The sequence below is a fragment of the Aplidium turbinatum genome, chromosome 8 (genome assembly GCF_918807975.1).
Source record: "Aplidium turbinatum chromosome 8, kaAplTurb1.1, whole genome shotgun sequence".
Lineage (NCBI taxonomy): Eukaryota > Metazoa > Chordata > Ascidiacea > Aplousobranchia > Polyclinidae > Aplidium > Aplidium turbinatum.
The window spans coordinates 19,186,499-19,296,384 of record NC_137479.1 but is presented as its reverse complement, the minus strand read 5'-3'; the positions used below and the strand labels follow the sequence as shown (position 1 = coordinate 19,296,384).

Sequence of the window (109,886 nt, the reverse complement as noted above, 5' to 3'; positions counted from 1 at the left end):
TCATTGGCACTATTTCCCCACTACCCCGAGAGAATTAAAAAAAAAAAGTTCAAAAACGAGCCACCCTAATCGGCAATAATGAAAGCAGTTAGTTGATGGCGATACGTTCCATCACTGCTTCTAGCTGTGTGTGCGATCGCCAGAGGTGGGGAATAGCACGCTACCGGTACATTCTTGTTAGAGTAGCGACGCTGCTTCTTTTTTCACTGTATCTGTTAGCTTGCAAGTGGAGAGTGACAATTCTTGTGCATGTGATAAGGTGACTGCAGTTTATTGCATGTTGTCGCAATGGACGCTAAATAGCATACAGTAGTCTGCTATTATCTACATGTAGGAGCCCCCCCGCATAACCACACTTGTCTGAACCTTAACATATCTAATACTTGGCCCACTCAGTGTGCTGAATCACTCATCTTTCGATTTCCCATTGCTGCTTGGCTACGTCTTGTGCAAATAACTGAGAGCAAACGTTGCTGTTATGAGTGAAAGAGTTTATAAGCACAGATATTTACTAAACGCTGCTAATCATTAAGGATCAAACATGATGGAAAAAATAAACGTTACCAGTACGTACTAAAAATTGAATGAGGCAGTTCAGGCATTTAGTTAAATAACATGATATACGCTCTTCTGTTGCAAACTGAAACCTTATACATCTTGTGATAGTTCAGCTTAGTTTCTACCAGAAGAACGTACATCATGTATTTACCAGTACGTACTATTACGGACGCATAGCGTAATTAATGAAATAAGTCAATACCGATGCAATTGGAGGCAGGATACCATATAACATGTTACATAGCTTAGTACAGTTACAATTTCAAGCGCAATATATGACACAAAGTACTGCAAAACAAATTACATTTAAGTATTAACGCTGTTAACAACCACATGGGTCAACGCTTATTGCACCAAATATATGCATTATCATGATCATCTGACGTGATAAGTGGTACTAACTTGCAACGGGTGGGAATGGCCTATTCGGCTCGTAAAAATACACTGATTCTACGTATGCATGGGTTTATTCAATATAGAAATGGACGGTTTTAGTAGCTGGATAACAACTTTGCGGCACAGTCTAGCATCCAGTTGATACTACTAACATTACGACAATTCAGTTATGCATAACTACAAATAATAAAATAACAACCGCGTCCGTTAAACCATTGACTTTTATGTCAGCTCAGTCAATTATGCGCACATTTATTTTCCGAATGAAATCTGGTGGAGTCAGAATAAAAATCACCGGACTACGGTAATACGTGTTACTAACGGAAATTTCATTCTGTTTTGTTGATTTTGTCCAAAATTCGATTAATTTTATTAAAACCAAATATTTTGTTATCGTTCATCTATTTATAGTGCAGCACAATTAGCCTACTTCTCTTCTAAAGTTATAATATCTCGTTTAAACATATTAAAATTTAGCAATGTAACAAAACAAATTATATAAAATGCATTTATCCAAGAAGAACAGGATTGTTGTCAAGATTTTTAATCTTGTTCCAATATTTCTCCACTTCAACACCTTCCCACGTTGCATTGCTGAGCGGTTTAAATATCCTACCAACAATACAAAGCATGTTATTAAGTTCTGTAATTTTACCCTGATGAAATTAATACAATCGAGATCATATCGGACAACGAAAAATCATCGTGCTCCAGATGCAATACGTTCATTGCGAACTGGATTGATTGAATCTTTATCCTCGGACTGGGAATGCTTCTCGCAGAGGTTAATCCTGGCAGTTTCGCATACTTGAAGAGATTTTGAATCACTGACGCAGGCACGGTCACTGAGATTGACAGAGTAAAGTTTCCGATTGTTGAAGTCTTGTTGCCGGGGAATTATTCTATCCATTAGATGCCGCTGAATGGAGAGCAGTCCTTAACGTGCGTTGCTCAAGCGCAAACCCGAGTGTCGAACCAGCGCCGCTTGATCTTGAAGCTTCTTCGTTTACGAAGTCACGCGCGAACCAATTGAGTTATTGGGGCGGACAACTTCCATAACAATGAGCTGTACCAGCTTGCTTGCCAATCAATTTAGTTGTTTGGCGACTTGCGCCAATTTTAGGACGTTTTCAAGTTCACAGCGCTGTTCCACAATCTACTCTAGCATTTAAGGATACTGTTTAGAAGCTATACTTCAAAAACTTACTTTTCCATCACTTCGTCAGAGACTTTTTGTTCGTGTTCACTGATCCCTTTCTTCATGACGTCAATATTTGTATCAAGATTTTTCAAACTGTAATCCAAGCGAAAATTATTAATTAATCAATTACTTTTTTACTTCACGCAAATAACTTATGTTTTAATGTGTTTAAAGACCATGATGGAATGTAATTTAATGTCCGATAAAAATCGTGATATGTGATTTTTAATGCTCACAATCGAATATTGGCATTGAGAAGCTACCATCTTACCCAGCTACAAAGAGTTATCATTTTTACATCTTATCAACGTCGTCAGACCTGAATGGGTGAAAAATAAGCACACAAACCTAACTTATGAATTAAGTAACATAAATTAAATTACAAAGAAGAATAATAGAATAAGAAAATTCAAAAGAAGAATATCACAAAAGAAGAATATCACTTGGATGGCAAGCCTTCGGAAGAGCAAGTTCGATATTTAAGTCAAAACTGCCTCTTTCTCTCAAGAAACAAGTCTACGATCAATGCATCCTTCCAACCGCTACATATGGTGCAGAAACTTGCAACCTTACAAAGAAATTAACACTTAAACTAAGAACTATGCAGAGTGCACATGAACGAATCATGATGGGTTTAACATGGCGAGATAAAAAGACTGCCGAATGGATCAGAAATCAAACGAAGTTACGAGATATATTAAGCACAATCAAGAAACTAAAATGGTCCTGGGCAGGTCATATAGCAAGATATCAGGACAATAGATTAACAATTAACATTAACAACATGGACACCACGAGAAACCAAAAGAAAGAAAGGAAAACCAAAAGTAAGATGGAGGGACGACATTGACAAACAATGCAATACAACCAATTGGTACCAACTAGCACATAATCATGTAAATTGGCATGAAAAGAGGAAGGCTTACGCTCTGCAGTGGGCTCTCACAAGCTGAAAATGATGATGATGATGATGAAATTAAATTACAGCTTAAAATAATTTTAACTGAACGACAATTATTCAATGCAATCGGAATGAAGACCTTGCTGTTCCAATCAGTGTGGTATCCACCCCAGGTTGTTGCAGGGAAAAGTGAGTGGCGATCTTTGCGATATCAACCCCGCGACTCTGTGAGAACAAATACAATTTAGAAGAAATCGCACATGCATCGCATTATTGCATAAAAATCAATGCGATAGTTATTTGACTGTAAAGGGTGACTTTGATTTTCTTGCAGCGTACAGTTGGATTTTTGAGTCGTTGCTGTAAACGTGTCACGGTTAGTATAAAAATAAAAATTTAAATCAAATAATATTGAGCGTAGTGATTTAGTTAAACTAACAGGGTGACGAGGTTCTGACATTCAAACGATCACTTTGTGTCAATGACGCTGGATGAAAATATTCATTTAAGTGAATTAATGACTTGCACGATTGAAAACTAATATGTCAGGACAATACAGAAGCTAAATCACGAAAGAGCTATGTTTTTATTTCAAGTTTTATTCAATAACAGCATATATGGCTTAACCACACAATTTAATCAGGCTTTAACACAGTTCATTATGATTGAATAATGGGTGAAAAAATGAAGTAACAAGGAGGCCCTCATATCCATTCTTAACTCATCTGTTCTGATTGCTTTGCTAAGATGTAGTTGCAAATTTGTCACTATGTAGATTCGGGTGTGATTACCGTGTGAAAATTCTGACCGATCTTAAAAAAATGATTCTGTTGACTAAAAGACTAACTCTTCTTCCAGTAGTGCTTTCAAGGATCTTCGGGTCAAAGGTTTATTCAAAGATGATACTGGTAGTTTCACAATCTTGTGAAAGTCTATGACACTCGTTTAGAATTTCCATTAAACCAAGCTGCGTTTTGACCCAAATGAAGATGGGTTTTAACAGGTTTGCCCAATGTTTGTTGGTTGTGTTTCTGTTGGATAACGAATAAAGCGAAAATGACTAATAACTACAATCATTATTTGGCTCTCAGTACTTACCTGACAGTATTCAGCAGCTGTTTTGCATTCTCTGCGTATATTCTCGTCAGCAGGATGCCAAGCAGCAGGGCCACGATTTGTCAGCAGACCCATAGACAAGATCGAAGCGTTGATCACCCCGATGCCTTTCGACTACGTTAAAAGACTATTAAACTTTTATCTTCGATGCATCAAAACTCACAAACAAACATGTGCTTAGTACAAATATTTTCTAAATGCATGTGACGGAGAGACATTCCGATAATCAAGGATTGAAACTAGGGCTGTAGAGTTCGAAGGAATTTGTGTGCGTCCGGAGTCGGAGTCGTTAAAGAAGACATACTCCGACTTGATACAAATCGCTACACAATAAAAATTTTGAGTTTTGTAGCATTTATCTGCGAGTGATTGAAAATCTATGCTGGTCACTGCATTGCTCACTCATGCGAATCGTTGCATCAGAATCTTGCAGCTTGTCAGCTCTGCACCGAAAGCTTGCAGCAGCGAAGAAAGCAAAAAAGCAAATCACTGATTATGACATTCATCAGCGAAAACACAGAAGACCTTTGAGCGGAGTTTATAGCAGCAACTTCATGAATCGTTCACAACTGCTAAATTGCATATCAAACAAAGTGAGAATATGCAGAGTAAGCATTGTGGGAATGCAAATCTAATCAACACATGACATCCAAAACAAGCTAAGATATCTACTGTTGAAAAATATTGTCATGATAAACGCCGTAAAAATATGTAAAGTGGTCAAAACCCTGGATTTATTGGTCATGGAAACGAGTGTCCTACAAGTCAGCAGTTGTGAACTGAGCAAACGACAACTGAGCTAGCAACATTTCAGCATGTGGCTGAAATTGGTAAATGATGAAACTAAGCAAGTAACAACTGAGCAAGCCATGACTTGGAATGTCACAAGTCAGCAAAAGGAGTTTGACAAGCGATATTTGGAATCTTTGGATACTGGAACTACTGTAGAATCAATCGGCAAAATTTGGCAATAACATTACAACAAGCGCTAAACCAAAATTTAAAAATGTGAAACGAAAATCAAGGTCTTACCTGCAAATACGGTATATAATCAGACAATGAGTTGTCATTCATTGAGCCGTGGCAGTATGTCAATATAGTGTCGACTTTTACTGGCGACCTTTCGATCACTGTTCTGCGAAGTATGATACAGAATACAAATATTACGGCAACGCAGAAGCGATAAAATTATAAAATCGGTCATTATGTGCAAAATCACCTTCACATCAAAACCGCTCGAAGTCAGCAGGTATCAGTTTTCTTTAACTGCTTGTTGGATAAACCCCAGGGGAAGCCGAGAGTAAAGCAAAAAAAAATTAAACGAATTATAATACGTTCAAACAACGGAACAGTATCTTTGATTGCAGTTAACTACTCACATACTGTATATTCTATTTAAAAAGTTTAGCACTTGATGAATGGTGATAGCTTCGGCAAGAAGCTCAAGAAGGGTGGCGAGTAACTAATTGTTTATGTCAGTTTTCACTGTTACAGTCTTGATATTATTATTGTTGACTCAGCTTTGATGATGTATATACTGAATAGTTTTGTATACGATTGCTGCATCCAAACTTTGGAATACATGTATGTTGTACATAGATCGCTATGGTATACATAACAAAACAATACATCTTTCCAACACTGGGAAGACCGCAGAAAGCCGGAGGAGCACCACATCGAAAAGATGCGCATATAATGACTGGAAGAAAGCAATTCACAGGCAAGCGTCAATTGACAAATCGATCAAGAATTGTACGAGATCGTACCTTTACATAATTTCAAACGAAACGGCTATGCTGTGCAAGTCAAGCACTGATGGTCTGCAAAACATTTTAAGCCACCCGCATTCCGTCACCGCCATGACTATGTGCTGTATTATGTCAATATGATGTAGCGATGCATAAAACTGTTCACCGAAAATTTTCCATCGGGTATCCAGTGATGCCGATGTAGCGAGCCTTTCCTGATTCCTTGATCTTCTGGAGTGCTGGTAGTGTTTCGTTAACGATCACATCAAGGTTTGGGGCGAATTCCATGTCGTGAATCTTTGAAGATCAGTTCAAAAAAATGACAAATCTCGCTTGTATTATCATCCTAACGTCAGTCTACATCCGTTACACGCTGAGTTTACGAAGACAGTGAAAGCATTTCGATACAACGAGTCACTTCCCAGATAGCAAAAATTTACATTGATTCTGCAGACGTTGAATTAATGTAAAAGTGACACAATTTGCTGTCTGGGTTACCTGAACGACATCCACGTATTCGGCATTGAGGCGATGCAAACTTTCGTCGATTGACCGAATAACACGTTCAGCTCGAAAGTCGAACATTTTTTCCGGATCTATTTCATAACGACCAACTTTTGTGTTGAGGTAATACGCCTTTCGAGGAATATCTTGCAAAATCTAAAACGCGCAATTTAGTCCCGAAAAACGTAACGTGACAGTAACATCGATTACATATCGCCATCATCAATAAAATATTTAAGATTAAATCGAAATTGACCACGACTCATGAGTTCAGAAGCAGTACACCGTGATAAAAACTCTTAGGCAGCAGTGGATTGGTATTAATTGGCAACCAATTGGTGTAGATTACATAACAGGCATTCAGTTTTGGCCTGATATAATGAAGTGTCGGAATATCAGCGTTAAGTGTCACAAGGGTTGCGTTATAAAGAGTTGTTCTGAAGAAAATAGTAATTAGAAATTGCAGCTGTTCATACCTTTCCAAGGACTTCTTCACTTTTCCCTTGGCCGTACCATGGAGCAGTGTCGATCATGTTCATGCCATATTTCAACGCAGTTTTAACTACATTTTTCGATTCATCTTCATCTGTTTTTCGAAATACCCCGCCAACAGCAGAACCTCCTGAAATTTCAACGGAAAGCATCGATACCTTTGTTATACATTAAGCTGTCCTGTAATGGACTTTGAAAAGCCAATACTCTGACGATCAGCTTACAAGGCTAAACAAATGCTTCAGTAGCGCCATGAAAATATGTAACCAATTGCAATGCTGCAGTAAAAAAAGTAACGAGAAAACTAGGATGAAAAAAGCTTTCCAAGCAGACATTACAGGTCGTCTTTAAAACCTCTAGGGCCGGGGGTCTATCCTTTTAGTTTTACTACCTCAGATTCACGATGTTTCCGGACTACACTAGAAGGCTACTAGAGTGCAACCAGTCTTTTGTTTCATCATCCAAGACGCGCAGACCTTCCTCTCCGTTAGGTTGTAATGCTTGGGTTCATTCACCGCAGCTAGCGCGAGAAACTAAATTAGACTCGCGCTTGCCTCCAGATGAGCTGACATTTTTGTAAGTCGTTTTGTTGGAGTAACGCGTAGGTACAGCTAGAAAGAGTTGTGGTTGTTTTGGTGTTTGGACGTAACTGCAAAATATCGAATTTGTAATGGCCACTGGTTTTTGATATGAAGATTGAAGGCTATACAGAGGAAATAATGTCTAACCTAAACACTAACAGGAGCGCAAGAAAAGAAAACTAGGCAGTGAGCACTGCGGCACAAAAACAGGCGCACAGTACTCTGCTGAAGAGTAGACAAGGGCTGCTGTACGCAAAGTGTCAGCCCTCGCTCCCCAGCTTGAGTCTGCCAGGTGCTTGAGTAGTGCATCACGCAATGTCAGTTTCTTGCGCAGTGACACCAAATATTGGCAGTATGGGGTCTGCTACTATTCGGTGAGTCCGATTCGGTGAGTTCCTAACTTCTAACCCCTAACGCTATCCCCTAACACCTAACCCTAAAACTGCAATGATAATTAGGCTACGGTACCCGATAATTAAAAAAAAAATTGAAAAAATTACCGAATAGGGATCGGACTCACCAAAACGGGCCATTCCGGGCAGTATGACCGGTGTGAGTGATCTTTGACACCAAATAGTGGCGGTATTTGAGTGATCTTTCTGATGTCACAAAAACATATTTTGGTTCCGGGCAGAAGGACAGAGATTTTCCATTGTTACGGACATGTAGCACATGATCACTGATCAGTATATGATTGCGTAAATGGAAAACTGCTGCCACAGTTTTGGTTTCGCTTAGTTTCAGTCGCCATATCTGGAGATAAGCTGAGAGGGCTTTTATGTCCTCGTTCAAGGTGTCTTCTAGATTTTCCCATAACTTTGTGGAGTGGAGAATTGCCAGGTCGTCAAGGTAATACGCATACCGAATGCATACTTAGTGAAAACTGTAGTTGGCAGGTCATGGGTGTAGCTGTAGATGTTGAAAAGAAGTGGAGCCAGGACCGATCTCTGTGGAACACCATTTTTCAGGCGTCTCAGTCTGCTTTGCAGTGAGTTACCGGTGGTGAAGTAAAGCTTCAATTCCTGAAGTACCATACTGATATGGACCATATGTCAGTCTAGACCAGTGGTTTCCAACCTAGGGTCCACAAGGGGTCCGTGATTACCTTGATGAATTTTGGAAAAAAAAACGAAAAGCGATCTTTTTACTTTCACTTCTCTCATTAAATTTGCTTACGTTTCGGCATGGCACTTTGGTTCACCTTAATATTCAAATACGGTACTGCTGACGTTTCTTGAACAATTCATTCATTTTCTTATTTGAGCAACTGTTTAACTTGATATTTGCCGCAGCAATCATAGCGGAAATGCAATATGACACAGTACAGTAGTTGAGTAGCATAATTATTACAATAGTATGTTAATTGAGTTTCAGGCAAAATTTGGGTAGGGGTCCACAGAATTAATAATTTGTCTAAAGAGGTCCGTGACAACAAAAAGGTTGGGAACCACTGGTCTAGACTCTAGAAGCAGGCGGAGCAGCTTGCAAGTAAAGCCGTGGTGCCATACGGTGTCATAGGCACCTGTGAGATCTAGAAAGACAGCGTGGGCCTTCCTTTTGGCCTCACAGCAATTATCAATGTCTTGGGTCAAGAGTGTGACCTGATCTATGATGGATTTTCCTCACCGGAATCCAGCTTGCTCTCTTGGAAGGAACGAGTCGATAATTGGGTTGACACGGGCATAGATTGGCCTTTCCAAAATTTTGAAAGGAACATAGAGGAGGAACATCGAGTGATAACTCTTTGGATCCTCTGGTGGCTTGAAAAGCTTAGGGATTGCAACATCTACTGTCCATTACAAATACACCCAATAATTAAATCATCATCATCATCATCATAATCCATCGTCGGTTTGTTCCCCACTAGTGGGGGTGGCCGATTGTTTCCGCGCAGCAATTGTTCTAATCCCTTCTCTCCATTTCACCCTGTCCCTTGCATCTTCCTCCTTCAGTCCGACTTTTTTAAATTCATCCTTCACTTGTTGTTTCCACGTTCTTCTTGGACGACCGCGTTTCCTCTTCCCATCCACCTTTAGATCTAGTGCCTTTCTAAGAAAACTTCCTTCCTCCCTCCTTATCACATGTCCATACCATCTTACTCCATTTGCCCTTGCCAGTTGGTCTATGGTCTCTCTCATCTCTAGCATATCCAACAATTCTTCAGTCCTTTTTTCCCTTCTCGTTTTCACCCCACACATTGCTCTCACCATTGACCTTTCCGTTCTTCTCAGTATTGCCAGTTCACTCTCTCTCAATACCCATGTCTCGCTACCATATAGCATTGCAGGCCGCACACAGCTCCGATATATTTTTCCTTTCATCTTTAGTGAAAATTTTCTGCCATACAACATTTCCCCACATTCCCTGAACTTTGCCCATCCCAATCTTGCCCTTGTTGTCACCGCTGCTTCACATCCACCACTTCCATTTATCCGATCACCCAGATAACAGAAGTCTGTCACTGTTTCGATGCCATGGCAGAACTCATCATCATGGCCTTCCACTTCATTCTCTCCTTTTCTGCATTTCCCACAAACAAAACACTTCGCCAATCTTGTTGCGGCTCTCTTGACATTAGCACATCTTGCATGTACCCACTTTCCACATTCCTTGCATTGCATTGAATTTCTCATCACTCTCTTGCCACATATTCCACAGGGATCTACTTTGTCCTCAACAACTGTTCCTTCTGCTCCACTCACCATCACTTTTGTTTTTTCAAGATTCACCTTCATACCCTTGGTTTCAAATGCTTCTTTCCATTTCTCAAACTTTCTCTCCAGTCCCTCCATACTATTACTTGTCAAGACCAGGTCGTCTGCATACAAAATTTCACTCAATAAGCCCTCCCTCACTCCTTCAGTTACAACGTCAACCACAATAGCAAATATCAGAGGTGACAAAACTGATCCTTGGTGTACACCAACCTTCACCGAAAACTCGTTTGAATAATTTGATCCAACTCTCACTTTTGTTCTTGCATCCTCATACATAGACATCACAGCTCTCACTAATACCTCCGGTATACCTCTTTTCCTCATTGCCCACTCCATCACTTTCCTTGGTACTCTGTCAAATGCCTTTTCTAAGTCGACGAAACACATATATAGTTTTCTCTGCTTCTCTCGGTATTCCTCCTGCATTCTTCTCAATATAAACAGAGCATCCACTGTACCTTTTCCTGGCATAAATCCAAACTGCATATCATTTAATTTCACCAATGTTCTCAACCTCTTTTCTAGTATTCGCTCCACAATTTTCATTCCATGCTCTAGTAGTTTTACACCTCTATATGCACTGCAACTTCTCACGTCCCCTTTTCTCTTGAACAGTGGAACAACAGTACTATGCTTCCACTCCTCCGGCATTCCCTCTCCATCTAATACCCTTTGGCTAAGTTGTAGCATTACTTCAATTCCCAACTCTCCACTTGCTTTTATCATCTCTACGTTCACTTCTGATGGACCGGCTGCTTTATGCAGTTTCATTTGCCCCATTGCCTCCACCACTTCATCACGAGTAACCTTTCCCACTGGACCCTCCACCAGATCAACCTCTGTCATATGATCCCATACATTCTCCTTATTCATAACATTTTCCATATGTTCCTTCCACACTTCTCCTCTGCTTTCCGGGCTGAAATGCAACTTCCCATCTCCACTCCTTATACATCTTCCCCCTACAATATCTTTCCCATCCTTTTTCATTTGCTTTATGAGTCTGAATACTTTGTTTTGGCCTTCCCCCATTTTATTAAGTTCCTCCTCAGCACCATTCTTCATAGCTCTTGCAACAACCCTCTTTGCCTTCTTTTTCATACTCTTATACTTCTTTTTATTTTCTTCTGACCCATTTTTGCGCCACTGCTTGTATGCATCTCTTTTCTGTGAAATCGCATGCTTCACCTCTTCATCCCACCACCATGTGTCTCCACGATCCCTCCTCACTTTCTTTTTCCCACATACTTCATCACATGCTGCTAGGACACCTTTCTGAAATGAAGCCCACAAGTCCTGCGCACTCATGTTTACCAGCTCTTTTGCTCTTTTCACAAACTTAATTCTCGTTTCTTTTTCCTCCAGTTTCCACACATTTCTCACAAAAACTCGTTCTTTCTTCACAATTTTCTTCACTTTTTTCATATTTAAGTCTCCTACTACTAGTCTATGCTGCAACTCCCACGGAATTACTTTCACATTCTTCAAGTACTTTCTCTGTTCCTGCCCAACCACAATAAAATCAATTTCCGACTCATGTCCTCCTGAGCTGTAAGTCACCTTTCTTTTCTCTTTCTTTTTAAACCATGTGTTGGCAATACAAAGTTTCCTTTCATCACAAAATTCAAGTAGCATTCTTCCTTCCATGTTTCTCTCCCCAAAACCATACCCTCCATGAATGCCCTCGAACCCATTTGCTTGTTTTCCAACATGTCCATTAAAATCTCCTAATCCAAACACCAACTCTTTTGAACTCCGTAAATCCCATTCCTCTGCCAACACATCATAAAAACTTTCCTTTTCTAAGTAATCCCTACCACTTTGAGGTGCATATGCACAGATTAGCCTCACTACTTCCTCTTCAAAAGCAAGTACCATTGTCATCACTCTGTCACTCCTTCTTCTAACTTCTATTACTTTCTCACATAATTCCTCTTTTACCAAGAAACCAACACCACCGATTCCTGTGTCATTTCCTGACCACCATAACTTATATCTCCTCCCATTGGCACCTAAAAACCGCGCTGACTGTCCCCTCCATCTTACTTCCTCTAGGCAACATATATCCACCCTTCTTTTTCTTAGTTCTTCACATATTTCAGTTCCTTTACCACACAAACTTCCCACATTCCAGCATCCGATTCTAACACCATAATCTTTTTTCAATGTTTTTTTGTTTTCTTGAAACCCAGAGATTCTTCGCACCCCTTGCCCATCTAAGGGCTGCTGGGGACTAGGGGCCATTTTTAGCTTTTGCTGCATTTTAATAATATTTTGGAGCATAGATTTTCCAGCCGGATGCCCTTCCTGACGCTAACCACAGTTATTGGCGGTGGGCCTAGCCTTTACTTAAAAAGTATTTCCTGCAAGGCAGCAGGATTTCTAACAAGTTTTAGCCAACCAGTCGAGGTTGTTGCCCATGAGGTGGGACGTGGACCCACTTGTTAGTTTGGTGTGTGATCAAGACCAGTGTTCCCCGAGACCCATGGTGTAACATCCATGGCGACTGCCCAGGGTTCAAAGGTGCTACTTGTACCACACACCTACCTCACTAAATATGCTTTACAATCAAATGTTGGGGATATTGAATATTAGTCAAGAAAACAGCTTCAATTGTTGTGGTGTTTTTGCTTTTAATGTCACAAAAAATCATTGGCAAGTGAATTTATTGATATTGTGAGTGAATAAATTGTTAATAGCATTGTTGAGGACAAGTCTGTTGGATGATAAGAGCCAAGGCAATCTACATACAAAAACCATGCCAAGGCAAATGCAAGCTATAGCGGTCAAAATCACAAGAATAAGTTGACAGTCTGAATCAGCGTGGTCCAACTTCTTTTCATCGCGGACCAAAATTTTTTTTATTTATTTTGCGGGCCAATGCTTTTAAATAGTGATTCACAGGCTTATTGCTGGCAAATTATACATAGCCTATGGCATATAGACATAGTTACTACTCTCTAAAACCTCTACAGTTTGTTTCACCCTAAAAGGGGGAATATCTTTAACTTTATCAACTTTAGATATTAATTTTAGACAATATAATAGCGTTGGTATCCACGAGAATCGTAGTTGTGGCCATGTGAACGCAAACGTAAAGAGCCTCGTTTCCAAGTTGATTTCGATTTTTGGTTTTAATAAATTGTTTATTGCCAAAAACATACATTCGCAAATGTATGTACGGTACTTCCAAACATCGAGTGGCCTACAGGTTTAAAATCAGCATATTTTAAAAGGGGAAATTTCTCCTTTGACACTAACTTCCAAAAGCGTGTAGGATTTTCCTTTTTTTTTGACAGCAAAAACGGATCATTCTGAAGTTCACATAATTGAAATTGAAGCTTTGGGGCCTGTGTGCTAACTTTCACGCCCTTGGGAAAAAATTGTGAACAAAGTGGTATTGTTATGCATCACAAAGGATCATTCACAAAGTTTTTTGTCAATTACAATACCAAAAAAACAAAAATTGAAGTGATATTGCTAGATTAAAGCAAAGCTGACTATCAGTTTGAGGGCCAAAAAACGAAGCTCGCCGGCCTGCAGTTAGACCACGCTGGTCTGAATCATCATCATCAGCCAGTCACGCCATGGCTGGCAGATGGCCTCCACATATAACGATAATTCTGTCTTTCACTGTTTTCATCCAAGAAATGCCAACCTTTCCTTCTATAAAATCCATCTTCTTCATATCTGGGTATATCTGGGTAGTAGCCTAGGTAATAAATACAATTTCTGTGGACCTTCGCTGCTGGTGGATATTAACAAGCTGTGGACCTTCAGTGATATGACATTAACATGACACCACTAAAATGATCACAATTCAATCAATCACATTTCTTTTAAAGTAGCATCATCTAGAAATTTACAAATAATAAAACAAAAATATGTATGCATTAAATGATCTTTATTGCATGAAAGAGACAGTGATAAAATCAGGATATTATCATCACCACCACATTAATGCAATGCACATTTTTATCACATAGTACATCCCATTTTTGTTACATACCAAATGTTAGCTGAGAAGCTATAATATCAGTATTTCCAAGTTGCTTGTAGCTGATCTCTGATGTCAATGCTTCATCATGAAATTCAGGAATAAAAGTAGGACTAAAAATACAGAAAAATATTAGCACTATTGCAACTTCTTTAAATACCGTAGGTCAAACTGACTGGCACAAATTATTGTATGTTTACATATATTCCACTTGATATCACTCATTTCTGAATCGATCCTTACACCGGCATATAATCGAATAAAGTTGCAAAATAAAAATCCTTTATTACAAATTTAATACCATAGGAATTTTTTCCTGCATTCAAATGGTTGTGAGAATTATGCAAAGGAAAAACATACCGTAAAAAACGTAGAATTATGCTGTGATGAAAATAACATGTTTCAAGAAATTAGGATGATTGTATTGTTAAACAATTGGTAGCGGGGAGGATAAAAGAAAACCAAAAAGGAGATGGAGAAGTTGCAACAAAGAGGACATGGAAGCTATGGCATCTTTTCCTAGCTTACTGTATATTCAATAGGCTAACATACTATAGGCTAATTAAAGTCTGGTGTGAGGAGTTAACTGTGGGCATACTACAATCCTACATATTACAATCCTTTTCTAAATCAGCAATTTTTACAAACACAACAAAATTATACTTCAGCCAAGTTAAATCACATAAACTTACATAGTAGAAGACATACTGGAAATATCAGGAAGTTCCTACACTACCATACAGTTGTTACAATTTTGCTCATAGAAAAGCTGCGATTAGAAATATGTTTAGATTAAAATGGCACCATCAGAAAAGCAGGATATGAACAATAGCATACACCAAACTTACACAATACACATACTTTTAAATGGGTGCAACCTAGTTCGTACCCTGAACAGTTCGTACCCTCAGTTCGTACCCTGAAAAGATCGAGAGAAAAAATTAAAAAAAGCGGAAGTCGCTGATTGCAGTTTAATAGCATAAAGCCGAACTCGCTGATCAGAGTTTCCGCAAACAAACTCGAGAGTTAGGGTTAGCGGAAAAATAAAACTGCGAAAAATTTTTGTGGAAACTGCGATCAGCGAGGAGAGAGAGAAACCTTTTATTTTGCCTGCTGCAAAAAATGGGGTTAGGGTTAGAGCATAGATTACTCTATGGTTAGGGTAAAGGTTAGCGGAAAGTGCGGAAAAATGTTTGCGGAAACTGCAATCAGCGAGGGTTAGGGTTAGAGAGCATAGATTACTCGATTATTAGAGTCAGGGTAAGCGGAAACTGCGGAAAAATGTTTGCGGAAACTGCGATCAGCGAGGGTTAGAGCATAGATTACTTTATGGTTAGAGTTAGGGTAAAGGTTAGCGGAAACTATGGAAAAATGTTTGCAGAAACTGCGATCAGCGAAGGTTAGGGTTAGAGCATAGATTAGTCTATGGTTAGGGTTAGTGGAAACTGTGGAAAAATGTTTGCGGAAACTGCGATCAGCGACTTCGGCTTTGTGCTATCTTTATCTCGATCTTTTCAGGGGGAAAATTTTAAAATGTTTGCGGAAGCTGCGATCAGCGACTTCCGCTTTTTTTAATTTTTTCTCTCGATCTTTTCAGGGTACGAACTGAGCGTACGAACTGTTCAGGGTACGAACTAGGTTGCATCCCTTTTAAATTCATTTCAATTGGGCTAATTTGTTAAAAAAATTGTAAATTTGTAATCTACCTATCTACATTCTCCACTTCTGCACTTGTGACAGTGTTGCCAGAAGCAACCAAGAAGCCACTAAGCCAGGGCTACTCAACTGGCAGACCGCGGTCCGAATCCGCACCTTCTGTGTGTTGATAGTGGACCTTGAGCTTTTGGAAAAATAACCTCATTGCTACGTTTCAGGGCGTCTTTAAACATATTTCTGCTGCGAGGAAGCAATTTTACTGTGATTATCCTAGTTGCTGGGGGCTTCGACTCACAGCACTTTCTCAGAAATCCAATTCGAGTTACATTTTACCTAAAAAAGTGGTTTGGTACAGACAGTTTAACTTTCGTGGTTACATGTGAAATAACGGAGCTGGTATACAAGTCCCCCCCCCCCTTGGTAACTCATGACAAAAAGGAATTGACCAAAACATGTGGATTGAAGTGTGTGAACAGTAAAGGGCAACACTAAAAAGCGGAAATAAGCCGAGCGTGAAATGGCGTATTGTCCGCAGAAGTAGCGCTTTAACACCGATGTAGAAAACGCGGAAATACGATCTTGGCGTCCATATTGTTTAACATGGCGATGACTCCATCATGAAAGAATGAAATATTGCAACATTTGCATTTTGCTTCTAAAAAATACGAATGCAGTCCTAAATGACAATTTTGTGTATATACTTTATGACAAAAAGCAAATATATGAGATTTTGTAATTGTATATAGCCTATATTTTAATTTGGTTGAGTTTTTTGCTTACTCAAAAGCCAACCTAATGTGACGCATTTGAAAGTGTTGTTTCTCATAATAAATTAAAGTCGTTGTTTAACTTCTACTTGTACTTTACTATCGTGCAACTTTACAAAATGTCTTCTCTTGAGCTGTTGGAAGTTTTCCGCGCCTTTTTCCACGTTTCCACTTTTTAGTGTTGCCCAACAGTAAAGCAAAGGTAAAGTAGTTTCACCCTATATGTTTGATCAAGTCCTGTCTTTGTCATGAGTTACCAAGGGGGGGGACTTGTATACCAGATCCGAAATAACTCACTCACCGGACCACTAAAAATATTTAACTGTCGGCAGCAGTGGCCGAGTGGCGAGTGGTTAGCGCGTTGGGCTTGCAGTCGAGAGCCTGCATGTTCGACTCCAGCCACCCGTACTTGCTGTTGTTTCTCTGGGCAAGAAACTTTACGATAGTTGCCTCTACCCAGTGATCGATTTCGAGTAATGGGGAGTACCAAATTTAAGTCATAAGTAGAGCAGACAACCGGAAACAGTCATTGCCGTCGGCTGCAGCGTGGGTCAGGTGTTAGTTGGAAGGCGTAGACCGATGCATAGCGCTCAAGTCCGCTTTCCCACAATGCAGGGTAAATATATGAAAAAAACAAAAAAAAACTTGTCAAACTGGACCTTTGTTAAGACTAGTAGAGTAACCTTGCACTAAGCCTACATAAATTTTCAATAAAGCACTTGTAAACGCTTGAAAAATTTCAGAGCTGCAATTTAATTTGACTGGCGCTTTTATTTTGTATGCAATTTTTGAAGGCAGTGGCTATTTGACCGGCTCCGGTCTTTGAATCTGAAACACTATTTGACCGGCTATGACGTCACTACATAAGCACTTTTTTCTTTCAAAGCAAAAGACGATAAGCGCGTTAAGTTTTAAATTCAACACGTTTTCTTCAATTGAGTCCGTGGCGCATGCGTAACGTCTCCGGCTGCCATTCTAGAGGGAATGAGTTCGATACTATCCGGAAGCGTTCTTTTTTCTTTTTTTTTAAATACAAAAGGATACAAACTGATATGAATGAATCAACAGGTGAATAAAAAAGTTTCAAAACGAATTAAAAAGTTTTTTCTAGTCTTTATTTTTAACAAATTCCTTTCATTTCTTAGCACAAATTCTCTGAAAAAATCACTCCGTCTAATAGGCTGTAAGATTACGTTTCGCTGAAGTCCGAAGTTAAAAATTAAATCCAGTCTCATTGTCGCACAACAATCAGTCAAGTTTCAAATCATCATATCAACCAACCCTTCAAGACAACTTTCCACTTTCACTTTACTACGCTACGCTGAAGAGGTCGGGAGATCGAAACACTGGCCTTTGTCCGTAGTTGCTTTTCAAGTTTTCAAGTCTTTTTAGACATTCTTTTTGGGTCAATAATGTCTTTTTAGATATTACTTTTAAAGAAATAAAAAGGAGTCAAAAGGCATGTAAATTTCACTCTGTGTGGAGCTACATGTACTTGAGAGGTTAACTGTTATTCTTTTATTCACAAATTAAAAAAACTTAACTTTATTACTCACATTTTGAAAGATTTAAAAAAATAGGCTGTAGGCTACTTAAATTAAAAATTGACGACAAAAATGCACTTTGGGTCAAAATTTAGTTAAATAAAAAAAAAAAAAGAACGCTTCCGGATAGTCTCGAACTCTTTCCCTCTAGAATGGCAGCCCGAGACGTTACGTATGCGCCACTGACTCAGTTGAAGAAAACGTGTTGAATTTAAAACTTAATGCGCTTATCGTCTTTTGCTTTGAAAGAGAAAAAGAAAAAAGTGCTTATGTAGTGACGTCATGACCGGTCAAATAGTGTTTCAGATTCAAAAACCGGAGCCGGTCAAATAGCCACTGCCATTTTTGAATGATTTTCATCGCATTCAAATTAATCTCAAATGATGTTTTCTATGGGCGTCCGGGGGCATGCCCCCCCCCGGAAATTTTGGCAAAATCAAACTTAAATAATGGATTAGTGCTTTCTGGAAACACTTTTAGGGTACCGGTAATATTTGTATGAAATTTATCAGCAGACAAACAGCTATTAACTTATTAAAGACCACCGTCATTCTGGCAGAATAATTTTTCCGCTTTCCGCCTAAAAAAGTCATCCGTGAATAAGTGCGAGGTATACAATGCGACCTGAGCTACTTTCGACAAAACTCAAATAAAACTATAATCCGCAACATATGCCACTTAAATTTTACATGCATCGGATTCAGTATTGAATTACCTTTCCAGGGATGTGCACCAATAGGTGGGCATTTGGTAGGAACTCCCAGCAGAACGGTCGAAAGATGGAAGAGATATTGACGATAATCAAGAGAATAATGCAGTTTTGCATAATTGACACCTCTCCAATAAACCTCAAATAAAACTATAATCCGCAACATATGCCACTTAAATTTTACATGCATCGGATTCAGTATTGAATTACCTTTCCAGGGGTGTGCACCAATAGGTGGGCATTTGGTAGGAACTCCCAGCAGAACGTTTCAAAGATGGAGGATATATTTACGATAGACATTAAAATAATACGACTTTTGCATAATTAACACCTCTCCAATAAACCTCAAATAAAACTATAATCCGCAACATATGCCACTTAAATTTTACATGCATCCGATTCAGTATTGAATTACTTTTCCAGGGATGTGCACCAATAGGTGGGCATTTGGTAGGAACTCCCAGCAGAATGGTTCAAACATGGAGGATATATTTACGATAGACACAAAAATAATACGATTTTTGCATAATTGACACGTCTCCAAACATCTTCGAATAAAACTATAATCCGCAACATATGCCACTTAAATTTTACATGCATCGGATTCAGTATTGAATTACCTTTCCAGGGATGTGCACCAATAGGTGGGCATTTGGTAGGAACTCCCAGCAGAACGGTCCAAAGATGAAAGAGATTTTTACGATAATCAAGAGAATAATGCAGTTTTGCATAATTGACACCTCTCCAATAAACCTCAAATAAAACTATAATCCGCAACATATGCCACTTAAATTTTACATGCATCAGATTCAGTATTGAATTACCTTTCCAGGGGTGTGCACCAATAGGTGGGCATTTGGTAGGAACTCCCAGCAGAACGGTTCAAACATGGAACATATATTTACGATAGACATTAAAATAATACGATTTTTGCATAATTAACACCTCTCCAATAAACCCCAAATAAAATTATAATCCGCAACATATGCCACTTAAATTTTACATGCATCCGATTCAGTATTGAATTACCTTTCCAGGGATGTGCACCAATAAGTGGGCATTTGGTAGGAACTCCCAGCAGAACGGTTCAAACATGGAGGATATATTTATGATAGACACAAAAATAATACGATTTTTGCATAATTGACACTTCTCCAAACATCTTCGAATAAAACTATAATCCGCAACATATGCCACTTAAATTTTACATGCATCGAATTGAGTATTGAATTACCTTTCCAGGGGTGTGCACCAATAGGTGGGCATTTGGTAGGAACTCCCAGCAGAACGTTTCAAAGATGGAGGATATATTTACGATAGACATTAAAATAATACGATTTTTGCATAATTAACACCTCTCCAATAAACTCCAAATAAAACTATAATCCGCAACATATGCCACTTAAATTTTACATGCATCGGATTCAGTATTGAATTACCTTTCCAGGGATGTGCACCAATAGGTGGGCATTTGGTAGGAACTCCCAGCAGAACGGTCGAAAGATGGAAGAGATATTGACGATAATCAAGAGAATAATGCAGTTTTGCATAATTGACACCTTTCCAATAAACCTCAAATAAAACTATAATCCGCAACATATGCCACTTAAATTTTACATGCATCAGATTCAGTATTGAATTACCTTTCCAGGGGTGTGCACCAATAGGTGGGCATTTGGTAGGAACTCCCAGCAGAACGGTCCAAAGATGGAGGATATATTTACGACAGACATTAAAATAATACGATATTTGCATAATTAACACCTCTCCAATAAACCCGAAATAAAACTATAATCCGCAACATATGCCACTTAAATTTTACATGCATCGGATTCAGTATTGAATTACCTTTCCAGGGATGTGCACCAATAGGTGGGCATTTGAAAGGAACTCCCAGCAGAACGGTTCAAAGATGGAAGATATATTTACGACAGACATTAAAATAATACGATTTTTGCATAATTAACACCTCTCCAATAAACCCGAAATAAAACTATAATCCGCAACATATGCCACTTAAATTTTACATGCATCCGATTCAGTATTGAAGTACCTTTCCAGGGGTGTGCAGCAATAGGTGGGCATTTGGTAGGAACTCCCAGCAGAACGTTTCAAAGATGGAGGATATATTTACGATAGACATTAAAACAATACGATTTTTGCATAATTGACACCTCTCCAATAAACCTCAAATAAAACTATAATCCGCAACATATGCCACTTAAATTTTACATGCATTAGATTCAGTATTGAATTACCTTTCCAGGGGTGTGCACCAATAGGTGGGCATTTGGTAGGAACTCCCAGCAGAACGGTTCAAAAATGGAGAACATATTTACGACAGACATTAAAATAATACGATTTTTGCATAATTAACACCTCTCCAATAAACCCGAAATAAAACTATAATCCGCAACATATGCCACTTAAATTTTACATGCATCCGATTCAGTATTGAATTACCTTTCCAGGGATGTGCACCAATAGGTGGGCATTTGGTAGGAACTCCCAGCAGAACGTTCCAAAGATGGAAGAGATATTGACGATAATCAAGAGAATAATGCAGTTTTGCATAATTGACACCTCTCCAATAAACCTCAAATAAAACTATAATCCGCAACATATGCCACTTAAATTTTACATGCATCGGATTCAGTATTGAATTACCTTTCCAGGGGTGTGCACCAATAGGTGGGCATTTGGTAGGAACTCCCAGCAGAACGTTTCAAAGATGGAGGATATATTTACGATAGACATTAAAATAATACGATTTTTGCATAATTAACACCTCTCCAATAAACCCCAAATAAAACTATAATCCGCAACATATGCCACTTAAATTTTACATGCATCCGATTCAGTATTGAATTACCTTTCCAGGGATGTGCACCAATAAGTGGGCATTTGGTAAGAACTCCCAGCAGAATGGTTCAAACATGGAGGATATATTTACGATAGACACAAAAATAATACGATTTTTGCATAATTGACACTTCTCCAAACATCTTCGAATAAAACTATAATCCGCAACATATGCCACTTAAATTTTACATGCAACGAATTCAGTATTGAATTACCTTTCCAGGGGTGTGCACCAATAGGTGGGCATTTGGTAGGAACTCCCAGCAGAACGTTTCAAAGATGGAGGATATATTTACGATAGACATTAAAATAATACGATTTTTGCATAATTAACACCTCTCCAATAAACTCCAAATAAAACTATAATCCGCAACATATGCCACTTAAATTTTACATGCATTCGATTCAGTATTGAATTAATTTTCCAGGGATGTGCACCAATAGGTGGGCATTTGGTAGGAACTCCCAGCAGAACGGTCCAAAGATAGAAGAGATATTTACGATAGACATTAAAATAATACGATTTTTGCATAATTAACACCTTTCCAATAAACCCCAAATAAAATTATAATCCGCAACATATGCCACTTAAATTTTACATGCATCCGATTCAGTATTGAATTACCTTTCCAGGGATGTGCACCAATAAGTGGGCATTTGGTAGAAACTCCCAGCAGAACGGTTCAAACATGGAGGATATATTTACGATAGACACAAAAATAATACGATTTTTGCATAATTGACACTTCTCCAAACATCTTCGAATAAAACTATAATCCGCAACATATGTCACTTAAATTTTACATGCATCGAATTGAGTATTGAATTACCTTTCCAGGGGTGTGCACCAATAGGTGGGCATTTGGTAGGAACTATCAGCAGAACGTTTCAAAGATGGAGGATATACTTACGATAATCAAGAAAATAATACGATTTTTGCATAATTGACACCTCTCCAATAAACTCCAAATAAAACTATAATCCGCAACATATGCCACTTAAATTTTACATGCATCGGATTCAGTATTGAATTACCTTTCCAGGGATGTGCACCAATAGGTGGGCATTTGGTAGGAACTCTCAGCAGAACGGTCCAAAGATAGAACAGATATTGACGATAATCAAAAGAATAATGCAATTTTGCATAATTGACACCTTTCCAATAAACCTCAAATAAAACTATAATCCGCAACATATGCCACTTAAATTTTACATGCATCAGATTCAGTATTGAATTACCTTTCCAGGGGTGTGCACCAATAGGTGGGCATTTGGTAGGAACTCCCAGCAGAACGGTCCAAAGATGGAGGATATATTTACGACAGACATTAAAATAATACGACTTTTGCATAATTAACACCTCTCCAATAAACCCGAAATAAAACTATAATCCGCAACATATGCCACTTAAATTTTACATGCATCGGATTCAGTATTGAATTACCTTTCCAGGGATGTGCACCAATAGGTGGGCATTTGAAAGGAACTCCCAGCAGAACGGTTCAAAGATGGAAGATATATTTACGACAGACATTAAAATAATACGATTTTTGCATAATTAACACCTCTCCAATAAACCCGAAATAAAACTATAATCCGCAACATATGCCACTTAAATTTTACATGCATCCGATTCAGTATTGAAATACCTTTCCAGGGGTGTGCAGCAATAGGTGGGCATTTGGTAGGAACTCCCAGCAGAACGGTCCAAAGATAGAAGAGATATTGACGATAATCAAAAGAATAATGCAATTTTGCATAATTGACACCTTTCCAATAAAGCTCAAATAAAACTATAATCCGCAACATATGCCACTTAAATTTTACATGCATCGGATTCAGTATTGAATTACCTTTCCAGGGATGTGCACCAATAGGTGGGCATTTGGTAGGAACTCCCAGCAGAATGGTCCAAACATGGAGGATATTTTGACGATAATCAAAAGAATAATACAGCTTTTGCATAATTGACACTTCTCCAATAAACCTTAAATAAAACTATATTGTTGTGGCTTTGTGATGTCACATGGAATGTTTGTGCAAGTTTCGCTAATTGTCGATTGTAGTTTAGCAGGTATTCATAAATGGTGTGCATGGAAATTTTTTTGCTTATTTTGTTTGCTGAGTGAAGGGCAATATAATAAGTTTCACACTGACTTTGAAATAAATAAACTTTAATTATTATAATTTTTTTTTAGATTCAAAGCTCAGAAGCATTTAATTTCCAAGTAAAACTAAAGCGTTACGATAACTATGTTGATTTCTGAAGGTGTTACTGTATTATTAAATTACTATTTTGAAAGGCAAGCGAACTTGTTGACTTTTCTCAACACTGCATAGCTAAAATCAATCAGAGATGTGATAGGCCTACGGTTAAGGTTTGTTTCAACAACGTGCTGCATTCAAGGTGAAACATCGTGGGTCGGCCTAGGGTGCCATAACAATTTTTTCTCGACAGAAGGGTGCGTAACCCTAAAATAGATGGAATCCATTGATCTAGTTGGGCCGCTAACTTAATCGGCGCTTAAAAATTCATCAGTGGTACATCAAATTTGAAAATAAATGAATTTTGAAAAGGTGATAACTATAGCAAGTTTTTTATAATCTAAAAAAAAGATTTGACTTGATTTTATTATTTGACTTAGACTGGTGCGCAGTACTCAGCGGTCGAATAAACAAGGGCTAGGGTGGCTGTACGAAGAGTTTTACCACCTGTACCCCAGCCGAAATCCACCAATCGCCTCAAAAGTGCAACGCGTGTGGATAGTTTTTGCGCAATGACTCCTATAGTGGCGGCGGTACGTAAGTGACCTGTCCAGAGCAGGGCGGATTTAGACCATGAGAGGCCCTAGGCTATTCCATTTGTGAGGCCCCCTCCCTATTTTTGAGCTCAGAATTTCTTTCTCAACAACATCACGTGTCATCGCTTAATGTTAATTAAAAATATGAGTGCATTAAACTCTTCGTTCTTTTCATTTTCCACATTCATAGGTGCAAATTTTTAATTAAAAGAATAAAAATTTAGTTAAGGCAGTTTTGCTTTTAATTTTACTTTCTTTGATCAAACTACCGTTACAATAATTGTAAAATTTATTTACGATACATAAGAAATAGTTACAGCCATCAAATAGAGCAGGGGTCACCAAACTTTTTTATTTGAGGGCCGGTTTGCTGCGAGATTGACAGCTGCGGGTCGGATGCAAATTGCCAAAAGATGTACAACTATTTAGAATCTCCATTGACTTGAGTTGAACACAATAAATAACAAAGTCAGCGGTGGAATAGCAAAGAGCAAAGTTGTGATGAAAATCGAAAGGTTGCTGGAAAAGTTATCCTCTGCTGTGATCAAGGGCGCGGGAAGTAGGGGTGCTCAAGGGGCTGCAGCCCCCCCTAGAGCTATTTCAGCCCCCCCTGGAAATTTCGATAATTGCTTCAGCCCCCCCTAGAAAATTCTGACAATTTCAGTTACATAACATATTTTCAGTAATCGTGTTGCAAAACGTTTTTCTTGGGTTTTATAATGCTCCCGATTCGAAATCGGAAACGTTGTTTTCGTGTATTAGCCTACCGATTTGTTTTCCCTGCTGAATTTGCCGATTGAACGCCTTCAAGGCTACTGTCTTGACGGTGCGCGTATTTGTAAAACCTACTGTTGGACGGCACCATAAGGCGAGATTGACCAATCAGTCAGCAGCAGTCAGCAGCAAGCGATTCACACTTCTCCCAGGAGGAGAAAATATCTCCTTAGGAGAATGATGTTTCTCTAACCAATCGGAAGGCAGCAGTGAAAGGTTGTCGGCGCGAAAAGCAGTGGTTGAAAACTGTTCTCTGTTGAATGCGTCCTGAACAGAAAGTGCAACAGCTTTTGAGTTTTTTTTTGCATGAAACATGTCATTTGGCTATGGAAATTGTGTAGTTTTGAGCGACAATAAGGATTCGAGGGAGGTACGAGTAGAGGCAAAAACGGAAGAGGAGTGGAAATGTTGGTTGCAGGAGTACAGTAAAAGCTCAAACACTGCATGGAATGTTAGGACAACGTATCCTAATGTTAAAAGATTTGCGTTTAGGAAAGACTACATATGTCATCACAACCAGGCGTTCAACAAAGGAATGCAAAAAGTCAACACAAAGTAAGTTGTTGCAGTTAACCTATATAGTTCTGTAGGCTATTATCACTTTGTTGAATGATTGAATTGAATCTTTATCCTCGGACTAGGAAAGCTTCTTGCAGAGCTTAATCTTGGAAGTTTCGCATACTTGTAAAGGCTTTGAATCATTGACGCAGGCCCGGTCCATTATCCTCGGACTAGGAAAGCTTCTTGCAGAGCTTAATCTTGGAAGTTTCGCATACTTGTAAAGGCTTTGAATCATTGACGCAGGCCCGGTCCAATTGTTGAAGTCTTGTTGCCGGGGAATTATTTCATTTTCATCCATCAGATGCCACTGAATGGAGAGCAGTCCTTAACGTGCGTTGCTCAAGCGCCCGCCCTGAGAGTCAAACCAGCGCCGCTTGATCTTGAAGCTTCTTCGTTCCAGAAGTGATGTGCTAAACAATTGAGCTATCACGGCGGAGTTTTGAGTTTTGTTACAATAGTTTTTAGAGTTTTCACAATCAAAAAACCTGCACTGAATTTGAATAGCTTGCAATAAAATAGCCTAGAATAAAAAGTATGTACAAATTCAGTTTATGAAGATAATTGCAAGGGAATTTATCCTACCCTGCTTCCATTTCATTTAAATTTCATGTGTAATATGCTCCATTTTTGTTTATTTTAATAGGTGCCCTGCAAAGATGAGTGTTAAGATCAAGCGCATCACAACTGATACCAAAAAGAAAGATCCAATGGTGGCCTCTTTTCCTTGTTTTGTTACTTTTAAGGAAAAACACAACCACACTTTGGAGTCATGTGCTGCATTAGAGCAACTTAAAATTTTGCCTGATACGAAAGCAACTTTTTTTAGATATTTTCAAAGTGGATTTACTGCTGCTGAAGCTTTGTCAATAGAACAGTCAAAGCTTTCTGCAGCAGGGAATTTGTCTGACATAGCAAATAGCCGCATGAACCCAAAGCGTGACTCCGTGTATTACTGGTGGAGGTTGTGGCGCCAACAATCATGTGGTACATACACAGGCGAGAAAATGTTTCAATGCATCAAAGACTTTGCACAAACATTGCAATCAAAAGTGCAATTAAAGGAATTTGGGAATGGTTCGCTTGTTTGTGTGGTTGTTACCCCTTTGATGGAACGTGTTCACGAATGCAACAATCTTGTGAAATGATTTTTGTGGACTCCACATCTCATTTAGGCAAGTAAAATCTATGCATCTTCAGTTGATGCAAAGTTGGCCGTCTGTATATATCAGGTGTTCCCAACGTTTTTTACCCAAACTCTACTACACTTCGAATCTGTTAATTGCATACCTAATTGTTAATGATTAAACAATTTCGACTGCACTTAACTCATTCCACTTTTTTCCAAATTCATTTTGATGACATCACATGTTGTCTTGTACGTTTCATTACAAGATTTTTTTTCATTTGTAGACCAAACAAACGCCACTCTTACTGTTTTATTGTGTGGAAGTCCTATGGGTGCTCTTCCGTTGGCCGTGATCATTTCCAGTGGTCAAGATGAGGAATGCTACACAACTGGTAAACATAGTAGTGATGATACTACCACAATCATTTCTTTGCAAGAACTGTTAAAAAGTTTCAAATTTTGATAGACCTGGGGCTATATGGTACTTAATTATATGCTTATAATTAGAGGCCTATAATTTATTCCATTCATTGTATCAAGTATATACAATTAAAATGAAATTACATAAGGAAAACTGTTGCAACACGGTGTCTTTTTAGGTTTTACAACTCTCAAAGATATGCTTGGAAACAATGCATTTTATGGGAAAAAAAGTCCACAGGTCATTATGACAGATGATGGGAGAGCAGAAAAAAATGCCTTGAAAGCAGTATGGCCTGAAGCAAAACAGCTTTTGTGTTCCTTTCACATTTTACAGGTTTGTATGCTCAAACCCAATTTTTAGACAGTGCTACAGTTTCTAAAATAACCACTAGTTAGGGCAATGTATGACATATGGTTCCTTACCCCAAAAACATTGCAACAATAGGTTTTTGAAGGGATTTGATTGGTATTGGGTGTCAGTATTGACATATTCAAAATCTTAAGGTATCCAACTTCCGGAAAGTGGTTATTTTCAAGATGGCTTCCAAGATGGCCGCCAAACCATTAAAATAACAGTAAATTGACCATACCTCGGTCATTATATCACCAAAACATGTAGTTTTAGTATCTATATCTAGGTTTTTATACCCTGTGAAGTCAATGAGACCATTCTCAGAATTGTTGATCTATCTGATAGCCCAGTGGTTCCCAACCTTTTTTGTTGCGTTCCTCCCTTTGCCTATTTTGGAACTATTCATTCCTCCCCATATTACTAAAAACAAAAAAGGGAGTCTTAAATTTTAGAAACCCTAGAATTTTAACTAAAATGGTTTCTCTAGAATTCCCCCAGATTGTAATAGACACCATTATGTTAGGGTTCTAAGACTCTTTCCTCATTCCGATCGGAAGTAAAAACGGGATCAGGGACCGCACAGCCGGCGGTCTATAAAAATTACCAGATATGCCAGTTTTTGGTTTGGCTTATCAAAACCATCGTGTCGATCATCCTCATTCTGCGCAAGCGGAACCCAAGGTATGTGAAGGTTTTTTAGTGGCGTGTTGGCCAGTGGCGTAGCCAGAAATGTTTTTTTGGGGGGGCCAAATATTTGATGGATCGAAAGGAACAACAAAGTGTTTGATTAAAAACATCGCTACCTCATGTGCAGTGGCGTACCCTGGTCGGTTGAGCAAGGGAAGCAATAAAACTGGTGGGAGGTTAGAGCGTGCCGAAGGCACGCGTATTCTAGGGGGGCCCGGGGGCATGCTCCCCCGGAAAATTTTTGCAAAATTACACTAAAATAATGGATTATAGCGCTTTCTGGAAACACTTTTAGGGTAATATTTGTATGAAATTTATTAGCAAATAAACAGCTATTAACTTATTAAATGTAGCTCTTGCACACGAACGGCAAAAACTGAAATTCCTCCCCTGAACTCATGAAATTCCTCCCTAGGGAGGAATTCCTCCCCGGTTGGGAACCACTGTGATAGCCTATAAATTCAATATGGCTATCCAAGATGGCCGCCAAACCAATAAAATAACAGTAAATTGACCATAACTTGGTCATCACATGACTAAAACATATAGTTTTGGTGTCGGTATCTAGGTTTGACATGACCGCATCGTATGAACTCTTTATGCTTGCTTAGTTTACCCAAATATATATAGAAATTCACCGGGTTTTTGAATAACCAATACATTGTTATTGCTTATTTTTAATTGTTTTGGCAGCCATCTTGGATTGCCATATTGAATTTATGGGCTATGAAATAATTCAACAATTCTGAGAATGGGCTCATTGAGTTTACAGGGTATAAAAACCTAGATATAGACACCAAAACTACATGTTTTGGTCATGTGATGACCTGGTCAATTTACTGTTATTTTCGCCAATGGTTTGGCGGCCATCTTGGAAGCCATCTTGAAAATAACCACTTTCCAGAAGTTGGATCGCTTAAGATTTTGAATATGTCAATACTGACACCCATTACTAACCAAATCAGTTGAAAAACCTTTTGTTGAAATTTTTTAGGGTCAAACCATATATTGCCCTAACTACACTGTGAATCCATGTCTGTCATTACGTGACATCACAAATTACTTTACAGACTGTTTGGCGGTGGCTCTTTGCAAGCAAAAATAACATCGGGAAAGAACACCGACAAGACTTAATGGCAGGTTTCAAAAAGGTGTTGTACAGCAGCAATCAAACTCAGTACACAGAGTCATGCTCTGCGTTGAATGAACTATGTGCACGCCTTCAATACCATGGTTTCAAGAGGTACATTAATTTACTAGTTTAAGAAATTTCAGGGTTAAATCAGTCAACCCCTTTGTGAATTGTGATTTCTCTTCATTTAGGTATTTAGATACCAATCTGTTCACGAGAAAAGAGCAATGGTGTCATGCCTTTCGTCAAGATAGCTGCATCACCAGGGGAAGCAACACAAACAACTGTTGTGAAGCAACAATTAAAATCATCAAAGATGTTGTCTTCAATAGGTATGTTTCCAATGGTTGTGTAACTTGAAGTGTAAAAACGAAAAGAAATGTTCATAGTAGCAAACAGCTCTGTCTACATCTAGCTGCCATACAACTAATTAATGCAATCGCATGTGTTTTCAGGTGCAAAGCATACAACCCTTGTCAACTGTTGCAATTCGTTGTTGAGATTTACAGTACTTACTTCTCAAATAGAATACTAAGCCTTGTTTTTAATAAGGCAAAACGACCTACCTTAAAACTGACAGTCCTTCCAGCCAGTAGCATCACAAAAGTACACACCGCTTCTGGACTATACGAAGTTGGAAGTGAAACTACGGAAGGGCGTTCCTACATTGTAGATGCTTTGGTAGGTACTTGCTCTTGTCCCATTGGCATATGTGGAAAATTATGCAAGCATCAGTCCAGTGTTATTTTGCATGAACAACTGACTCCAAATCATATGTATAGAGGCACGCCTGAAGAAAAGAAACGGTATGTGTATATTGCCCTTGGAGATACACACAACATCAGTTCGAGTTTCTTCGAAAGCTTAATGTTGTGTGGTGGTGACAATTCTTTGGAAGAAAGTAGTGAAGCTGTTTCTGAAGGTAGTTCGACTGCTATTCAAGCTGAACACTCCTCTGGGCAGGAACTTGCATTCGAAGAAGACGATGCAGTACGTAGGCCAACGTGCGTGGATGCTACTGTCGTGAATGAGGAAAGTCTTGAGCGAACGATGTCACTACTGAAGAAAAAATTAGGCTATGCACTTTCCTCCAAAGAAGCAACAGAAGCTATCCAGAAATTCAATTCTACACTGGAAAAGATTAAAACTCCCTCTCAGCTACTTTCGCTGTTGCATTCTTCACATGCCAATGCCGTCCCGTTTAAAAATTCAGGAAGAAAAATTCAGTGCCAACCTGCCTCCATATCTCGACGTCCACAGGGAGCCCCAAGAGGAGCTGCTCCACTTGGAAAAGGACGAAAGCCTTCATGTCTTGCATGTCCACCTTCCAAACGTCCTAGAAACCTGTCATTTAACATTAGGAAAAACCAGCCAAATGCCACCGGACATTAATTTTTACGCTTTCCATCAAACCAGGCAACAATGAGCGACTGGCAATCGCGACACCCCCCTTTTCAGGGATAATATGCGTGTCTGTGACCGCAGGGGACCTGGAGCCAGCTTAGGTGGTGTACATGATGTTCTACTGTATATACATCCCCCTAACACCACATTATCGGCATCTTATAAGGAACTGACTGCATCAGTTCGTTAAAAAAACAACTAAACTGAGTGCACCAGTTCCAAGACATTGAAACATTACAATGTGCTTTTTGCGGTCGGAGGTTCTCGTGGGTTTCCTTTCGAGTTGCTATTCTTAATTGGAAATAGAACGAAAACAAGATAGAATTTTTTCAGTTCGCGACCCATTTTTGATGCAAGTTTTATTGCGCGACCCACTTTCAATTCAAATCTTATTGTGTGACCCACAATCAGTTACATTGTATGACATCTTTATTATGGGCGTACGTACTTTCTTACTATTCTTTATTATGGCATCTTTACTACTGGCGTACGTACTGAAATAGTTAATGCAACATAACACATCTAATTGTTAAGTATTTGTTACATTGTTGCATAATTGTTACGTGATGATAATGCAATAATTTCCCGATCTAATAGAAAACAGGGTGCACAATTCATGAAAAGTCAACAAATGAAGTGAAGATTAGTGATGGCGAAGTAACCTACTGTTGAAGACCAAACTGCGGCTTGTGAGATCCATAGCAACGTCGGTATTTTTTAGAAAATTTTAACATTCAGCAACATTTAGAAATGCTTCGCGACCCACCATTTGGGAAGCACTGTTTTAGATGACCTTCAATAAGTAGCTACTAGGAGGCTATAGGCTACTTTCAAGCCTTAAATGGATTTGAAATTCGCACGTAGGGTGTAAGCCAGTGATTCTCAACGTGGCCCAGGTGGTCCACCTGGAATTTCTGTTGGTCCACAGAGAGTTCTATAAATCCTTGATAAAAACGTTCTTTAAAATTGTATCATTTACTACAGTAAATTATGCAAGGACTGCATAGTGCATACAGGTGAAAGAAAGTTATGTAGCATGTGTGACTATGATTGTATGTCAGCGTGACGTAATAATCAGGTTTAGCCTCCTTCGTGATTTTTGATCAATTTTTCTGGAAGTACTAGATAAGCAAAAGCTCAGCAGTTTTTGAACTTATTTTACTACTTAACGAGGAGGCTATTGAACTGTTCAAGGCATAAGTGAAGTGCTGACAGGCCTAATCAATACATCAAATGTTGCTGTAATTGTTGTCGGTGCACGAAGATTGCGCTTCTTCATTCCTGGTACAAAGTTTCTTCAGGGAGAGTAGAGCTATTCGCTGTTCCAATTAATGTCAATTAAATTATCTTCAACGTCACATGTTACATTTTTTCAGACGCTAAATGAAGAACTGCATCCTGCAGTGTTTTCAAAGTAACCAAATGTTAGAAGCTCCTGTTGCTAAGAAGGCAAAACTGAGACATTACCATGACAGCACCAGACACATACTTGTGCATGATGTTTTGTTATAATTACATTTGAAAATAAAATTATGTGTATTCAAGTAGTTAAGGTTGAGTGTGCAAACTAAGAGGGTTTGCTTATAATTAGTTCATCACGAATTACTTTATTAAAGAACTAAGGTTGAACACGCCCTTGAGTTTTTTTACCTATGCTCATTGTGCAATACAGTTTTGACTAGTGGCGTTCATGAGGCGTCAACATAGCAAAGTGGTGGATTGGATAATTTTTTTTAAATATGGTCCATGGGCTAAAAAAGGTTGAGAGTCACTGCTGTAAGCTACATTGGATAAGTTGACAAACATTGCACTTGCAGCATTAGGCGTAGGCCTCCGCCCATTCTGGAAACTTGTAAGGAAAGCTACTTTTACGTTTCGGCAGCAAACAATACTTCAAACTTACTGCGAAAGTCAGGACTAACATGGGTATTGACAGTTGAGTTGATGGGCAGGCAAATAATAGGCCTAATTTTAAGTGTTTCACAATTCATCCACGGTTGCCAGGTATTCTTCAAATTCTCAGATATATTGCGATAAGATTTAGCTCAATACTTGCACGTTCAAATTAGGCCAGGATTTCCAAAATTATGATCCATCAATAACAAAACAGTAGCATTGTTTCAAACAAAACCATGCCAATCGAAGCAAAATTTGTTGTTTTGGATTTGTTTCAAAGTATATTCTTCGTGCACCTGGCAACTTACTTCAGACTCAAACATCACTCTTTCTCGGAGAAATTTTCTCCTCCTGGGAGAAGTGTGAATCGCTTGCTGCTTTCTGATTGGTCAATTTTGCTTATGGTGCCGTCTAACAGTAGGTTTTACAAATACGCTGACGGTGCAGCAAATACAGTATGTCTGGTTGCTAGAAGTGAGTGCGGGCCAAACTTAAAGCATTATGCCCTGGATCGGTATACATTCACTGCAGTAATCATGCTCTCGATTTGATTTTGCAAGACGTTGTAAAGGAAGCGAGGCTTATTGCCGATGCCTTAAACTTCGTTCAAAGTGTTGCAGTTGTAATTCGTGAATCGTCTATGCGTAAATCTTCATTCATGTCGCTTTTTGGTTCCGATGAAGTGGCCTGCAATTTGCTGGGCTTGCGTCCTACTCGTTGGTGCTTTTGCCTCGCTCGTGTTGTTAAGTGCTACCCTACCCTGTCGCAATGACTGACCGACATGACAGAAGATATAGTGCAATGCGAGCAGTGCTGTGTTAAACCCTTTGTGGGCCCCGGGGCCAGAATAATTTTGGGCCCTCTATCGTCAAGCAGACCTATAGTATTGTGTATACTTTCACTGCACTGATATGGAAATGTGGTTCACTTCAATAGACTGTCTCACCAGTTTAGAAAACAACACAAGTGTAAGTAACCGCAAACACAGGTCTATCATTTCTTAGCTACACCTTTGCTCGGAATGAAAGCCAAAAGTGTTAATAATTTCTAATAAAAAAAATCCTGGCAATGGAGTAGGCCTATAGTGACGACACGGTAATACCACCGTACCGTGCAGAATTTTGACTGTTTGAACTTTGCGTCGCGGTACCGCGATAAAATCTGAGGATAAAACCAAAACTGAAGAAATTATTAATTTTCATTTAGATTTGGTCATCTGGTCTGGTAACATTATTGTTTTTCACAATTTTTATGGTTTATCTGGCAACACTACTTGTTCAGTCAACCAAGGCAAAAACATTGTGATTGTGATTGTAAATTTTAATTTGTAAACAAAAGCAGTGTCAAGAGTTTTGAGAATCAGGTGTTTAATTATTTTTATGTAACATTATTTTATTCCAAGGCAAAGCTTTCATTATTTTATGCAGGCATTCAAGTTAATTAAAGTTTTTAGGGTATGGTAGCCTTGGTTAGTGTCAAGAATAAACACTTAAACAGGTCACTTGTGAAAGAATGATTTTTATTTTGGATCAAAGCAATTTCAGTGGGCTACCATACAACTTGTGATATGCCAGGCCTATAAGGTATTTGAAGATAAGAGAAATTTCATGTGCATATATTCAGAAAAAAGTAAATACAGAAGAACGTTTAGCTGCTAAAAGTATCCAGCATTCAATAAAAAGCAACTCAGATGAGCTATAAAAGGTGGATAACAAGTGGTGCAAGTTCCTCAATTGCCTAAATAGGCCCTAAATTTTTTCCAAAACTTGCTTTTGTTTAATAGATTCCCTTGCATTTGATGTGCACTTGCACAAGTGCACTCTTATTCTTCATGGTGCAGACTGCAGAGGCAGTATGACATTTCGAGATGTTTTGCGTTGTAGTGTATGGGAAGACATGTGCAGTGCGGCAGCGGACAGTTTTTTTTTTGCTCGTGACATCACTAGTCAAGGATATTTATAATTACGGTAGTGTAAATGTTAAAAATGAAATGATAAATCATAAAATAAATTGAATATATAGGTACGGTAGCCTATGTGAATTCACAAAGGGCCCAACTCCATTTTTTTTTTCATTTCACTTTTTGTGCTTTCCGATTCCTTTCAATTAAAAGAAATTGAATACCGGTATGTGAATTCAAGAAGGGCCCTCTAGTATTTTTTTCATTTCACTATTTGTGCTTTCCAATTTCTTTCAATGTCTTGTAAATTATACTAAAAAAACAGCCAAATTTTTCCAATTCCAACATATCGATAAACACATAAAAAAAACCTACCAATATTTCCATTGATTTTGAAATGGGCCCAACTAGCCTGTGACATCAATTACACTTCAACTTCTAAATAGTTTCTCCATAGAATCTTCACCGAGTGAACTTATTAGGTATGATGCTTCTTACCGTACCAGTAAGCATAAAATCATTATCGAAGTTTCACCACAAAAGTAAATGACCAAAATAATTAAAACGGTTGTGCAAAAACACTTTGTGGCAATTGGGCCCTTCTTGAATTCAATATTCAATTGCATCCCACCGTTATATATATTATATGTTAAATATATTTCTGCAGATCATGTTACCGGAACTAACGTTGTCGCATTTTAACTTTCTTTTAAGATAGTAATGGTGTTTTTAGAGAAGTTTTAATGTAGTAAGGGCCCAAATTTGAGATATTTTAGTATAATAAGACCTAAATCATCTTTATAATGGACAAGTACACGCAGTAAACTTTAGAAAATCAAAAAAAACTTCACTGAAACGCAAATGTCTGTTATTTGTGGGCCCCCTGAGATGGTGGGCCCGGGGGCCGGGCCCCCCTTGGCCCTCCCCTTAACACAGCACTGAATGCGAGGAGACGCACGTGCAAAAATATTCGGCTTTGTAAAACAAGTACGCACGATGCGGCTTTATATTGCGATTACCTGCAGTGGTGAAGTTTATCAGCCTGCAGAAGCAGTCGCAAGACAGCTCCAAAACAAGAAGATTTCTGCTTCTTCAGTTTTGGAATCCATCACCATTCTCCGCGAACGGATCAAAAATCTCAGAAAAGATGAATCCATTTCCAAGCTTATCAATGCAGCGAACGTCTTTACGTTTGCCGATAACCTAAAAACGCCAAAGGATCCCCGAGTGGGCAAAACTCCAGCAAGGTTTCGAAACACAGAAGAATCCGATGGTTTGTTGTCTGCGGGAGAAAGAGCGTGGAAACGGTAATAGGCTACATTGAAGCCCTTGATTTGGTTCAAGCTGAGCTTGATCGAAGATTCGACCAGGCGGATCTGCTTACAGCAGCCAACAGATAGAAGGCCCTTCTGAGCTGTGCAAATGGTGAGGAAAGATCTGATAGGCTACTGAGAACAGCTTATCCGATGCCATCAGAAAAGATCGCCTAAAAACGGAACTTTCCTTGTTCAGCGAAGTTGTAAGTGGAAAAACCGCAAACTCCGTTCAAAAGGTTGCTGAGATACTATCACAACTAAATCCAGGACCGGATTTAGATGATGGGGGGCCCGGAGCACTTTTACATCGGGGGGCCCCCGGCGAAAAACTACTACGTCTACAGTAGCATTAATCCTGCACTGCACAGAATTCTGTAGAAACATCAAAGGCTAAAAGAAAAAAATAACACAAAATCACATTTTTTCCACGTCGGGGGGCCCCCTTCATCCTCTGCCCCCCCCAAATCCGGGCCTGACTAAATCCTCAAACACTAGATCTTTTCAAAGAATTGCGAAAATTTGTGGAGCTCTGCCTTTGCCTCCCTGCATCATCAGAACGTTCTTTCCCTGCTCTAAGACGCTTGAAAACGTGGTTGAGAAGCTCAATCACACAAAAAAGACTTAGGCTACTCATCTTGCGTTGATGCATGTCCACCAAAACATTTTGGACACTGTCGATGTCAAAAAACTCATGACACAGTTCATAGAGAAAACACCTGAGCGAAAAGCAATCTTCGGAAGCGTGTGAGAACTCACTTCCACAAACTATCGTTTTCAAATCACTTTCTAATTTGTACGTTTTCATTTGAATTTTCTGAACAGTTGCTTTGTTGTTGCCGTTTTTCATTTGTCATAATTTACAATGTATGTGTTTTGGCGTCGTATCTTACACCGGAGGGGACCGAATGCTTATAAGCTACTACCACTTTTAAATGTTGACCCATATAAGGGGGGTCTGGGGGGCGAAGCCCCCCAGAAGCTGACAACACTACGGCATCTTCAGCCCCCCCTAGAGAAAAATAGTTCCCGCGCCACTGGCTGTGATACACTACAGGGCATCGTGCTGTTGAAAAAACATTACATTTTTCCAAATTTGGCCTAGGTGTCCCCATTTGTGGTGGCTTAATGATAAAAACAGAACACCAACATGTAGGCTGCCTAGTGCCTGGTGGAAAAATGTACAAATTCACCATACAACAACGAACTACAAAAGCGAAAAATTTTAACAAAGAAGTCTCTATTACACAAAAAGGCAAAGCCAAAGACGGTTGCTAATGCCAAGGCAAGCACATGTACATAATTGTAGTGCAGCTGTAATTTCCGCAGTACGATGGCGGGCCGGATGAAATCAGTTCGCGGGCCGATTCTGGCCCGCGGGCCGTAGTTTGGTGACCCCTGAAATAGAGTAATACTAGGCTAATAAAAAATTTTTCTAGCTTTCGTCAAAGCAATATCATGCAAAAGTTTATCAAAATTTATCTGTTTAAGTTTGTCACTCTCAATGAACAGAATGCTCAGTGCGGACAACCTTTCTTGAGACATTGTCGATCTCAGTTTATTTTTGATGCTTTCAGCCTTGAGAAAGATCTCTCTCCTGAGCAGGTAGTGACCATTAAGCTTAGAGCAGTCTTAATATTGCTTCCACATTAGGAAAGGCAGTGTTAATTTTTTCCTTGCACATAATTTCATAAAGGTCTCCATGAAACAAGGAAATAGATTGATCTTCTGTACCGGTAAGCCCTTGGTTTTGTGTTTGTCTCACGTACAAACGAAAATGTAGAAGTTCATCAGTAAGTTTCGGGTCAACATTTTCCGGATACGCTTCCTTTAAAAGTTCTACGCCTCGCACAATTTCTACCTTAGTTGCTTTCAGATTGTTTACATATGACTGTTTACAACGTGGTTGAAACCAGTTGTGTATAGAATTTTCTACTCTGAAAAGCTTGATATTATTATTAGCCTATTAGCCTATTCATTTGCGTCAGACAAAGCTGTCCATATCCAAAACAAACCGAAGTAATACACAAACTGCAAATGCACAAAGGTCACAGAGAGCCACTTTGGATGTCATCAGTAAGAGCTCACTAAATATCTACTGTTACAAATTTACATAGCCTACAATGAGCGTTGGAAGAGTTGAAAGTATTCAGAACGATAAAAACAATCAGATGACATAAGGTCTGATATAGGCTAAAGCGATTTGAGGAGTGAATGCAACGGTTAATAAACGAAAACATGTTTTTCCTCAATAAAGCATCAAACGTATATATACTTTAGGTAGAGTTTAAACTTGTCACGTTTTTTAAAAGAATTACAAACTTCGAAACCGAATTTCGAGGCCCCTGGACGTTGAGGCCCTAGGCTTCACCCTGCCTAGCCTATTGGTAAATCCGGCCCTGGTCCAGAGTTATGCCGAGGTAATTAACCTACAGTAGGTTCGGCACAGGAGGGCAGGCGTTCCCCATCGATGTTGTTGTTTAACTCACGCTGCGCCTCCCGGTTGTTAAGGTGGAAGGCCGCCGACACTGTTTTTCCTTGCTGAGCTGTAGCTTCCATTTCTGGAGGTATGCTGTTAGTGTTTGCATGTCATGGCTGAGGTTCCTCTCCACTGACTACCAGTTTCCCGCTGAGTGTAGGAGTGCAACGTCTTCTGGCGTCTGCGTAAGCATATTTCGTGGAGATGTTTGGGCGCAGGTTGTAGGTAGGCTATATATGTTGAACAGCAGAGAAGCCAAGGCTGAGCGCTGTGGGTTTTTAAGTCGGCGTGGTCTGCTTCGACGACCGCTGTCGTTGCCCTGAGGGGCGTGGAGGAAGTCAGAGAAAGGCTTTCACATTCCTTATCCCAACACGGTATGTAGGTCTTTCGTCGGCCGCGGGGGATGGAGTGTTTTACTGCCGATATTATTGCATTACAAAAGTCCTGGTAAGCTTCTTCCACGTTGTTGGTGTGTGGGGATGGGAGATACTGTGTAGATTCGTTGGTGAGGAGGCTATAGTATTTCCAGTTAGCCATTATGAAGTTCCATCGCTCAACAGGCTTGCTCGGGACAGGCATTGTGAGCTTTAGAGCCATGATGATCGAGGGTCGATGTTGGTTTGATCGATGCCTCCAATAACGGCTTGGAAAAGGTGTAGTTCAAATGCCTTCTATTCAAAACTCCACTCGCTTGCCGGACTTGATCGGACCAGACTCTTTTCAACTCTTAGAGTTTTACCCAAGTTTGAATGTTTGACTCATGAAAATCCCAGACCTTGGCACCATATGGAGGAGTTTTCATCATTCAAAGCTCTGCTACAGAACATGCCTGCTACAAATGATGTTGTGGAGAGAGTTTTGGGCATGGTCACTGATGTTGAGGAAAGGGTTTCTGCTTCAAAAAGTGAGAAAGAGTTGGACAAGGTAATTAAAGTGACTCATGCTTACCGTTCTAAAGTTCGAGATATGGCCAAGAAGTCATTGTCCACCAAAAAGCTGGACACAACCACAAAATCATTTTTAAGAAATATTAGGTGGTAAACTAATATGAAAAACGAAAAAAATGTCTTTAATTATTTAATGGGTAATTACAGTGGTCAGTGGTTGAGAGTTAAGAAGTAAACCAAAGTGCCAAAGCAATAAAACTTGTTTGTGATTAAACAAAAGTTGCTTGTATTTTAAATGTTGTGTTATTGCTGTTGTATATTACACTAAAAGTTGAACATTACACGTTTATGGGGGCCACATTTGGTCAAAAATACGTTTTTTGCATTTTTTTCATAAGTTAAATGTTTTAGACCCCAAAACCCTCTGGAAGTTAGATAGGAAACCGTGCATTCTGCTTCTTCAAAGCCAAGTTTGATTGTTCTAGGCCTACCGGTTCTGAGATTTAGCCAGATTGGCCGATTTTGAGCCGGCGGGCGGTGCCGGCCCACTGCTAGGGCGTCAAATAGGGACCAATCTCAACAAAACTTGCCAAGGTGTCATTTTGAACCACAATGCACAGGTCTAAACAAGAAAAAAGTTTAAAAATTAAAATTTAGTCTTTTTTAAGTCACCCTATACTATCCAGAAGTATCCACCCTATCCCTTGTGGTCCCTCCCGCTGAACCCGGGCCTGGTTTACTCAGGTGTGACAAGCTTTGCTTCGCATATCTTTTTTCTGTCTTGAAGATATTGTACTGACGGGAGGGACCACGAGAAGGTGCTTGTTTTCCCCCCTGATATTGAGTGATAGGCGAGCATTCACTCATTTTTCTGCTAACAAATTCAACAACTGCTTTCGAAATTTCGCTATAATTGAAAAAGATTTAGTCTGTTGCTAGTTACTTCTTTCTGTGTGAACCCTGCTGAGGTTCAAGCTCATTGAGCTTCGCTAAACACTTCAACATAGACCACACAATGGCTGAATCCAGCTCAGTGGACAAATGGTTTCGTTTTGGCGCTGGTATTTCTGAGATCGATCCCAGGTCGGGTCAAATGGAAGACTTTAAAAACGGTACGAGTTGTGTTCTTTTTTGCTTAACGCAGTAGGAATTAGTTGGGTAATAATGTGATGACGTCGTAAACCTGGTATAAAATTAAAAATGAGCCCTGTCGATAAATAACCTTACCCAGCTTTGCAAAACCCGTCCATTTTACATTGATTCAGCTTCGGCAGACGGCTGGGTAGATGTGGTAGGGCGACAATAAATTAATTCAATAACATTATTACTATTACCAGCAGTCGGATGAAAAAACTTGTCCACAAAAGAAAACGTTTGCAAAATTAAACGAACTTTTTTGTCTCAACATATTTTATGCTTGTACATATGCAATTGCAAAGCTGAGTAAACCGGACATTTCCTCAGCATTGTATGGCAAAATTGTTCCTACTTTAGCATATTATGTGGAGCGATCATTTTCCTTTTTGAAATCAATGCTTTGTCCAAAGATAAATTTTGCAGACACAAACATTGTATATGTATAGGTCTAATAAATCAATTTTATTTGAACGCTAATTGATTAGATATACATTAGAGTTAGACATTTGAATTCTTCTTGTGATTTGGAAGTGAAATAGCGTAAATGTGTGGGCTCTTTGTTCGAATATGTTATTGTTCAATATAGGTTACCTGTAAAAAACTTGTACGCTATGCGATACTTCAATTATGAAAATTAGCATGAAATTGATGCTTAAGAATTGAAGTCATACTCATATATTGTCATATATCTCAAAAAATCAAGTCAAATTTTTTTTTAGATTATAAAAAACTTGCTATAGTTATCACCTTTTCAAAATTTATTTATTTTCAAATTTGATGTACCACTAATGAATTATTATGCTCCGATTAAGTTAGCGGCCCAACTACATCAATGGATCCCATCCATTTTAGGGTTACGCACCAAAAAATTTCATGGCACCCTAGGCCGACCCACGATGTTTCACCTTGAATGCAGCACGTTGTTGAAACAAACCTTAACCGTAGGCCCATAACATCTCTGATTGATTTTAGCTATGCAGTGTTGAGAAAAGTCAACAAGTTTGCTTGCCTTTTAAAAAGGTAATTTAATAATACAGCAACACCTTCAGAAATCAACATAGTTATCGTAACACTTTAGTTTTACTTGGAAATTAAATGCTAATGAACTTTAAATCTAAAAAAAATTATAAAAAATAAAGTTTATTTATTTCGAAGTCAGTGTGAAACTTATTATATTGCCCTTCACTTAGCAAACAAAATAAGCAAAAAGATTTCCACGCACACCATTTACCTGCTAAACTACAATCGACAATTAGCGAAACTTGCACAAACATTGCATATGACATCACACAGCCACAACAATATAGTTTTATTTAAGGTTTATTAAAGAGGTGTCAATTATGCAAAAGATACATTATTTTCTTGATTGTAGTCATTATATCCTCCATCTTTGGACCGTTCTGCTGGGAGTTCCTACCAAATGCCCACCTATTGGTGCACACCCCTGGAAAGGTAATTCAATACTGAATCCGATGCATGTAAAATTTAAGTGGCATATGTTGCGGATTATAGTTTTATTCGAAGATGTTTGGAGAAGTGTCAATTATGCAAAAATCGTATTATTTTAATGTCTATCATAAATATATACTCCATGTTTGAACCATTCTGCTGGGAGTTCCTACCAAATGCCCACCTATTGGTGCACATCCCTGGAAAATTAATTCAATACTGAATCGGATGCATGTAAAATTTAAGTGGCATATGTTGCGGATTATAGTTTTATTTGAGGTTTATTGGAGAGGTGTTAATTATGCAAAAATCGTATTGTTTTAATGTCTATCGTAAATATATCCTCCATCTTTGAAACGTTCTGCTGGGAGTTCCTACCAAATGCCCACCTATTGGTGCACACCCCTGGAAAGGTAATTCAATACTGAATCCGATGCATGTAAAATTTAAGTGGCATGTGTTGCGGATTATAGTTTTATTTGAAGATGTTTGGAGAGGTGTCAATTATGCAAAAATCGTATTATTTTTGTGTCTATCGTAAATATATCCTCCATATTTGAACCATTCTGCTGGGAGTTCCTACCAAATGCCCACCTATTGGTGCACACCCCTGGAAAGGTAATTCAATACTAAATCCGATGCATGTAAAATTTAAGTGGCATATGTTGCGGATTATAGTTTTATTCAAAGATGTTTGGAAAAGTGTCAATTATGCAAAAATCGTATTATTTTAATGTCTATCGTAAATATATTTTCCATGTTTGAACCGTTCTGCTGGGAGTTCCTACCAAATGCCCACCTATTGGTGCACATCCCTGGAAAGGTAATTCAATACTGAATTGGATGCATGTAAAATTTAAGTGGCATATGTTGCGGATTATAGTTTTATTTGGGGTTTATTGGAGAGGTGTTAATTATGCAAAAATCGTATTATTTTAATGTCTATCATAAATATATCCTCCATGTTTGAACCGTTCTGCTGGGAGTTCCTACCAAATGCCCACCTATTGGTGCACATCTCTGGAGAGGTAATTCAATACTGAATCCGATGCAAGTAAAATTTAAGTGGCATATGTTGCGGATTATAGTTTTATTTGAGGTTTATTGGAGAGGTGTCAATTATGCAAAAATTGTATTATTTTCTTGATTATCGTAAATATATCTTCCATTATTGAACCATTCTGCTGGGAGTTCCTACCAAATGCCCACCTATTGGTGCACACCCCTGGAAAGGTAATTCAATACTGAATCCGATGCTCGTAAAATTTAAGTGGCATATGTTGCGGATTATAATTTTATTGGAAGATGTTTGGAGAAGTGTCAATTATGCAAATATCGTATTATTTTAATGTCTATCGTGAATATATATCCTCCATCTTTGAACCGTTCTGCTGGGAGTTCCTACCAAATGCCCACCTATTGGTGAACACCCCTGGAAAGGTAATTCAATACTGAATCCGATGCATGTAAAATTTAAGTGGCATGTGTTGCGGATTATAGTTTTATTTGAAGATGTTTGGAGAGGTGTCAATTATGCAAAAATCGTATTATTTTTGTGTCTATCGTAAATATATCCTCCATGTTTGAACCATTCTGCTGGGAGTTCCTACCAAATGCCCACCTATTGGTGCACATCCCTGGAAAGGTAATTCAATACTGAATCCGATGCATGTAAAATTTAAGTGGAATATGTTGCGGATTATAGTCTTATTTGAAGATGTTTGGAGAGGTGTCAATTATGCATAAATCGTATTATTTTAATGTCTATCGTAAATATATCCTCCATCTTTGAAACGTTCTGCTGGGAGTTCCTACCAAATGCCCACCTATTGGTGCACACCCCTGGAAACGTAATTCAATACTGAATTGGATGCATGTAAAATTTAAGTGGCATATGTTGCGGATTATAGTTTTATTTGGGGTTTATTGGAGATATGTTAATTATGCAAAAATTGTATTATTTTAATGTCTATCGTAAATATATCCTCCATGTTTGAACCGTTCTGCTGGGAGTTCCTACCAAATGCCCACCTATTGGTGCACACCCCTGGAAAGGTAATTCAATACTGAATCCGATGCATGTAAAATTTAAGTGGCATATGTTGCGGATTATAGTTTTATTTGAGGTTTATTGGAGAGGTGTCAATTATGCAAAATTGCATTATTCTCTTGATTATCGTCAATCTCTCTTCCATATTTGGACCGTTCTGCTGGGAGTCCCTACCAAATGCCCACCTATTGGTGCACATCCCTCGAGAGGTAATTAAATACTGAATCCGATGCATGTAAAATTTAAGTGGCATGTGTTGCGGATTATAGTTTTATTTGAGGTTTATTGGAGAGGTGTCAATTATGCAAAAATTGTATTATTTTCTTGATTATCGTAAATATATCTTCCATTATTGAACCATTCTGCTGGGAGTTCCTACCAAATGCCCACCTATTGGTGCACACCCCTGGAAAGGTAATTCAATACTGAATCCGATGCTCGTAAAATTTAAGTGGCATATGTTGCGGATTATAGTTTTATTGGAAGATGTTTGGAGAGGTGTCAATTATGCAAATATCGTATTATTTTAATGTCTATCGTGAATATATATCCTCCATCTTTGAACCGTTCTGCTGGGAGTTCCTACCAAATGCCCACCTATTGGTGCACACCCCTGGAAAGGTAATTCAATACTGAATCCGATGCATGTAAAATTTAAGTGGCATGTGTTGCGGATTATAGTTTTATTTGAAGATGTTTGGAGAGGTGTCAATTATGCAAAAATCGTATTATTTTTGTGTCTATCGTAAATATATCCTCCATGTTTGAACCATTCTGCTGGGAGTTCCTACCAAATGCCCACCTATTGGTGCACATCCCTGGAAAATTAATTCAATACTGAATCGGATGCATGTAAAATTTAAGTGGCATATGTTGCGGATTATAGTTTTATTTGGGGTTTATTGGAGAGATGTTAATTATGCAAAAATCGTATTGTTTTAATGTCTATCGTAAATATATCCTCCATGTTTGAACCGTTCTGCTGGGAGTTCCTACCAAATGCCCACCTATTGGTGCACACCCCTGGAAAGGTAATTCAATACTGAATCCGATGCATGTAAAATTTAAGTGGCATATGTTGCGGATTATAGTTTTATTTGAGGTTTATTGGAGAGGTGTCAATTATGCAAAATTGCATTATTCTCTTGATTATCGTCAATATCTCTTCCATATTTGGACCGTTCTGCTGGGAGTCCCTACCAAATGCCCACCTATTGGTGCACATCCCTCGAGAGGTAATTAAATACTGAATCCGATCCATGTAAAATTTAAGTGGCGTGTGTTGCGGATTATAGTTTTATTTGAGGTTTATTGGAGAGGTGTCAATTATGCAAAATTGCATTATTCTCTTGATTATCGTCAATCTCTCTTCCATATTTGGACCGTTCTGCTGGGAGTCCCTACCAAATGCCCACCTATTGGTGCACATCCCTCGAGAGGTAATTAAATACTGAATCCGATGCTTGTAAAATTTAAGTGGCATGTGTTGCGGATTATAGTTTTATTTGAGGTTTATTGGAGAGGTGTCAATTATGCAAAAATTGTATTATTTTCTTGATTATCGTAAATATATCTTCCATTATTGAACCATTCTGCTGGGAGTTCCTACCAAATGCCCACCTATTGGTGCACACCCCTGGAAAGGTAATTCAATACTGAATCCGATGCTCGTAAAATTTAAGTGGCATATGTTGCGGATTATAGTTTTATTGGAAGATGTTTGGAGAGGTGTCAATTATGCAAATATCGTATTATTTTAATGTCTATCGTGAATATATATCCTCCATCTTTGAACCGTTCTGCTGGGAGTTCCTACCAAATGCCCACCTATTGGTGCACACCCCTGGAAAGGTAATTCAATACTGAATCCGATGCATGTAAAATTTAAGTGGCATGTGTTGCGGATTATAGTTTTATTTGAAGATGTTTGGAGAGGTGTCAATTATGCAAAAATCGTATTATTTTTGTGTCTATCGTAAATATATCCTCCATGTTTGAACCATTCTGCTGGGAGTTCCTACCAAATGCCCACCTATTGGTGCACATCCCTGGAAAATTAATTCAATACTGAATCGGATGCATGTAAAATTTAAGTGGCATATGTTGCGGATTATAGTTTTATTTGGGGTTTATTGGAGAGATGTTAATTATGCAAAAATCGTATTGTTTTAATGTCTATCGTAAATATATCCTCCATGTTTGAACCGTTCTGCTGGGAGTTCCTACCAAATGCCCACCTATTGGTGCACACCCCTGGAAAGGTAATTCAATACTGAATCCGATGCATGTAAAATTTAAGTGGCATATGTTGCGGATTATAGTTTTATTTGAGGTTTATTGGAGAGGTGTCAATTATGCAAAATTGCATTATTCTCTTGATTATCGTCAATATCTCTTCCATCTTTGGACCGTTCTGCTGGGAGTCCCTACCAAATGCCCACCTATTGGTGCACATCCCTCGAGAGGTAATTAAATACTGAATCCGATGCATGTAAAATTTAAGTGGCATGTGTTGCGGATTATAGTTTTATTTGAGGTTTATTGGAGAGGTGTCAATTATGCAAAAATCGTATTATTTTCTTGATTATCGTAAATATATCCTCCATCTTTGAACTATTCTGCTGGGAGTTCCTACCAAATGCCCAACTATTGGTGCACATCCCTGGAAAGGTAATTCAATACTGAATCCGATGCTTGTAAAATTTAAGTGGCATATGTTGCGGATTATAGTTTTATTTGAGGTTTATTGGAGAGGTGTCAATTATGCAAAAATTGTATTATTTTCTTGATTATCGTAAATATATCTTTCATTATTGAACCATTCTGCTGGGAGTTCCTACCAAATGCCCACCTATTGGTGCACACCCCTGGAAAGGTAATTCAATACTGAATCCGATGCTCGTAAAATTTAAGTGGCATATGTTGCGGATTATAGTTTTATTGGAAGATGTTTGGAGAGGTGTCAATTATGCAAATATCGTATTATTTTAATGTCTATCGTGAATATATATCCTCCATCTTTGAACCGTTCTGCTGGGAGTTCCTACCAAATGCCCACCTATTGGTGCACACCCCTAGAAAGGTAATTCAATACTGAATCCGATGCATGTAAAATTTAAGTGGCATGTGTTGCGGATTATAGTTTTATTTGAAGATGTTTGGAGAGGTGTCAATTATGCAAAAATCGTATTATTTTTGTGTCTATCGTAAATATATCCTCCATGTTTGAACCATTCTGCTGGGAGTTCCTACCAAATGCCCACCTATTGGTGCACATCCCTGGAAAATTAATTCAATACTGAATCGGATGCATGTAAAATTTAAGTGGCATATGTTGCGGATTATAGTTTTATTTGAGGTTTATTGGAGAGGTGTCAATTATGCAAAATTGCATTATTCTCTTGATTATCGTCAATATCTCTTCCATCTTTGGACCGTTCTGCTGGGAGTTCCTACCAAATGGCCACCAATTGGTGCACATCCCTGGAAAGGTAATTCAATACTGAATCCGATGCATGTAAAATTTAAGTGGCATGTGTTGCGGATTATAGTTTTATTTGAGTTTTGTCGAAAGTAGCTCAGGTCGCATTGTATACCTCGCACTTATTCACGGATGACTTTTTTAGGCGGAAAGCGGAAAAATTATTCTGCCAGAATGACGGTGGTTATTAAAGGTAGGTCTTACACAAGAACGGGCAAAAATGCGGCTAAAATTAGAGACCAACAACTCAGCTACAGCTAGGGGTGCTCTTCCAAAAGACGCCCTGTTGGTCAACCACTGTTGCCACTCTCTTGTCATGGAAAAGTACTAGATTTGACTGAAAAAAACACCAGATTCACAAAAAAAACACTAGAATCATAAATACACGATCATTTACATGCACAATGTACAAAAATGACAGCCAATGGCGTTAGTTAGTGCTAAAAGTCCTTAAAATTTCAAAATAGAACTGAATTTCCTTGAAAGTGAGAGCCCTGAAGTCATAGCCATAGGAGAGTAAAACATTTTGGGGGGGCGAACAAAATTTTCCAAAATTTGGCCTTTGCAAATATATTGTCAAAAACGCAGTATTACGGTACTCACAATCATCTCTGTGGTAGTGTAGTCTAAGAATTCCACACTCATCAAATGTAAGCTGACGAAATGCAAGCCTACTAAAGGTAAGCTACGCTACCTACTTTAGTCTACTTTGAACACTTTTCACAGTCATTTGTGTGTATTTTTTAAAGTATTTATGCTAAATATCTCAAATTTGGTCATCATTGGGTGTAACTAAACAAAAAACTCGAGTCCACTTTGAAAAGCACTACAAATACATTGATACAGCCAAACAACAATAGGTGAGGGCTACTTTGAACACTGTCCAAACTTATGCACACCAACATAGCGGTAAATCGCTAAAAAAACACTAGATGGCAGAAAAAAACACTAGAACACTAGATGCAATGCAACCCAAAAACACTAGATCTAGTGGAAAAACACTAGGAGTGGCAACACTGTGAGTCAACCAAACAAAATGATGACGTCAAAGTACGTCACACACATTGGAATGAACTATTATGAAGGAGGAAGTGCGGGGTGGAAATGCAATGAAACACACCAGAAGGAAATTGTCTCCCATTTATTGATTTGTTGTTCAATTTAAACGAATTTGCGATCGTTGAAAAGCACAAGCATAGATCTAACCAACTAAGTTAATACCAAGTCCCACAATGCTACTAGCTCCATCTGGTGGCCACCTAAACTTGACCACATGCAAACCATCACCAAAACTTCATTTTAAATGATAAACGATCTAAATCAAATCCAATTAAAAGAACATGTTACTGTTTATTGAAGTGCTAACTTTCATTTTTATATCTTATTCAATATGCGCGCAATCGTTGTTCGAAGACAGCTCCCCAACGAAGCTTTTGCCCAATGCATTTCAATGGCAAATCGATCGTCTTCCAGTTCACGCCCTGCGTGATCACGATAATTAATTGTCTCCCATTTATTCATTTCTTGCTCAATTTCAACAGATTTGCTATCGTTGAAAAGCACAAGCATAGATCTAACCAACTAAGTTAATACCAAGTCCCAAAATATTACTAGCTCCATCTAGTGGCCACCTAAACTTGACCACATGCAAACCATCTCCAAAACTTCATTTTAAATGATAAACAATCTAAATAAAATCCAATTAAAAGAACATGTTACTGTTTATTGAAGTGCTAACTTTCATTTTTATATCTTATTCAATATGCGCGCAATCGTTGTTCGAAGACAGCCCCCCAACGAAGCTTTTGCCCAATGCATTTCAATGGCAAATTGATCGTCTTCCAGTGCACGTCCTGCGTGATCACGTTAATTAATTGTCTCCCATTTATTCATTTCTTGCTCAATTTCAACAGATTTGCTATCGTTGAAAAGCACAAGCATAGATCTAACCAACTAAGTTAATACCAAGTCCCAAAATACTACTAGCTCCATCTGGTGGCCACCTAAACTTGACCAAATTCAAACCATTATCAAAAGAGAAATTTTCAGTAGGGGTACGAAGAGTCATTCCGGCCCCCCCCTCTCACTCCGGGCCCCCTTTGTCTTTGGCAAAGCGCGTGATTTTGCTGAGGCGTATTGCACACCATACATTTTACTGCAGAATTGGTCATCTGTGCGCAATAATAGCATCATCTGTGCGCAATAAATGATGACGTACTATAACGTCATCATTTTGTCCGGTTCACCAACAGGGCGTCTTGTGGAAGAGCACCCAGCTAGGTACGGTACTTACTACTGTAGAATGTACCGGTAGTAGCTTAAGCCAGAATTCATTTCAGTCAAATTAAGTCTAGCCTAGACCTCACATATCCTGTCTTATGCCAAAGTCTATCCAGCCAGGATAACAGTGTAAAGCCAACATTTGGCTCAAACTTTTGCTCACTGGGCCGATATTATATAACCATAACAAAAAACAAACAGCTCCTTAGATTTTCTCATTACCTAGCCCACTGGGCCACTGGCTGCCTGGCACATCATTCAACAGAGCAGAGTTGCCAGACTATGAAAATGTCTTAAAGCTAAAATAATACAGAATAAAGGCCAAAACAAGAAAATATTAAACAGAAAATAGCTAAACGGATATATTTACCTGTTTCTATTAAAGCTATTAAAATTTATATACATTTTATGACTCTTAGCGGATTTTAATAAATTGTAACAAAAATAATTCTGAAAGTAGCCCGAAAAATAGCAAGCATAAAAGGACTGTAGCAGATGAGTTTTAATCCGCCACATTATAAGTATTACACAAGCATAGAACATGTATTGAAGAATGGTGAATATGGTTTCATCTGGTAAGGTTACGATATTCATTATTATGCATTTTGAAGAAGTAATTTAAAACAGTCTAATTCGAGGAATTAGACCAATCTGGCAACTCTGCGACAAGGTAAGCAATTTAAAAATTGCTTCCAAAGATTAGTTAAAAGAAACGTAAATCGCGCAAACATTGCGCTGCTTTTTTCCTTTCTCACTCACTTGCTTTTTTTTATAGCAAAAATGAGACCAAGGGATGCCAAACGAATCTTTGCTTCCGTAAGCTTCCAACTTTTTTAAATTAAAACCAAACTGAACTCATACGGGGACATGAGTTACAAACTGTTTTAATTTGTATTCAGGAATTACAAAAATTACGAAATAGTTTTACTGAAAAATATCATCTTCTCTTTTTCAATTTTCACAAGGGAAGCAATGCTTCCTTGGGGATACGCCCGTGCAGTATATATGTCTTGGTGTGGGTATTACTTTTATTGTTAGTAGAAGGTGAGGTAGCACCTTTTTGTTCTAGCTGCTTTTGCAAAAAAAACTGTTTGATTTGGAAAATTAAAAAAAGTGTACTTGAAACACTAGCAGTTTAACTACTTTTTCAATTGAGTTTGAACTTAAAATTTATTGAGTTAAACCAGAGATCCACAGTCTCTATATTACTGTAATATAGAGTAACGCCTAAAACATCACACAACTAAGGCGAAAGAGCCATGTCCATTGAGTCCTGTCTTTGTCATGAGTTACTAAGGGGGTGGGGGGACTTGTATACTTGGGAATGGTATATAAATCCCCCCCCCCCCACCCCCCTTGGTAACTCATGACAAAGACAGGACTCATCTCAATTTTCTCTTTCGCCTTAGTTGTGTGATGTTCTAGGTTTTTCCGTAATATAGAGACTGTGGTTAAACCTTACAATTTATCTATTATTTTAAATTAATAACATGCGCTTTGCTCAACTTACCCCGGCAAACTTTTCTGGGGTAAGTTGAGCAATGGTTGGGTAAGTTTTGCAGTCATTGGTATAAACTGTGCAGGCTACATGTAAGCAAGATTGTGCATCCACGGACCCATTTCGGGTAAGGTCCGGCAGTGAAGATAGGCCCACTTTTAAAACAAAAAATGTCTAGGTATACGACATACATTCTACACATTTCACACGCTACATATTTTCACATATTTTTTCACATGTTTTCACACGCTAAAAATGTAACTTCTTCTTCTTTTATTGTCGCACTTGATTCCAAGCATTGACTGCCTCGTGTATGAAAAGTTTCCAGGATTCTCTGTTGTTTGCTTTGTGTATTAGGTGTATGTTGGTGTTAGTTTTGTCGGTTTGTTGGTTTAAGTATGTTAATCTTTGTCTGCCTTGGGCACGCTTCCCTTCAATTTTGCCTGTGAGAAAGAGATGTTCTAACTTTCCTTTTCGCAGCACGTGTCCTAAAAATTGAAGTTGTTTTTCTTTGATATTTTTTAGAAGATTGTTTGTTTGTTTGACTTGATTTAAAACAGTTTGGTTGCTTTTTCTGTCAGTCCAGGAAATCCTCTGCATTTTTCGGAATGCCCACATTTCAAACCCATTTATTCTTTTATTAATTGATTTGGTAATTGTCCAGGTTTCTGAATTATATTTAAAAATTGGATAAATGTAACACTTCAATACTCTGAATCTGGTTGCGAAAGATATGTTCTTGTTGCATAAAAAGCAGCATTGTGAGTTTTACCTAGTTTAATAGTTAAAATGATGTTATTCATATCTATTTCTATGTTCTTCTTTGTCGTATGAGCTGTTCTTCCGGACTATATGTTTGGGCATGATGTCATCAGCCACTCGACATTCTTATCATTCAGGGCCTTCAGTCCAAGCGTTCCATGTGGTGGTTGATGGATTGGGCAGTCATGGACGACATGGTCTACTATTTCTATGTTGATATTAACATTTATTTATGGTATCGTACAGACAAACTGCTTCTCTTCCAAACTTATATGCCTACTTATAGGAGAAAACATAGGCTACAGCCTCACCACAGCCACTGTTTTCATATTGTTTTCATTTGCTGGAAAGAGGCTTTTGCTTGAGCAATACGTATATTGAACTCTTTATCATCTTTGGCGTCCCAGTTTATTGTTGTTCTAAGATATCGAAAGCTTTTTACTTGTTTTATAGTTGTTCCGTTCATTTTAATTTGACAAATTGGAATTTCATTTTCTTTTTTCTTTTTGATTACCATCGTTTCCGTTTTCTTTTCATTCATTTCCATTCCAAATTCTTTACTTCTTTCATTTACTTTGTTCAACAAATTTTGTAGTTTTGCTTCCGAATCAGCCACCAAGACAGTGTCATCAGCATACCTCAGGTTATTAAAGTTACTTCCCCCAACATTTACGCCAGCTTCATCATCAAGACATCGGAGGATGATCTCACTGTATAATGAAAAAAGGCTCGGAGAGAGCACGCATCCCTGTCTAACTCCTCTCTTGATGGATATCCAATCGCTGATATTGTGATTTATCTTTATTGCTGCAATTTGATCAAAATAAAGGTTTTGAATAATACGTAGATCCTTGTCGTCAATTCCAATGTTATCTAGCATCTTCAGTAATTTGGTATGTTTTACTCGGTCGAAAGCTTTCTTATAATCAATGAATGCGATGTACAGATCTTTCTTCATTTCAATTGATCTTTGAGCGATATTTTTTAATACAAATACAGCATTTCTTGTGCCGCGGTCTGGCATGAATCCGTACTGTTCTTCAGCAATTTCATCGTTGATTTTGTTCTTGATTCGGTTCATGACAATGCGTACCGGTAGTAAAATTTTTGTAACTACAGAGACAAAAAGAGGCCATGTATCTTAAATCAAATGATGCTTTATTTAACACAAATGCATTTATTCAATATTCCATGGACCAAGGTTGTATGGAAAAGGAAATCTTTTTTCCCGGCAGGATGTGTCACCAACAATACAAGAAGGAGTTAAGATTGTGTCAGTTATTTGCATTTTTCAAACATGTAAGCTGCCTATGTTCCTGTTACTGACAAATAAAACATTGATTGATTGATTGAAATTTAGTTTTGAACACCTTTTTGCAGGAACTACTATTTTTAAAAACAAATTTTAAATTTAAATTTGCATAGAAATAAAAAAAATCTGTTTTAAAAAATCATAAGCACTAAGCTTATTTTTAGCAGTTAAACAAATCTTCATACCGTTTTTTTGGAAAAGCATATCCTTATCAACTGGCAACTCTGTTAGACTCTCATCGTCTGTTTTTCTGTGTTGCTGGTCTGGACTGGACTTCTAGAGTTGCACTTACGTAGACTACATGTTGAAAGGTAGGCCGAACAACTTAGTCTAATCATAATTGTTTATAAGCCATAAAGCATTAGATGGTGCAACAGATGAAGTTACATGTTTTTCCATATATATCCAATTATCTATTGATGGATTGGATATTGGTCTCAACAATTGCTGAGATATATATAGTTTTGCTTTGTTTCAGTCTTCTTTGTGTGTCACATAGGTCGTAGCCTACCCCAGAGCATCACACAACCTCTTGCTTTATCATTAAACTTGGTAAAGTCTTCTACAGGGCATTTTTTTCAAATCTGGGTATATTCATTAAATGTTACATTGTTTGCTCTTGTACGCATTTGCAAATCTTTCTTAAGGAATACTCCAGTGCTGTATCAACGTTTTTACATCTGTCAAGACCAGTTCTCAGATAGCTCAGGCATCGCCAGTGCATTCATGGCTCTTGTAGACTAGGAAGAAGGTTTTTACAAGACAAAATATACATTTGTGGATACTGGTCAGCTACCGGCTTTAGTTGGATTCACGTTTGGGAAAAACAATGCTTGTATTAGTAAAATACAACTGTTTTCATGGCTGTGGTGAGGCTGTAGCCTATGTTTTCTCCTGTAAGTAGGCATATAAGTTTGGAAGAGAAGCAGTTTGTCTGTACGATACCATAAATAAATGTTAATATCAACATAGAAATAGTAGACCATGTCGTCCATGACTGCCCAATCCATCAACCACCACATGGAACGCTTGGACTGAAGGCCCTGAATGATAAGAATGTCGAGTGGCTGATGACATCATGCCCAAACATATAGTCCGGAAAAACAGCTCATACGACAAAGAAGAACATAGAAATAGATATGAATAACATCATTTTAACTATTAAACTAGGTAAAACTCACAATGCTGCTTTTTATGCTGAAATATTATTTTATTGCAAGATGATTGTAAACTAATCCAAATGTGTACTGAAATGTACAGTAGTCCCTGCTTATTAAGCCTACGGTTAATAGGCCTACCCGCTTATTAAGCCCAATTTGGTCCAGTACAGAAGGACTCCTATTTATTCCTGTAATAAAAAAACCTACTCTACATATAGCCTTACCCTAAAACTTCGCTTAATTAGCCAATTTTGGATTGCATTTGCCTGGATTTGCAATTGCAATTTTGCAATTAGCATTTGCAATTTACCATTTTTTGGTTTGTTTTGGACAGTTTCACACTTTATTATGCTGCTAATTCTGTTCTTAATTCAAATGTTTTGTCATAAATAATTTAACCTGGATCTCGTTTCATTGGGTTATGTAAATCACTGGTTATGGTTGACACAACTTGCAAAAAGTGCAGTTTTGTAAGGAACCAAAGGGCGTGTACAGTTCTTAACAGATTTAGCAACTTTTAGCCATAGTACAGTTGATCATGTCAATTGCCGATAGGAGTGGCAGAAATCGTCCAGTCTCGAGATGATTGATAAGCGGGAACTACTGTAGTTGATAAAATTAAGAAAATGTTGTATAGAACTTAAAAAAGTATAGCCTACTGGCAGATTGCACAGGTCAACAAAAAAAGTTTTTTAAAAGGGCATGACATGTGAGAGTTATTTTGGGGTATTTCGAGGTCTCTGATTCTGAAATTTCACTTGGTTTTTTTTGTAATTTGCGCTGGTTTTTAAGATGCAGCAATTTTTTTTTCGGTTTTAACTACCCATAACGTCAAGTTGTTTATTATATAAATAAAACAAAAAGTAATCCCATGTACATTTCTAAGTTGTATAAACACTTTTTGAAACCAATCAAGTTGATCACAACCAAAAAAACAGCTATTTAATGTTTACTTTTGTAGTAACACTTAAAATATGATGTGAAGCAACCCTGAGGATACAAGATGAAGAGTATACAGTATAACTTGTGTATATCGTATATTTGTGAAATTTAACAGTATCAGACCTGCTAAGTAGGCTACTAACTACGGTATGTAAAGAATGCTTAGATTGTTTTGCTTAACAAATTAGACAAGTAAGCAAAACAAACTATCGATAAACAAATGCAATGCAATATTACGGTATTGAGCAACATCCATCAAGGTAAGAAGGTCTTTTCCATAGGTACATAAGTTATGTTATTCAGTAAAGTAACTGCTTACAATTTTATCTTTGTTACGGGAGAACGGAATCTTGGCTTCAGTGAAGAATGCAATGTTAATCAAGACAAGGAACCAAGATTTCAGCTGTCGCTTTTGATAGCTAAATCTCTAACTACAGTAAGTGCTTGAGATGGTTTTGAGAAAAAGGATTGTCCTTGCTCCCAAACATTACTGAACATATTGAGGTTAATTTTGGTCATGCTTGTTTTACTATAGTTTCAAGCAAATCACCACTTAAAACAAGAAGGGACAAGGCAAAAATAGAAATTGGAACATTTTCGCAATGTCCATTTTGCAGGCTCCTTGTAAACATGATGTTCCCACCTCCTTTGTGACGACTTTATTCGAACATGTTCAGTTCACCATGCAGAAATAGCAATTGTCATGGTGATGCTGCGGCTTTCTTTATGTCATGGCACTTCGAACTTCTAAGCCTTAACTTGAGCCCAGAAACGGGTTTGAGTGCAATGTTTGCATACTTTAGGAGGAACCCAGGACTTATCTTGATCTCCCAGCTTCATGTCAAAATAATAAGCTTGATTACCTCTTTTAATGAAATCACTCAGACTGACGAGCTTTTCCTTTGTCATACAGGGTGTTCATAAAGTCCTGTTACAATTTCAGTTCTCAACATTTTGAAATTGTAACAGGATATTATACCCACACCCTATATTTGTCACAGTTGCAGCAAATTATATCTGGATTGTTAGGACAACATCCTATTTGTCAATGGCATACTCTATTACCCTATAAATTAGAAAAAAAAACTCCTTGAAGCAAAGACTTGGCAAGGGCTTAGACTAAAATTTCATGTTTTGCAAGCGTCACTTTCAGCAGGCCTAACTTTTCAATACAGAGCTGCATTTACAAATACAGTACCGTACATAATTTTCAGGCTATTTTTCTTGTGATGTACTGATTGACAACCATTTTCATTGAATATTCATGCTTCCCTTTCATTAATCACAGTTCATTTCAACACTTGCTTACATTTTGCACTGACTACAATAGCAACCAATTAAACTAGACAAATGAAATTATGACATCATAATGGTAAACAGGGCTAAAAATGAGTGATTTGCTGATTAAAGCGTTTGGGTAATAATTTTAAAAATAATATTAATGTAAAATATCTCAAAAGCTAGAGCCAGTTCGAAAAAACAAGTGCATTTTCGGAATCATGGAAATTGAAATACTCTAAAGCGACTCACCTTTTGTGCCATTTATTTTCTGTTCTAATATTAATCTAAGGTGTAGGGACTCTTACATTTTAAAAGATTTGTCTTAACTTAAGTTTAATTAAAAAATAATTATTTTTTATGTTCCAAAAGTTAAGCGTTTTATGAAAAGAGGTGGTATACAATATATGAAAATGAAGGTAATGGTTGCAGTAGATGCAAGTGAAGCTTCTGAAAAAGCTTTCAATTGTAAGTTGTTTGGCAAGTAGGCCTACAGATTTTATAAACATTTGTGATTGTTTTGAGTAAATAATATTGAGATAGGCTTAGTGTAAATAGACTTATATATGTAATATATTCTGTTAAATTTATTCATGTTGGGTTTGTTCTCATGTTAATTTGACTATAACCACTCATTTTGGTTCTGATTTGCACATGATGTTCCCATTACCACCTGACATGTTTGTTTGTTTATGAAGATACCTCCTGACTTTTTGTTATGAACTCTTTTGAGGATATGGCTGAAAACCTCTTTGATAAAAATCAGTGTCATAATATACTGTAGCGGATGTAGTGAGTAACAACCAGCTCATACGTAGTGTAGACAGCTGTAATCATGACAGTGACATCCCAAGCGTAGTGCTGGTGGGGATGACCTAAGAACAGGGTCTATATTTTTGTAACAGTTTATTGCAGTTAGAAAAGAGCGAATCGTCACCATCAGAAAGTAAAAAGAGGCTGATCGGTCTGACACCAAAAATTAAGCGATGAACAGCACGCAGAACAAAACTACAGAACAATGATGTCCACATCAGAAACCAAACTTAAGCTTAACTGTACAGTAATAATAAAAGTTGTGCCCACACCAAGACATACTGGTAGCCTATTGGCTACTGATACTGGTATACTGACATATTGATACGATGAGGTATATTATCTGAAAAAAGATGCTGGTCGCTTCAGCTCAAAAGAAGCCCGTCTTGATTGAAGATGTGCCGCTCAGAGCATGTGGCCACAACGCATTGATTACAATGCGACAAAGTGTGCAATGTAAAACGGATGCAAAACCATGTAACACTCATGCATCGATATCCCAATTGCAAGAATGCAGCCAGCACAATGGCATTCTAAATTTAAAATAGCAGAAAACAAAGGCGCTATGACAAAAACACAGAAATGATCTGTGGAGAGCTGGAGGAGCTACACTGACTCCAATTGCGCTACTTCAAGCTCCAGCAGAATACTGTGCACCTGTCTGGAGTCGCAGTGTCCACTCCTATCACATTGACACTGCCATAAATGACGCCTTGCGTATCGTGATTGGATACCTGCGACCTACACTATTGGAAAATCTCTTAGTCCTTTCAGGCATCCAATCAGCTGAGCTTCATCGTGAAGAAGCCATCCTGTCTCTTTCTCGCCGTGCTACGAACCCCAACCACTTGCTGTACTCAAGTCTCTACGGGTCTGTGAGTGAGCAACCCCGGCGACTGAAATGTAGACACTCATTTGTACAGGCCGCACAGCTCTTGATGAAACTGCTGAAGATCATTCTATCGGTGCGACTACCTTGGCGGACCACCAATGGAGCTCAGAGTGGAAGAAGAACTCCTCAAGACTCCAAACTGTCATCTCCAACACAGGCCCCCATCCAATTGGAATGCTTTTGCCAAGGAAGGCCTGGGTGTGGCTTAACCGCCTGTGCACTGGTGTCAGACTATTCCGCTCCAACATGCACAACTGGGGAATGGCTCCATGCCGGATCTGTGATTGTGGCAAGGACTGTGCATGGTCTGTGTGAACTGGATGATGAGTCTATTCAGTGACTGCTCGACACCTGCCTAGACCGAGTCGCCACCACTGCCGAAGGTGGTAAAAGGCAGATACCCTCAATTTTTTGCGTTGCGAAGAAGGTTTACATGATGAAGAAGAACCGAAAGTGGCGAAATAGCTGAATTTTTCTTGCAAATTTTGTTAACAATGCAGGAAATTTGAAAAAAATTAAGTGCTGGGCTATACGAGGTCCAGTCAGCAGCATAAAAGGGCTATTGTACAAAATTAGAACAGTCATTTCAGTTAGTTATACATTTTGTTTGTGGACATAAAAACGTCAAAACAGCAAGCAGTTTTTGCAGATGTAAGCTATTGAAAGTTTCAATCCTTGCACGAAAATATTTTGCCACTTGAATGTTAGGACTTAGTCTTGCAATGGCCAGCAAAAATGATGTACAAAAATTTCGCACACATATGTTGCACAGTTGCAGCATTGCTTTCAAGTTTTGTTTTTTTGACACAGTTTCGAAATGGCTCTTTTTCTCAAACAATGCAGCAGCTCCGCTAGCAGTTATACATTAGGCTACAGACTGCTGTGCGAGATGTAGGACAGTTTGACGTACAGAAGTTCGTTTTTGTCATTTTGCGGCGCACAACAACCTTCCTAATTGCAAGTGAAACTCACCCATGCTGTCCTGAGCCATGGCTATTACTGTACAAACAAATTCAAGCAAGTTATTTCCAACAAATTGAAAAATGCTTCCAATTTTGCACTTTTTCTGATATAGCATACAACTATATATACCTGACTTCATATTTCTTTGTGAAAATTTTTAAAGTATGTTTTTACTTTTATTAAACATGATATGGAAGGCAAGGAGGAAGGAAATGTATGGGAATGTGAGATTTGAGATCATCGCCGTGTCAGCCTCTGGGCCCAAGGGTCTATCTTTTTACCACCCCATGCAAATCACGATGTTCCCGGTTTAAGCTGGAAGGCTCCAAGAAAGCAGCCAGTCTTTTGTTTCATCATCTTAAACACGCAGATCTTCCACTCTATTAGGTGGCTTGAAGATGGTGCAATCGTTAATGATGTGGTCTGCGCTCTGTTCTTTAGCACCACATTCACCAGTAGAGAAAGAGGCCATTGCCCATGGGTGCATTATTGAGCGGAAAAGCCCGACGCCGTACGGAGACGCTTGAGGCACACCCACGCCCCACGACTTTCTTTGTAGGTTCGCTGGGACATGTGTCTGTATCAGGACTTGACTTCCATTGAGATTTCCATTTATGGTCCGCCCTATTAGGCGCTGAGATGTTTTGCCCATCAGCTTCGTTAATCATAATTTGAGCGGCTGGCACGTATGGGTGTCTTGACTTCAGTCGACGGGAGTCTTTTCTTGGAGGAGCAGAGATCTTCAAATGGAGAAAATGGTTGGTCTCCAATGCTGCAATAATTACAAACTACTCACAGCCGGCACGACGTAATTAAGCACACGTCACTCGGTGCAATGCACTGGCACTGAGGCTGTAAGGCAATAACTATAACGCAAAACTAACGTTACTGAACTGTATCATTAGCCTATGGCATTCTGTAAAAGACTGAGCGCTATGGAGGAAACTACATGCATTCAAGTAGAGTTCATAGAATTCAAGGTAGTTTCAGCTCAAAAGTTTCAGCTATTTTTTCCCATTCCATAAATGTTCTGTTATTGGCAAAATTTGTTGTAGCCTTCTTTAATACGCATATTTGAAGAAGAAAATGCATGTGATGTGCACGTTTTAATCTATACTTGGATGTTTTTTGGCATATTGTCAGCCTAGCCTTCAGTAAATTTAAGGTTGTTAGATTTAATAAGGAGCTGCTGCTTGTATTTTGTTTTTAGTTTATATGAAGTATTTGCATCGGAAAGATTTCAAAGTGTATGTTGTACATGAAGCAGAGCAACCTGACCTTCCTGTGGAGGCTTATGAACGTACGTTTATTTTAACAGTATGCTACAATATCAGGTTTATTTTGTATTTCTACGTTGTACAACTTTGAAATATTCTAATGCCAAGGAGACCAGTCAGAGTAAACTGTTCAGATCCCATCTTTCACCATCAACGACAACTTGGTTTGTTTTATAACATTACACATCAGTTAAGAAATTCATTTCATGAATAATGTTATGCGGTCAATCAGGGATTAAGCAGCGCCATGTCTACACCAAGGGATCACAAAATGTTCAACTCACAGCAATATTATGGGTTTTAAATTTTACCAATTAGACAACTTGTTGCGGGGTAAAGTATGTGCAGACTGGATTTTTTTGCAACATCAAAAATGTTTTTTGTCTGAAAATAGTTTTGTGTTTAATTACTTTTAAAGGGATAGATACTTTTAAAGGTAAAGGAAAAACCTGACTTAGCGATTGTGCACAATCTTTGTGTTTAACATGCTACCATAAAACGATTTTCAATAAAATTTTGCCCCATTGCAGTCTGATCAGCATTCCGCGCGTGCTTTTGTCAGAGCTTTCAAAACGGGAATGGGCATGAGCAGCGAAGTGTGCGACTGTACAGTCTACGTCACTATAGACTAGCAATCAGCTGATCGCGCAACAGTTGTTCATCAGTCGTCATCTCCGCCTGTAGCAGATTGCGCATCAACATGGGTTATTTACTTCCAAGAGTGGCGATTTTGAGCCAACTCGCTCAGTGTCGCCAAGTTGAGTCCGGTCCATGATTGGATGTTGTCTTGTCATCGTTTTGGTTGTCTGCCACGTTTTTTTTTCCTTCTACTTTGCCTTCTGTGCAAACTTTGCTGATTCCGAATTGTGATCTTTTAGTGTGGCCGAACAGTTTTAAAACTTTTGATTTTATTATTGCTGCAATTGGATGTAGTTTTGTCATATTTAAAAGATCTTCTGTTTTCGTGTGGTCAAGTAGCCTTTTGTTGGTCATGCTTCTCATGATGTGATTTTGGAAGGTAGTGAGTTTTTTTGTTACTGCGGGCGATTTAACTGTAGGCCATGTATTGTATGTATATACATCGAAACATCAGATTTCAACATCAAAACATTTCAACATCGAAGCAGACTCTGAATCACGCGGTGGGTTGCCGCAGTAGTTATGGTGTTGGCTTTCCAATTAATGCAAATCTGGTTCGACACCCGGCTTAAGCTGGTTGTTGAAAATATTGCTCACCTCTACCCAGGGTGTAATAATTTGGGTAGGCGTAGTTGCTGCAGGGAAAATGGCCGAGAGAAAGGAACTGGCCAGCCTTCTCTCATTAGTGTCGTAAGGCTTTTCTTGTTTGCCGAAACCAAAACTGAGTATAGGACTACCTTTACCTTTAGACCCTGAATCATTCTCACGAGCAATTCAAGAGGTTGTCAAAGCGCATGTTAGAGAACTCTCGGAAATAAAGCATAAATATTTGCACAAATGCAAGGCTATTAATGAGGTAAGCTTGGTTGCTGAACAGTAGCCTACAAATAGAGTAGATCTAATTAACTGTTTGATCCAAGTCTGTAGCCCACTACGCTTTTTGTTGGATGTTTATAAAGCCAATATGGCATGTTTCTCATAGGCTACTTGTTTTCAAGACCTCTGCAAAGAGATCTGTAATGCAATGCAAAACTAATTTTGGCCTTGTATTTTAGTTTTATAGTACACAGTATAAAAAAACCTTCGTCCACAGCTTGGAAAACTTGACACTTGTCAGTTATTATGTTCATTGTTGCCTATCACTGTCAAACGCTTATATTTCTACAATTCAGCTTCATTATCAAGTTGTGGTTGAAACAACGAAAACCAAGCCATCACATGAAATAGTCAAAAAGGCGGACGATCTTGGTGTGGGCTTGATCGCCATGGGTCACCGGGGCCATGGAGTGCTCAGGCGAACCATTCTTGGGTCTACGACTGACTACGTTTTGCATCACACAAAAATACCTGTCTTAGTCTGTCACCATTGAAGTGATCCAATTGTTTTGTTTGATTTTTTATATACAAACTTTTCCTAAACAATATTTTCTGTGCCTTTAAATGTGACACATTGTATCTGTTGTTACTATGTTTTTATTGTTATATTTTAATAATTTAATGTTTAACCTTGTTAGTAATTTATTCAGTAACGCAGGTTTCTAGGCTACGGCATGCGAAGTATTTTTCTCTTAAGTCAAGTGCAGTAACGATATTTCACGGTTGGTATATTATCGATGTAAATTTGGTACAGCAGCTTACCAAAGTCAGCTTACGTTGACATAATTTTGCTCAACTGTAGGCAAAATGTGATACAGCTCTTTAGTAATTTAGTGTTTTTATTTAAGCATGAGCTATAGCCCAAAAGTTTTCACAAATAGTTTCATGTCACAGGTTGTTAATGTCAAGCATCGTATTGTTAATGCTTGGTTTAGAAACTTCGATTAAAACATACACATGACAATGCAGCTGGTTTATTTTGTTTTGCTGGATTACGATGGTTTCTGCTTTCTACGCTTGAACAGAAGCATTAACAGTACGGTGTGGTAACTAATTGTTGATGTATTTTTTTAAATATTCAGCTTTAAATGCCGTATCGCTGTATGCTGTCGGCAATTGCTGTGCAAGCAAGCTGCAGTTGTTTTTTCACATTTACTAACTCAGTCGGTATATCAGCTTTTTTATATTGATTCAACGTCTGCCGGTTTGCTGACTGGGAGTGTCCGGCTTGCATTCCTGTCACTTTTTTACAGATCAAAGGAAAAAAACTAAAGTATGTTCAGACCTGATACTTAGGGCTAATGATGATTGCAGTTACAAATTGCTGTATCCGTCAATTGGTGCTCTCAAACAAATATACACGTTAACAATATATTATCGACTGTGTATTGTTTCAAAAGATCATTGATTTATGGACTGGACGTTGGAGTAGAAACTTCTGATGTGTTAGGAGCTGGGGTTGGTTTAATAGTCGTGGTTGTAGCATTGAGACTTCTTCCGGCACCGATGCTCGACTCACACGTGGTGCATATACCACAGGTGAGCTTGCACTTTTGTCTCACAGCCATCCATTTCGTATCGGGCTTGCAGTGCCCTTGAGACTTGTACCAATTGCAGTGTCGTGTCGCCACTTCATCCATGCAATCTGTATAAGGAAAACACCCAGTACGTTATTTTCAGTTTTAGATGTTATTTATACGAAGACTAGTGTTGTCTCGGACAATTGCAATCCTATGGCTGACAAGAGAGAAAACTGGGAAATAGTTGGTCTGCGCAAGTTCAATTGTGTAGTCAGTCGAGAGCCTGCATGTTCGACTCCAGCCACCCGCACTTGCTGTTGTTTCTCTGGGCGAGAAACTTTATGATAATTGCCTCTACCTAGTGATCGATTTCGAGTAATGGGTAGTACCAAATTTAAGTCATAAGTAAAAGTACACAACCGGAAACAGACATTGCCGTCGGCTGCAGCGTGGGTCATGTGTATGTCGGAAGGCGTACACCGATGCATAGCGCTCAAGTCCGCTTTCCCGCAATGCAGGATAAAGATAAACAAACAAACAAAACGTTTGTGCTTTAAGGTGGTAGAATAGATTATTGGCATCAAATTTAGGTGGGCGTACCAAGCAATGTATTTCAATTGGGATGCTATCTTTGTTAGTTCAGTGCGCTTAACTACAGCCATACTACGCTTAACTACAGTTCTACGCTTAACTACAGTTCAGTGCGCTTAACTACACTCAGTCGTTTTTTAACATCCACATACCATTAGTGCATGCCGCTGGAAGGGCTGGAAATGCACAACGAGGACCACACTCTCCGCAGCTCAGTTTACATTTTCCTTGCATATGTTCCATAGGACACATACCCATTAATTTGTATGTCGGGCACATTACCATGTCGTTGGTACAAAAGTCTAAAAAATTGATAAATTCATGAGAAATTGCCTCTAAAAAGCACAGAATATTTAAACATTGTTCATAAAGTAGCCTACCCCATAAACATTGGCTCGTGAAAAACACGAGAAAGATACGTGTTTTTTTACCCCAGTTTCTCGTGTAAAACCCGTGATGTGCACCCGTGTATTACACGGGTGTTTGCACAAACGCAACCCGTGTTTTTCACGACTTCTAAACCCGTGTTTTACACGGCATTTAACCCGTGTTTTACACGACTTCTAAACCCGTGTTTTACACGGCATCTAACCCGTGTTTTACACGACTTCTAAACCCGTGTTTTACACGACTTCTAACCCGTGTTTTACACGGCATTTAAAACCAGTGTTTTTCACGACTTCTAAACCCGTGTTTTACACGACTTCTAACCCGTGTTTTACACGGCATCTAACCCGTGTTTTACACGACTTCTAAACCCGTGTTTTACACGGGTGTTTGCACAAACGCAACCCGTGTTTTTACACGACTTCTAACCCGTGTTTTACACGACTTCTAAACCCGTGTTTTGCACATCAAACCCGTGTTTAATATGGCAATTTATTTGGTACCAAAATCACACATGCCAAAAAACACAGATATAACTGAAGACAGTACAGCAGTACAGCTGTTTCACACATCATCAGTTGGGCGAACCGTGCTGGATGAAGATGTCCTTGCAACTGATTGTCTTCTTATTCTCTTTTCAGCTGATTTGAGGAATTCTTGCACAACAGCTTTAACATCGCCCATGGTTGTGTCTTTTGTGTAACTGTATGTTCGAACTGATGCTGTAAGCAAAAAAGAGTTAGTGCTTAGTCACAAAAGCAATCAATAGGCTAGCAATAGATATACAGAATTCTTCACGGATCAAATATATTAAAAATAGATTGCAACATAGGCTACGTTCATTAAGCAGGGTATACGTGCAAAATCTAAAGTTTAGGCTACATACCATAAATTACAAAAATAAGTTTGCAATCTTTAATTGGGCGCTTGGAACCGCGTTGACCCATCCAATTAAACTTCGTCATAAGCTTATCCGTAAATACTCCAGAAAGAAGTTGCTTTACGCTCTTTTTGTAGTCCGTCCAAAAATACCGACTCAAATAAGAAATCTGCAAAACAACATTTATCATATAAAACTTAGACTTCACGGTTATATTCCATAGAATAAACGTAGAGCGCACTCATACTGCAAGCTGTTAAATTTCATTGTTAACAGTCAGGGCCGTGGAGTCAAGAGCCGTAACAATGTTTATAGTTTAGCCAAAGGAGTCGGAGTTTTAAAAATTGCACTGACTCCTACCCCTATATAAAATTGAGGAATGCTCTACATTGCGAGGAATTCTAAAATTATCCATTGTCAGAGTGTCAAAAACTTTGGGAAATGTATATTTTGTTGTTTTGCTGCAAATCAATGAATCGTTGTTTTGCTGCAATCAATGCTGGTTGAAACTTTCAAGAAATTTGCAGCAGTACGACATTGCAAAACTGTTTTAAAGAGGGTGAAAATAACCAGTATTTCTTGTATGTCTATTCTATGAGGAGAGTCGGAGTTGTGATACCGATTCCACAGCCATGTTAACAGTAAAAAAAAATTACCAGTTTATTTTGAACAGTGCTGTTTCCCAGGTTGTGTTCAAGCTGATCAAAATCCTCCAGGCTGTTGATGGGAAAAGATGGAATGTCCGAAGGGGGTTCCTCTATTTGTTGAGCTGGGGCGCTTCTTTCGTTTGTCATTATTATATCCAATTATTCGTTGACAGAATTTAAAATTCCCATAATTTCCAGTTGAGCAATTCGAATTCGTCGAACTGTGTGAAAAATAAATAGTTGCTTTAACATGATTTGGTGTTAGCAAAGGTGCTTTGCTTTGACAATACAAAAAGAATAGCTCCCAGGCTAGGGCAGTTGTGATTTAAGCAGCTGCCAAACAAGAAAAGCGAGTGGTAAATAATACTGCCAATTAAGAACAATGCTCTTGTAGGGGCGCTCACGTGAGAGACTCAGCAGATCTTCCAAAATTCGAGAAGCTGAATTTTCAAAATGCGATGCTTGTGAGTAAAGATGGGAGTTACGAAGGATAAAAAAGAGAGTAAACATAAATAAACGAAGTGAAGAATTATAGCTAAAACTATATCATCACACCGATGCAGCTGAGCAATTGTTGAGCGAAGTTATTCGAACAAGTTTCAAAATTTTAATTTAACCAGGTGCAAACCTTCACTTTGCAGCGCAACAAATTCGTCACAAGATATGTTCTTGGTCACTTCAGGCGTAGTGTCGATTGCAACATTCAACTGATTGTCATCCAAGTGAAAATCAAGGATTGATTGTTCGCGCTCTGGACTTGATTGCTGTGGTGCCCTCACAGAGGAAGATTGTGGAAATTCCGGAACTTGTGGCAGTTGCTGCAAGGTTGTAGCAACCTCAGCTGCTCGTACAGGAGTAGAAACCTATGGAAGATTTAGTGACCGTCAGAGCGAACATTAACAAAATATATTTAGTGATATGCTTGGCTCCCTCTACACCCTCAAGTGTCGCACACGAAAACAAACTGACAACTATGTTATTCAGGACTGTCCAATCTATCGTGTTCTAACTGGGGCACATGCTGGTCTCAAAATCCTGGATGATGACAGCATATTTAGGCAACGTTCGAAAAGTTCTGATTGAACACCTTAATCCGTGCTATTAACCTTAAAAATGAGATTGCAATATTTTTTAAAATCATACCACTTTTAGAAACCGCTCAATTTCCCTAAAAAACAACACCTAAAAATCGTCAAATTTTGGGATTATCATAATTAATAAGTGATTAAAGTATTTGTTTACTTACAGTAATGATATCTTCTGACTCCGGTGAGTCGCTTTCATCTGTATATGCAATCCTCATAGGCAACCGGCAATTCCTGCATTTATAATTTGAAAACAGTTACTTCAGCTAGATGTCATGCTTGCCCTTGCTTATTGGTACATTACCTACTGATATCTCGTCAACATCAACATATTTTGCATATATACAACCAATCATCTATATAAACGTAGAAATGCATGGGTGTAAGGTATCTTAAAGGATTAGCTTATATTTGCATCACGGTGTTGTCAGGTACAATGTAACAAGCCAAAATGTACTTACATTAGATACAATTTATACAACAATGTTACAAAAACGTTATATACAACTGCCACGTTAGTGTAACTGTGACTTCAATGCAATAAGTTACTATAATGCGAAGTACTGGCATGCACCCATGTATTATAATTAAGTTAAGAAAGGGTAAAATTAGTTTTGAGCAGTTAAAATCAAAATGAACTGAACAAATATCAGGGAAAATGAATGCATTGTTATACCGCTTTCTTCTTTTCGATTTAGGTTGTTTACTGTCATTTACTTCTTCTTCACTAGCTGCTGTTGAAGCCAAATCAGAAGTATTTTCAGCATGTTGTAACTTTATTAGTGCTTTGGCCAAATCATCTGTTGCAAAATATTAACAGGTCATCTTCCGATAACAGTGATCAAGATTAGGAAAAACAATACACTGGAGAATAAGATCTCATGCATATTGCATATGGAATAATAACAATCTGCTAAAGCGGTTAAATGGAAATTACACACCTTTTTACAGTAATATTCATACCCAAATTTTTGTTGAACATGCTCAAAGAATGCCCCAAATTCAACGTAATTTTTCAAAGTTTTCTGGGGGAGGACTCCCAGATCCCCCGCCGCTGGGTGTCGCCTTCAGCAATTACGCTGCCAGGCTTCGCCCGCCGACCGTCAAACCACCCCTCCTCCCCTTTCAAAATACCTAGCTACGCTACTGAATTGGATCATTGTCATTGGGGCCCGCAAAGCATATTCCGCACAGGGCCCGAAATACCCTAAGACCGGCATTGTACTGGGGCGTTTCTTTCGTTTGTCATCATTACTGCATAAACGTAGCCAGGGGGGCAAAAGGGGCCATGCCCCCCTCAAATTTTCAAAGTTTGGATTCCGAAGTTGAACCCTTTGTTGAAAATTTAATATAATTTGTATAAATTTAAATCGTTTTCCAAGACATCTGGCTATTAACACCCCCAGGATTTGTTTTAGACACACAGAAAGACACCAATAAATTTTGCAAATTGTAAATTGCGCAAAGTTTACGCGATTTACGCTTCTTTAAACTAATCTGTGGAAGCAATTTCAGAATCGCTTACTCTGTTGGGTTTTTGTGTAGCTGAGTTTTTTGTGTTCTCTAATTTTAGCCGCAGTTTTTGCCCATTCGTGTGTAACAGCTACCTTTAATAAGTTAATAGCTGTTTATCTGCATATAAATTTCATATATACAATTATTACCCTGAAAGTGTTTCCAGAAAGCGCTATAATCCATAATTTGAGTGTAATTTTGCAAATTTTTTACGGGGGAGCATGGCCCCGGACTCCCCTAAAATATGCGTGCTTTTGGCACGCTCTAACCTCCCGACAGCCTTATTGCTTCCCTTGCTTAAACAAAATATATTTAGTGATATGCTTGGCTCACTCTACACCTACAAGTGTCGCACACAAAAACAAACTGACGACTATGTTATTCTGGACTGTCCAATGTATCGCGCTCCAACTGAGGCACATGCTGGTCTCGAAGTATTTTCAGCATGTTGTAACTTTATCAGTGCTTTAGCCAAATTATGTGTTGCAAAATGTTAACATGTCATCTTCCCATAACAGTGATCAAGCTTAGTAAAAACGATACACTGAAGAATAAGATCTCATGCATATTGCATATGGAATAATAACAACCTGCTAAAGCGGTTAAATGGAAATTACATACCAAAAAATTGACAGCTAATTAAGACAAGCAGCTGTGCTGCAACAGAAACAACAGAGCAAACATAAATTTTGTTGCACAAAACTCCATATATTGGAAAACATATTATATACATATACATGTTGATTGTTGAATAAAACAACCTTGACACTTGGCAATGTAAATTAATAAGAGAGAATCATAAGGCCAGTGAATTCCAACTCTTAAGTCACCATAATTATATATATGTATATGTATAATATAGCCGGCCATTGGGTACTCTACTGGCAAAACCCTACCTCTGATTGTTTCCAACTTTTATTTAGGTGCCGTATGTATTATAACTTAATGGGGAGTATAAATTAATATTAGTGTTTACCTGTTTTGTACATAATTCGTACATGATACTTTTTCCAATTTGGATTGACATCTGAATTTTGTAGGCATAACTGGCGAACCTTGTAACCGGGAAGCTCAGGCCAATAACATTCCAAAACATCATTATCATGAAATATCCATTTCTCTAGGACAAGATCAACTTCACCTCATGATATAAAGTCTACGACTGCAAATGCTCTCAGTCATAGTCTTCATATTTTTAATCTACAGAAGCACAAAATAGACTGGACTTACCGTACTTAACATAGACAGTAAAGCATTTTCAATCAGTGTTGTTTCTGAAGACTGCACATTAAATGATAGGCCAATCGAGTAAAACTATTCGTACAATAGAAATAAATGCACTGTCTACACTCTACAGCAAGCCCTGTAGCCTGTAGGTAGGTACCATACTTCGATAGATGACCAAAAACAGGCACAGCTTTTCGCTACCTTTCTGAACAGCACTGCACCATTTCGGTATGTTCACCGCAATTCGTGCACAATCTTTTGGTAAATAGAAAGATTGAACCTTTTATCTTCAGGCGCTTTTCGGTAGATTTAAATCAGTTAATGATTTCTAAATATAAATGGAAGATTAATTAACACAAACCTTGTAGCCTACTTAACAGTCACTCAAAAAGTCCTCTCCTAAGCTGATAAGCAAATACTTAGTGAAATTCTGTGCCATTTTTTTATGTCACAGACTCACGGGGATATTTAATCAGGTGACCGCTGGTAACCGCGATATAAGGTTTACGAAAAATAAAGGGGAGAAATTCGGTTTTAATGAAAATTACATAATACTGTATTCCTGAGTTGCACAATTCCTATTGTAAAGATATTAACATAAAACACAACAAATAGCCTACTAGAGTTGAAAAATTATTTTAAACGAGAGAAACAAGATGAAACAAACTTGCTACTAGCGTGAAAAAAACACTTGTATAACGCGTTAAAAACACGTGAGTGTACAGAAAAAAAGTAAATATGCAACTGCAGAGATTTTTTAAAGATATTAACATAAAACGCATCAAATACCCTACTAGAGTTGAAAAATTACTTTAAACAAGAAAAACAACATGAAACAAACCTGCTTCTGGCGTGTAAAAAACACGTGTATAACACGATAAAAACACTTGAGTATACAAAAAAAGTGAATATGCAACTGCCGAATTTTTTTAAAGATATTAACATAAAACACATCAAATAGCCTACTAGAGTTGAAATATTACTTTAAACGAGAAAAACAAGATAAAACAAACTTGCTACTGGCGTGTAAAAACACGTGTATAACACGTTAAAAACACGTGAGTATACAAAAAAAAGTGAATATGCAACTGCAGAGATTTTTTAAAGATATTAACATAAAACGCATCAAATAGGAAATAGCCTACTAGAGATTAAAAATTACTTTAAACAAGAAAAAGAAGATGAAACGAACTTGCTACTGGCGTGTAAAAAACACGTGTATAACACGTTAAAAACACGTGAGTATGCAGAAAAAAATGAATACGCAATTGGAGAATTTTTTTAAGCATATTAACATAAAACGTATCAAAAAGCCTACTAGAGTTGAAAAATTATTTTAAACGAGAAAAACAAGATGAAACAAACTTGGTACTGGCGTGTAAAAAACACGTGTATAACACGTTAAAAACACGTGAGTATGCAGAAAAAAATGGATACGCAATTGGAGAAATTTTTTAAAAGTATTAACATAAAACGTATCAAATAGCCTACTAGAGTAGAAAAATTATTTTAAACGAGAAAAACAAGATGAAACAAACTTGGTACTGGCGTGTAAAAAACACGTGTATAACACGTTAAAAACACGTGAGTATGCAGAAAAAAATGAGTATGCAATTGGAGAAATTTTTTAAAGATATTAACATAATACGTATCAAATAGCCTACTAGAGTTGAAAAATTATTTTAAACGAAAAAAACAAGATGAAACAAACTTGGTACTGGCGTGTAAAAAACACGTGTATAACACGTTAAAAACACGTGAGTATGCAGAAACAGGTGAATATGCAACTGCAGAAATTTTTCAAAGATATTAACATAAAACGTATCAATTGATATCCTAGAGTTGAAAAACTTACTTCAAATATGATATAAAGCATTATTGCAATTGATGACATGTGTAAAAAAACTCGTGTTAATCACGTGTTAAAGAGGTGTAAAAAAAACGTACCCCAGTATTACACGAGTTCCCCCAGAATTTCACGTGTTTTTCACGAGCCAATGTTTATGGGGTAGGCCTATAGGCTATACGAAAAGCTTTGGTTATAACGCATTTCGCATCTACACAGCATTGCCAATGTAGCCTAAAGCCTAAAAAACAAGAGATGGACCAGCATTAGTCTTAGGGAACGTTCAAATATTACGTAACGCCTTCGAGGGGGAGGGGGGAGTTTATGCAAAGCGTTACGTTAGCGTCACATCGGGGGGGAGGGGGTTCAAGCAAAACGTTACGTAACGCTTTACAGTACGGAATGGTAGTTTTTTGTGCTGAATTTGTAGTGAAAAAGCGTTACATGGGGGAGGGGGGATTGAAAAAAGCGTTACGTTGGCGTTACATGGGGGAGGGGGGGTCAAAAATTCGGAAAAAAAGCGTTACGTAATATTTGAACGTTTCCTTAACGTTTTCATGGCAGGGTGCAACTTTTTATGATAGGCTATATCTGTATTTCTCTTGAATTTCACGCAAGTCTTTATAACATAGGCCTCATAGTTGCATTATCTTTTAAAGTAGGGGAGATCAGGGACCAGTAGCCTAATTACATTTTTCTTTATAATTCAAATAATTTACGAACAATATTTACCAAACTACGTTTTTTTATATAGTTCCACCTTTTACTCAACATCTTAAAAACATTTCAACAAAAAAATTTAATATTTTCATGTTTATTTTTAAGTTTTAAATACCGCAATAAACGTGTCCCACTCGTGCCTAACCTATGGTAGCAGTGGGACACTTCAGAAATACATTTAATGCAACAAGTAACTAGTCAAAAAATTCTGTCACTGCATCTGAAACCTCGAACCAATCGGAAGCTACGTTCAACCAACCAGAACATGTTAGCTATAAGAGGCTACCGTCCAATTGTGACCCTTCTAGCACTCAGCCAGAGAGTTAATCCTTGTTTTGAGCTTTATTTGCTAGTTACAGAAGAAAAAATAGTAGCCTAATGTTTGGGGTAGTAATCGAACCCATATCATGGAAATGACTACGGTACTTTAACCTAACCCTTAAGACAACCATCTGAAAAAGAATCCATCACTTAATTTGCTTTGTATCATCTTCTTTTCGCCCTTTTTCACTTCACGGAAAACGCAGCTTATGATGGTTGATTGGTTCGAGATTTCAGATACAGTGGAAGAATTTTTTCGTGTTGAAGTGGCTACCCAAAATTTAAGATAAGCCAAAAGGAAAGCAAAAAGTTTATAAGAAATAAAGCCTTTGATATTGTAATAATTTCAAATTACAGTATAAAAACGCATAGTGTAGCACAACCTTTGGTTGAAAAAATAATTGGAACTGCCCATTTCATTGTCTCAGATTAAGAAAACAAAGTTTCTGTAATTTTAAAAATAGTTTTTTTTATTTTTTTGCGGTGCACCGGTTAACTACCGACAACCCAATTACGATACTGGACTAGACTCTAAATGTCGGTGTCTACAAACCTTTACTTTTTGTGGTTCACTACTCACCAAAGATGCATTCGGGAATTGGTTTCTCACAAACTTTACACACGTTGCAGGAGAACTGGCAATTTCTTTCGTATCCTGGCCACGCACATAAGCTGAAGATATTGGCCACCCAACATAACGCATATGGCAATGTATCCGCGCATTGGTCATCTGAACACATAGAAAGAAAATGCTTTCAGCTTATACAGCTTGATTCTAATCTACGTTTGAAAAGAAAGATTTTATTGATGTTAAGTTCTAAAATTGTAGTAAAGCTTTGGCTGCTCAGTGCGGAAGCAACATAAGCAGCTCCGTTTTCGGTGATGGTGGCGTATGAGCGATCTTTCCAGGCTAGATTGGAGGGCAGGAAATCTTCAGCCACTCAGCAGTCTCGTCGTCCAGGACCCTCAGACCATGCGCACCGTGTGGAGGCCGGTGGGTTAGGCAGTGGTGGAGGACATGGTCTGCGGTCTGTTCCGTGGCACCACACTCGCATTCTGATGAAGGAGCCAGGCCCCACTTATGCATGTCCGAACGAAAGCGGCCGACGCCAGTTCGCAGGCGTTAAACCTGACCAACGCAAGCCTTGCGAGGGACATCCCTGGTGGACGGGGATCGGTGTCGGGTATGAAGTCACGGAGCGTGGAGGTGCGATTTTGCCACTCCGTGTTCCACATGTGGTTTGTCCAGTGTGCCGCACTTAAACCAAGTTCTTCTGCGTTTGAAGAGAGGGGCGTTCTTCCCGGCTATCAGCACAAGGCTGAGCACTCGCTAGTACAGCGAGCAGCTGCGATTCGCTAACCACAACGGTGTAGCTTCCACGCAAGCCATTCAGACTTTCCAATCAACGATATGTTTCTCGGCAGCCGATTTGTAGCAAGAATTGACAGCGATAGACACGTGTTTCGCCCATGAGGCTGGGCTCATCAGTATCGCACCGTATTCTGCTACAAATTTATTCGACCACCGCTTTACCAGTCAGTTTAACTCTTATCTTTGTGGAAACCCGGCCTCATGGGCGAAACACGTGTCTATCGCTGTCAATTCTTGCTACAAATCGGCTGCCGAGAAACATTCTTCTGCGTTGTTAAGTAGTTGTTGTGTGGTAGGCACAAATGGGCGTCTTGATTTTAGCCGCTGCTTTATGGTGGTTGCTTGAATGTTGCATGGGAGAGCGAGCGGCGAGCGAGAGAAATCGTGGCTCCTTTACGGCGTAGCTCAGCGGGTTGGATGCCTGCTAAGATGGGTAGGCAGTCCGTTGGAGTAGGAAGCAAGCATCCAGTCACAGTACGCAGTGCGTCGTTGATGGCGGTATCAATCTGGTGGGTGTGAGAACTACGACACCAGACCGGCGCGCAGTACTCAGCGGTGGAATGAACAAGGGCTAGGGTAGCTGTACGAATAGTTTTAGCACCAGCTCCCCAACCAGAACCCGCCAATCGCCTCAAAAGTGCGACGCGTGTAGATAGTTTTTTGCGCAGTGACTTTTAGTGCCGGCGGTACGTGAGTGACTTGTCCAGGGTTATGCCGAGGTATGTAGGTTTGGCACAGTAGGGCAGGCGTTTCCCATCAATGTTGATGTTTATCTCACGCTGTGCCTCCCGGTTGTTTAGGTGAACGGTTACCCTAAAGACTTCCTCAACCAACTCTGACAGAACTCCCAAGCACCACAGAACTCATATACTTTGAATTTCATGAGTGACGACGCGGACCGTGAAATAAAGAAATTTTTCAAAAAACAGAACATGCCAGTCTGTTTCTTCCGACGCTCACGGGCACTCCGGAACACCCTCTAAAAATGCAGAGACCCGAATCCTTCGAGCTACAAGACAGCCCACTACAGGACGACATGTAGCGTACAATACCAAGAATTGCGTCTGCAAAATCGTATGCAAGAATTGAAGAGGAAGTTGTAAACGAATCGCTCCACGATCCTTATACAACTTCGATCACGATCCGTCCACTCCTGCCTGAAAGACAAAAGCTCCGTCATTGATATCAACAACAGTGCCACGCCTCCTTTGAGTTCAAGATCCCTGACAGAGAAATTGACACCGTAAGCTACAGCGTGTACGTCGCTATCATAGCATCTGGACTTGAAATCAAACGCTGCCGGACAAGTAAGGCTCAAACAATATTGCCACATTGGCGATTTTAACGCCAAATTTGATAAATTTTGACAGGCTATTTTGAGTTCGGTATTTTGATATATTTTTTTGCGTTGTTTTAAATGTACGTAGTTTAAAATACACTATTTTATCAATTCGCAGTAGCCTATTTACAAAATATCAGTTCTTTTTTTAGGGGGGCACTTGACTAAGTGCCCTTCTGCACCCGCTACTGGCCTATGCCCTTTTGAATTTTTTTTTAAAGAGTTTAAGTTCGGCATATGTAAGCTTTGTTGCCAATAAAAAAAATCTTTTTTTTTACCTACCACAGCGTTCTGGCGTCTTGAAGTAGGCTCTGTTTTGCAAAAGCAGTTTCCACATGGCACTCTTCATTCCCGACACGCTCGTTTGAAAGAGTAACAAAAACAAGAAAATCAATTTTACGTTAACATGCATTTTTCGACGCTGCTGTTGCTTGACGTATCCGAACAACACGAAACCCAAAGTGAAGTGGATTAAGTTGTTACTGAAGCATGCTGTTATAAGGTGTCAGTTTTTCATCTTATGTAAAAAAGAAAAAAATTAGAAAAAGGTAATTCGAACACGAAGTTTATGTGTAAGTGATCCTAAAGCAATGTTTTAGCTGGCCTATATTTAAAGCGTTTGTTTTAAATTTATAAAATCATTAACAGGAATCAACAAGCTTGGTAAACACGCATTTGCTACTTTTGCTTAATATGACACTGTAGGCTACATCCAGAGCAAAATATGCAGGTTGCTAACAATGGGTACTTTTGGACCCGAAATAATTTTAACGGTGTGTTGCTATGCTGCTTTAGTGGTGCGGAGATCCATTGGTAGGTTTGCGTATCCTTTCAACTGTCTTGTAAATGTGATTAGATATAGCCTAAAATTGTAAGAATCTTATGTAGGCCTAATCTACCGCGGCTGTTTTTTTAACCAGGAATCCATGCAAATCAGTTATGTAAGCTTCTCCATAGGAAATACCATTCGACGCCAATTTTGGGCATTTAATCTTCAAGAAATAGTTTTTCCTCATCTAAAGCGTTTTGCCCGACTACGTCACTGAATAAAAATTTCAACAGAATTTGTTGGTTGCGAGAATATTTTTTTCTCGGATTGAGAAAACCTATTGGGTAGCTTATTTTTGGCAGTTAGGCCTATGCTTATTTTTAGAGCTGGTAATCACCGGCGCAGGTCGAGATCAACAGCCTAAAGTCTCTGGGCTACTTGATGCAAAAGAATGTTCTATCTACCGGGTATCACTGTATGAGGCGTTTTTTATGTGCGTTGTTTCAACGCAGGGTGCCCGAAGAGTTAAATCAGCGTTGCTTGATTTAACCGTTTGTCATTTGCCATAGAGCAAGGGTGGGCAACCTTTTTAATACTAGGGCCAGTTAGAAAAATGTAATGCTTAGCCTACAGGAGGGTCGTAGGCTACATCAAATAAACACTAGGCCTAATTCATATTTTCAGCAATGGAGTTTATCTTATTAAAATGTTGTACAAGAATGTCATCCTCCTGCAGTGAATTCAATTCAAGCTGGATTTCTACAGGCGCAAAACTTATTTCACAAGTAGCCTATAGGGGAGTGAAAAGACGGTCATATCACCTTTTAAGCTTCGAAATTGTGTAAATCGAGATGAAAATAGCCTTAATTTAAATAGCCTTATTTGGGAAAAAATAGCTGGACGAAGATGAAGAGCCGCACAAAAAATGGAAAAGGGCCGCATGCGGTCTTCATGTTGCCCACCCCTGCAATAGGGCGTTCGTCTACTAAGGAAAGCTAACAAGGAGGAGTTGAGGTCGATACTAAATTTGGATTGCAAAGAACTTTCTTAGCGAACATTTATAAAGCGTTGTGCTGTCTCTCATTGTTTGGTTGACAGCGTTCTGCGATGAATAATGTGAAGTTGAATTACAAAAATAATTTGTAAACAAGTTAAGGAGTTGATGATGTGCAAGTGTTGTTACAATAAATAGTATAAGCTCACCTTTGTAATTTGATTATCTTAAACGAAACAATTTACAAATATCTCCGCCCATGTTTACGTTGTTGGAAGCAATCTGTGATCATGGTGACGTGGAAGGTCACGGCCCAGAAAAGCGTGGCCGATGGTTCAGAAAGCTTAAGATATTGGATTTCAAAAGAAAACGCATCAAATATGATAACCCACACAAACAAAAAGGTTGCCAATTTTAGTAGCATTTGATATTCTCCAAGTGAATGAATTGTTCTTACACCAACTTAATTTGTCATGGTTGTTGAGTAAGTTTAAAAAATGCTCATGACACAGGAAATTTCACATGACCTGTTCAACCCTGTAGGCTAACACCAGCAGAAAAATTGAAGCCACGTATCCGTTTCTGTATATCGTGTGTATTTTCTATCTGCGCCGAAGTCACACGTCATAGAAGGACAGCACATCAGACACAATTGTAATGGAAATGTTGACTCACAAGTCGAGGAAGAGAATGGTCGAATTGGAGAAAATTGATGAGTGTGCTCCCATATGATCTATAGCAATATAGCATGCGCAAAGTCCGGCCCTCGATGCGTTTTTTCATGGCCCGGGCCTGTTGTTGCACAATGTGTTATTTTTGGCTCGCAAACGCACAGAAATTACACCAATTTAACACGCATTTTTGTAAAAATTGTTGAAGACAGCATTTTATAACAGACCAGAAAAAAGTTAAAATATTAATTGCGAAATCAACTAATTGTTATTATCCTGAAGAGCATAGCAAAAAGTGATACGGTTGAGCATTCATTTATTGCCTTGCAGGGCTGTGGAGTCAGAAGAATTTTTGCGAATCCGGACTCGGCCAGTTATAGGCTAAACCGAGGAGTCGGATTCATATATTTTTCGTCCTACTCCACAGCCCTTCTTGTTAGCTAGTTTAAAGGCCGCTTGCAGGGTTTTTCCGGCCGCGATTGAAAAGGACTTATTAGGCTACTATGTACTTTTTGCCCCATGTGACCTAGATGGGGCTTCAGCTCACTTGGAGTTAATCGAGCTTTACTACGACGCCGACAGCAACGCCTTTCTCTTGCGTCGTTTTACAGTAGCCTAATAGCTAGATTAAAACAAATATCCAGAAATACGAACGTTTGGCAAGACAATGTTGAGCTTGTTTATTTCAACATAGGCTATTTGTGTGAGCAAACATTCTCGGTTAGCCTATAAACTTAACAAGAACCGCTTGAAATCAAAACTGAGTGACCCCGCCTTCGTGATGCTTTACGCTGTCTACCACTAACCCCGAATCAGACTTGGCCTGTGTATTGAAATCTAAACGTCAATTTCATCTTTAACACAGCGGTGTGGTTGGCTTTTGAATCTTTCTCCTCGCACTGACAAAGCCTTGATAGGTTATTCCTGGTAGTTTCGCAGAAGTTACTTGTAGCTAGGCTCTTGACGCAGGGCTGGTGTTGCCGAGATTGACAGAGTGAAGTTTCCAATTGTTGCCGGGAAATCATTCCATCTATTAGATGCCGCTGAATGGAGAGCAGTCCTTAGAATGCGTTGCTCAACCGCACAACCCGAGAGTCGAACCAGCGCCGCTTGATCTTGAAGCTTCTTTGTTTAGCCTACGAAGTTGCGCGCTAACCAACAGCTACCAGTGTTTCACAAAGTTTCAACTTACAATAGAAAAGCAGATTACTTATAGCCTAACTTGTCATATACCTGCATATTGCTCAGTTGCATCGAAATGACATTAAATAACACAATATCATTGTACAGTAGAATGCCCCTTTTTGCACAAACAAGGTATCAAAGATTGTTGACTCTCGGGCACTGCCGTATTATCAAATCTAGTCCGCCTGGAAAAAGGTTGGACACTCCTGATCAATGGTTTTCAACCTTTTTCAGAACAGGGGCCAAAATCTGGATTTCGTAAAGGACCGCTACACAAGAAATGCAATTTAATGTGAAACTTGATGTTGGTTTTACCTTTAATAAGTTTCCCAAAACCAGGAGTAATATTGAAATATGCAGTAGACCTACACAAAAATTGGTAAAATAATGGTTCGTTAATCGGTTGTGATATTTGGATTTAAATCCAACCATTTTTATAACGTTATAAATAACAGCGTCACAGTTTAATCTGAAAAACCGGTCTTTTGTTTGCCTAATTTCGCATTGACAATATAAAATTTCCATACACATGAAAAGCAAAGGCCGCTTGGACTTGGTATTTTCATACAAACCTAGCTAGGCTGCAGCAAAAACTGAGTTTTTTCCTCGGAGCCTACTTGTAGCCTAAGTGAACGTATCCACTGTGACTGACATGAATCATCTATTGTCCAATGGTAATTTTTTATGAACAAACAATGCAGCACTGCATATTTATTTAAGAACATTACATGCGTAGCCTACAAATTATTGCAAAGAACTACCCCCAGTCACATGTATACGCACGCGACACAGTTGGAGATTGAAGCAACTGTTACATCTTACAATTAGCTATATTATTATATATACACTACAAGATATTTCATTAAATTGCATAATCTGAATACTGTTAAAAAAACAACCACAAAGACCCTCAAGCAGCACACACAACAAAACAATATGCTTGAAGGCTGAAAAACAATGGTTGAACGTAGCTAACAGTTTTGAAAAAGATGACTGTCACATAAGACCAAACCTGGAGTCAGATGAGCAGCACAAAACGTGTTCTACTTAAGCTACAAGGTTTGCAATAAGTTTTGTACGCTTTCATATCCACATTTCCTCAATGTGGCCTCTGCAAACCTATTGAAAAAAACTGCTACCACATCACAACTCTAGCTATGGATAGGTCATTAAAAGAAAAATTTAAAACACGCACCACCTATTATGTGCATTAATCAACAACTATCGTGCTAGAAATGGTTTGAGCGGCAGCTAAAATCACGGCCAGCGAATTATCCTACACTTGAATCAGCAGCACTCAATATCTCCTTGGGTGCCAACCACGAATTAAATTGACACATGCAACTGTGATTACAACACGGTCAGTTCGTCCGCTATGTCAATGTTCCTAATCGTGAAGACATCTTCATTGCAAAGATGTATCTTTCGGCTGAAATCAGACTCTGTCTTCCGCCATGCTTTCCCACTTCTCCTGTGTGACAACGTCAGCTGCAACCACGTTGCTGCTATCTTCATCAGACGTCGCCGCGACGTGTCCATTATGACTCTTCCTCGGCCACAGCTCAATGCCGCCTGAAGTTTGAAGTGATTGGGACTCATTTGCGGGTTTGCTGAAACTTCCATCTGTTCAAACATGACTGGCTTGAGATCAACGTTATGTTTAAACTAGATAATGACGTTCTTTGAAAATTTAACGTTTGCATGTCCAAAGAAGACCCACCAGAGCCAATAATAATTGTTCAAGCGATTGTTAAATTTTACCCTTGCACATGAATCAAGATCGAGCACATAAATGACCGAGCCAGTGTTGTGAAAGATTCCCGGTCTGGTCACAAAGCAATGGCAACGGTTTTGTTTTTTTAACCCACTTTTTGTAAAGCAAACTGAACTTTTAACTTCAAATAAAGGTTACGAAATATCATGAAGTAAACTGCATGACTTACGTGTGTCGCTGTTGTGAGGGTCGCACACCACGACGTCTGAAGCTTGTCTCCATGGTAACTCTCGATCGATGGCAACTGTTGCATCAGCCTCCGTGATTTCGGTCGTTTCCGTCGTGCATTCTTGAAGAAATATTTAATGATTAGATAACTAATTATGTGTTCCTTCACAACCTTGAAACAATTTAGCAACTTCCGTGAACGTACGGCTCACTTTTCATCGCAGATACTTGGTATACGTTTTTGAGGTCCGTGTATTGTGCTGCAATGCAGCGACGTGAGCTTCTTCAAGTTTCATACATAAAGGTTCATGACCCAGATTTAATGAAAGCTTGCGCAATTCACGCATGAACAACTTACAACACCAAGACGAGGTACAAAGCTAAAAAGTGAACAAGCAAGGCTACGCACTAATGCACACAGCTTTGACATTACACGTTGCACAAATGTCACATGATACACTTGAGAAGTGGTCACTGCCGCTTTATGTAGATTGGTAAAAAGCATCATATTTGGTTTAATACACGAGGAGGTATTAGAAAGAAATGGAGTCATATGACATTTGAACAATTTCTTAGGAAAAAAAAAATTCACCAAAAATAGGAAAACCGAACAACTAAAGCACCATGAGACGCATTCTACATGTGGACAGGTAAACCGGGCTTCATTTTTTTAAATGATAAAGTCCTGAGAACTACATTGATGTGCGATGTGCAGTTGTGCACTGGTCACAACGGGTCTGCTACTATTCGGTGAGTCCGATTCGGTGAGTCCGATTCGGTGAGTCTAATTCGGTGAGTTCCTAACCTCTAACCCTAACCCCAAACCCCTAACCCTAAAACGGCAATGATAATTAGGCTACGGTACCCAATAATTTAAAAAAAAAATTGAAAAAATCCCCCGTCAAGGGATCGGACTCACCGAATCGGACTCACCGAAACGGGCCATTCCGGGTCACAACATTAGCAGACAACTACATATCACCTAATCTTGGATCTACATTTCCATGATGAAAAGGTGAAGACGCTTCAAAAATGTGTTGCCTATTTTGTTGAAAGCGCAACTAACCTTAATTAATGGCAGAGCTGACTAATTTTTTTAGTAAATTTTCCATAAGTTGCACGACAAATAGCGCAAAAGTGCGAAACAAAAATTGAGAGGACAGTTTTACTGAATCCGCTATCATACCGACCTTTGCTCGCCTCACAGATACATTTGAAGCAAAACTTAAAAGGTTTCAAAATCCAAAAATTTAACAGTTTGCAATGCATAGATATGGGTTGTAGGTTGTGTTTAAAAAATGATAGTAACCAGTTCCAACGATTGCTGACATGCATGGTGGAGGGAATGGAAGAGCCAGGGGGCGAGCCGCAAGCATTAACATTTTTTATGTCATGTTATTGTGTTATTATGAAGATGTCATTTTTATTTGAGGATTCAGTGACAGCCTAATACTGCAATGTTGAAAAACTAAAACTATGTTTAAGGTTTCAACCTCTGATGACCATTCTAATTGATGTTGTTTACCAATGATTCTAAAGGGCTAGTTTTGCCATCTAGCTGTTTCTGCAAACTGACGACGTGCAGTAAAACAAAATAGTCCTACTTTTAAAGCTCGAATGATTTTAAACACGCAGTACGATATAACGATGTTCGTAATTCGAACATTGTTATAATCAACAAGGTTTAGAGACCTTAAATAGGTGTGGTTAGTAAAGAAGTTCTAATCAAAATTTACGATAGGCGCAAATCTTGTCAAGGTCACGTGTCAACTTTTAGTTAAACCACGAATTTTGTTATTGGACCTGAGCCATTAAATATATTTGGCTAAATTGTAAATGTGACAGAAAAGAACATTGTTACTCGCACTAAGCAGTGCTCAATACAGACGTGATAAAAAATGAAAGTGACTTTTGTTATGACTAAACAACAAAAACTACGCCACTTTTTGTACAACATCTACAGCTTCACCTGCGGATTCTTCAGGCAAAGTTTCAAACGAATTCATAAAACCAAGAGGGCTTTTCGCGAACGTCCTCCAGGATTTTTTTGCTCTCTCTTCAAAACAAATTGTTTTTATCCGAACAAGATGCTTTTTATAAATAAGCAGCAAAGCATGCAAGTACAGATTCAGAATCGAAAGTACGTGTCTGAGATAAGCCTCAAACGAAACCGTTCCAACGACGCAAGAACAGTGGAAAGAGGAAACGTGGGCAGGACGAAAACCTACCCAACACATCAGTCCATGTATACAGTTATTCCACGTTTACCGACGTTAAATCACTGTAAAAATGAACTGATTTGCTGGTTAGGGATAAACCGACCTATCATGCCTTGTAGACGAGCATCAACGAAAAACCCCAACAAAGAGGGGGTCATAAAATTTACTCATTATGCTTTTAGTACGCTACAAAATCGGTAAGAAATTCATTGATATCAAGCAGATATAGGATGAGAATGGTTAGAGATTCTGTCTGCTTATTGCCTCATTAAAACTTTACGACACTATATCGACTGAACAACTCACGTAAAATTTAGACTTATGGCAGCTTCACAAACATGACAATGAAGGTAGTCAATGACGGATAAGGAAACAATGAAAGGATGTACGAAGCTTTATAGGTTTAGAACCAAAAAATCCAAAATGAGCCCAGGCTATCATGCGTGCCCGCAAATGTATATGCAACAACGTTTCGATTGTTAACCTAACTTTAAGAGTAGAAACTTGTTTATAAATATCACTGAGCTGTGACCTCAGGCCACCTATCATGATAAAAATATTGATAACGACAACTTTCGTTCGGAAGATCAACCATGGTACATTCACATCACAAGATATCCGGCCGTGTTCTAGTAGGCCTTGGTGCAGTATTTTGTAAATCAATAACACAATATACCGTTTTGTAGTGTTTCAAATTTCTATTTTGTGATATTTAGTTTAAAAAAAATAACACAATATAAATATCCCTTCTTACCTTCCTTGGAGGGCGCTGTGAAGATAATTCCAACGTCTTCGCTTACTTTTGTTGCTGACGCACTCGTGTCCTTGGCTGGGTCTACTGTGAATGATGTTGCTAGAAAATTAAGGAAAGCATGTATTAGTTAGAGAGTAAATTCAATCCTACAATCACAAATGTGAAACGATTTTAGTCATAAAAATACACAGTCGAGTTGATAATTTTCAGTGATGTTAAGTTGGCTCTAGGTTGCCTGTGTGAGAGCTAAAAACTATGCCTCTGTTAATTTGCACAGCTAAACCTTCGAAGTTGACGTTTACGCACGGATTCTAAACATACAAAAAGCTACGAACTAAAATTGCATGCTTGAAATTGAAAAGTCGAATTATTTCATAATTCTAATTACAAATTCAGTTTAGAATTGAATTATACAACACATTTCAGACTACAAAATAATGGAAGATTCAAACCAACTGCTTTTACAGAAACGCAGACTGGCAGCCAAATTAACACTAGCACCTAGTCCTAGTACCTCGTCATTGCCGGCGATCGAAATGGACAAAACACTCAGGTCGATTGCCAGAAAGATTGTTAAATTCGTTAGCAATTTGAAATGCTTAAAAACTCAAAGTGCTGATGCCCTACGACTTCGGTAAATTTTGATTATGACTCCAATTAATAATTTCGCATGGCGTCAAAACATCGCATTATAACCCAATGGAGGATCTGATAATGAAAAAATCTCCAATCGAAAAGATTAAATTAACCAATGAAAGCCCTCCGTCTTGTACACATCAAGCTTTGTGGTAATCAACTTCCAACGCAAGCAAATGTTGTGGCTATGACATTGTATAACACTATTTCTGTTCCTCGTAATTGAGCATCTAGCTACCACCGGAGCACACACGTCATAAATCCATACCACGTCGAATAGGCATAGCAATCAGTTTAAGTTACTCAGGAATTCTTCCTGAACAAATGCTAGGCAGCAATAGGTACGTTAGTTGCAGCACTGCGTCTTCAAACGAGAAAAAATATTCACAAGCGAGGTAAAGTATTTTCTTTAATTTTGGAGTCGGTGGGTAAATGTTATACAGTGCAACAGATAAGGACTAATGGTGCAGAAAGCATCTTTTGTGCAGCAGTACTGACATTTTGTGTAAGTACAAAGCATACAACTTGTCTTGCGCTCCAATGGATACAAATAGCATGACGTTATCTTGTATGTTGACTTTCCGAAAGGTCAAGTATGAGCAATTCATTGCAGCCCTGTTTTCAAGTTACAAACATTTTTAGGCAAACTAGTCATACAACTGCTGAATTTCATGCAAAAAAATTAACTTCATGCACTAAACACGTGTGAGGTATGTGCAAGGGAAGGCCAGTTGCTCCTCAGCAAAGTTTGTGAATTCCTTCAAGTTTGGATTAGCAGGAGTCTGCAGGCATTGAAATGTACAATTCCACGCCATAGCACGTTTTACCGACACAGAACTGCAAAAGTTGCCGGGAATTTAAAACAATCTGTCGCTATTGTTGTCCCTGACGACAATTTAGTTTCATAAATGTGTCCCGATCAATGACACAAGTCACGTGATATCCGCTCCACTCGAACACAGCAGTGATCACAGAAGGGAGCCTGTGGTCATAACGTCAAGTTATATTTGTTGAAATACGAATTTTCCTGTTAACAGAGCGTGTGATCCACTAAATCCATCTTTTGGAAGGTTGCGGATGAAGTAATAGCACGTTAATAAGGGAATGATTTTTGCACAGCGTCTTCGAAACGAGCAGAAAATTATTTGTGACTGCAACATCGTATCGCAAAGAGCAGCTACGCACATGCCAAATCAACTGAATAAACAAACAATGAGCAATGAATTATAGATCAGCAATTCATAAGCCATGCAAGACATGCTATAATGAGGTGTTGCGTTGCCGTTTACCCAGAAGGTATTGGTTTACCACAGTACATTCACATTGACTAATTTGAGCGTATGTGCGCAAATTGGTGGTTTGTTCATCACTTTGAATTTTACAAAATACTATACTTTTCTTTAAAAAATAGTGTAACCATTTGGAAAAGTTAAAAGTGCAATGGTGGTAAGCATGTGCATTGTGCAGTCATTTCTCAGTGAATAGAACAGTTCGTTTTGGTCATGCACAACCCAAACAATGTTCCTCAGCTCAAAACCGTGATTGAAAAACCACAAACTTGTCTTTGAGATGAATGATTTTCTTACCAGAAAGTAAACGGGCTCGTTCGCTCCTCGTGCTAACTGCTGTAGTAGAAACAAATTTAACTAACGATAAATATGGTAAAGCTGAACAAGCAACAACACCTTGTAGAGCAGGGATTTTCAAACTGGAAGCCACGGTTAAATTTCTAGAGGGTCGCAACACTGCTAAAAAATCTTTAAAAAAGGGTGACGTCACCATGTTTATGCAGTCAGTGTGCCCACGGAAAGGTGAAATTTGAAAACCCCTGTTATAGACAAACTCCACCAACAAGTAGCAAGGCGAATGCAAGCTGTTAAACACCGCAATTGTTCGTCCAATTCAGCATCATGTTTATGATGCTGTTCAAGTTAAAGAGGTTTTTCCAAAAAAAGAAACATTAATTTCTAGCCTAAAACATAAATGCTTTGATTCAACAAATAATGCTTGATATCAAATCAAGTTATTATGATGCAAAAGTAACGTAATATTGATCCGCAAGCACCGCTCCTTGAAATCAATTTTATTTCATCAGAAAAAAAATCAAACAAGTCATATTTCAGTAACAACTCCGTTCTTACTTTTCTTCTTTCCAGTCAGGAGCGCTTTTTCTAGACATGTAGCGACAGTCTTTTTTATCAGTCCAGTGCAGGATAACCCAGCTGGCAAAAGTTCCCGTTCTTGCCGATATAAAAATGGCAAATTTTGCTAGCTGGGCCAAGCTAACAAGGATTTAGTATTGAACGGGTTTTAAATATTGTTTTCGGCTGCTTTTTTGCACAAGCTGTATTTTCCATCGTTTGTCGATAACAACATGTTGTTTTTACGCCACTATGTAGGAAACCTACCACTAACCAAAGCAGATAAGAAGTGAAAAGTTAAATTGTCTAAAGCTAAGCAGAGTGACTTGGTGAAACTGCTTCAGTTGTTTTTCTTCTACATTGAAGCGTACAACCCACACACCACCATTAAACGCTATTCGAAAAACATCAATCAGAAAACCGATTTGATAAAGTCAAAATGCCAGTTTGTTTTGTTGAAAACTTAAGGCAAAATGATACAGAATGAAGTGCGAAACCGAAAAAGTGAGTTGATGTTTTTGCGGATGTAGTAGCAAACATGAACAACGAAAATGCTCAATACAATTTTTAATAAAATATGTTGCTGTCCTAAACTTAACGTTGAAATCACAACCTATGACATAATACCTGATGAACTTGGTTTCAAATGCTTCTTGGAGGAAGTAAAGGCCAAAGGAGATTTCGATGAAGTTCGACTCTGCAAATGCAACAAACGATTTTCATTTCACAATTTTTCTACGGTTTTAGAGCGAAAAGCTGTGTTTGAGAAAGAACACTTGCTAAGCCGACATCTGTGCAGATTTCAGTCAAAATTGACATGTAAAGAAACATTTTTTTCTGGGTGGGTCAGCCCTTGTTGATGAGTTAGCATGAAGTTAACCTGTATTCGAAGTACGTCGACACATAACACTTAAAGGAAACGTTTCATTGAATTCTACAATTTTACATCGATTTAACATAAAAGACAATCACGATCACCTTGTGCTTGCCATGTTTGTGTTTGAAATGCTTTCGCTGTCGTTGCATTGTGATTTTGTGACGAAACAAAATCTCTTGTTCTTGTTTCTTCCGGTCAGTGTCGTCATCAATATTGCCACGCGGATGTCTCGTGCTTTCCTGGCATTGTTGTTAACACAATTGAGTTTTGTTAGATAATGAAAATCTTCTTGCTGAGTAAACGCATATCGGCATATGTTGCTATCCAAGCGAGCAAAGTCGGTCCTGCTTATACTAGTTCTACAGACGTTAAATCAACATAAAAAAAACCTATTTTTGCCCGCCGGGATGCGAAATTTTTTTTCCCACGAGATTTTTGTCTCATTGATTCTAATCACTCTAAAAGTAAGATTTTCCGAAAGTGTTTTGAGAGATTGGTTGATTCAGATTGCAAAATAACTATTTGCCAATGAAATTGTGCAATGATAATAAAATATAAGCTTTCCCTAACCCTACTTTTTTGAAAAGCTCTTGTGCACCGCAAAAATTAATTTAAAGAAAAAAAAAGTTTGACTACGACGAGCGTCGAACCCCCGTTCTCCCGATCAGTAGGCAGAGGATGAAACCACTGAACCAACCGCGCCAACGAGAAAATGTTGCATTCACACGGTTTTAATACAAACTTTTACCAAAATATGTAAATGAGACAGAAATCTCGTGGGAAAAAATTTTTCGCCGCCGGGATAGCGAATGGTTCTAACACATGGTTCTGTTGCAACTACACTAGAATGTGTTTATTCAACAAGTAATGACTCAGTTGAGAAGAAGCGATCTTCCTGGCGTCAGCAGTACCTGACTACTCATTATAGAACAGCGAGCATTGTGTTTCGCTAACCATACCGGTGTAGACTCCACAATTAACCATCAAGACTTTTCTAAAAACATGTGTTTCTCGGCAGTGGAGTGTAGCAAGAATTGACAGCAATAGACCCGAGTTTCGCCCATGAGACTGGGCTCATCAATATCGTGCTGACGCCAGGAAGAAGGGTCCTTCTCAACAGTGCATATCCTTGGCGATCGTTAGTTTAGTTGTTTTCTTTTCAGTTTTCACAAAGGTAAGGATTCAATTGGCTGACAAAAGCAGCGGTTGAGAACTATGTGGCATGAATTAGTTGTTACACTCGACTGCCGAGAAACACATTTAATTACTCAAGTAACAAAAGATGCTTTATATAACGTCAACGCCAACCGACTTTTGACCAATGGAACATTGCCACATATAGGCTATTCGGCTATTTCTGTAACTTCTGCATAAACAATGGGTAAATTGAATCACTATTATCAAAGTAACCTTTACAGCCTGTTTCAGCCTTTGCGAGATCGTCAAGCACCTTCTGACGATCCGCAAAAGGTGAAACAAGCTGTAAAGGTTGCTTTGATGATAGTGATTCAATCTACTTGACTTAGCTCTGCTTAGCATTGCGCTTGGCACTGAGCACTCTTTTGTGGTATTAATACCATTTATCGTACTAAACAATGGGTAGGTACTTTAACATGGGGCAATGTCTCTTGCCAATCAGCTGATTGCCGTCATGTGACGCAGCACGTAATATTGTAAGCGTTCTTCCGTCACCTCTCGTAAGATTTTTGATATCAAGTAAATTACGCGAACGTATCGCCGTCAGCAACGTTGCTTACTCACTGACTGCATTCAGATAGGTTCCTACGGAAAATTGTGCTACCTTTTTTTCATCGGTGCGCCGCGACGTAATGGGGGTAGCTGGTTCGCGCGGAAAATTGTCCTACGTTAAAGTATCTACCTAATTAAAATGAATTTTGTGAGCAAAATAGCCCCAACTAAAGAATTTGCGTTTTTACTTTTTTGTGTCAAGTTAACAACAAAAATAGGTGCTAAATGTATCTAAAAACGAGGTTAGCAATAATTAAAAAGCATACTCGCGTTCTTGGCTTATACATGTGCTGCTGCAGTAAGTGATGAACATCCGCCGCCTGTGTAGATTTCATGGATTCTTTCTGCTTCAAGTTAATTGCATTCATGTCGATGCACGCTTCCGGCGCAGAGTGCTCGCGCCTGAAACAGTTACAGTTTACGATTCTATGACACAAATCACGACCAAGGTCAGTTGGTGTAAATCGTGTTGGTTAAACCCAAGGTGTTGACCTTGGGTTTAACCAACTTATGGCTTAGCCCAAGTTCAACCTAAACCAAGGTTACTGATGTCTCAGATAGCCAGTTGCCTTTTTTACATCGTTTCAACATCGCCACACGTTAAAGCGATGTAAAACACGCGACCTTTGCAGGCTGGGGTGGTTTAAGGTTCATCCATACCTCAACTAGTATCTAGTCACCGATCTTTTGATGCAGTCACTTTTGATTGTAGCTTTCAGTAAACTGCAGATTTCAAGTAAACGGCATATCGTTTTTAGCACAAGTTGCAACGTTCATCTGATGAAGTGAAGGTAAAGACAAACTAATTGATTGATTGTTTCAATAGCATCTGTACATCATTTTAACGTCGCTGAAATATGTGAACTTCTGTTGACTGAAATGTACCTCAAAAATGTAAAATAGGAATGTTTTCAGTAAATTCTAATCCATGGAGACATGGCAGCCTAGTGATTTCCTTACATAATATGATTGAAGGAAGCTTGAGAATACGACTTCCGTATTTCGAGTGGTATCAGCAAGTTGGTGATTGTAGCTGTTTGTTTTAAGTTGCCACTGCTGCTTCCTGGAATTGAAGACGGGTTGCTCATTTTCGTTGAATCAATGACAAGCAACGTTTATATTAACAACAAAGTAATCATCAAAAAGTACTTTGACTTACAAAAACGAGAAGTGGGTAGAACCTGTCAATTACTGAGCTGGCATCACAACAAAGACTGCAGAGTGAACAAAGCGTAAATTCGATAGTTTGAATAAGGGATATTGAAGTCCAACACGGACTTAAATAAAACACATGAATGAATTGAAACAAGGTTCTCATGCAATAACCCAAACGGTTGTTGTTCTAGGAACTGTGAAGGTGAGAAAAAGCGACGTTCGCACAGCAAAAGATGAATCAAAATAATCTACAGACCACTGTCCATTGTGGTCATATGATAACCTGAAATTTGAATCCAACGTAGCGGAAAATTTCTGCTTACACCACGGGTAATTGTCACAAAAGTCTTTTCAATTGTTACCGCTGTAACGCACGTTTTGACAAACAAAATTTATCATTCTAAAATCACCTCTTTCGAAATCTTGAACTAATTCCTCGGCGTCACGCTTGTTGATTCGATGAAATGTTTCGAATATTTCCAAGTTGCGAGACTTGTGAGGTTCTCTCACGAACCATTTGCTGAAGTACTTCGAGTTGAAATCGTGCAACCTGGAAAGGATGAAACAAAAGTTACATCTTTACGAGTTCTTCGAGATTGGCGATTGGACTCTGTGGCAAATCGTACACTGCCCAAACAGCAAATCAACCTTTTTTTACATTGATTAAACCACGTTTGGGTATCTGCAGTCTGGCGAAGGTTCTTAATCACACACTTGACTAAAGTTTCCAGAGAGTAACATTCACCGTTTTTTGCATTGATCCAACGTCAGCGGATTTTGCTGGCTGAGGGATTTTTTCAGTAGATTTCTATTTCAACTTAAAATAACACACCCGTGAAAAATTACTGTGTGTAGTTGTAAAACTTACTTACAATATTTATACTTTCAACAGTTTCTATCTAATCTTGAATAAATTAGTGTTCCGGTAAGATTATACGCAAAACGGATTAAACACGAAGTCGGATATAGGCGCACTCTGGTCTTGTAACACTGAAACAATGCAAAATTGACAACTTTTTCTAGTTGGTCTGTGGTTGAACTGATAAAGCCAATGAGGTCACATCCGCAACAGATTTGCACCAGCAACGTTCCTTCACTGTTTATCAATCCACACACACGCGATGACGTGTTTGCGACCTAAATGGAATGCTGCCAAGATATAACGACCAAGCTTTCAGCATAGCAACTTGAAGTGTGTTAGGGATTGCTTCAATCGAACATCGCAAACGGAAAATGTGACATCACATCAGGAACACGAAAGGTCAAGTAGTCCTGTCAGTTACCGTGATTCCAGCCAGCAGCCCGCACATCCGTCTTTTTATTTTACATTGACCCAACGTCTGCGGAGGTTGAATCGATGTAAAAAGAGACGTTTGCATTCTGGATGGGGTACTGAGGCTTCAATCACGTTCGTAGATCTCAAAGTGACAAGTGCCATAAAAAGTTTTACGAGATTTTACAACATTCTCTTTGCTCGAACGAAGTTTATTCGAAAACGTTTCTCAGTTCTTGTAAATTGTATCGTTAGTGGATTTTTCCAGCTTTATGATCAATTTAAGACAGAAACTCAAGTTACAGGCTAACTAACGCCTTTGACATCACTCATCATTGTCAGGTCGCTGTTAACCAAACAAAACCAAGACTCCGTCGTATTCTGGTTACGACCCAGCTTGCAAAACTGAACCTTTTTCACACTGATTAATTCTGTGGACCAATGAAAGTAAAAAAAGCCAACGTAAAAACAGCCAATTTTACGTTATTCATCACAACCTTTCGTTATAGCGACTTACCGTTGCATCCAGTAATGGTGGCCATGATGACCTGTAACATCTTCAATCCCAGTCATCATGTGATCGATCAACTGAAAATACAAAGAGCATGGGATCTCAGTTAGCAAAATCCGCCAGTTTTGCATTCGCTTGCCGGTGTTCGATCGATGCATAAAGGATGGATTATGCTAATAATAATTGGTATATTCGTGGAGTAAAGGGAAGATCTATTCGGTGATTCTACGTTTCTTCTTTTCAGCGTAAGCTGGTAGACTACCAGAAGACGTAGAAAGTCACAAATAATGTTGTATTGGCCTCAGCATCTTTCAGTATTCCTATTTATTAATTTGGAACGATTCACATTTCGAATTGATTAGATAACACCAGCAAACTATGTTATAGTTTTGTGTTGTAAGTAAACTAAGCATGAGTTGTAGAAATTGATCAAAAATCACGATTCCAATATTTTGAATACGAGGTTTTTCAACATGGTTTTCATTATAATTATCCATTCGGGGGTACCCGGACATCATTAACATAGTTTTTCCAAACATCCCTGGTGCCCCTCATCAAATTCCACTGCACTCCAGTGTGCTTTTCTGCTTGGTAGAGGAAAGTTTTTGCCTTGTCGTTTTTAATCGTTTTATGCCAAATTTTATTGCACATTAATGGCAAGATTAATCATACTCGTAAATTGATGTCTTCAAACATTGTCAGTTTATGTTCGTTGGCAGTTTTCACTTTGAGGAGCTCCACAATTGGCCGAATAGTTGAACCCTGCAGAACAAAGTGCATTGAATTACTATTAAGCAAGCAAATCAGTCCCTTTTACATTGATTCAATGTCTTTTGACGGACACAGACGGATGCCGGCCTGAGACACGAGCTGCAAATATTGACACAAGTTCGCGAGGCAACATTCCCGTGACTAACGAAATGACTAAATAAAAAGATTAATGACATACCAAACATAAAAACAGTGTTCCACAAATCGCAAGGCTGAAGGACATGATCCGAAATCATTGTGTGCGAACATATGCCACGTTGTTTTTTGTTTTTTTTGGGGGGGGGGGAATCGGGTTAGAAGATCTTACAATGCTCTGCCTCTGACGTAACATTTAGTACAATTTTACCTTTTAACAGGTGAGAGTTACGAAACCTGTGCAGTGTGCACCTACAAACGAGACCGAAAACTGTAGGGGGTACGCAATTCAATGATTTTGTTGTACGGTACTTCAAAGATACACACATGGACCTTCGGATAACTTATAATTCTTCGTAATACAGAGAAGCTGGGACACTATTGCGGGTTGCAAGATATCAGTGTATGCTTTATTATTCATTACTAGGGCAACCAAATGTCAATAAAGTCAAACTTTTTCTGCCTTGTTCAAAGTTTATAGAACGCCCATAAACTAAATTTCAGGCTGACACGAAGAGAAGTTAAAAGTCAAATTTCATGGTTAGGTCAAAATTTTCTTTTAATGTAGTTTTTCTTCTCTCTATTGATGTTTTATTAAAGCTACACAGATACTGATTTTTTGTTGCTATTCTGACGTAATAATCTATTTGTTGCAATTTCTGAGGTAATAATCTTGTTTCGCCCACAATAACGATTGATTAAGTAGACTAGGCGTGGAAGACAGGTCTTTGTTCTTGGTTAGGTAAATGCTCAAACCATTATAATGTACTTGTAGCATTGAGTTTTAGCTTCCTGATGTTCTCAAATTTGTCTTTAGCTATAGAAGCATAATACTGCAGAACCCTCTCAGTAATTTCGGGATATAAACACTCCATATTTATCTTTTGCAGTTTTTCGAGTAACTTTCATTACCTGAGTTGAGTCTTCCACATTTTTCTTTTATTTCATTAGAAAAAAAGATATCCTTACCTAACTGTTTGATTTCTAATATGCTTTGTATTTCGCATTTGGGCTGCAAACGCATAAAGTTATTTGTAAAAATAAGGTCAAAATTTGTAAATTATAAAGTCAAAATTTCAAGTTTTTAGGTCAAAAAAGAAATGGTTGCCCTATTCATTACTGTAATCAGTTTGAAAAAGGTTTTTAGCAGCTGGGTGGGGTAAGTGAGGCTTTGGATGCATGCGATGACTCTTAAATGACATTTCATGCGATGATATGACCCTACTCTACGTGCTGGTCTCTCCAGGTAACTAATTCTGTGCTTAGCAACATAAAATAAAGCAGCTTGGAAGAGATGGCAAGCAGAAAACAAACTGTACCTGCATTGAAAAAGCTAATGCTGTGAGACGGTTATGCGGTCTGTGGTACGAAAAAGGTGCCGTTTTCAAATGTCAGAGTTGTGGCTTGAAGCAAAGGCTTTGACAAATAAATCTTTACGCAACAATCGTAGGGATCACAGTCAACAAACGTGTCAACTTTCGAGTTGTCTGAAAGTGTACTTTTACGGTTTTGCATTCTGACAGTCGTGAATGTACAAACGTAGATAAAATGCTAACACTTACTGGATATCTTACCGGCTCGGTGGCGGCTTAGTGGTTAGTGCGTCTGCCTATGAATCGGAAAGCATGGGTTCGATACCCTGTCGGGTCATACCGAAGACTTTTTAAAAATGGTATATACTGAATCTAATTCCTACTCGGCACTGAGCAATGGAATAGATTCAGGTAATTATGTACTCACTTGCGCCTCTATACGGCTGCATTGACACTGTCTGCTTTGTAAAGCGATGAGGAGCAACGCATTCTGCGATGGATACAGCGCTATATAAACACAAGCATTATTATTATATTATCAACAAATATGCTGGTATTGACATGTTGAAAAAATCTATGCAATTAAATCGTTGCAATTGAAAAAATCTATAACAAATAACGCTGCAAGGTTTATGCTGTCTCCAACCTGCCAAGCCCGACAAAGCAGGAAAAGTTTGGTGGTTCTTTTACGAGTCTTAACGTAGATATTGGCGTTATAGACCAGAAAACTGTGCGATATGGAAATATAGTATCTTCGCACCAACAGCAGTGGTTGCTTTTGCGAGACTCAAGAAGCGAAATCTCGGTTTGAGCAAAGGTGGTTTATAATTTCTTACCGTGTTCGCGATTAACACACTGCAACAGCTGGTGCATTGCTTACGTAACTTATAAAGTAGACGAATTTGTGATTCACTGCAATATGGTATTCCGTGAGTTCCAAGCTAGCATGTTATGATTATAGATTGTGACCTATAGTTTAGTATGTCGCGTCTTGACCAAGGTCGCCTGCCACGGGATGACAAATACTAAGTAAAATAGAGAAGTTTCCAGAACTTTATTGGATCGCATAAAAAGGATTTTTAAGTAACTGTGTAAGTTAATCAAATTTCACGACACTGTTTAATTAAACTAGGTGTCACTAAAATGCACAGACAAGGTTTGGGTTTCTCAGCGACGTGTGAATTCGACATGGTGGAACGTATTGCTGTTACCCTTGAATGTACTGCAAGGAATGGTACGCGTGGTACAGTAGTACTTAACGAGGCTACAGTGACCTAGCTTGCCACCACCCAGCCTGTAGTTTAATTAGTTCCATCACATGCGAAAGAAGAACGTGCACTCGAAGGGCAACACTGTTACTTCACTGAACAATATACCCGTTTTAAGGCCAATTGTGCACTACGATCAGTTGAAACATTCCACAACCGACAGCCTTGACAAAACTTGAAGTGCAGATGATAGTGAACACGTACCTGAATAAATGAAGTGAACAGAATAGCCACAATGCAAGCACATATCATTGACTTAATCGCTGGAACATGCTCGGCAGAAGTGAGAGATACAAGCGAAAAAGCGATGGCTCCACGCAGTCCTCCATACGCCATGACGAACTGATCGACTTTGTTAATTTTGTCCAATCGAATGTAATTTACCAATGCGGTGAGAGTGTAAACACCTGGAAAATAAAAAGGTGACTTTGTGAGTCTTATTTGCTGACGATCTATTCTTGCAAAATAGCAACTATCTTCATGAAAAGAAACGTTTTTAAAACTGTTTAGTTGGCTTAGACACTTTATGCTAAATTAACATTAAATGTGTAAATGGTTAATCACAAATGCTGCAAAAATGGCAACCAGCCAACACACTTTTAATACAATACAGCTCTTTCATGCAACAACTATCTGTACTCTAATTTTTATTGCTTTTTTAGCGTTTTAAGTACCTAATCTGGAAATTTGCCTGTAAACAATGTTTTGCAAGTTCTTGACAAGTAAAAACAACTCCATTCAATTCTCGTGTTAAACGTTAAAACGATGTAAAATTGGCAACATTTACCATCAGCGATAAAGTTCAAGGTCGTTGCTAGTTGCACGAAACGATCAATCAAGAGAACAAACACAAAAAGTCAATCACAGTCAGGTATCGTCCACAACAAACCGACCCAAACAGCAACTCATTCGTTTTTTACATTGATTCGACGTCTGCAAACGTTGAATCAATGTAAAAGTGAATGATTTGTTTGACATTAAAAAAAGTCAATTTTTTATCCCTGAGGTTTAGGTGAGTAAATCGAGAGAAAAGACATTAAATTTGTCACATTTAAACCAACACATACATAAATATTCCAGATAATGTGGGTTTCTAAAATTAAAATCTTATTAAGCCAGCAATACCAGTAAAGTGTTGTGAATGACATATGTACAGATATCAAGTAAAAAGACGATATCATGAGCATTTACATGCCTTTGGTTTAAACTGAAGTAATTACTTAATGTATTATACATTTAATAATTGTCGTGCTTTTTAGAAAATGTAAACACACTATAAGTTTTGGAAAAAATTTCAATTACCTAGCACTCTTTTCAATAATAAGTTATGTCAAACCAGCATACCATATTTGCAAGCGTCGCAGTTACAATAAGCATTGCAGCATTCAAGTCAAATCTACATTTTAGATTGTATTATATAACTTCGAACCCAGTTAGCAAAACTGGTTTTATTTATGCCAGCCGAGAACTGCTCGTTGGAGTTTTGTTGAATAAAGTGAACTTCAATTGCTTTGCAACATACAACAGATGAGCTTAATTAGAAATGGATTAATTAAAATATGCAAACAGTTCAGCTTAATAATTTTGCTACGTAAACGTAGACCTACAAAACGGGTCTGCTACTATTCGGTGAGTCCGATTCGGTGAGTTCCTAACCTCTAACCCCTAACCCTAAAACGGCAATGATAATTAGGCTACGGTACCCAATAATTTAAAAAAAAATTGGAAAAATCCCCCGTTAAGGGATCGGACTCACCGAAACGGGCCATTCCGTACAAAACAGGGGCCTAACGACAAATAACAGCATGACATGAAATACAGAAAGAGCCTGGGCGATAACAAAATGTCCTCTGTGTGTGTATGGGCATGATGTCAATGCAACGTCTTAGTAGTTTGAAGTGTTTGTTCACATACTATACAAATAAAACAATAGGACAATCGAGTGTTTACCTGACAAATATAAAGTGTTCAAGACACGAGCTACTACTAATCAGTAATCACGCCAGCAATAAGTTGCAGTGAAGAGCACCATTCGAGGGTTAAATGACAGAACGAGCCAAGTCACCCAAAAGTAGTTTTGAGAAAATGGCATTTTAAAATTTTAAAATTTAAATTTTAAATTTTTAAATTCTTACGATCAGTGTAGAAATCTGTTCATGCTGTGATGAATGTATACTGATGAGACGCTTCTTTTCTAAAAATTTCTTTGCGTTTCATGGTATAAGCAATGAATGCGAACTCTTCAAATGACTTGGCTCATTCTATCAATTTATTTTTCTTTTTTTTTTGGAACTAAGTGTTATTCAATTTCATACAAAACGACATTGCAATTGAACTTAATACGATTAGAACGAAACAAATTGAATGTGTCACATTTATTTACAAAGACAGTTAATGCCAGGCAGATTGTCAAAATTGTCACCTTCAGTAAAAGTCTAAATTAGTAGAATTGTACTCTCGGTTCTACTGTTTTTCAGCAGGTAAATTCATGTACCAGTGTTGGACTTCAACAGGTATGGCTCCAGTTTCACAAAGATGCACTAAATCTTTCTTCTTGGCTGCTGAGATTGCCATCTGTTTTGTATACAGCTGTTCTAGAGTTGCACGTTTGGCTCTCTGTCCCCGCACCACTTTAGTGATAACTTTATGGTATTTCCCCATTGGGTCATACGAATACAGAAAGGAAAATGGCTGATCTTGGGAAATCTGAGGCTGTGGATTTTCATCCAGTTGACTTTTTCACCAGCAGTATCTGTGTTTCGGTTAGTCATAACCTGGTTTTTCAGTTTTTCCAAATCATAAAAACTGGAGAAATTCAGCTGGTGGATAAAGTATGGCTTGTGACGACGAGCAAGACGAATAACGTTACACCATTCTCCTAAAGTATATACACTGACATTCTTTTTGGAATGCTCTATGGCTGCATGCATGGAGTCACACTCCATCTGTGTATGGCCTGTTTCGAGGAAATTAAAGGTAATCTCCTCAAGTGGCAATGACTGCACACTGTGCATAAGCAAACTGGCAACATACCGGTTTCTATTCTGTCCACCGCAAGAGTCTGAGTGGAAAGATACTCTTTTTACAGTATCTGGCAGGGAGGAGAGGTAGTGATAGATGCAGCTGCCAATCTCTGAACTCCCTCTTTTTCCATGTAACTCAGTCCACAAATAGCAGTGTCCAACTCCTGAGATAGCTTCATAGATTGTAAAGTTATACACACACAGTTTGCGCTTGTAATACATGGAACTAACATCAGAGCTAGGAAGCTGTAGAACAGATTGCAAGTCAAACGTGGCAGTCACAAAAGAAGGATCTCTGGCAGCTTCTTCTTTATCTTGTCTTTTCCTTGTTTGTGCATCAACCTTTCTTTGTTTGTGCTCGTCATATTTTGTTTGCAGATCCAGCTTTTCATTTTCATTAGCTGTTTCGAAGATGTTACACTGGAGGCACTGATCCTTACGAGGATTGTGAAATCCTATGTTGTACTCAGTGCAGAAGATTTTTCTGTATGCTTGACACTTGACAGGAATAAGTTGCTGTTCTTCACACTTTTGTTTATAGAGCTCATGCATCTTCACAACATTGAGTCCTGGTTCCAAATACTTTCTATTGGTGTCAGCACGGCAATAATGACTCTCCATCAATGGAAAGCTCTCGATGTGATCTTTGATGAACTGATGTCTTTCAACTGATAGTTTGTGTTTTGGCTCATGATGTCCTCGCAGATCTCCAGAAATAAAGGTATTATGCTCAGATTGGCCAGCAAATGCACTAAGAACAGCATTGTTGGATATACACAGTGTGGCCAAAAAGAACTCCTTGCACACCCTTACTTTTTCTCCATCACAAGAAAAAAAGTAAGCATGTGATGCATTCCGTCGTTTCAAGGATCTTGACCTTCTTTGTTTGGGCTCAAAGGTCGTTGCATTTCCCAGTATAAAGTCCTTCTTTCTGTTGTAGTCTTCCAAATCCCAATAGTGTTGACAAAGACTTTCTCGCTGTTGTTCGTTAAATCTTTTACATTCTTTTCTGCACTTATGGCCTACCACAGACTTCGGTGACCTCTTTGGCACTTCCTTTCCTGCAGTGTTGATGTGTTTTTCACCACTTCTATACATTTTCTTCCGTAAATTGCTTTTCCACAAAGCTGGATTTGACTTGCGCCACCGTGTGCCTCCAGTGCCGGATGTACCAGCTCCGATATCACCTTCATCGGCTCCATCATTCGACTCCGATGAAGATGACATAGTGTCTGCAGGTGGTTGGTAATCAATATCTTCATATGAGTCATCTCCTGCATCTAGATCAAAAGTGCAAAGTCTCTTGCTTTCAGACTCATCATCAGAAGTCTCGTCACTCCTAGTAATGATAAACAAGTCATCAGGTTGTCTGTTGGCTTGGGGCTCATTTTCTGAAGACTCATCGCTGCGTGTAAGTTCATTGATGAGCTTTTCATCCAGTTTCCATTTAATGGTATTCGGTTTGTCATCCATCACCTGAAACAGTAAAATACCAAATAATACACTGTAGTCAAGGGTTTTTAAGTTGGCAAAAGTAAGTAATAGTCAGAGGTGAGCATACGCTTCTGCAAAAATAGCACGTTCTCCCTACTTGTCTTTGAAAAGCGTAAGCCTGTAACCCGTGTTCTTGAGTAAAAGCCCGTTTTGGATTTTGGGCCCGTGGTCTTTACAACAATAACACGTTTTTTGAAAGAAAATCTTATACTAATTTTGCATAAATAGCAAAAGTAGGCTACTTGTCTGAAGAAGTGTAGTTTTAAATTTTTGTAGCCTAGGCTACCGGTTCCGGGTATCGATACTAGAACGTTACCAGTATTAAGTAAACCTAGAACTATCAGTAAATGAAGGTTTAATTGTAGAGAATGGTAGCCTATGTAGTTTTTACACTTCACATTGTTTAGTCCCAAAGACAGCATTCAGTGATCTTTGATCTGCAATAAACACCAATTGACGGTTGGCCTAACGGTATTCAACTATGTAGGCTACAGGCCTATGTTTGACAATCCACCATAATCGGAAAATACAGCATCTCTCAAAAGTATGAACTGCCGAAGTTTATTGAAACTCTGAACTGTTACTGCCAAGGTTCAGTAACCTAGGCCTACTGACACAACAACTAGCATGGTAGCCTAGGCCGTCAGATCATCTGCTAGCCTAGTCAAGCTAAGTATCCATCAGCTACAAGTTACCTGCTTTCACTTATAATATGCCTATTCAAATTGAATATAAAGTTGCCTTATACAATACTTACCTTAACAATGTTTTCCTCAACTCGAAAATTTTCGAACCACAGTCATGGAAATCAAAAAGAGACTGTTCAGTCTTAACTGCTGGAGGGATGAAACGACCAGTGTGACCAAATTTTTTTTTGGTAACATTTTTGCACAAAAGTTTAGTCTTGTCAAATAATACTTTTTGTAATTTTACACACTCACTAATAGTAATAGTACAATAAATACATTCTACCAGTTTTCAAATTGTGAGATAGAAGAGTGACCTAATAAAAGAGTGGTCTAATTTTTTTTTAATGCCTTCAAGTTTAAAAGTTATCAAAAACAAACCTAAGAAATTTCATAAAACTAAAATTCGAAAAGAAATGTAGATAATGACTAGCTTATTTTGCATGTATAGATTCAACTTCCAACCTTGTTTGTGTACATAAAGTCAAAAATATATTTTTTTGGAGTCAAACCACTCTTTTTTACTGTGTGACTATATTTTGGACCTGTGACGGCAAGTCGGCAATGATGATGACAGAATGAGCTATGTCACATTAGCTCATTTTGTCAATAGAGATGGTATAGATGCAGAAGCGGCACAATGAGCTATGTAGCAATAGCTCATTGTGTCGCATAGCCCTATGGACTTAGTTTAAAATGAGCAGTCAGTTCTGAGAAACCTGTTCAGGCTAGAACTTAGCTCTTTCTGTCAGTAAAAATACGGGGCTTGAGAAACACTTTCCAGTATCTAACCACAAAAAATGCAAAAATGGACTTAGCTCGTTCTGTCATTTAGCCCTCGATGTGATCACTGATCAAAACTATGTTTAAAAATTAATGTGAAAGTACTTTATGTATCCAACACACATCAACTTAGCATGTTGTTACTTATCTTTTTACTTGTCTTCGCAAATTAATGGCATTGTTTATAATCTCATCATTCCAATTGCAACTCAACGACCTTTTTCACTTCAATAAACCAACTTCAAATTTATGAACTAAAATTAGTAATGAATTATAAAGTCAGTATAATTTAATATAGCCTACTGATCGATATAAACCGGTTAATCGCGCCAAGGAGTTTGCCAGGATGAGGTTTTCAGTGCCAGAAAACAGTTTATATTATTGATTCTCATCGATTAGGTAAATTTGTGCTTACATTAGCCTGATTAAAGCCCTTTTGGAAATTGCAAAGAAATAGCACAATCGCATGAATATTTAATGAAGTGGATCATAGATGCACGATTGCACGTTAAAAAAATTGATGGAAAAATTAGAATAGTACACAAAACGATAGACTTCACAAAATGTGCGACACCGAAAGACAATAAAATGACAAAACCAAACAAATTAAATCATCATCTCAAATTTTCAAACAAAAGGAAAAGTCAGCAACCAAGAAGCTAATTCGTGTCAATAAATTCGATTTTATCTGCGGGTGCTGCATCACCAAGCTATTTATCATAAATTTGGCACTTATTGCTAGAACTTCATCATCATCACCAGTATGTACTAGTGATGAAACCATCTCCACTTCCGGCCACTTTTTTTCAAATCTTGCTCCGGAGGTGATAGTGGTTCCGGCCCGGAGCCGGATGTGTGTGTGCATGGTTGTGGTCAAGTTCATAACCTTGGATAAATGTAATTCTATGTTTCATTGTGGAATTGTATTTGCATTGTTTCATGGAATCCTTGACGTCTAACTATCTCGTGATGAACTGCCATGCACAAACACTAAAACAGATAACTTTATTTGCATTTTAACCAGTACTCAGACTTCAACATAAACTAGCAACGTAAACGCGTACATAGCTGCGGCACTAAAACAATTGAACTTATTATTGAAACCTGAGTTGAAATTGGAATGCCACTACGGTGTCAGCAAAGCGTATTGAACATCGGCCAATTAAGAAGTCATGGAAAGCACTTAAGGCAAAAATGTAAAACACAAAAGGTACAATGCAAGTTCTCACAGAAAGTAAAAACTTAAAGGCACGTTTCCAACATTATACTGTAGTAATGCAAGAATACACAATTACATGTGTTGGCTGTAACATTGGTCTTAAATGTATAGTATCTTAAAACTAATACTACACCAGGTGGCTAGAAAACACAGTCAAATTTGAAATCTACCCACATTATCTACTTTTAAATGAACCCTTTTAAAGGACCGTAAGCATATCCATAACAGCAATGTCTTTAAGAGTGCCTGGTTATCACTTCACTACTTGTTAAGAGTGGTGTACCAACAATCAGGGCCGTTGAGAAGAAAATTTGGGCCCAGTATCAATGATACTTTCAGCCCCAAAGTTCAGACTTTCTAAGAAAAACACACCATATCCAACAAATATGAGGTGGTTTCTTACAGCTCTTAAATCATCTCGGGTCCAAAAACACCCTCTGAACCATCCCATCAACACTACTGCCAACAACTGTTTGGTTAAAACATTGATTATATGAGATAGATTTTAACAATGGCCGAAGCATCCTGCCTCCCGTGGATCACTAGTATGTACCATATTTAGTATGTATTTTACCAGTTAATAAAAAGACGTCGACCTTGATGTTTCAGGATTAAGACCAAGCTTCTTTGAAGCGAAATGCAGAGAGAGGTAAAAAAATGTTAGGGCTAAATGAAAACAATCAAAAAATTTCAAAAGACGCAAACATGACTCACTTTAGAAGAAACATATTTTTAACGACTTCTGTCAATGCAGTTTTTTAATGTATGGAACATATTCCTAAATGAGCTGTTAAGTTTTGGCTACAAACGCAACATTTCCAACTTACCGATGAACCTGTACACTGTAATGAACAGGAGCGTCCATAACACAAGGCCAGTATTCCAGTACTGCCAAAAGTCGCTGACCGCTGCAATGCCAAGCAGCATGAAGATGATGGTCTCCGCCATGTTAGCAAGCATCTTCATTCCGTACTTCACTGTCGTATGAGATTTAGCGGATATGTTTTGTTCCACATAAGAGCTCATTGTGAAAGCAGCGAACACAATTCTGCAACAAGAAAAAAAAAATGAATAAACTCAGAGCTGTGGAATCGGGGTAAAAGTATACAACTCCTCGATTTATAACAGGCCTGACTCCGACTTCGGTGTTGCCAGATTTTTTTAATTCTGTCCTTTTTCATTTTTTTAATTAATTCGCTAAAGTTGCGATCGATATTCATACGGTGACTTTCACAAAAACTGACAACAAACACTTTCATTTTCTGGTACAGCCTTAGAGCGTAATACAAAAAACAATATCTTAAAAAAAAATATTGCAAACAAAAATGTTATTGTTGATCGTTTTGTATCAAGTCGAAATCGGCCTTTTTTTAACAACTCCGGCCACGATAAAACAGGTTAATGCTTTCACCCAATACAATAGATTAGTTTATAACTTAACAACGCAAATGAAATGTACAACGATTGATCAGACATTTAAGACAAATCTTCAATATAAAACAAAAAGCGATTGGAAACGCAGTACTTACGCTATTATGCCAGACAAATGAAACACTTCCGCAGTTAAATAGCTCAGATAACAAACCACGAAGACAAAAGTGGGTTCAATGATCCTGTTGTTAACGGTGTACTTTGTTATAAATGACCCAATATAACCAAATGTAATTCCAATAAATAAAGCACCAAATGCGACCACAAAGAACGAAAGAAGCCCCAAAACTATGTCTGTTCCAGAAATATTACCGGTATCCTGGATTTCAATGTAACTTTCGAACATTTTGAACAATACCTGCGTAAATAAAATTGCTTGGTTTTATTTTATTTCAGGCGGAGAAGGTTGTGTTTTGGTTATGTAATTTGAGATAAAAATGTCAACTGCAAAATCGAGTGCTTATATTCTGGTAAAACAGCGTCGAGCTAATAAGTTCACCCTCACAGGCAGGAATAAGTACTTTTCATATTTGCTACAATTATTCAAAGTGTTTTCTGTCCATATCGGGGTGGGAAACCTTTTTAACTAAAGGTCCAGTTAAGAAATAGAAAGCTCCCTGGCAGAATGTACTGGAAGTAAACACTGATTCATGCTTTCAGTTTTCAGTGGAAAATCGCTGCAAGTTCATGCAGATATGAAATACCATACATGGATAAAAATAAAAAATATACAGTTATACATATTATGTAAACATTAGTAGGGAAAAGAGAAAAGGCGACACAAAGTGGAAAAGGGTCTCATACGTCCATGGGCTACATTTTACACATGTGGTCTGTATCATGTTGCTTGAGTGCAAACTAGTGCGTTTGGTATCATGGAGTAGCCTACAATCAAATTCACATACCACAGCAACACCATCATTCAACAAAGATTCTCCAAATACGCAAATATAAAGGACAGTGTTGACATGGATTTCTTCAAAGACAGATATAACAGCAACAGGGTCCACAGCTGATATGATGCTTCCAAACAATAAACAATGCAAAAGATTGAGTTCACCAATACCTGCAAAAGCAATCATTTTTGAAATAACCTCAATCTTATAATTCCAAATCTTTTTTCCCCAATAAAAAAATGGATTCATCTTTGCTATTGTCAAATAAAAAAATTTGTAAAATAGCTGAGTACCTGGAAGAATTTAGCCTTACCTGGCATCAGATTCGCAAGAAAAACACCATATAGTGACAGCCCAATGGCAAGGGCATTAAATATTGTTCCTACAATAGCATAAGTTAGAATAGTTCCAATATTTTCAAAAAATTGCTCTTTTGGCATAAAATAACCGGCTTCCATGACGATCGGTGGTAAGATAAAGAGAAAAAAAGTATCCGGATTAAACAAAAGCTGTTCAATGTTGTGGTGCCGATCGATAGAAAAAGCAATGCCACCAACAACCAGACCAACACAAATGAGAACACAGCTCTCTGGAACTCGAGATACAACTTTGTGGATCATGTGAAAACCTACAAAAACAATGAAACAGTTTTACACACTCAGATTCAAGCTCAAGCTTACAACAGGCTATGAACCAGGAGGGATTTTGGTGTGTCCAAAGTTGGTCAGTTACAAACCAAGGAGTTGGAGTCGTATATATTTTAGGATAAAAAGTTACAAATTGTATATATGTCTTATTATGATACTTAACTTGTGCCAGATAGGTATGTTTAACTTAAAATCCATGATAAAATAGGTTTTTGTGTTGACAATAATTTCTAATGTAACAATTTTTCTTACCGATCTTAACCAATCCTGCTACGATAATCCATAGAGAAATAATGTAAGGGTTAGACACACGACTCCAGTTTACAGTTGCAACTTTAAACCTCTCTGAAGATAAGACAAAAGAATAATAATAAAACAGTGGGTAATAAGCAAACTACATACCGTACCTCATTGCAACAATTTTTTACAAAAAACATTGTTCATTCAATTATGTTCCATGTTAGAGAAGGAAGGCATCAGACACGAAACCACTAAGAACAGAAACAATTTCTGTGCACTACACTGCAAATGAAACTGCACTGACTCACCGCAGGATTCACAAGTAACCATATAGATCAGGAGTTACAACAGAGGACTTTGAAAAAAGTACAAAGGTATAAAATTGTAACAACTACCGTATCATTACTTTTATAGCTGATTTGGGTTTTGCTTATTGTTATGCAGAAATTTTACAATAATCCTTTTCAATCAATTGAAACACAGTCACATTAAGAAAACCACTTTTCCAAGCAGCATACTATTTCATACTTCACAATGCATTTAAACAAAACATTAAAAAGAAATAAACTGGTACCTGGTTCATGTTCAACAGAATCATTTCTGGGGAGATGTGAATCATCAGCTTAAAAATAAATAACAAGGTAGTTAACTTCAAAATGCTCCTGAGCATTTTGCATACCTGAAGGTTCAAGTAGACTTGAAAACGCTAAAACTCATAACAGACCAAAACCCATAACAGCTCCAAGATTCATAAAAATGGATGTTTGAATTTATGCACATACGGTATGCAATTACATATATGAATGGTGGTGTCACTATACACTGTTTATATATACTGTACCAACAGATACAACAACTTTAAAACTGAATCATAAAAAGTTTGTATCAAATACCCACAATAGGAATTCACATCAACAATGATTCGGAGCAGGTATACAAGTCCCCCTCCCCTGGTACGTAACTCATGACAAAGAGGAATTGACCAAAACATGTGGATTGAAGTGTGTGAACAGTAAAGCAAAGGTAAATTAGTTTCACCTTATATGTTTGGTCGAGTCCTGTCTTTGTCATGAGTTACCAAGGGGGGGGGGGGGGGGAGGACTTGTATACCAGCTCCCAATGATTCATACATGCAAAAAATAAAATAAAATGGTGCAATAAATTTAAAACATCATAAAATTAAGAATTAAATCTCACGTGATAGTTGTTCACCGGAACCATGGGATCGGATATGTCGAACAAGGGGTGAGTGTACTGAAAGACATTAATAAATGCATGTTTATATAATACAGTTCAGTACCGTAGTAAATAGTTTTAAATGAGCACACAAAAGAGCAATTAATATAAACTCACAAAATTAACATAAAATTGAAAACATTTATTTAATAACTGTCCCATTGATGAACAAACTTTACTACAAGGTTGACATATTATTATAGTATGACTATTTGTTAGAATCCCTGCTTGTTGAATTCAGTCTCATTCAATTTCAGTAAAGTAAAACTTAGGTAGTCTGCTATTGTACTTACCAGCACTTTCATTATGAAAGGAGACTGCAGTCATTTGAAACAGAAATAAGAACAGAGGTATACCAACAACCAAAAATATCCATAATTTTTTCTTAATTTTGCAATGAATGTTTTCTATTAACTTTAATACCATGGCTGAGTATGAGTAACTTAAGTTTTTTTACTCTTTGACCTCTGCAATTCTGCCAGCAAACCAAATTTCCAATAACACTGACAATCCAAGCTTCAAGTGGTCAAGTGACAAAAATTATTTCATTTTCACAAATCATCAGGCCATGTATCCCATTTTTTTACTTAGAAACTTAATTTCTTTGCAAACAAGAAGCATTTTCTTGAACCTAACCACAAAAAATTAACAACAAGTAGTTAAAACTTCAGATGATTAATGTCTAGCCTAAGTTATGCCATTATGCTTTATTGCCTTTCCAGTTTTCCAGTTTAGATTTAGAGGCAGTGAGTTGAGTTAATACATTGCGGCACTGCGGTAGGCACTTGATTACACTTTCCCAAAACAATAACGCAATCATGCGTGACATGATATCACTTGTGTTTGTAGCGCTATCATGCGTGAGACATGACATTACTGATTAGGGCCATTTTTACTTTATTTTTATCAAATTTTGACTTTATTTTGACCTAACGAAATTGCTTATTTGTAAAGGGCACAGTTCTTCCTTGAATTGATACTAGTTTAAGGTGTTGGTGACCGTGCCATATTTTAAACTGATTGTCCTGCTTTGGTATCATCATGGGCTCCGTTAGAGGGGGGCCGGGGGGGTGATTACCCTCCCACCAATCGGAGTGGGGGGTAACTAATGCAAAATTACCCCCCCCCCCCCACTAATGTAGAGATAAAAATTTCACTTTTAACATATTTTTTACTTTTGTGTTTTATTTTCATGTTTTTATTTTTTTTGCACAATTTTTGAGGTTTTTGCTTGGAAACTCCGACTTGCAAGACAACGCCAAGTCATCTATGGCCAAACTATGAATCCTGTCAAAAATATATGCATCGCAATGTGCTGTGTGTGACGTCATAGTTTCTCACTGCTACAAACTGTTTAATTTCGCTTTTACCACTCACGAACGAAACCTACTGCAGTTGCACTGTTTCAATGTCTTTATACTTTTGGTTGTTGTAAAAGTTAATGCATTTTAGCTTTTATTTTTTTATTTTTTTTGTGAATTGAATGTAGGCCTAGACCAGGGGTGCACAACCTTTTTGCTATTGCCGGCCGCATTCAGATTAATTCTACAAAGCACGGCCGCTAGTGAGTTTTAAATGATTTTTTTTTAATTTTCGTTATTAAAGAGAAGAATTTATTCGTTAATATCTACTAAACTTATCATACTTATACTTAATAGCGCCATAACACTTTTTGAAATGAATTTATTCCGTCTGCGACATTGCAACAAGTGACTCCCTTGATTTTGCATACGAGCAGATAAAATTGCTAAGTTGAGAACCTCTCGAGATACAGTCTTAGTTGAGACTCCAGGTTTCCGTCCAACAATCGCGTTCGGTAGGCTACTCGTTTTTCAGGTGGGCTACTTCATTTGTGAAAAGGCAGACTCGCACACGTAGCCTCGACTCGGTTGTAACCTCGGTTGTAACCACTCGGTTGTAACTCGGTTGTAACCCCCCCCCCCTTTGGCTACGCCACAGGTTAAGACCAACACTGGTCTCTTATCACGGCAACCATATTACAATGACCAACATAACAAAGCAATTGTTGACTTGTTGTATAAATAGCGGTACTTAATTGTTACGAGCAAAAACTTTAACTGGCTCGAAGAAGCTAGTGCCGAGGATTTTGATATATATGGTTACA

The 109,886-nt window shown here is 38.3% G+C and overlaps 5 protein-coding genes across 13 annotated transcripts; 1 reads left to right on the top strand and 4 right to left on the bottom strand.

Moving 5' to 3' along the window:
• Positions 1-478: 478 nt before the first annotated feature.
• On the bottom strand, positions 479-14,982 carry LOC145775080 (uncharacterized). Of its 4 annotated transcripts, XM_082586274.1 has the most exons (10): positions 14,904-14,982; positions 14,224-14,324; positions 6,901-7,046; positions 6,419-6,580; positions 6,087-6,217; positions 5,205-5,307; positions 4,155-4,286; positions 3,196-3,281; positions 2,162-2,248; positions 479-1,566 (listed from the first exon to the last, which is right to left on the bottom strand). In XM_082586274.1, exons 1-10 carry the CDS (start codon positions 14,915-14,917, stop codon positions 1,464-1,466), a joined length of 1,065 nt encoding a protein of 354 aa, XP_082442400.1. In that variant the 5' UTR covers positions 14,918-14,982; the 3' UTR covers positions 479-1,463. The 4 variants fall into 4 exon arrangements, with proteins under 4 accessions (XP_082442400.1, XP_082442401.1, XP_082442402.1 ...); XM_082586275.1 differs by lacking the exons at positions 14,224-14,324; positions 14,904-14,982 and adding an exon at positions 8,018-9,847 and having other exon boundaries at positions 6,901-7,565; XM_082586276.1 differs by lacking the exons at positions 14,224-14,324; positions 14,904-14,982 and adding an exon at positions 8,018-9,847.
• Positions 14,983-55,970: 40,988 nt separating this feature from the next.
• Positions 55,971-63,669, top strand: LOC145775909 (universal stress protein YxiE-like). Its single transcript, XM_082587309.1, has 5 exons — positions 55,971-55,991; positions 57,206-57,301; positions 60,712-60,801; positions 62,167-62,273; positions 62,590-63,669. Exons 2-5 carry the CDS (start codon positions 57,217-57,219, stop codon positions 62,785-62,787), a joined length of 480 nt encoding a protein of 159 aa, XP_082443435.1. The 5' UTR covers positions 55,971-55,991; positions 57,206-57,216; the 3' UTR covers positions 62,788-63,669.
• LOC145775906 (uncharacterized) lies at positions 63,659-76,183 on the bottom strand. Its single transcript, XM_082587305.1, has 4 exons — positions 76,026-76,183; positions 73,613-73,762; positions 64,557-64,706; positions 63,659-63,938 (listed from the first exon to the last, which is right to left on the bottom strand). Exons 1-4 carry the CDS (start codon positions 76,153-76,155, stop codon positions 63,703-63,705), a joined length of 666 nt encoding a protein of 221 aa, XP_082443431.1. The 5' UTR covers positions 76,156-76,183; the 3' UTR covers positions 63,659-63,702.
• LOC145775907 (uncharacterized) lies at positions 65,222-70,369 on the bottom strand. Of its 3 annotated transcripts, XM_082587306.1 has the most exons (5): positions 69,895-70,369; positions 68,080-68,203; positions 67,565-67,637; positions 66,947-67,181; positions 66,334-66,539 (listed from the first exon to the last, which is right to left on the bottom strand). In XM_082587306.1, exons 1-5 carry the CDS (start codon positions 69,905-69,907, stop codon positions 66,478-66,480), a joined length of 507 nt encoding a protein of 168 aa, XP_082443432.1. In that variant the 5' UTR covers positions 69,908-70,369; the 3' UTR covers positions 66,334-66,477. The 3 variants fall into 3 exon arrangements, with proteins under 3 accessions (XP_082443433.1, XP_082443432.1, XP_082443434.1); XM_082587307.1 differs by lacking the exons at positions 67,565-67,637; positions 68,080-68,203; positions 69,895-70,369 and adding exons at positions 65,222-65,513; positions 65,678-65,840 and having other exon boundaries at positions 66,328-66,539; positions 66,947-67,088; XM_082587308.1 differs by lacking the exon at positions 68,080-68,203.
• A 3,875-nt stretch (positions 76,184-80,058) lies between the features above and the next one.
• On the bottom strand, positions 80,059-108,380 carry LOC145775154 (sodium/hydrogen exchanger 3-like). Of its 4 annotated transcripts, none has more exons than XM_082586384.1 (20): positions 108,055-108,380; positions 107,723-107,779; positions 107,100-107,147; positions 106,538-106,630; positions 105,952-106,266; positions 105,648-105,808; positions 104,841-105,100; positions 104,139-104,359; positions 96,311-96,513; positions 93,292-93,381; positions 92,626-92,696; positions 91,246-91,385; positions 90,641-90,743; positions 89,947-90,082; positions 88,033-88,170; positions 87,682-87,751; positions 87,055-87,084; positions 84,278-84,376; positions 81,306-81,425; positions 80,059-80,985 (listed from the first exon to the last, which is right to left on the bottom strand). In XM_082586384.1, exons 1-20 carry the CDS (start codon positions 108,185-108,187, stop codon positions 80,798-80,800), a joined length of 2,676 nt encoding a protein of 891 aa, XP_082442510.1. In that variant the 5' UTR covers positions 108,188-108,380; the 3' UTR covers positions 80,059-80,797. The 4 variants fall into 4 exon arrangements, with proteins under 4 accessions (XP_082442510.1, XP_082442509.1, XP_082442512.1 ...); XM_082586383.1 differs by lacking the exon at positions 87,055-87,084 and adding an exon at positions 86,500-86,538; XM_082586386.1 differs by lacking the exon at positions 87,055-87,084.
• Between the last annotated feature and the right edge of the window lie 1,506 nt (positions 108,381-109,886).

Excerpts from the sequence above, each read along its gene's own strand:
- LOC145775080 (XM_082586274.1), bottom strand. Across the intron at positions 7,047-14,223 it reads AGCTTCTCAGCTAACATTTG|GAGGTTCTGCTGTTGGCGGG; the intron begins GTATGTAACAAA and ends TTGAAATTTCAG. Across the intron at positions 2,249-3,195 it reads ACACTGATTGGAACAGCAAG|TTTGAAAAATCTTGATACAA; the intron begins GTCTTCATTCCG and ends CTTGGATTACAG.
- LOC145775909 (XM_082587309.1), top strand. The coding sequence starts at position 57,217 with ATGAAAAGAGGTGGTATACAATATATGAAAATGAAGGTAATGGTTGCA. Across the intron at positions 60,802-62,166 it reads TCCTGTGGAGGCTTATGAAC|ACCCTGAATCATTCTCACGA; the intron begins GTACGTTTATTT and ends CTTTACCTTTAG. Across the intron at positions 62,274-62,589 it reads AATGCAAGGCTATTAATGAG|CTTCATTATCAAGTTGTGGT; the intron begins GTAAGCTTGGTT and ends TCTACAATTCAG.
- LOC145775907 (XM_082587306.1), bottom strand. Across the intron at positions 67,182-67,564 it reads AGTCAGAAGATATCATTACT|GTTTCTACTCCTGTACGAGC; the intron begins GTAAGTAAACAA and ends AATCTTCCATAG. Across the intron at positions 66,540-66,946 it reads TGTTGCGCTGCAAAGTGAAG|TTCGACGAATTCGAATTGCT; the intron begins GTTTGCACCTGG and ends TTTTTCACACAG.
- LOC145775906 (XM_082587305.1), bottom strand. The coding sequence starts at position 76,155 with ATGCATGTTAACGTAAAATTGATTTTCTTGTTTTTGTTACTCTTTCAA. Across the intron at positions 64,707-73,612 it reads AATTCCCGAATGCATCTTTG|ACTTTTGTACCAACGACATG; the intron begins GTGAGTAGTGAA and ends TCAATTTTTTAG. Across the intron at positions 63,939-64,556 it reads TCCAGCGGCATGCACTAATG|ATTGCATGGATGAAGTGGCG; the intron begins GTATGTGGATGT and ends TTCCTTATACAG.
- LOC145775154 (XM_082586383.1), bottom strand. The coding sequence starts at position 108,187 with ATGGTATTAAAGTTAATAGAAAACATTCATTGCAAAATTAAGAAAAAA. Across the intron at positions 107,780-108,054 it reads CTTTCATAATGAAAGTGCTG|TACACTCACCCCTTGTTCGA; the intron begins GTAAGTACAATA and ends AATGTCTTTCAG. Across the intron at positions 81,426-84,277 it reads CACAGCGCCCTCCAAGGAAG|AATGCACGACGGAAACGACC; the intron begins GTAAGAAGGGAT and ends TATTTCTTCAAG.